Source organism: Periophthalmus magnuspinnatus, chromosome 17 (assembly GCF_009829125.3).
Source record: "Periophthalmus magnuspinnatus isolate fPerMag1 chromosome 17, fPerMag1.2.pri, whole genome shotgun sequence".
NCBI classification, from domain to species: Eukaryota; Metazoa; Chordata; class Actinopteri; order Gobiiformes; family Gobiidae; genus Periophthalmus; species Periophthalmus magnuspinnatus.
The window spans coordinates 25,430,630-25,569,136 of record NC_047142.1 but is presented as its reverse complement, the minus strand read 5'-3'; the positions used below and the strand labels follow the sequence as shown (position 1 = coordinate 25,569,136).

The 138,507-nt window shown below is 40.1% G+C and overlaps 17 protein-coding genes across 20 annotated transcripts; 7 read left to right on the top strand and 10 right to left on the bottom strand.

Annotated features, from left to right (window-relative positions):
- The first annotated feature begins 30,488 nt into the window (after window positions 1-30,488).
- On the top strand, window positions 30,489-33,037 carry LOC117384806 (neuromedin-U receptor 1-like). The gene is made up of 3 exons (XM_033981957.1): window positions 30,489-31,167; window positions 31,644-31,871; window positions 32,724-33,037. Exons 1-3 carry the CDS (start codon window positions 30,489-30,491, stop codon window positions 33,035-33,037), a joined length of 1,221 nt encoding a protein of 406 aa, XP_033837848.1.
- Window positions 33,038-35,256: 2,219 nt separating this feature from the next.
- cpdp (CPD photolyase) lies at window positions 35,257-40,239 on the bottom strand. Its single transcript, XM_033982309.2, has 10 exons — window positions 40,094-40,239; window positions 39,660-39,997; window positions 39,439-39,587; window positions 38,983-39,165; window positions 38,756-38,914; window positions 38,296-38,494; window positions 37,276-37,419; window positions 36,607-36,728; window positions 36,143-36,302; window positions 35,257-36,059 (listed from the first exon to the last, which is right to left on the bottom strand). The coding sequence occupies exons 1-10, from the start codon at window positions 40,114-40,116 to the stop codon at window positions 35,911-35,913; spliced, it is 1,626 nt and encodes a 541-aa protein (XP_033838200.2). The 5' UTR covers window positions 40,117-40,239; the 3' UTR covers window positions 35,257-35,910.
- Window positions 40,240-40,244: 5 nt separating this feature from the next.
- LOC117385064 (UAP56-interacting factor-like) lies at window positions 40,245-43,414 on the top strand. Of its 2 annotated transcripts, none has more exons than XM_033982311.2 (9): window positions 40,245-40,460; window positions 40,620-40,760; window positions 40,850-41,040; window positions 41,393-41,541; window positions 42,109-42,178; window positions 42,308-42,354; window positions 42,493-42,564; window positions 42,649-42,775; window positions 42,855-43,414. In XM_033982311.2, the coding sequence occupies exons 1-9, from the start codon at window positions 40,436-40,438 to the stop codon at window positions 42,954-42,956; spliced, it is 924 nt and encodes a 307-aa protein (XP_033838202.1). In that variant the 5' UTR covers window positions 40,245-40,435; the 3' UTR covers window positions 42,957-43,414. The 2 variants fall into 2 exon arrangements, with proteins under 2 accessions (XP_033838202.1, XP_033838203.1); XM_033982312.2 differs by having other exon boundaries at window positions 40,311-40,460; window positions 42,858-43,374.
- On the bottom strand, window positions 43,317-61,601 carry LOC117385060 (TSC22 domain family protein 2-like). Of its 2 annotated transcripts, XM_055228457.1 has the most exons (4): window positions 59,369-61,553; window positions 50,220-50,294; window positions 45,715-45,766; window positions 43,317-45,510 (listed from the first exon to the last, which is right to left on the bottom strand). In XM_055228457.1, the coding sequence occupies exons 1-4, from the start codon at window positions 60,898-60,900 to the stop codon at window positions 45,244-45,246; spliced, it is 1,926 nt and encodes a 641-aa protein (XP_055084432.1). In that variant the 5' UTR covers window positions 60,901-61,553; the 3' UTR covers window positions 43,317-45,243. The 2 variants fall into 2 exon arrangements, with proteins under 2 accessions (XP_055084432.1, XP_033838199.1); XM_033982308.2 differs by lacking the exon at window positions 50,220-50,294 and having other exon boundaries at window positions 59,369-61,601.
- Window positions 61,602-63,074: 1,473 nt separating this feature from the next.
- LOC117385065 (profilin-2-like) lies at window positions 63,075-65,872 on the top strand. The gene is made up of 3 exons (XM_033982313.2): window positions 63,075-63,440; window positions 63,978-64,170; window positions 64,355-65,872. Exons 1-3 carry the CDS (start codon window positions 63,312-63,314, stop codon window positions 64,450-64,452), a joined length of 420 nt encoding a protein of 139 aa, XP_033838204.1. The 5' UTR covers window positions 63,075-63,311; the 3' UTR covers window positions 64,453-65,872.
- Window positions 65,873-66,153: 281 nt separating this feature from the next.
- Window positions 66,154-69,812, top strand: LOC129457005 (bromodomain-containing protein 4-like). Its single transcript, XM_055228456.1, has 7 exons — window positions 66,154-66,486; window positions 66,549-66,725; window positions 66,797-66,915; window positions 66,994-67,168; window positions 67,233-67,348; window positions 67,425-69,440; window positions 69,516-69,812. Exons 1-6 carry the CDS (start codon window positions 66,252-66,254, stop codon window positions 69,396-69,398), a joined length of 2,796 nt encoding a protein of 931 aa, XP_055084431.1. The 5' UTR covers window positions 66,154-66,251; the 3' UTR covers window positions 69,399-69,440; window positions 69,516-69,812.
- A 41-nt stretch (window positions 69,813-69,853) lies between these two features.
- ahsg2 (alpha-2-HS-glycoprotein 2) lies at window positions 69,854-71,718 on the bottom strand. The gene is made up of 7 exons (XM_033982310.2): window positions 71,454-71,718; window positions 71,267-71,377; window positions 71,097-71,178; window positions 70,861-71,015; window positions 70,692-70,787; window positions 70,546-70,617; window positions 69,854-70,465 (listed from the first exon to the last, which is right to left on the bottom strand). Exons 1-7 carry the CDS (start codon window positions 71,649-71,651, stop codon window positions 70,049-70,051), a joined length of 1,131 nt encoding a protein of 376 aa, XP_033838201.1. The 5' UTR covers window positions 71,652-71,718; the 3' UTR covers window positions 69,854-70,048.
- Window positions 71,719-73,532: 1,814 nt separating this feature from the next.
- Window positions 73,533-76,861, top strand: LOC117385383 (sentrin-specific protease 5-like). The gene is made up of 10 exons (XM_033982680.2): window positions 73,533-73,642; window positions 73,774-74,471; window positions 74,576-74,684; window positions 74,768-74,912; window positions 74,988-75,035; window positions 75,341-75,418; window positions 75,492-75,629; window positions 75,697-75,780; window positions 75,872-75,922; window positions 75,999-76,861. Exons 2-10 carry the CDS (start codon window positions 73,904-73,906, stop codon window positions 76,113-76,115), a joined length of 1,338 nt encoding a protein of 445 aa, XP_033838571.2. The 5' UTR covers window positions 73,533-73,642; window positions 73,774-73,903; the 3' UTR covers window positions 76,116-76,861.
- LOC117384805 (protein crumbs homolog 1-like) lies at window positions 76,656-81,021 on the bottom strand. Its single transcript, XM_055228385.1, has 8 exons — window positions 80,939-81,021; window positions 79,864-80,811; window positions 78,635-79,185; window positions 78,388-78,553; window positions 77,380-78,286; window positions 77,268-77,309; window positions 77,075-77,197; window positions 76,656-76,953 (listed from the first exon to the last, which is right to left on the bottom strand). Exons 1-8 carry the CDS (start codon window positions 80,985-80,987, stop codon window positions 76,704-76,706), a joined length of 3,036 nt encoding a protein of 1,011 aa, XP_055084360.1. The 5' UTR covers window positions 80,988-81,021; the 3' UTR covers window positions 76,656-76,703.
- Window positions 81,022-81,980: 959 nt separating this feature from the next.
- zbtb41 (zinc finger and BTB domain containing 41) lies at window positions 81,981-89,308 on the top strand. Its single transcript, XM_033982892.2, has 11 exons — window positions 81,981-82,139; window positions 83,391-84,453; window positions 85,061-85,268; window positions 85,555-85,618; window positions 85,927-86,074; window positions 86,147-86,276; window positions 86,567-86,662; window positions 87,007-87,113; window positions 87,182-87,287; window positions 87,607-87,695; window positions 88,384-89,308. Exons 2-11 carry the CDS (start codon window positions 83,421-83,423, stop codon window positions 88,938-88,940), a joined length of 2,538 nt encoding a protein of 845 aa, XP_033838783.1. The 5' UTR covers window positions 81,981-82,139; window positions 83,391-83,420; the 3' UTR covers window positions 88,941-89,308.
- On the bottom strand, window positions 89,217-92,127 carry LOC129457000 (complement factor H-related protein 4-like). Its single transcript, XM_055228386.1, has 10 exons — window positions 91,842-92,127; window positions 91,412-91,600; window positions 90,795-90,968; window positions 90,543-90,728; window positions 90,420-90,464; window positions 90,232-90,285; window positions 89,993-90,154; window positions 89,768-89,923; window positions 89,629-89,654; window positions 89,217-89,487 (listed from the first exon to the last, which is right to left on the bottom strand). Exons 1-10 carry the CDS (start codon window positions 92,080-92,082, stop codon window positions 89,458-89,460), a joined length of 1,263 nt encoding a protein of 420 aa, XP_055084361.1. The 5' UTR covers window positions 92,083-92,127; the 3' UTR covers window positions 89,217-89,457.
- Window positions 92,128-94,926: 2,799 nt separating this feature from the next.
- Window positions 94,927-104,998, bottom strand: cdc73 (cell division cycle 73, Paf1/RNA polymerase II complex component, homolog (S. cerevisiae)). The gene is made up of 17 exons (XM_033983185.2): window positions 104,837-104,998; window positions 104,304-104,409; window positions 104,155-104,224; window positions 103,946-104,008; window positions 103,705-103,757; window positions 103,485-103,573; window positions 103,195-103,408; window positions 102,327-102,425; window positions 102,166-102,244; window positions 102,033-102,097; window positions 97,929-97,986; window positions 96,553-96,588; window positions 96,381-96,468; window positions 96,145-96,306; window positions 95,870-95,970; window positions 95,622-95,763; window positions 94,927-95,514 (listed from the first exon to the last, which is right to left on the bottom strand). Exons 1-17 carry the CDS (start codon window positions 104,965-104,967, stop codon window positions 95,478-95,480), a joined length of 1,593 nt encoding a protein of 530 aa, XP_033839076.1. The 5' UTR covers window positions 104,968-104,998; the 3' UTR covers window positions 94,927-95,477.
- LOC117385842 (beta-1,3-galactosyltransferase 2) lies at window positions 99,260-101,492 on the top strand. The gene is made up of 2 exons (XM_033983186.2): window positions 99,260-99,842; window positions 100,182-101,492. The coding sequence occupies exon 2, from the start codon at window positions 100,230-100,232 to the stop codon at window positions 101,490-101,492; it is 1,263 nt and encodes a 420-aa protein (XP_033839077.1). The 5' UTR covers window positions 99,260-99,842; window positions 100,182-100,229.
- A 1,545-nt stretch (window positions 104,999-106,543) lies between the features above and the next one.
- Window positions 106,544-113,268, bottom strand: ro60 (Ro60, Y RNA binding protein). The gene is made up of 9 exons (XM_033983184.2): window positions 113,195-113,268; window positions 111,616-112,173; window positions 111,285-111,505; window positions 110,913-111,059; window positions 108,138-108,275; window positions 107,935-108,051; window positions 107,666-107,782; window positions 107,442-107,588; window positions 106,544-107,206 (listed from the first exon to the last, which is right to left on the bottom strand). The coding sequence occupies exons 2-9, from the start codon at window positions 112,157-112,159 to the stop codon at window positions 107,054-107,056; spliced, it is 1,584 nt and encodes a 527-aa protein (XP_033839075.1). The 5' UTR covers window positions 112,160-112,173; window positions 113,195-113,268; the 3' UTR covers window positions 106,544-107,053.
- Window positions 113,269-114,279: 1,011 nt separating this feature from the next.
- Window positions 114,280-116,312, bottom strand: LOC117385844 (regulator of G-protein signaling 13-like). The gene is made up of 4 exons (XM_033983189.2): window positions 116,217-116,312; window positions 115,013-115,074; window positions 114,768-114,934; window positions 114,280-114,677 (listed from the first exon to the last, which is right to left on the bottom strand). Exons 1-4 carry the CDS (start codon window positions 116,282-116,284, stop codon window positions 114,510-114,512), a joined length of 465 nt encoding a protein of 154 aa, XP_033839080.1. The 5' UTR covers window positions 116,285-116,312; the 3' UTR covers window positions 114,280-114,509.
- A 1,488-nt stretch (window positions 116,313-117,800) lies between these two features.
- Window positions 117,801-119,051, bottom strand: rgs1 (regulator of G protein signaling 1). Of its 2 annotated transcripts, none has more exons than XM_033983190.2 (4): window positions 118,834-119,051; window positions 118,598-118,682; window positions 118,354-118,520; window positions 117,801-118,285 (listed from the first exon to the last, which is right to left on the bottom strand). In XM_033983190.2, exons 1-4 carry the CDS (start codon window positions 118,858-118,860, stop codon window positions 118,109-118,111), a joined length of 456 nt encoding a protein of 151 aa, XP_033839081.1. In that variant the 5' UTR covers window positions 118,861-119,051; the 3' UTR covers window positions 117,801-118,108. The 2 variants fall into 2 exon arrangements, with proteins under 2 accessions (XP_033839081.1, XP_033839082.1); XM_033983191.2 differs by having other exon boundaries at window positions 118,598-118,677; window positions 118,911-119,042.
- Window positions 119,052-121,386: 2,335 nt separating this feature from the next.
- rgs18 (regulator of G protein signaling 18) lies at window positions 121,387-125,094 on the bottom strand. The gene is made up of 5 exons (XM_033983188.2): window positions 124,873-125,094; window positions 124,442-124,546; window positions 124,200-124,261; window positions 123,478-123,644; window positions 121,387-122,943 (listed from the first exon to the last, which is right to left on the bottom strand). The coding sequence occupies exons 1-5, from the start codon at window positions 124,992-124,994 to the stop codon at window positions 122,689-122,691; spliced, it is 711 nt and encodes a 236-aa protein (XP_033839079.2). The 5' UTR covers window positions 124,995-125,094; the 3' UTR covers window positions 121,387-122,688.
- Between the last annotated feature and the right edge of the window lie 13,413 nt (window positions 125,095-138,507).

Sequence of the window (138,507 nt, the reverse complement as noted above, 5' to 3'; positions counted from 1 at the left end):
AAAGTAAAATCTGTAGGAAAACCACAGCGAAGGAGAGCTCCACACTCATGGATGCGCAGGCTGCAGAGTTAATTCCAAACCAGGACTAAACCAAGTCTACATCCTGGAACGAAACAGGGCTCAAACCAGAACCGGTTTGGACACATCCTAAACGTTCCCACACTTTCACTCTTTGTGCAGACGGGATGGTCCTCTGCTGCAGACTACAGAGGAGGAATGAGCTACTTTTATTTTCTTAATCAGTGATACACATAAGATTCGTCAAATTAAAAAAGCCTGTTCGCTAACGTGGTCTGCAGCTATTCTGACAGCATAGACACTTTGTTGTGATGCTGTTAAGAGAGCTCCCATTGGACTCCTGGGAGCTGATGTATGTGATCTATGACTCTAGGGCTGTGTCTCAATTCGCCAAATGCACCGTTCGAAGGTACCATTCGAAGTACTCCCCTAAGTACCGATCGAAGTACCCGGTCGAAAATGTGTACTCCTCACTGTAGCCGCCATCTTGTCGAAATGGGACATGCCTACACCACGGACCATACTTCCATCGGTGTCTTTGCGCGTACGTTACGTGCATTACATACGTTTTTTTTTTTTATTATTATTTCGTCGCAGCTGTTTATTTCTGTTTAGATTGAATATCAATAGGCAAATATAACATTCGAGGTGAGTTTTTCTCAATTGTAGCTACTTCATAACTTCAACAAAATATACCTTGTGAAAACGTAATAACAGAGACAGAGGTAACAATGTCATTTTTACATTCATAGTCTATAAACCAGATAGTCTATAAACACTGCTTAGTTGTACATAAAGTGGGATATTGTAGTTTATGATTCGGTATTTGGGAAGGTTCAATTTGATCTGTGGCTAAACCACTTTAATACCAGTAGCGGGCGCTGTTTACCTTCTATGCCGTGCCAGTTTATTTCATTTTATTTTTGTAAGGTATTTTCTAGCAGTACAGCACTACATCAAACTTAGTAAATCAAGCTTGATTTACTAATGTGAAGGTAAATGACACATGCCACCAGGGGGCGCACACCTATGGAATGCACCTGAACTCATGAAGATGTTGTGCAGACCTCCCACCCACACACACACACCCACACACCCAAACAAACACACACACACACAGGGGGGGACTATGGAAACTATGGAATTACTATTAACTAGTCACCTGGCAAATCCACACTAAATACCTTTGTATTTTTAAACAGGATATCGGTCTCTACCTGGCACCACTCCCTTGTTATGTCTCGAGCCAAACAGTAGGCTACTGTGCAATCAGATTTGTTTATTTTAGTGATGCTTGAAACAAAGTTGCTCATTGGTCACCTATCAATTTGAACACAAGGAAAATTCTCTCACCTCAAAATGTAGTGTGTTGCTCATTGAAACCCACCGAGACACAGGCAGAAACATGCAAACTCCACACATAAAAGCTCTATGTGCAGTGTACACAAATGCTACAATAGTGACCTCTTAATCATGAAAACCAGGTACTGGAAGTTAATGTATTATTAGTTTGTAACTGTTATATATATTTCACAAGAACTATTCCACTGAACAAAGTGCATTGAACACAAAGGACAAAAACACTCAATTGGCATTTGACAAGAATCACAAAAACAACATGTATGCTTTAAGAATATTATATTATTTGAAAGATTTGAAAGGGGGGTGGGGGGGGGTGGGGGGGTGTCATGTTTTAGTTGATGGGGGAAACCGGAGTACCCGGAGGAAACCCATCCAGACACGGGGAGAAACATGACAAACTCCACACAGGCCTTCCTGTGAGGCATGAGAGTTGCCACCGTGCTGCCCAAACACAAAAACACAAAAACAGAGAAGAGGGGTTGGTCTGGTCTGCTCCAGGAGGAGCCCTCGTCACCACCAGCTCTGTGGGAACAAACACACGACACAAGAAGAGGGGGAGCAGAAAACAAAATATCTTATACCTAACATTTTATTTATATGTTTTTTGTTTGATTGCTTCACACTAAAACACAAGAACTAAACACACACTATTTACATGCTATTTACAACATAAATCACAGAATGATCAGTAATACACACAACACTATACTTAATTTAACATCAGGCATATTTTTGCAGATTTCTTAATTTTTTTTTTTTTTTTTTTTTTTTTTTTTGTTTCACACGGAACACAAGAATCACACTATTTACAACAAAACACTTATGTATATTATGATACAGTGTCATAGTTAGTCAGTCATATGTCATAGTTAGTTGGCATCCGTGGAGTCAGAAATGACAGAAAACGGGACATGGATGATCTGAGGGCCCCTGCAGTAGCAGCCGCAAGCGTAGCAAAGGGAGCAAGGAGAGCCTTAGCAGGAGGAGCAGAGAGGGCCTTAGCAGGAGGAGCAACGCGGGGTTTAGCATAAGGAACAGGGCGGGCCTCACAAAGACGAATACGGAGGGGCTTAGAGGGAGGAGCAGGGAGGGGAATGGAGGGGGCAGCAGGGAAGGGCATGGCAGGGGCAATGGGGGTGGGCATGGCGGGAGCGGACGGGGTGGGCATGGCGGGAGCAGCGGGGAGGGGCGTGGCACAATGAGCAGAGAGGACCATATCACGATGAGCAGAGAGGACCTTAGCACAATGAGCAGAGAAGATCTTAGCATGATGAGCAAGGAGGACCTTAGCAGGAAGAGCAACGGGGGCCTTAGCAAGACGAATACGGAGCAGCTTAGCAAGATGAGCAGGGGGGGGCATCGCAGAAGGAGCAGGGTGGCTCTTAGCATGTGGAGCAACGCGGGCCTCAGCAAGACGTATACGGCGCAGCTTAGCACGAGTAGAGAGGCGCATAGCACGAGCAGCACGGAGGGGCGTAGCCGTAGCGGTGGGAAGGGGCATGGCGGGGGCAGCAGAGGTGGGCATGGCGGGAGCGGCGGGGAGGAGCATAGCAGGACTAACAGGGAAGACCTCAGGAGGGGGAGCAACACGGGGTTTAGCAACATGAATACGGATCACCTGAGCAGCAGGGAGGGGCATAGCACAATGAGCAGAGAGGACCATATCACGATGAGCAGAGAGGACCTTAGCACGATGAGCAGGGAGGACCTTAGCAGGAGGAGCAACGGGGGCCTTAGCAAGACGAATACGGAGCAGCTTAGCAAGATGAGCAGGGAGGGGCATCGCAAAAGGAGCAGGGTGGATCTTAGCATGTGGAGCAACGCGGGCCTCAGCAAGACGTATACGGCGCAGCTTAGCACGAGTAGAGAGGCGCATAGCACGAGCAGCACGGAGGGGCGTAGCCGTAGCGGTGGGAAGGGGCATGGCGGGGGCAGCAGAGGTGGGCATGGCGGGGGTAGCGGGCAGGGTCATAGCGGAAGTGGCGGGTAGGGGCATAGCGAGGGTAGCAAGGAGGGACACGGCGGGGGTAGGCAAGGCGGAGGCGTGTGTGTGTATTTGTGTAAATGTGTATGTCTGTATGTGCAAGAGTGTGTGAGGACTTAGCTCCTGATGTGAGGACGTGTGCAGGAGGTCTGGACGTCCGGAGCAGAGCTGGGCTTTGTCTCACACAGATCTGTGGAGAGAAACATTTGTGTCAGACACTGATGCTACAAACATACAAGAATACAGCAAACCCAACAGAAGGAACCAAAATGACAAAACTGTAGAGACCAAAACGCTTCTCATGTTCGTTTCTAAAATTTCAGTTTATGCCAAAAGCTGAACGCACATGGCAAAACAGCAATTGTTGAGCTCTTTGCATACATGTTAAATTAGAAGATACTGTTTTGTTATGTTTTAATAAACCCAAATGCATGTGAATGTTTTGAAATAATACATTGGTAGTTGGCTTAACCCAGTTATTCTGGCCTCTCAGTGTCTAACATGTCTGCAGTACTAGATCAACAGTGATTTTGATCAACAGTATTTTGATTATTTATCTAACTCTAATGTATTACCCTGAACTAATATAGTGAATTTGTCATGTTTTAGGTCAACTATATTTGCAGAGTGAAGACATGTTACAGTGCTTTTATGCACAGGGGTACCCAGTACCTGCAAAGAAACTGCATTCAGCGCATCCTCACAGCGCTCGCGAGCGGAGCACTGGTTTTGTCACAGGTGCACAATACTGACCTTTGAAGTGAGTAGGTCAAAGTTCACCTTAACTTATCTAAACTTCACGTATAATGAACATATGTTTAAGATATTGTCATTTTTAAATCTATATAAACGCAAGGGTGATTAAAAAAATAGCAACAGAATAAAATAAAATTTTAGATGCAGCTCATTAGTGAGTTGTGCTATTTTTAGAACCGGTCTGTGGGCGACTCATGTGGGGCTTGGGGGCGACATGGCGCCCGCGGGCACAGTGTTGGGGACCCCTGCTCTAAAGTGTCCTGTACAACACTGTATTCTCAGCTGCTGAAAGGCAACAATGCAAAAAGCAGTAGGTGAAAACATATAGTCTTCTGGTAGTCTAAGGTTAAATCCAGAAGGTTAATAGTTTTGTTTTGTTTGTTTTTTTAAAAGATAAAATATTGAATAATGCATAAAAAGTGGTATTTTCAAATGACAGACCACAAAAATAGCACAACGAAATCATATCTTAAAGAGTACTGCAAGAAACACAAATGTTCAAATAATGTAGTACTGTCAACAAAAGCTTGTAATCTTACTCACAGTGAGAAGATAAAGTAGCCAAAACTTTCACTCAAGTAAGAGTACTGTTACTTCAATAATAGGTAAAGTAAAAGTAAAAGTATGCTACTAGAAAAGCACTGTGAAATAACTACCCCGAACGTGAATGTGGAAAGTCACAAACCTCACGTTTTTTTCTCCCAGAAGTCTTGTAGTCTAGAAGTCTAGGTGAAAATGTTCAGAAGTGTAGGTGAAAATGTTCAGAAGTGTAGGTGAAAATGTTCAAAAGTTATCTCTCTTTCCGAAGAAAATGTCGAAAAAAGTTCGTAAAAACAGTTTTCTGGTCGCAGCCGGTTTGCAATGTTTGCATAGATACGAGAGTGTTAGAAACGCGTGCTTGGCAACAACAACACGCATGTGCGCACTGACGTCAGCACGCGCGCATCTTTGCGTCATCTATAACAGCCTGTAAAATATGATCTAGCGATTTAGCGGTTTTTGTTTTTTTTAACCAAACTAAGATTTCATTTAGTTATCACAGGATTACTGTCACTACTAACTGCTTCTAGTCCACTTTCATCTAGACTACTGCTCTTTGCTCCAGTAGGCCCAAGTGAAAGTGGCGCAGATACATGCCCTAGAATGGAATAAATATAATAAGGATAATAAATAAACATAAATCAGGAATAATAGTACCATAGAGTGAATGATAAGAGGATTAGAGCTGTGACCACTGTTCCCTCTAAACTGCGCGCGTGCGCAATGGCGCACTGCTGACACGGTCTCCTCGCACAGAAAATCTGTGCTGCGCACAAACAAATCGAACCGGAATTGAAAATAAAATAAACACACAACGATTCATTCTGCGCTATTTTTAAATGTGATTCAGTGAGTGTGACCGGGGACGAGCTGCTCCAGCCAATTATGTGATTCACATACGTATTTGCGCAGCTTATCCACGTCATTGACAGGCTCCTCATGTCCCGCTACCAGAGTTTTAGCCGATGTGGAGTGAAGACTCGCTAATGATGCTAATGATGCTAAGTGTTTATCCCCTTAACGTTCCGACGGCCCGCCCTCGGGCGCACTGTTACGCACTGTTTTGCAGCAGTTTTGCGTTTTAAATATGACGAAACGGACAAAACAAAAGAAGTACGCGACCGAGGACACTGTGGATGTTTGTACAAGTTAAACTAGAGGCATCTCGGACCCGGAGCGGTTCGTGGAACCGAGTGAAGATCTCATGGTGGACTCAGGAGCAGAGGACCTTATGTGCTGATGGACTGGATGCTGTTCCTGATCGGTAAGTGTGGTTTATTCTGCTATTGACTTAATTGTGGGTCAAATATATCACGCGTAATCATTAGCACACATTTTGAAGTGTGTGTGTGTTTGTTCACTGTTTGCAGTGTGTGGTTTGTAAATATATATTTATTTTGACCCATACCACTCGTTTTGACTATATTTTATATCCAAATATACAAATACACATTTTATATTGTGTTTTGATATGTTATGTAAATGTACAGTAATAGAGCAGCTGTGCAGATACAGATTCCCCTCAGTGTGTGTTGGTCATTGATACTGTCACTAGTTTATGAGTTGTAAAAATCAAATGATCGTGTCATATACTGAAAAAGAGTTACCGGACTGTCCCCCAGACACAGTAGGACAATCTCACTCAGTGCACAGCAAAAGCTTCACACAATGGCTTATACTCATAAAACAAGTCAGAGCTTTATAATAAAAATGTTAAGTGTGTTTTCAACATTGGAGTTTACAGTTGTCTTGGTTTGGTTGGGAGCTCATGTTTTGCTATAGTTAAAATGAAATATTTATACTTCCAATAGCATTAACATACTACACATATTGTCGACATAAACTTTTCGTCACTTGTAGATTTACTCACAGTGGGAAGAGTAACCAACACTTTTACTCAAGTAAGAGTACTGTTACTTCAATAAAAAATATGACTCAAAAAGGTTACTCAAGTCAATGTAAATGAGTTCTGCCTATATCTGCAAATTAGGGACGAGCAGAACTGTATCAAACATTTAGATACGTTTTCAATTAATTTTTAGTTTTGTTTTATTGCTTTTTTAAACTGTAAATGCTGTGCCCTGTGTAACTGTATCTTGTCTTCATTTGGCAGGCCTTTGTCTCCCTCTCTCTGCTGTTCTGGGTACTGCAGTGCGCGTCTCAACTGTTCACAATCAAGAACAAAATGGCCTGAAGAAACGCCTCAGTTCACCATCTCGAAAATCCACCCACAAAACTTGATAAATCTAGACTGAATGTACACATAAAGAAGCTTAAATCAAAAGTGCTATTTTATTATCCTTATGCATTTGTATGACAGACTTTGACTTCTGTGCTGCTATGGTGCTAAAGATTTTAAACTCTCAAATGCATTTTAAATATTTTATTCCTGAATGTCTTTTTTCATCTCTGATTTAGCTGTAATTATTTTCAAAGCACAATCTAACGACCGTGTAATGTATTGATGCTCAAGCTTCTTTTCTATAGACACACGTCACTTTAATGCCTTATCGCTTTAGTTCACGACTCCCATGTATACCTCTAAGCAGATTACGTCAAAGTATTTCACTACCTGCCTGTAATGCTGAACCAAACTATTTTCCACTATGCAATAAATATAACATAAAAATAACACTAGAACTTATACGTTGTCTTGGTTTGAATTTTATAGTGTTGTATATTAGCAGTGACATTCGATTCAGTAATGGTTAGTAACATAGTAATAGTGATTTGAGACCATTGTGAATGTAACATACTTAGATATGATTTATTTATTTGATTGAAGGAAGAATATGACATTTTTTTGTTTTCAAATATCAAAACAAGATAAACATGATATATAAGATATAGTTTTTACTGATAACAATTATAATGCTGATTTATACTTACCAGAAACATATGTGATAGCTACGTTCTGTTATAATTTGATGTTTAGGTTCTCAAGACGATTATTCAATCAGAAAGGAGAATGAGCCTCACAAGAGTCTCTCCTTTGGGTTGCCAGTTTCAATGCTGAAATCCAGTTGGTCCAGTGACTGAATTCTGGAGGTTCTGAGTTTTGCATATACTGAGAATGAGAAACAGTTGTATGTGTCTCTCTCTGCAGGTTAAGACTCTGGACACACAGGTTCAGTTGTGATTGTAGTACTTAAACCAGCAAGAGTTCAGGCTAAATACCCTAACCTTTAATTCAATCCAGTGTATTTTTGTAAACTGTCCCAGAGCATCCCCAGTCCTCAGAACCTCCCCCTCAGCAAGAAAACAAAAAAAGTGTGAAAAAGTAAAATCTGTAGGAAAACCACAGCGAAGGAGAGCTCCACACTCATGGATGCGCAGGCTGCAGAGTTAATTCCAAACCAGGACTAAACCAAGTCTACATCCTGGAACGAAACAGGGCTCAAACCAGAACCGGTTTGGACACATCCTAAACGTTCCCACACTTTCACTCTTTGTGCAGACGGGATGGTCCTCTGCTGCAGACTACAGAGGAGGAATGAGCTACTTTTATTTTCTTAATCAGTGATACACATAAGATTCGTCAAATTAAAAAAGCCTGTTCGCTAACGTGGTCTGCAGCTATTCTGACAGCATAGACACTTTGTTGTGATGCTGTTAAGAGAGCTCCCATTGGACTCCTGGGAGCTGATGTATGTGATCTATGACTCTAGGGCTGTGTCTCAATTCGCCAAATGCACCGTTCGAAGGTACCATTCGAAGTACTCCCCTAAGTACCGATCGAAGTACCCGGTCGAAAATGTGTACTCCTCACTGTAGCCGCCATCTTGTCGAAATGGGACATGCCTACACCACGGACCATACTTCCATCGGTGTCTTTGCGCGTACGTTACGTGCATTACATACGTTTTTTTTTTTTTATTATTATTTCGTCGCAGCTGTTTATTTCTGTTTAGATTGAATATCAATAGGCAAATATAACATTCGAGGTGAGTTTTTCTCAATTGTAGCTACTTCATAACTTCAACAAAATATACCTTGTGAAAACGTAATAACAGAGACAGAGGTAACAATGTCATTTTTACATTCATAGTCTATAAACCAGATAGTCTATAAACACTGCTTAGTTGTACATAAAGTGGGATATTGTAGTTTATGATTCGGTATTTGGGAAGGTTCAATTTGATCTGTGGCTAAACCACTTTAATACCAGTAGCGGGCGCTGTTTACCTTCTATGCCGTGCCAGTTTATTTCATTTTATTTTTGTAAGGTATTTTCTAGCAGTACAGCACTACATCAAACTTAGTAAATCAAGCTTGATTTACTAATGTGAAGGTAAATGACACATGCCACCAGGGGGCGCACACCTATGGAATGCACCTGAACTCATGAAGATGTTGTGCAGACCTCCCACCCACACACACACACCCACACACCCAAACAAACACACACACACACACAGGGGGGGACTATGGAAACTATGGAATTACTATTAACTAGTCACCTGGCAAATCCACACTAAATACCTTTGTATTTTTAAACAGGATATCGGTCTCTACCTGGCACCACTCCCTTGTTATGTCTCGAGCCAAACAGTAGGCTACTGTGCAATCAGATTTGTTTATTTTAGTGATGCTTGAAACAAAGTTGCTCATTGGTCACCTATCAATTTGAACACAAGGAAAATTCTCTCACCTCAAAATGTAGTGTGTTGCTCATTGAAACCCACCGAGACACAGGCAGAAACATGCAAACTCCACACATAAAAGCTCTATGTGCAGTGTACACAAATGCTACAATAGTGACCTCTTAATCATGAAAACCAGGTACTGGAAGTTAATGTATTATTAGTTTGTAACTGTTATATATATTTCACAAGAACTATTCCACTGAACAAAGTGCATTGAACACAAAGGACAAAAACACTCAATTGGCATTTGACAAGAATCACAAAAACAACATGTATGCTTTAAGAATATTATATTATTTGAAAGATTTGAAAGGGGGGTGGGGGGGGTGGGGGGGTGTCATGTTTTAGTTGATGGGGGAAACCGGAGTACCCGGAGGAAACCCATCCAGACACGGGGAGAAACATGACAAACTCCACACAGGCCTTCCTGTGAGGCATGAGAGTTGCCACCGTGCTGCCCAAACACAAAAACACAAAAACAGAGAAGAGGGGTTGGTCTGGTCTGCTCCAGGAGGAGCCCTCGTCACCACCAGCTCTGTGGGAACAAACACACGACACAAGAAGAGGGGGAGCAGAAAACAAAATATCTTATACCTAACATTTTATTTATATGTTTTTTGTTTGATTGCTTCACACTAAAACACAAGAACTAAACACACACTATTTACATGCTATTTACAACATAAATCACAGAATGATCAGTAATACACACAACACTATACTTAATTTAACATCAGGCATATTTTTGCAGATTTCTTAATTTTTTTTTTTTTTTTGTTTTTTGTTTTTTTGTTTCACACGGAACACAAGAATCACACTATTTACAACAAAACACTTATGTATATTATGATACAGTGTCATAGTTAGTCAGTCATATGTCATAGTTAGTTGGCATCCGTGGAGTCAGAAATGACAGAAAACGGGACATGGATGATCTGAGGGCCCCTGCAGTAGCAGCCGCAAGCGTAGCAAAGGGAGCAAGGAGAGCCTTAGCAGGAGGAGCAGAGAGGGCCTTAGCAGGAGGAGCAACGCGGGGTTTAGCATAAGGAACAGGGCGGGCCTCACAAAGACGAATACGGAGGGGCTTAGAGGGAGGAGCAGGGAGGGGAATGGAGGGGGCAGCAGGGAAGGGCATGGCAGGGGCAATGGGGGTGGGCATGGCGGGAGCGGACGGGGTGGGCATGGCGGGAGCAGCGGGGAGGGGCGTGGCACAATGAGCAGAGAGGACCATATCACGATGAGCAGAGAGGACCTTAGCACAATGAGCAGAGAAGATCTTAGCATGATGAGCAAGGAGGACCTTAGCAGGAAGAGCAACGGGGGCCTTAGCAAGACGAATACGGAGCAGCTTAGCAAGATGAGCAGGGGGGGGCATCGCAGAAGGAGCAGGGTGGCTCTTAGCATGTGGAGCAACGCGGGCCTCAGCAAGACGTATACGGCGCAGCTTAGCACGAGTAGAGAGGCGCATAGCACGAGCAGCACGGAGGGGCGTAGCCGTAGCGGTGGGAAGGGGCATGGCGGGGGCAGCAGAGGTGGGCATGGCGGGAGCGGCGGGGAGGAGCATAGCAGGACTAACAGGGAAGACCTCAGGAGGGGGAGCAACACGGGGTTTAGCAACATGAATACGGATCACCTGAGCAGCAGGGAGGGGCATAGCACAATGAGCAGAGAGGACCATATCACGATGAGCAGAGAGGACCTTAGCACGATGAGCAGGGAGGACCTTAGCAGGAGGAGCAACGGGGGCCTTAGCAAGACGAATACGGAGCAGCTTAGCAAGATGAGCAGGGAGGGGCATCGCAAAAGGAGCAGGGTGGATCTTAGCATGTGGAGCAACGCGGGCCTCAGCAAGACGTATACGGCGCAGCTTAGCACGAGTAGAGAGGCGCATAGCACGAGCAGCACGGAGGGGCGTAGCCGTAGCGGTGGGAAGGGGCATGGCGGGGGCAGCAGAGGTGGGCATGGCGGGGGTAGCGGGCAGGGTCATAGCGGAAGTGGCGGGTAGGGGCATAGCGAGGGTAGCAAGGAGGGACACGGCGGGGGTAGGCAAGGCGGAGGCGTGTGTGTGTATTTGTGTAAATGTGTATGTCTGTATGTGCAAGAGTGTGTGAGGACTTAGCTCCTGATGTGAGGACGTGTGCAGGAGGTCTGGACGTCCGGAGCAGAGCTGGGCTTTGTCTCACACAGATCTGTGGAGAGAAACATTTGTGTCAGACACTGATGCTACAAACATACAAGAATACAGCAAACCCAACAGAAGGAACCAAAATGACAAAACTGTAGAGACCAAAACGCTTCTCATGTTCGTTTCTAAAATTTCAGTTTATGCCAAAAGCTGAACGCACATGGCAAAACAGCAATTGTTGAGCTCTTTGCATACATGTTAAATTAGAAGATACTGTTTTGTTATGTTTTAATAAACCCAAATGCATGTGAATGTTTTGAAATAATACATTGGTAGTTGGCTTAACCCAGTTATTCTGGCCTCTCAGTGTCTAACATGTCTGCAGTACTAGATCAACAGTGATTTTGATCAACAGTATTTTGATTATTTATCTAACTCTAATGTATTACCCTGAACTAATATAGTGAATTTGTCATGTTTTAGGTCAACTATATTTGCAGAGTGAAGACATGTTACAGTGCTTTTATGCACAGGGGTACCCAGTACCTGCAAAGAAACTGCATTCAGCGCATCCTCACAGCGCTCGCGAGCGGAGCACTGGTTTTGTCACAGGTGCACAATACTGACCTTTGAAGTGAGTAGGTCAAAGTTCACCTTAACTTATCTAAACTTCACGTATAATGAACATATGTTTAAGATATTGTCATTTTTAAATCTATATAAACGCAAGGGTGATTAAAAAAATAGCAACAGAATAAAATAAAATTTTAGATGCAGCTCATTAGTGAGTTGTGCTATTTTTAGAACCGGTCTGTGGGCGACTCATGTGGGGCTTGGGGGCGACATGGCGCCCGCGGGCACAGTGTTGGGGACCCCTGCTCTAAAGTGTCCTGTACAACACTGTATTCTCAGCTGCTGAAAGGCAACAATGCAAAAAGCAGTAGGTGAAAACATATAGTCTTCTGGTAGTCTAAGGTTAAATCCAGAAGGTTAATAGTTTTGTTTTGTTTGTTTTTTTAAAAGATAAAATATTGAATAATGCATAAAAAGTGGTATTTTCAAATGACAGACCACAAAAATAGCACAACGAAATCATATCTTAAAGAGTACTGCAAGAAACACAAATGTTCAAATAATGTAGTACTGTCAACAAAAGCTTGTAATCTTACTCACAGTGAGAAGATAAAGTAGCCAAAACTTTCACTCAAGTAAGAGTACTGTTACTTCAATAATAGGTAAAGTAAAAGTAAAAGTATGCTACTAGAAAAGCACTGTGAAATAACTACCCCGAACGTGAATGTGGAAAGTCACAAACCTCACGTTTTTTTCTCCCAGAAGTCTTGTAGTCTAGAAGTCTAGGTGAAAATGTTCAGAAGTGTAGGTGAAAATGTTCAGAAGTGTAGGTGAAAATGTTCAAAAGTTATCTCTCTTTCCGAAGAAAATGTCGAAAAAAGTTCGTAAAAACAGTTTTCTGGTCGCAGCCGGTTTGCAATGTTTGCATAGATACGAGAGTGTTAGAAACGCGTGCTTGGCAACAACAACACGCATGTGCGCACTGACGTCAGCACGCGCGCATCTTTGCGTCATCTATAACAGCCTGTAAAATTTGATCTAGCGATTTAGCGGTTTTTTTTTTTTTTTAACCAAACTAAGATTTCATTTAGTTATCACAGGATTACTGTCACTACTAACTGCTTCTAGTCCACTTTCATCTAGACTACTGCTCTTTGCTCCAGTAGGCCCAAGTGAAAGTGGCGCAGATACATGCCCTAGAATGGAATAAATATAATAAGGATAATAAATAAACATAAATCAGGAATAATAGTACCATAGAGTGAATGATAAGAGGATTAGAGCTGTGACCACTGTTCCCTCTAAACTGCGCGCGTGCGCAATGGCGCACTGCTGACACGGTCTCCTCGCACAGAAAATCTGTGCTGCGCACAAACAAATCGAACCGGAATTGAAAATAAAATAAACACACAACGATTCATTCTGCGCTATTTTTAAATGTGATTCAGTGAGTGTGACCGGGGACGAGCTGCTCCAGCCAATTATGTGATTCACATACGTATTTGCGCAGCTTATCCACGTCATTGACAGGCTCCTCATGTCCCGCTACCAGAGTTTTAGCCGATGTGGAGTGAAGACTCGCTAATGATGCTAATGATGCTAAGTGTTTATCCCCTTAAGACCAGGTCAAATATTTCCTCAGAACTAGTTAATTCCTGGTTTGGTTCTGTTTTGATCCATTTAGTCCTGGTTTTAACCTAATCTTGAACTACAGAGGTGGAAACAGTATTTGTACTCTAGTAAAAGGGCCTGGTGTGGGCCTCTTTTAAACATGGTTGATTTTGGGTGATACAAGGTTAAGTATTTGCATTGAAATAGTTTAGTCCTACTTTAGATCTGTTTGGATCTATGTTGTCCTGGTCCAATGGTTTAATCCTAACCCACACTATTGAGGAAGTAGAACATTTGAAACAGTCACACCCAGTTAAAACTTATGTGGTCATGTGTCCAGCAGAGGGAGACACAGACCCATCAGACCTCTGGGTGCAGTACATAGACACATTTCACAGTAACTCCACATCTGGAGAACAGAGCTTCTAAACAGGACACATCTCTGTATGTTCTGTTCAAATGGACTCTTCTTCTGATTCCAGCTCCTACAACATGGAGCCACCTGGACCTGGCCCCGGGTCTAAACCCAGACCTAAACCTGCTTCCAGCTCTGTGTCTCTGAATAGTGACCGCTCCAAAGACCTTGTTCCAAACTTCAGCGACGCTCCCCCTAAAGAGCAGAGGTAAGACTGTAGCTGGGCTGCCCCAGTAGGAAAAACATGGACCAACATGAAATCAGCCTAATTTTGATTTACACAATTCATCCAAATGTAACATCTATTGTAGGATTTGCAGTTTATACATCCTACTCCTGCCACTGGGCACCTTTACTCAGGGGGGATAGATTACTGCGAAACAATGACAGCAAAAGAGTATCAGCCAGATCCTGGATCAACAGGAAGGTACAGAGGCTGCTTCAGTAGGTGCTATTAAAGGTGTGATTCATTGACTGAAGGTGTACGCTTTGGTCAAGGACAGAGAGATGCTTCTTGCTGTGTGCACATGTAACCCGTGTCAAATAATGTCCCACTTCCGGTGAGGAGTTGGTTGTGGCGGGACAATTTCCTTTATTAGCGGTGACGTCAGACGCCAAGATCTGTCTCATGCTGCTCCTGCTGTGGCTGATTGTGGCTGATTCTGGCTGTTTCTGGCTGTTTCTCTTGGCAATTTCATGGAAGAAAATACATAAAACTACATTTGGACTCGACAGATACTTACCGCTATCACTATCCGCTCAACGGTAAGCAATTTAATTGATGTTCTACAAAGTTATGCATGTTTTGCGGAGCTGCGGATCTCCCTTTTAACACGCGTCGGGAGTAACGCTAACAGTAGCATTTAGAATAATGCGGTCAGCGCGACCAAGAACGGTCTTTTTGGTTTAATTTTTACTTTATTCACATCTTTGCGTAAGCCGAACCTTTTGCCATGAAGGCTAGTGTTAATTTATTACTTTATTTTGATTGAATTTGATCCGGTTCGCTGCTTTTGGTTACTTTTTGAAATCTGAGTTGATATAGCAATGATGTTTTGAATAGGGCATTCTTTTGTGATGCGCAGCATTAGAAGCTCCATGTTTTTTTTTTAATGAATTAGGCTAAGATGCCATGACATTTGATTTATTGATGAAATTTAAAAGTGCACTTTGCTTGATTTGACCTGACTTGACTTGACCTGACTTTACTTGATCTGACTTGACCTGACTTTACTTGATCTGACTTGACCTGACTTTACTTGATTTGACTTTAGCTGACTTTACTTTACTTTGCTTTAGAATCAAAGCTAGTTATTGGAATTATTTAATTGTTATTGATAAATCTATTTCTATGTAACGAAGAATTATTTGGTATATATATACTGCATGTATGGCATGTATTTATTTGTTGTTTATTTATTGAAGTTATAGTAATGATGACTGACTTTGAGCTAATTTATTTTTAATTGTATGCTAATTTTATTTTTGGTTTACTGACCCTGTTTTAGGTCAGGTTTTTTTCCCCTGCACTGAATCCCATGACAACCTCACAATAACCTGGATGGCGAGCTACCCTTTTCCTTCATAGACTGGTAGGAACAAACGAACCTTCTCATTTTCCTGCTTTCTTGGATTATAACAAGTTTTGGATCATAAAGACATTACACACTGAACACAACCTTTGGAACAAATACTCGAACCTGGAACTGGAACGGGACATTTTTTTTTTTGGGTTCTGTTGCATTACATTTTGTTTTTTTTGTTTTTGTATTAATCACATATAAAGTAATTTCATATTTATAATTCATTGTATATGTAATATTGTATATTATTATTGCATACCTGCCTAAATAACTAATATTGAACTTAATATATATTTTTTGACTAAGATTCCGTGTTGATGTATTTATTCACACACACTGGCTCCCTACCGTACCTGCATCTGGTCACATTGCAGTCAGGTCCTAATTAGCCCCTAGTTGCGTTACAAGTGGCGAGCTAGCCAGGAGCCTTTGTGTGTGAATATTAATTTTGGTTTTGGGGGAAAAAAAAAAAAAGTAAACTATGGATTTCATTTTGCAATCAGGTGTTAATATATCACAGTGCGTGATGATTTCTGGTGTAACTAATTCTAGTTCTGACAATGAAATACTGGATTGCTTGCGCAAGTACGGGGCGCTTAACCGCGTGTTGCCTATTAGTGAACCGAGCAGTAGTTTACATAAAAACCTGATCGTTGAGTTTAATGAATCGGCCGCTTTTATTGGTCTAAAGCCGCTTTTACCATATAAATACACGTCTACGCTTACTAACCGTGAGTACTGCGTCACTTCGCTTGCGGACGAGCTTTCAGCCACAGCAGGAGACAGTAGCGTCACCCCTGACTACCTGCAGGGACTTAAACAAATGGCCGACCAGAGTGGTACACGTTTTGAAGATATGCTCAGAACTGTGATGAAACAAATCAGCCAACATTTGAGCACAAGTAGAGCAAATGAGAATGAAAATGATGAATATAATAATGATGACGATGATGACGATGATGAAGGTGAGGAGCCCACAGTGGACATGACCAATACACAACCAGTGTCCGGATCGCACGTACCACTGTCCACACCTCAAGCCTCTCAGCCTGCCCCTAGCCAGTTCACTGCTGACCAGCAGGGGCCACAATCAAGACAGAGCCAACAACAAAGACCAAGTGATGCTGGATCAAGGCCAAGAGTTTCACTCTCTAATGAAGAACTAAACCCACTAGGAATACAGAAAGTTGTTGTCGAGCATGTGGTACGCAACACAGAACTAACTGCTCCAACTTCGGTAAGACTCCGCTCATTTTCTGGACGAGTTCCCAAGCCAAACAATGAAGCGGACTTTGAATCATGGCGTTCACAAATTGAGTTACTGCTTGCTGATCCCAGTTTATCGCTACTGCATGTGACCAGACGCATCATAGAGAGCCTGCTGTCGCCTGCTGCTGACCTGGTCAGAGGTTTGGGCCCAGAAACACCACCCACTGTCTTGCTACGCATATTGGATTCAGCATTTGACACTGTACAGGACGGAGAGGAGTTGTTTGCCCAGTACCTGAACATTCTGCAGAACCCAGGGGAGCAGCCATCATCTTATCTTCAGCGGCTGCAGCTAACGCTCAACACTGTTGTCAAAAGGGGAGGAATACAGGCTGTCGACATGGAGAAACATCTCATTAAGCAATTTGTGCGTGGATGCTGGGACAACACTGTAATAACAAAGCTGCGACTGGAGCAGAAGAAAGATGATCCACCTTCATTCTCAGATCTCCTGCTATCATTACGAACAGAAGAAGACAGACAACAAGCCAAAGAATCATTAATGAAAAAACACATTGGGTTCAGTTCTTCAAAGCAGAAAGCCAACATCCAGTCCCAGAGCACCTGTTCCTGTGGCCACTCCTCAACATCTAAGGAGGAACTCAAAGAACTGAAAAACCAAATGCAAGAACTTCAACGCCAAATGTCTGCTCTTCTGTCCAAGACAAATCCAGCCGAGCCCAAACCAGCTTCACGCCAGTCCAACCAGCCTCAGTCCACTATCAAACCCAAACCATGGTATTGTTTTAAGTGTGGTGAAGATGGGCACATTTCCTCTTCCTGCACCAACACAGCCAATCCTCGTCTGGTAGAGCAAAAGAAAAAGCAGTTGCGGCAAAAGCAGCAAACCTGGACAAATAAGAACCTTCAGTTAAACTAGAAGCAGCTTCTGTGAAGGGACACTCAGAAGCTGCCATCACCAACAGTCCCAAGAACCAGCCATACAGTATACGCGCACTGCCAAGAGGTCTTGTGGGAATGAAGAGCACTGGTCAAGTCCAAATCAGAGACGATCATTACAACTGTCTCCTTGATACTGGTTCCCAAGTCACCACAATTCCACATTCCTTCTACAACATTTATTTGTCAGACCACGAGATCAAGCCATTGGATGACCTACTGGAAATAGAAGGAGCAAATGGAGAGTCTGTACCATACCTGGGGTACATTGAAATAAACATGACTTTCCCACCTGAGTTCCTCGGCACAAACATCAACATTGACACTCTGGCTCTTGTTGTCCCTGATGTAAAGCAGTCGCAACCACTGATCCTCATTGGCACCAATACTCTTGACGTCGCCTACACCAAGCATTTACAAACTGAACAGTCCTTCCAGCCTGCTGTCCCTGGTTACCAAGCCGTTCTAAAGATCCTGCAGTTTCGGTACAGTCAGAGCTTGGATGAACAGTACGCCACAGCTACCCTGCATTTTAACCAGTCACACACCATCTGTGCTGGCCAAACTACTGTCCTCGAGGGATTACTGGCCACACGGTTACTGCAAGGCGAAAGGGCAGTACTGATTGAACACCCCGCGTCATGCTCTCTGCCTGGTGGACTCATTGTGAAGTCTTGCATTGCTGACCTGCCCCGGCGACGGCCATGTCATCTGCCAGTTATAGTCAGCAATGAGTCTGATCATGCAATTACCATCCCAGCAAAAGCAGTCATTGCAGAAATAAGCGCCTTCCGGACTATCTACTCCAAAGAGCAAAGCATTACACACCAAGTCCAGTCTGCAGAGCCGTCAGCCCCACTACAATATGATTTTGGAGACTCACCACTCCCTCCGCAGTGGAAAGACCGCATTATCCAGCAGCTGAATGACATTCCTGAGGTCTTCGCCAAGCATGACCTGGATTTTGGTCAGACAGATAAAGTGAAACACCAGATTAAACTTTCTGATCCAAGCCCATTCAAACAGAGGCCAAGACCAATACACCCTCAGGATGTTGACGCTGTGAGGAAGCACCTGCAGGAGCTGTTGGAGTCGGGAGTTATCCGGGAGTCTGATTCGCCGTTTGCTTCTCCAATTGTGGTGGTCCGCAAGAAGAATGGCTGTGTGCGCCTGTGCATTGATTACCGTAAACTCAATTTGCAGACGATTAAAGACGCTTATGCCCTCCCGAAGCTAGAAGACACGTTCTCTGCATTATCCGGATCCAAATGGTTTTCTGTGCTCGATTTTGAAGTCTGGCTACTACCAGATCGAAATGGAGGAGTCTGACAAAGCTAAAACTGCTTTTGTGTGCCCATTGGGATTCTATGAATTCAACAGGATGCCACAGGGAGTGACTAATGCTCCAAGTACCTTTCAACGGTTAATGGAGAAATGTATGGGAGAGCTCAATCTAAAAGAGGTCCTTGTTTTTATCGACGATATCATTGTCTTTGCACCAACTCTTGAGGAGCATGAAGAGCGACTGATGAAAGTCCTGAGAAGACTGAAAGAGTTCAGATTGAAACTGTCTGTTGAAAAATGTGTGTTCTTCCAAACCTCCGTCAAGTACCTTGGCCACGTCGTTTCTCAGCACGGTGTTGAAACGGACCCAGATAAAATCAAGACCCTTACCACATGGCCAGTCCCAACAAACTTGAAAGAGCTGCGATCCTTCCTTGGTTTCGCTGGGTACTATCGCCGATTCGTCCAAGGGTACTCTGCCATCACCAAACCACTTCACGAACTCACTGCTGGTTACCCTCCGTCTCAGAGAAAGCTGAAGTCCAAAGTAAAACAAGAATGCTACCTGAATCCTAAAGAGCCATTCGGAGGACGCTGGTCAGCTGAGTGTCAAAAAGCCTTTGAAGCTGTCATAGACAAACTTACCACTGCTCCTGTTCTCGCATTTGCTGATCCTCAGAAGCCTTACACTCTCCACACCGATGCAAGTTCTACAGGCCTTGGCGCTGTGCTCTACCAAGAACAAGATGGGCAGAACAGAGTTGTGGCTTACGCCAGCAGAGGCCTTTCCAAGAGCGAAGCAAAGTATCCAGCTCATAAACTCGAGTTCCTTGCATTGAAATGGGCAGTTTCAGAAAAGTTCAATGACTATCTCTATGGCGCTCAATTCACCGTTGTCACAGACAGCAACCCTCTAACTTACCTGCTGACATCAGCCAAGCTCGACGCCACCAGCTACAGATGGCTGTCCGCTCTGTCCACCTTCAATTTCAAACTCATTTACAGAGCAGGCAAGCAGAATGCTGATGCTGACGGGCTGTCACGCCGTCCGCATGGTGACCTGTCTGATGACCCACTATCCCGTAAAGAAAGAGAGCGAGTATTGAAATTTGCCCAGCAACATTTACAAGATCTAGAATATGCCTCAATTGACCAACACACTATCAGAGCAATATCTGATCGTCATTTGATCTACGGACCAGAAGCTGCTGACCTGAACCGTGCTCTCATCTTGTCCTTGTCTATCCAAGCCGACAGTGTCCCTGACAGTTTTGTAAATGACACACAGTTCGCTTCGCCTGTTCTTCCTCGACTCTCAGCTGCTGACATTGCCACCAAGCAGCGAGCCGACCCCACCATCCAGCATGTTATTGCACAGCTCGAGCGTGGAGAGTCGCCCCCACCACTGCTGAGAGAACAGCTGCCCGACCTGCCTGTTACTGAGAGAAGTAAAAAAACTGGAGCTCCATAACAACCTTCTCATCAGGAAGAGACAGGTGGGAAGTGAGCACACCTTCCAACTTGTGTTGCCGGAAGAATATTGAGCTGATGTGTTGCACCAACTTCACAACCAGATGGGCCACATGGGTATCGAGAGGACTCTGGACCTGGTCCGATCCCGTTTTTACTGGCCGAGGATGTCTGTTGATGTGGTCAACAAAATCAGGACCTGTGGCAGATGTGTGAGACGGAAGTCCTTACCTGAACATGCGGCACCTCTTGTCAACATCCAGACCTCGGGTCCCCTGGAGTTGGTCTGCATGGATTTCTTGTCTGTTGAGTCTTGTGGTAGAATCAAAGATATCCTTGTCATGACTGACCATTTCACGAAATATGCTGTACCTCTTGCAATTGCATTCTGTGTAATTTTAGTAATCATTGCCAAACTCAGTCATAGAGTTAGTTACACATATTCCAACCAAAAAGTGCAGGGTTGCAGGTTATCTGGGGTGCATATTAGTTGAGCTCCAAACAATGACCCTGAATATGAGGCAACATACAGCAAAATCCCCAATTAAGACTTATTGGGATTTTGAGTTTTAACACAGACAGTTTTTCTCCAGTAGATTTTATTTTTACAGAATTATTCACGGGAGGCGTTTATTGATGATTTGCCACATTCGGCAATTTTCCCACCATTCTTCTCCTCCATTATTCATCCTCCTCTACTTTTTAATCTCCTGCGAGCTGACTCAGAACTCCGCTCCCATTTGCGGACTGCTCCTCTCTTATATGCTCATGTCTGTAGCATTGATTAAATGGACTCCAGTGGGCCCAGGGATTACACCGCCATAGCCTATTCGCAATGGCATCCCTACACTGTTTTCCATTACTGACTGTAGTATTGGAATTTAGATAAACTGGGCAACTTGGGTAGGTGGATTTTTTTCTCTGATTGTTCTTTCAGTTCACTTGGGGTCTATTTGCTGCAATTTTCACAATTACTGGCATTGGTGTATTTGCTAATTTTCTACCTTCAGCTCTAGGCTTGACTCTCTCGCCAACTGGACTCCCACAGGAGGCTAGAGCAGAGGAGGGAATCGCAGAGGCAGAAAATGAATATATTGTTTCTCATCAGTAGAGAGGGAGAGCGGGGACAAGATCAGACAGGACTGAGACAAATGAGATAAGAGACATCCGGAGTGGCCTTTCCAACGCTGCGGCTGTTCTCTCATAAACATGTGGTTTTTAATATGAGCTCAGCACGGCTTATTAATGAAGGCCTGACCCTCTCACTGCAGCACACAGACTGAGCCACTGTGAGATACTGAGAAATGAGATGTGCCTAACTTTACTCTGTAAAAGGATTCATTGAAATACAGTTAGAGATATTGTAGCAAAGATTATTACATAAAGTTTAGTTTGCACTATAATCAACAAATGCATTCACTCTAACTCACAAATTAGTGTTTTAATGACAATGTTATTATCAAGTAATATGCACAGTGAGCTGATAAAATAATAAATGAAAGTAGTAAGGTGGGCTATTAGTGAAGTAACTATGCCTCTATGCCTTCTTTGTCCTGGTGGTTATGCATACTAAGCTATTCAATCCTTCTTTTCCTTTACTAAAAACAGTCATTGCATTTTTTGATACTAGGTTAATTGTCAGTAACAGTTAACTTCTGGTTTTCACATGGTACATGTTTATTTTGGAGGGTGGCTGATATGGAGCATAGTTCCATATTTAGAATTCTGACCGGGAGTGTCACAGCTACCAAAGAGCCAGTCCGGAGCGAGGTTATTGAAAGTATCGCCCATTCCCAATCAAACCATGTGCTAACGCTAGTGGGAGCATTTTTGGGAAAAGAAGCCACCTGATTTGTTTGTTATTCATGTTCACATTGATGACCACAATAGTGAAAAAAAATGTTTGTATTAACATGATCCTGGTATTTTAAAGATAAAAATGACAAGCTTGACAGCAGCAATTACAGAAAGAGGAGCAACAATTTTTCAGTGCAAAGTGAATCGGAGCCAAAGTCGATGGAGCCAGAACCGATGGAGCCAGAACTGATGGAGCCAAGGCCCTCACTTCCTATTTGGAACAGGGTGGCTAGATAGTTAGCTTTGTCCATTTATATATATACAGTCTATGATAGCCTCTCATGAGGGGCAATATGGACTCTTGTGAATCAGCTATTCAAAAGCCATAAACAGAATCCCAGTGCCAATGCCCATCGTGTTCAGCAGAGATCCAATCACCCACATCGAATGGATGACGTCCTTTGTCTCTCTTATGGACTGCAATGGCATAGCTCCTGCTGATAAATCACTGGTCCTGCACATCACTAGTCCTGCACTGAAATGTCTATAGGGAATGTTTTATCGCAGTGATGAAGAGGCATACAACGATGCATGGAAAAAGCTTGACTAACGCTATGGTCAGAGACAGTGGCCTAAGGATGCAAAAGGCTTAAGAACTAACTCAATGTCACTAAGTTGGTCAATCATGTTGCACTTCCATAACTGTTCCTGTGTCAGTATCCTCTGTCCAGAGTCCATCTACAGAGCAGTTAGTGTATGCATTATTAGATAAACAAAGTGATAACACATTTGCAAGTTTAAAGATAAGCAACAAGACAAGTGCACTCCCATCCAGTAAAGATATATCTAACCACAATGCTGGGAGCTCCTTTGACAGTTAAGAGTCAAAGAGTATCTGAACTGTGTATGAGAGGTTATACTTCAACCATTCGCATTGACCTGCCGCCTTCTTGCATGAAAGACTACATTCCATTTAACTATGATAACATACCTACAAACAAAATGGCAAAACAATGGCTCCATCTAACAGAGATTATGAATAAGGTACCACCACTATTGAACTGTGATGCCAGACACTGGGTTCTAACTGGGTTTGACTGTTCCAGATCTTTAGTCCTAAAACAGGTTCTGCTTGGAAAAGACAATGATCTATTTGCAATCCAGACAGAACTCGGGTGGAGTTCTGTTGGCAGCTCCACGTCAGCCCTCAGTAAAACTGAAACTCTATGCCACAAAGTTACAGTGGGAGAACTTTCTCCTCTAATGCATATATATATATATATATATATATATATATATATATATATATATATATATATATATATATATATATATATATATATATATATATATATATATAATATATAAAATATTTTCATAAATGATTGACAGCCAACTGTAGGCTCTAGAGGCCCTTTTAATCATCTTTCACTCAGATAACTCCTGGTTACTCTTACAGATTTGAATGAACACAAAGATGACAGTGTTGGGTGTTGTTGATAAGTGTGAGAACCTGCACAAATGCATCTTATATATTTTTAAGTTGGCCAAAGCATCGCTTGTATCCTGTTGATGGCAAACAGAACATTGTTATTTTGAACACTGCGCAGTAGCACCAGCCCCTGAAGGCGTTTGCTCACTTGATCGGATTTGATTTTCCTTGACAAGTGTCCAGGCAAGAGTCCAGGGAAGAGTCCGGGTAAATGTCCAGGTAAATGTCCAGGTAAGAGTGCAGGTAAGAGTCCGGATAAGCAGTGCCTCCATGGCTGCTCTCCCGAGGCCCTGCTCTTCTCTCTCAGCCCGCGCAGTAATTGGTGTCTGACAGTTTTGCTTCTCACACTTCTCATTTGGACTAGTAGAACCTGTCTCACTGTGGAGCGCTGTCCTGTCTTGTTCTTTTGGCGGTCGTCCACATTTCAACCTGCCACGGATCACCGGAGTCACGGCGGGAGTACCCTCTGCAGCCGGGGCAAACATGACCAGGCAAAGGCGCTTTATTTTGGGATATCCCAACAACATAGTGTGTCCAGACTTAACAATTTTGACTTCCTTAGTCGCTCAGTTTAATGTAGACTATTTTATAATTATTTGTCATGTGATTTTATTAGTTCTTTTTAACGATACAGTGGCTTAACATCTCTTTTATACTTGTTCCATCTGTGTGGTCAGATCAGGACCAGGCCAGTACCATTACACCCGCAGCTGGGCACTTGTCGATGTCTTTAAACTTTTTAAATTATAGGGTTGCTTCTCTGCATATTAAAAACACCAAATTTAAAGCAGGGCTTGGCATTGGGATATTTACAGAGAAAAAACAGCCACTGTTGCCCTTGATTGATTATAAATCTTTATTCAAAATGTGATGACATTCTAATTTGACTATTTAGGGCATATTTCTGTTTACTTGGTTAATTTGATTTGACATTTTGCAGTAAGGTAGTTGTGTTCATGCTATGGCCTATTCACTAAAGGAGCACGAGTGCCTTCTAGTGGCAGCATTAAAAAGTGCAAAACCATCAGGTCCTTCATGCTGCTCATAAAACAAGGCCCTTTTAATGCAATGATTCAGACCTGTCTCTAGGTTCATCTAAGCAGCAAAGCCATGACAGAGGAAAGTTAAATTACATCACACGTTTTCTAACTCCAGAAACGTTTCGCTGCACTTATAAATATCTATGGTAGAAAACATTATTTGTCATTACAATATTCATCAATGCAGTCATCAGCAAAATACAGAAAATAAATAAAGTAGGCCTACTATGAAATAGGCTAAATCAAATCCCACAAAGCTGTGCACACTGGCCTTCACACTAACTGTCCTGAACATGTGAAATCATATCAGGGCTGCCAGAAGGTGCAGTTTGTATAAAAATCAACACACCCATAAACTGCGTAAAGCCAAAACATAGTCATAAGAGTTTGCAGATGTAATTTAGACTTTTCTTTTGAGGAATTTGATTTAGCTTATAGCCTACTTGTAATCATGTATTTTTTGTTATTTACAATTCATTCTATTTTTATTTTTACTTACATTTGTCATGAACGACTTCAGTGCTGTCGTCGTTTTGAGTACAGCACAGTGGTTTACATGAGCAGTAGATGTGTTGCTGAAGTCCACTATTCTCAGTGTAATGGAGTCTGATGGACACCCCTCACGGTCATGCAGTGCACAGACACTTATGTCTGAGTGTCCTGAGAGTGCCTATATTGCACCTACAAAAAATTGTCATTGAATTTTCCATGAATTTATAGCAATCGATCAGACTGGATCAAACTCTGCTAAATTTGGTAGACTGTATTGTGTATATTTTTTTCGTAAGTTTTTAGTAGTTTAGTAAGTAATATAGTAGACCTTGCCTTGCCAAATTCATTTTAAAAGCTGTCTGGCAACAACTGCTATTGATTGGATGTGAGGATAACCTGACAAATGAAGCTGTTTTAATCTCATTGTAAGGGAATATAATACTGCAGTTTTAAATGTACCAGGCTTTTGCCATCATGTAGCACTGATTAAAAGCTGTGATTGACAAGGTTCTCCCCCGTGCAGAGAAGAAGGGGATTGTGGGAGATCATTCTGCTTGTCTGAACTGAGCACGTGCAAGAAGGACTAAACCTGTATGTTTGCCCTCTGACAGAAGCAGTGCCCATGATTTATTGGTTTCAGATTTCTGGAGTCCTGACGACAAATGCAGTGCGTACACTGTTTTCTATTAGTGTGATGTATTAAAGATGCTGCTCTTTGTCAGACACCTGCAGCATGTACACAACATATGGCCTATGTATGTGCAGTGTTATTTATGAGGCATGGCCCTGCATGTGTGCTGCATGTTATCACTAGGCAATACTACACACAGTCTGTGTCTAATTTTAAATGTGTTGGAATATTGTATGTAAGGACAATAAATTACATAAGCTTTTCTTCAGAGATAGCCACAAATGACATCCACTCCTCTGTTCTTTTAGTATTGATTTGCTATAATTTTCACACAAGATGATCTATTTAAAAAGAAAAAAAATAAATAAAGAGAGGGCAGGATGTTTTTCATGGCCGTTTTCACGTCATCAAACTGAACATTTTATCCAGATTTTGAAAAGTTTAAGGTGCTGTATGGCACATTTACAAGAGACTGATATGAGCCTGAATAGTCATGTTGGGTCAGTGTATTGCAGGAGGACCACAGTTTTACAGCTGCCACAGTATAGACAAACTCTATACTGTGTATTATATTACTTTGAGTTACAAAGTACTTGTACTGTCGCAGCAGCAAAACTGTTCACTTTCCTCAGTCTCTCCACCTCCATCACCAGCAGTGACCTGGCCAGCAAGGAGATTTTCTTCTGTAAGAATTTCAATCTCCCAATATCACAACAAAGACGTCCCATAACTGCCCAGGTCTTAGCACCACAGTTTATCTATTCAGCACTAATCACTTCACTCATTTGGTATAACCCACTTTGACCTTCCTGGAACACGCCTCCTGTCACCTGTAGAGGGATGTCAAAACATTTTACATGAAATAAAAATAATGAACCAACTCTTAATGAGAGTGTTTGAGATTCTGTTACATCTTGAACAATGCCTTTCTTTTACCAACTGTCACCATGGTAAACCAAAGTCACTTTGCCACTGTAAGATGGCCTGCAAAATCCTTTTTTTTAAAATAATCCTCACGCTGACATTTGGATTTGGTAATAAAAGCTTAATAACCGTTCATTTTTGGTGAAAAAACACAATGACTATGGAAAATGCATCTCCATAAATGTACTGAATGCAAATGATAAAATAGTGGAAAACTTTCATTCTGTAGCTGTGAATGGGTGAAGACTGTTTGAAGTGTGTGGTGTGTGTCGTGTCTTCTTTGGTGCAGTGTCAGTGATGGGCAGAGACTCGAGGGATACAGCTGTGGTCTCAGACTGGAACAGTTCACAACTTTAACACAGGCATCACTGAGGAGATCTGGGGCCAAACCTTTGCTCCCATGACCTCGTGAGGAACTAACTGCTTGAGTTGTCCTAGCTGCTGTTTGCTGGTAGTTACACATTTCACAAACCTTTATGGGCTTTGTGTGCCACTAGTCCATGCCATTATCACCAATAACATCAGTCTGATGAGACATCTTAAAGAGAGCGAACGGTTTGTATCTTCCAAACTGCAGATATCAGACTGGTTTTAGATGAGGTCAGCCTCTGCTATTTTTAGAGCTGCAACTAATGATTATTTTAGTATAATCAGTGATTCTTTTTACAGTTAGTCAACCTGTCAAATGATTACTCCTGTTGTAATTTAGAACGTTTTAAATACAAACTAGATATGCTGAATGGGGAAACCGTAGAGGATGTTTACAGTGTTTTACACATCTCAAAATATATTTTGTTCGTTTGCTATCTTGATTTCATAACAGAGGTGTGTGGATAATAAATCCTTTATTCCAATCTAGGATCTATGATCACTGATGTAGATAATATTTATCAATAATTACATGAATCAATTTGTCCTGATTAATCTGACGTTATAGCAGCTCTGCTCGTGTGTAAGAGGATGCAGGAGAGCACCTGCTGTAACATAATCACCGCTCTACACACTAATGCCTGTAATTAACCCTGATTTGTACACCGTCAGCATTTACTAAATATACTGTCTTCACAGACTCTTTTATGTCTTATACATTGAAGTTATTGTCTAATCACTGATTTGCAGTGTGCTACAGCTGGGAACTGACATCTTAGAGTTCAAAGTAATAGACCAACAGGTACCACAAAAATGTTTTTGTTTTTTTTAATGTGGCAATTAGGAGCATAACATATGATTTGTCGCAGCCCCATAGCTAAACTTTGTGCTGTGCAGGTGAAGCAAACACAGTTTCAGTTCAGAATCTTGACAGAAATGAAAATAAAAAGCTTTTTTTGTTTTATTATGTGTGTCTCCCAGGGCCAATATCTGTAAGGTAAAGTAATTTGAACTTCCCTCGTGCCTGTGTCAGGTGTAATCGAACAGTATCGATGAGCTTCAAGTGCACACAAAACAAGTGAGAGAGAGAGAGGGGTAGTTAGAAAGAGAAAATGAAGAGGGAGATAGAGGGAAGAGTGGGATAAGAGAGAAAGAAGAAAGAGAAGAAGAGGAGGGGGGAGATGGAAGAAAGAAAAGAGAGGGAAGAGATAGAGCCAGAGAACGGAGAAGAGGGGGAAATGGAAGAGAGATGGAAAAAAGAGAGGGAGAGACAGGGAAGAGGGAGAGTGAGAGAAGCTAGAGAGAAGAGGGGGAGATAGAAGAGAGAGGGAGGACTGAGAGGGAAGGAGAGCAAGAGAAGAGAGAGAAAAGAAGGGGGAGATGGAAGAGAGAGGGAAGAGTGAGAGAGAAAAGAGAGGGAAGAGGGAGAGTGAGAGAACAAAGAAGAGGGAGAGAGGGAAGAGGAAAAGGGAAGGCAAGAGATGAGGGGGGAGATAGAAGACAGAGGGAAGAGGGAGAGACAGGGAAGAGGGAGAGTGAGAGAAGATAGAGAGAAGAGGGAGTGATGACAGAGAGAAGAGGGAGGAGGGGGAGATAAAAGAGAGCGGGAGGACTGAGAGGGAAAAGAAGTAAGAGGGAAGGAGAGCAAGAGAAGAGAGAGAGAGAAGAGGGAAAAGATAGAAGAGAACGGGAGGAGGAAGAGCAAGAGAAGGGAGAGAGAAGAGAAGGAAGATGGAATAGAGAGGGGAGAGGAAGAGCAAGAGAAGCGAGAGAGAAGAGGGGGAGATGGAAGAGAGAGGGAAAAGCAAGAGAGAAGAGAGGGAAGGGAAGAGGGAGAGCAAGAGAAGATAGAGAGAAGAGGGAGGAGATGGAAGCGCAAGAGAGGAGAGAGAAGAGGGGGGATTGGAAGAGCAAAAGAGAAGAGAGGAAGAGAAAGTGAAGAGAGGGGAGATAGAAGAGTGAGAGAGAAGAGAGGAAGAGAGCATGAAGAAAGGGGAGATGGAAGAGTGAGAGAGAATAGGGAGAGATAGAAGAGAGAGGGAAAAGAGAGAAGAAAAGATAGAGAGAAAAATGGCGGAAAGAGAAAGAAGGGGGAGGTAGAAGAGAGAGGGAAGAGGGAAAGAGAAAGTAAAGAGGGGGATAGAGACAAAAAGAGAGTGAGCGAGAAGAGAGGAAGGGAGAGAGAGAAAGAGAGAGGAGGGGTTAATACTGAGCGCACATAGTTATAGGTTGAAGCAAACACCAAACCAGAGCGACGTCTCATATGCTCCATATTGAATCTCAGAGGACACAGCCACACAGGACTGGACGTAAGTCTTCTGGAAATTACTAATCAACACATTTAAGTATACGTTAAATGACTTTTTCAATTTTATTTATGTTCTATATCATTGAAGTGTAACATGGGGCGAAAGGTAGATTTCAGTGTAATATTTGATTACATTTGTATTTCATAATAATGGTTAATTCAATACTGATAACATACTGACTTTGCAGCTATATTGACTGCATTACATATGAACAGGAACATAGTTGGAAGACTCCAGTTGTGTTTGAGTGAAGGTGAACTACTAAATGAATGTAATGCTGTAGATTTGTGCATTTGAAGTTGTATGTGTTGCTACCAGGTAAAGGCTGTATGCTGCTGCTAGGTAACTGCGATAAACATGTAGACTATGAGTTTTCAAACCTTTCAGACCAGGGCACCCAAAATCATCATGCAACCAACTTGAGACTCCCTCTGCAAAATGAAGTTGATGATGTAATAATTTCAAGTGACCTGTTGAATCAGGTTCATTTGATTTGTTTTGCTGTTTGATCTGATGTTGTCAATTCAGAAATTACTTACTTGCGACCTCCAATTAGGGAACCATTGTAGACCAACCTTATTAGGACAAGGACAAGTGTGTATGTCTGCAATGCACATCTGATATGTAAACAACTAAACGATCATTTTAGATTCACCATTGAAAAATGACTAAAATAAATGTTCATTTATTTAAAGTTAAAGTCTTGAGCAAGTCTGATCCCTTGACTCCACACAAAGGCCTATACAGGACACCACATTATTATAATCAGATACAAAATATAACATTACTACAGTAGCAGCTTGGAGGATTCATTTGAGGGAGTGGAAAAGATGATGGATGACTTTCTGACACGTGTAAACCAAACATAGACTATCTTTTTGCTTTTAGGTGTGACACAATGCTCACCCCAAACTGCTCCCTTGAGACTGTCTCCAGTGTTGGGTCCAACATGTCCATTGGGTGCCCTCACTCCTCTCTGCTCTGTGGGATAAACATGTCTCTTTTGGTTAATGTTAGCTCTGTGGATCTGGACGAGCTGTGTTTGAGCGAGGACGAGTACCTAGCACTTCACCTGGGACCTCTCCGATCACCCATCTTTGCTCCGGTCTGCGTCACCTACCTGAGCATTTTCCTCGTGGGGGTCTTGGGTAACTCTTTGACTTGTGCTGTAATTTTGCGTTACAAAGCCATGCAGACACCCACAAACTTGTACCTGTTAAGCCTGGCCCTATCAGACTTACTCGTACTCCTCCTGGGTATGCCTCTGGAGTTGTGGGACATGTGGCGGAGCTATCCATTCCCATTAGGAGAGGGCGGTTGTTACTTCAAGACCTTTCTATTTGAGACAGTTTGCTTTGCATCTGTGCTTAACGTCACCGCCTTAAGTGTGGAGAGGTACATAGCGGTGGTGCATCCTTTAAAAGTGAAGAGCCTCTCCACCCGCGCCCATGTCAAGAGGGTGATTGTGATGCTTTGGGTGATGGCGATGATCTGCGCCGTGCCCAACACAAGTCTACACGGGATCCTCCTTCTACCCCCCAAGTTTGGACGGCCCTTCCCACGCTCAGCTATGTGCTGTGAGTCAATGCTTACTTTTATTATTTCATGTCTCTTTATTTCAGTGTCTTGCCCAATGACACCACGATAGGGCAGCGAATCGTATCAGTAAAAGCATGTTGTTTGAGACTTTCATTATTTTTGTTTAAATGGCAATGATTCAAAATCTGTACTGTTTATGCTCAGGAAATTTATATTGAAGACCTTTTTTTTTTTTTAAGATAAACTGAATCAAAAATGGTCATCAATCAGTTTTAGGAAAAAGACAGATAGATAGAATGGATGGTTAGAGACTAGACCAATAACTATCTGGTAATCCATGGGTTTCAGAGTGATGAAAATAAGCATTGTTGCCATGGAAATCAAGAATACAAAACAAACAGGAAGCTTAAAATGAAACCAAGAGACATCCACTTTAGAGCACCTGTGATATTATAACACCACATCTAATCCCTGGACCTGTTTTCCTCTTTTTTAATGTGTTTGTCTTTATCAGACCTTGTGAAGCCCACCTGGATGTACAAATTGACCATCCTCATCTCGTCTCTGGCCTTCTTCGTGCTCCCAGTGCTGGTCATGGGAGCGCTGTACTTCCTTATTGGCCTCACACTGTACAGGGAGAGGGGCATGAAAGCCCTCTCAGCCATGTTTGGAGTGGACAGTGTGTCAGAGGATCACATGCAGAGGCTGAGCAGACGCAACCTGCAAGTGACAAAAATGCTCTGTAAGAACCGCCTTTGTTTCTATGGAGACATTTCTCTTTTAATAAATGACCTTTATTATGTCATTTGTTTAGTATTTAAAGTTCTATTTTTATTTTTGTATGAGTCACTGTATTCTGATGATGTTGAAGTCATAGATGGAGCTGTTTTATAAGTAGATGGTTGGATAGGTTTTAAAATAACTCGTACGTGCTCTCAACTGAAAAAGCCACATACCAGGTGAATTCCGACTCAAACTTTTGGAACATAGATAAAATATTATCTATATAATCAACATAAAACTTGACCAGTTCAAATTTGATATTACTGCTCCTGACTGGGTGCCCCAGTGGCATTGAAGGAATTTCCAGGGACAATAATTCATTGGATGTATATAGTAGTTTTCAAAACCTGGTGGTAGTAACTTACTGTTGTAGCCACAGCTGCCCTGAGGTAGACTGATGGAAATGAGGCCAATCTGTGCCACTGGCCCTTCCGACCACAACCAATCACTCACTCACACCACATTCACACGAGGCAATGTGGGTGAAGTGTCTTGCAGATTGACACAGCAACCATTTTCCACTAGAGCCACTGCTGTCCTGTTACTGCATAACCTGTTATTCCCAGCAGTCTCCCACCCAAGTAGCAACCAGGCTCAACCTTCCTTACCTTTTGAGAGTGGTATGGTGGTACTGTTTTGGTCACTGTATTGTTAAAATTGTAAGATAGGATCAATGCCTTACCAGAGGTCTTTCTTCACTGAGTGCTTCTTTTCATAATCATCGATATTATTAAACTATTAATCTTACACCTTGTTGACGCTCTACAATATTTAGCATTGGCCCAGTGCTCTGACCTGTCTCCCCCTGCAGGTGTCCTCGTGGTGGTTTTCAGTCTGTGCTGGGCCCCCTTTCACGTGGACCGCCTCATGTGGAGCTTCCTCGACACCTCGTCCCAACTGCAGCTTATGATATTTGAACCAGTGCACATAGTCTCGGGCGTCTTCTTCTACCTGAGCTCTGCAGTCAACCCCGTCCTCTATAGCCTCATGTCCACGCGCTTCAGGGAGATGTTTAGTCACCTGACCTGTCCACACTACAACTGGCTCAACCACTCCAGCCTGCGCCTCACCCAGCGCAGCACACTCAGCCATAAGGCACCCAGCAACACCAAGGAACTGTCATAGTGGATGTAAACACAGAAACATATTTAAATATGAAGGTGACACTGACTTAATTGACTTAATTAATAAACAGTAAACCATAAGACTGTGAAAAATGTATTTGTAAGTCAATAAAATATGAACTAAAAGATCCTCAGCAGGAGTATGTTTAAACCTCCATCCCCATGTGCTGCCAGTGAGCTAATTGTAAGTGTTTGGCACATTTTTGATTTGATAAAAGAACCACAACATGTTTCCATCTTGATTAATACATTGTGATTCAGCCCTTTGCTGATTCTGCTAATTTCCCTTGTATGAAGGGTCAGTGAAGTGCATCATTAGCCTTAATTTCATCATGCACACACAGTTATAGCTCATGCAGTAGTTTCATTGGTGGAAAGGCAGCTGCTTGTGTTAAATTTCGGTCATGTATGACATATATGCTACCCATTCTGTAAACATGCACAGTATTCTAGGAAATGTGTTCCTTTGCAGTTGTTGTTGGTGTTAGCATACACATTGTATTGTTTTAGGTGGTATTGTAATTTAAATAGGCTATTTGTGTCAATGTAAACCTCTCAAGATGTTAACATTTAGTCTGTTGAAGCTATGGAGTGAATTTTGTTTACACATTGTATTAGCGAGAAAATGTTTGTTTTTTCATTAGTAAATCTTAGTGTCAGTCTTTTGAAGTGTAACATATTTTTCCAACTGTGTTTTGTAAAATAAAGATCAGGGATATGGGCCCTTCAAACGTGTTTCATTTTGCATGAACATTTGGATGTTAAGACCTTTTATTACCATGGAAACATAACTCACCATACCACTAGACAACAGCTAGCCTATAAATACAGAAATAATATTTATTTGTTAATCAACAAACTCAAGTAGTTTACACCATCTCTATTTCGACATACTATTCAGAAAAATGAAAAAAATAAAATAAAAAATACCACCCAATTATTATTCTGGGTGCCCAGGTTTGTTGAGAGTTGTTGCAACCAGCATGACTCAGTAACATTGTGCCCTTGAGCAAGACACTGTCTATTGCCATGTTTTTGTCAACAGCTGCAATAGTGCCTTGGACTGTGAAAAGTGAATAAATAATACAAAGGGTGTTTGAAAGAACTTCATATCACATCCTTCTTGAATCTAAATGATTTTTGATAGACGCTGGTTTCAAGCAAGTCTCTGAATTTGCCCTCTTTGATCTTGTCAGCTCTGGGGGAGATAAGGGTGAATCATTACAACCCCTAACACTACAAACAGTATGCTATACCCTTCTCATAAGTCCAAATAAGACCTGTGCAGCAAAGTCAAGAGGCAAACCACCTCTTCACCAGCCACATCACAGCAGAAGCAATCACTGCAGAAGAACTCACTGTTAACAGGGCCCATATGACCGCTACAGTTTACAAGAGCTCAACACTAGAATCTCTAATGCATTTATCATCTCAATGTGTGTCAGAACATTACTGTGTACCACAAGGTAAAAAAGGAGCAGCCTAGCTGCCTAGCTGTTGTTAAAATAAAAGTGTTTCTCTATAGCACTGTATAGTTCCAGTATTGTTATATTATGCCTTGTGTGTCCATTATCTATTGCCAAATCTCAACAATCATGTGCACAAAACCCTCATAATAACAAATCTAAATAATGTGTCATAAAATAATCAAAAAACACACCTTACATGCTCCATTTTAGGTGGATGAATTCAATATGACAGAAAGACAGCAGTATACTAAGCTCAAAGTCAAAGTTGAATCTAACTGAATGAGTGTGTGTTGCCTGATATATTACATAGCGTTTAGACCAAGGACTAATGTAATGCAATAATAAAAATCTGCATCAGTCTATTCTTTAACATGGGTTGATAAGGACACTTAACAGTTGTTTTGCCTTAATACGGCTTTTATGTTTTACCTGAAGATCACTTGCTGTGTCCTCATTGTAACTATGCCACTACATTAACTGTACAATCATAAGTAAACCCAAAGAGACAAAAACTCTAAAAAAGAAGTTTAATCTCAGGGCACAAAAGACATTAATAAAAAAGTATATGGACATGCTCTGGTGGTATACTTGCAAACAAATGTGGATTCTAATTATTCTATTAACAAGATTAATTCACAAGTGTGTCAAGGGGTTCATGTGCCCTCATCAAAACTGCCAGGAACATTTGTGTAACAGTGTGAAGTGTACTTTTGTGCTGAGGGTGCACTTAATTAAGATGTACATCAGTGGCTTTTTGCATTTTTTGCTTTGGTCCTTAATTAAGACACATCATGCCACGTTACAAAAGCAAGTACAGTATGTAGTCCCTGAGACAGTCCCTGTGTTTAGATGAAAAAAAGGAAATAAAAACAGAAGCAAAAACATTTTAAAGAAAAACTAAACAAGGCATAAAACTATTTTTGTAAACAATAGTCAAACCATAGTCAGTTACTGCATGCAAATGCTACAGTGCACAGCTGATGTTTTTAACAGTAGAGCTGCATAAGCACAAATGCATTGCTATCAACAAATGCAGTCACAATTAGTCTACACTTTCCTAAATGAAAAGTGGTTGAGGCAAGATTTATCCTTGGCTGTAGCCCTGGTTTTAGTCGCACGTGAGTCACAAGACTACAATCTCACTCGTGTAACTACGTTCTCCTAGTATGATTTCAAAGAGCCTTGGCATGTTTTGAAAATATTTTTGCAGAGTTTGTTTACAGTACAATTTCAAGACCACTGGGTGAGTATATTCCTTAATAAAACCATAAAAACAAGGCAATGTAAAAAGTAATGTAACAAATCCTTTGAACACAGCAAGCAACATCACACAATAAAAGAGAACATGCCCAGAGCAGTGTGGAGAGAGGCCAAAATGCACTTCTTCAGTGAAATCCCTTCATACTTATAGGTCTTTAGGGCAGTACTTTTTCTCAAAACGGGCCACGTCAAACTTCCGCTGGCAACCTTTGTAGTTCATGTAACGAATCTTCCCAAAAATAGGTCTCTCAGCCCAGCCCTGGTCATGAATGCCACAAATAGACCACATACAACCTGCAGCAGTGGGACAATGTAGTTAGACATCACAAAATCTTCACAATAAGTCGTATTAAACATTGTTTTTTTTATGTTCTTACCAACAAACCCGTTAGGGTCTTGGCCATCTAGAGAATAGCGGTCGTTCAGGTACAGGGCGATAGAGAGTGCCTCCCCTGGTGAACTCGTCCATTCCAAGATCTTTTTGGCCCAATACATGCGCAAGAAGCCATGCATCTTTCCCTCAGAGACCATTTGGAACTAGAGTGACACAAGACAAAAGTGAGTAGTGATTACATGGTATTTTATCATTAAGTCCACCAAGAAGTCATCACATTATTTCTTCATTATAGGTCTAGAAAATCTTGAAAAAAGTGTAAATATAGAAACTGATTTGCTTTTACATTGTCATTATGTTCATTTGTAGCACAACAAGAGTTTAACACGAGTAACATAGTATTTTATTTATCTCTAATTATGTAAATAAAAATAATAATTAAAAAACGTGATAGAGATAAGTTTATTACTTGCTAATAACTGTATTTAAATAAGTTACTATAGAGACCTGAGCTCCGTTCCAAAGTTTGTCATGTGTTTTGGCCTTCTCCAGCTGATCCCTTGTGTACACGTATGGTCGCTTGTCTTTGGCGTGATCTTTAAGTGTCTTCTGAGCCCACTCATATGCCCCTGAATACCACAGGTGAAAACAAACAGCTTTAGGTTAATTAATAAAAGCCCTCAAAAAGACATAGGCCTATTTGGTTTACGGTCGAGTATGTTTTTTTCACTGAGCCACAAAACACTGAACAGATTCAAAGGGCACTATGTAACTTTTCTGGTCTGCCAACTACTTTTCTCCACAGAGATGTTATTGCTTTACCTACGATGTTCCACTGTATGGCACTACACATATTCATCTTTCAAATTACAAAAACAAAACAACAAAACATGCAAGGGAGTTCACCTGTTCACAGATCTGACCTGTAAGTCACCTTCATGGATATTGATGATTATTGACATACTGTGAAACATTCCAGGCAAAGCAAATACATCAACTTAGAGACAAGCAGGTGACAGACCTTCCACCATAAAAGTTACATAGTGCACCTTTAAAATGTGAAAGAATGCACTATTTAGAGGTTTAAAGTAATAATCCCTATAATTTAATAATAACTGACAGGCGTTCTGCCAATGTGCTGAAAACGTTTAGTTTCAGGAGATATTTTTTACTCACCCTCAACACTGTCATACTTCTTGTTGTAGTAGCAGAAGTTGTCCGTGAGCTCTCTGCGGACCACCAGCTCCTCAATGAACGGAGCAGCCGACTCCCCACCTTTCTTCTTGACTTGCAGTGCCACACGCTGTGCAGAAATTTGACCTAAAATATGGACAGTGGTTATAATGGAAGAATGTCAGAAGATTAGAAAATTTATACAAAGTAGTAAACTGAGTTTTATGGGTAATTTCAGAAACTACTTCTATGTTTTTCATAATTACAGAGTTGTTATCTGCACAGTCATCCTTCCTGTAGCTGTCATATACTAAAAAGTAAATACAGTCTTGTTTTTGAATGTATGAACTTTATCGTAAATATATAAGTATTACTTATTGAATAACATATTTTTATATACACTGCCTTGGCAAAAAAAAAGTCACCACCAAAAAAAAAGGTCACACACTAATATTTCGTTGTTCCACCTTTAGCTTTGATTGCAGCACACATTCGCTGCGGCATTGTTTCAATAAACTTCTGCAATGTCACAAGTGTCCAGTGTTGAATTAATTTTTTCACCAAGATGATGATGGTAGAGTCATGACCAAGATGATGGATGTAGAGTCTGACTGCTGTGCAAAGCTTTCTCCAGCACATTCAAAAGATTCTCAATGGGGTTAAGGTCTGGACTTTGTGGTGGACAATCCATGTGTGAAAATGATGTCTCATGCTCCTGAACCACTCTTTCACAATTTGAGCCCGATGAATCCTGGTATTGTCATCTTGGAATATGCCCGTGCCTTCAGGGAAGAAAAAACCCATTGATGGAATAACCTGGTCATTCAGTATATTCAGGTGTCAGCTGACCTCATTCTTTGAGCACAGACTGTTGCTGAACCTAGACCTGACCAACTGGAGGAGGCTTGCACCTCTTTGCTTAGTTAAATCTAGGTGGCGACTTGTTTTTTGGCCAGGCAGTGTACTTTGCATAAATTTTATGATTTTTGATAGAATTAAACATTTGGGAGTAGGGCCACTGACCGAACCGTATCCAGGGAGAGAGCTGGCTCAGCGCAGCTGCGTTGGGGTCATTGCGCTGGGCTGCGAACAGTTTGAGACGAACATCAATGAAGGACTCCAGCATGGCCATCCCTGCCTTCATACCAGGTTTAGCCCACTCCGTCTCTCCCACCGTCTTGTCCACTTGCAGAGACTCCAGCTCTTTGACCCAGTCCACCTGCTGTGAGGACAGAGACAAGGACTTAGATGAGGACAAACTTCAATTTCTGGACAAAATTGAGCAAAGCCACTAGAATATTCATGACAGAAGCTGCAAATATAAACTGCACTAAAAAGTCTAAACCTTGAGACAGTGTGGACTGTGAACATTATTTATTTAAAACCCCCTCAAAACTCTAACTAAACTCTAAAGACTGTAGAGTAGACTTTACTGAAGGACTCTGATAATGACTTAATTTCATTCATCGCCTTTTGCACTTACTTTGGCTGTTCTGGTCGCTGTGTGGGGATGTTTCTCGACTAAAGGAAATTCTGTGAGGAATTCTGACAAAACCTTGTTAATCTTTCCTCTAATGGTTCGAGCAGCATACTCCAACTTTGGGGATGCCTCCCAACATGGCACTATGTTATGCGCGTCAACCTACAACACACAAGTCTCTTAATGGTCTGAAAATGTTATCAAATTTTGATTAGTGATTGTATCTTTACCTGTATAAAAGGAATGTCTTTTGGGAGCTTCTTTTTGACATCTTCCAGCCACTGCAGAGGTTCACGGAGAGGGGAGAAGTCTGTCACCACAACTCCCAGACTGCGATCGGACACAAAACCAGGCAGGACGTCTCCAGGTGGACCATGTAGGAGGTGGAACTCAACACCTAAAGTTTTAAGCTCCTAGAGAAAAAAACAACTCAGAGTTACTGAATGAGCAAAGAAAAGGATGAAAACAGTGTCCACGTGTAACACAAAGTTTAATAAGGAAGCATATAACGCTGTAATAAAGCATTTAAATGTGTTATTAGGAATAGTATGAAATAATTGTATCCTGCCAGGAAATGAACACAAGTTAATTTCCTGGCATGTCAAACGTTTTGTTATAGGTAGGCCTGAGATGAGTAGGACGGGTCTATAAGAACACTATAACAGTTTTATTAGGCCCTTTCCTACCTGTGAAACCTCCTCGAGGCCTTTTAACAAGAAGCTGAAATGCCTGTAAGTGGAAAGTTTGGATTTAGGCACCACCAGGCAGAAACAGACGTGCAGAGGGAGCGCTTCCTTCAGAGCCAGCCGCTGTGCGTGGATCAGAGCCCAGTTATCTGAAGAGGACACAAATGCAGTAGATATTACTCAGTATGTGGGGTAATGAATGTAGAGCCCCAACAGCTTACCTTGGATCCTCTGGTCTCTGTTCATCCAGTACAGAACGCCCTCTGCGCCTTGTTTTAGTTTTTGGGTATCGGTGAGAAATCGGAGGCGTTTTTTGTTGAATTTCATTTCCTTCTTCGCGGCCCTCTGCTGCAGCACTTGCTCCTGTAGCCAGCCGTCTGCTTTTTTCTCGAAGGTCAAGTTAGGTTTCTTGCTGGGCTTCTCGGCGCCAGCATCAGTGGTAGCCTTGCGCTTTTGCGACATGATAGGTTTGCAACGAAGTGAATGAAACAGGTGGAAATGTGTATTCAGAGGACGACGAGAACACTTCAAAGGTCCTTTGGGTGCCGTCACACAAAACCTGTAATGTAGAAGCAAGACGTTAAACGCTGAAACGTGAAGGCAGCTAATAAATAAACAAAGTTATTTCCAGCGTAGCAATTATTTCAATACTCACGTGCTCACGAAGGTATAAAGCATGCACAGACTGGATTCTGACACGTATCCAAGTGGTCTTCTCTTATTCAACCAGTTACATGAGCATTTCTTTACGAGTTTTGTAACCACCGTGTTTTTACCCAAGTGGACTTCACTTCCCAGAATGCAATGTAGTAAACTTGGCGCATGCGTAGAAATATACGTAAGGGGGAGGGGCGCGCACGGCTCAAAACGAGACGACGACCAGCAGCAGCAGGCTGCCTTGTCAGTCAGCAGACTTATTTTATTTGACACGTTTTGGTGAGAGGCCAGGACGAGTTTAAGTGGCATCTACACCGGGCACACCAAGAAAGCAGCAGTTATGGACAAGGTTGACATGTCATTAGGTAAGGACTCTTGAATCTAACGGTAACTTAATGTATTGATGTTAGCTCATCGTAGCTAACTAGTTGCTAGAACTACAGAGAGGTTGATTTACAAGTAGCTTTCTAGATCCGATATACACCAGAACTTAAATTATTTGCTTGTTATTTTGTGTCCAACAGATGATATTATTCGTCTCAACAAAAAAGAGCAGAAATTGAACAAGAAACAAGGGACCGTGAATCGCAGACCAGTCAAGAAGAAAGGCCGTTTAATGCAAGGGAAAGGTGTCAAGCCCAGATCTGCTCCCACCACTCAGAGGGGTAACAACAATAAACTCATCAAAAACATGCAGACTTGATTTACTGGGTTTATTCGTAAACTCATATATTGAACTTCATTTTCTGATCAGGAGTTGGTTTGTCTCAAAGAGGGGGGCCTAAACTCAACAGAAAGGTGCCTAACCTCCCAGCGCGGAGACGGGGACAGGCCCCGGGGGTCGTTACTGGGTTGGCATCCCGCAGGACCGGGGCGCTGCTTAAACGATTGGGGACGATCAACAGAACAGCAGCAGGATCTCAGGGGAAACGAGGTTTCTTAACGGTAAGTGAAATAAGTGAACCTGTTTGAGTTGCCTGTGTTGAATGCATTAAGATCCGAAGTTCACAGCATTTAAGCGTTTGATTAATGGAAATGCATGGACCCAGCTGTTTAATGAAGATGGCAAAGGGTTAGATTGGGGTTTGACACATTTGCAAGATGTGAAGGTGACCAATTTTGCAGCTGTTGAAAGGTATCAACTGTGGTGAGCTGTTGTCAGCAGTAGAAAATAAAGCGTTACATCCACACAGTTGTTTTTCAGCATATATTCGGTCATGAAGATGGTCAGAATCATACCTGTTTTAGATCAGATTGCTTTTTACTCATGAGATCCTGTTTCTTCCTCTGTTTTTAGAGGGCAAAAACAAGGCCTTTTATTCAAAACACTGTCAGTACAAACCAGTACAGGAAACCAGAGGGGCAGCGGAAGACCTACAGACAGCCAGAACCACAAAGGAGTCCGAATCCTTCTACAGTGAAAAGGCCTTTCCAGCTTAGACGGAGGTGCGCACTTTCCAATGTCATAAATAAACAATTGGTAACATTTTTTTTATTTTTCACGAGAAGTTTAGTTTTATAGTTCTGAATTCATCTTCCAGAGCTGTCTCTGTTGTACGGTTTATTCCATCAACGTTATTTAATAACGTTGAATGGATTGCGCTATATATATATATATATATATATATATATATATATATATATATATATATATATATATATATATATATATATATATATATTAGCGCAATCCAATCAAAGTAGTAGTTGGAGCAATAATCAAATGACAAAGGATACATTTATTTAAACATTTTGATTTAACAAACCTGGATTGTTAAATAAAATAGGCTTTGGCTTAATCTCGCTTTGAGTGCAACACAACGCCCAAAGGTGGGCTTTGCTCACTCTGCAGAAAACTAATGTGTTCTTTGATTGAGGCCCAAAAACTGATCAATGCTTTTCTTTATTAAACCAAAATTAGTAGGTTTGTTTCAGGTTAATCTGCTCTTCAGGTCTCTTTAAAAGACTAGGTCTTGTTTTTACCCTCTATTGACTCCATATTTTCCCATTTAGACCTTTGCCTTCGCTCCAGACTCAAAGGGATGCACGCCAAGCCACATTTCTGTTCCGCAGAGGACTTAAGGTACACACAGAAGCACTACATCTTTTGGTACCATGTACTTAAAGCCTGCTATCCCATGACCTCCCTTCTTTCAGTGTAATTCATCTGAAGACTAGATCACTGAGGATTATGTGTTGTCTTTTTCTACAGATTCAAGCTCAAGTCCAAAAACCAAATCCTCCAGTCAGGAGTCGACAGTGAGTAATTGTTCACCTTTAAATCACTCTTCGTGATTTTTAGATAATATTTCATGGATTGGTGTCACTAGTAAGTAAAAGTAAAAAAAAAAAAATCTATACATTATACGTAAATAATTTCTGATTTATGTCCACAAGGTGGCGTACATCTACCAATAATGGAATTCTGACAGTATCCATCGACAATCCATCTGCCAGAACTCAACCAGAGTAAGCTTTTTTAATTACAATGTTTATGAGAATCATCAATATTAAATATGAAAAATTATATGAAGCAAAGTTGTCAATCTACAGGCCTCCCACAGCCTACACACTGCATCCTCCCGCTGTAAGAACTGCCCCAGTCAAGCTTGAGACAGTGGAAAAAAAGATCCCCAAAGGAGTGGCCCTGCAGTTTGATATCAACAGTGTTGCAAAGCCAGTAAGGGAATGCTCATTTTTGTAACACACAAATTTAAATGGGCTTTTTTAAATTGCTTTTATGCTGTGCTTTTTTCCAGCAGACGTCCATGACTTTAAATGAGCGTTTCCGGATCCTTAAGGACCAGCGCACGGCTAAAGCACAGCACGCTAAAGGCAATCGCTTTGTGACTGTAGGCTGACAGACGATTTGAGCCAAAGCCTTTCTCCGTACTGACACTCGGTGACCCAGCCTCCAGTGGACTCTTCAAACAGCACAGAGTGACTCATGGACTTTAAGGAGTGATCGGAGTCTTGGACAGTGCAATTGTCCGTGTTGTGCTCACCTTTTTGTCTTGTGGATGTTGAGTTACTAAGGGATCCTCCCAACACTAAAGACACTGTTACTGGCTTTTTGTGGGTCCTATTTTTATGGAAATTGCAAATTGTTTTATACATTTCACCAAGGAACTAAAAAATGTATACAGTTTTTCTATTTCCAGTTTCACTGGATCAGTAGCTACAGAAGTAGAATTCAACAAGGGCACAAGAAGTCCAGCAGATTTGGAATCTGAATATTGCTTTTATTTTAAATACATTAAAATTTGCAATGTAACAAAACTATTGGCATATGAAATTCAAACACCTTTGAATGAACGAACATGGCTCACTTCATTTTCTGTGACTAGTGTCAGTAACACTAGGTTATTTTTTTCTCTTGCCAACGCTGCAGCTTTCCCCGTTACACTGTTCACAGACTATCTTACAATAAGAGTGCTGAGTAAAAATGAGGTAAGAAAGTGGTTGAAAATTACAGATCATGCAGAACATGCCAAACAGCAACAAAATATTTTGTGGAGGAGAAAGTAACAAAATGTGTGCATTTTAAAATTAATCAATTTACACAGCTTTGCATCTTTGGTTACAAAGTAGGTTGAATGATTTCACAGCTTTTCCCCCTGGCCCCCTTCAGGAAAAACATCGAAATAATACAAAAAATAATACTAAAAGAGAAATCAGATTTGACATCTTAGGTATTTATCCCAGGTTTAGGCCCTGTTTACACGGCAACTCTGGTCAGGAAATCTTAACATTCGCCCTGATTTTTTTTCTGCTTTTAGACCTATCAGCGGCGAAGAGACACTATTGTGGGTTTTTAAAAAAACTGCAGTGCACGTTTTTATCCAGCAAACGGCGCTGTGCTCAGTACTGACACACTGCGCTGTACCGCAGAGAAACTTTTGCTTCCTGATTACAATTTAGGGGTTACTTTTAGATCTTGTGCTTCTCTGGGGCTTTTCTGGCCACCCTAAAGTGAAAGTAAGTAATTGTATATTTCACCGCTTTCTTGAGTAAAATTAAATGTGAGACCTAAAAGTGTTGTATTTTACGATCGCTGGTCGTCTGCGTGCTGTGAACAGCCAATCACTGCACAGATTGAGGCTGCGCCGCCCTCCCTCCTTCAGAAAACCGGTCTGTCCAGTAATTACGGTCTCCCGTACTAAATTAAGCAACTTTTCCAGGTTTTTCAAAATCAGCGTGGATTCAATGAACGCATGTGTTTGTGTCCTATAAAAGAGGCCAATACGGTATAAAACATTGCGGATTTGTGAATTGTTGCCGTGTAAACATCCCCATAATGCCAGTAGGCAAGAATCACTCAAGGTTTGTAATACTTATTACATTCATAAATCTGGACTCAACTTTTGAATTGGGAATTGCAGCATAAATTTGAGTAGTGTTTATCCATTTGTCAGGATTTATGTTTGCCTTTAAGAATTGCCCCAGGGATGTAAAAAAAAAAAAAAAAAAAACACTGTAAAAGAGAGAGACTCAGTTTAACAGGTTTGAAGAAATTGTTCATTTATGGAAATAGCAGCCCTGTAATAAATAAAACACTTAACAGTAGAACTCAAAGACTGATGCAAAGGTTGGACTTGATGTAAAAGTAACGGCAGCGGTATCTCTCATTCTCTCCCACTTTAACATGAAACAGCAAGGCTAAAATACCCCTTAACCCAGTCAGATTATTTCATTAAAAAAATAACGCTCTCTTTTGACAATCACACTATTTGTCCCTTAGGGGAGGTAAAGCGCACCTTTTCACGCTCTGAAGCAGGTGTCAGGTCAGGGATGCCTTGTTCACTTCAAGGCATATCATTGCAAGCTTGGACCCAGCAGTTAGTCAATGTGAACACGTACTGTCGCCAACTCTAACAAACCAAGACCACCCTGATTATCACCTCTATAAACTTTGTCTCAATGATTGCATTAACACTGGAAAGGCCCACAGTACAGATGCACAGACATTCAACACCAATTCACAGTCGCTGTCGCCAACTCGGCCTGGCACGCACACACACACAAATGTACACTGTACTCTGGTCAAGCTGGTGGCTAAGAAGACAAAGTTTTCTCTTCTTTGAATTTTCACATACACTAACTGTAATAGGTTGTCAGGAAACGCTGCTTGTAGTTTTCAATTGCGCTTCAAGCTGAGGTGACATTGGGTTGCAGTTGTTGGCTGGGGTCAAGCGGAGTCTGGAGAGGGGGGTTGGGAGCAAGGAGCGCAGGCTGAGGAGGCGTGGAGCTGGTCTGTGCAGACAGTTGTGACAGCTGCTCAGTGTTGGCCAAGGACTTCAACACTGCGTTCTCCCGCTCTAGAACAGAGTTCCTCTCAAACAGCTCCTTGATCTGTTCCTTTAAGACCTCCACCTCTTCACGCACTGCATACATCAGATGGCTTTTCACTAGGTCCTGCAACAGGCAAGAGCACGATATGAGCCAATGGGCACCAAGTAATTTGTTACAATGACATCAAGAGCTAAAGGCTAGAATATAGAATGCACTTATAGATTTCTGTTGGCACATATTTGCACAAGTCAGAAGAGCAGTGACGTCTCTAGTTTTAAATAATTCATGTATGTTCATGTGAAAACAATTGACAGGTCTTGTACTCACCATTGCCTGTTCAATTTTATTGTCAATGGCAACAACATTGGTTCCCGAGGCACTGTAAAAGGAAAGAAGAGTTTGACGTCAGATTAGTGTATTGATAAAATCTTTGTTAACTTTCGTTAAGTAGTAATTAAAAGTGGATGCATCACAAGAGCATTTGAACTGCACACCTTCGGTGCTTCACCAAATGGACAGTACATAGGAGAATCTAGGACAGACCATAAACAGTAAAATGGCCTGTCATCAATATGGCGGCACAGTCAGTGTGGAGTCCAATTTAGGTTAAATGATCACACAGAAGTACAAAGACATGAGTACCACACAATGTACAGCATGATCGTAGAGGTGAATATGTACTATGAAATAGAAAATACCTTCATGTTAATAGAACAACTGCAATATTTAGGCTCCTACAAATTCAATGGTAATATTACTAGTAATATTAACTTGATTTTCTCATTTACTAAATAAACTAACAGCCCCAACAACGCCGAGCAGACAATAATAATAATAACACATTTTACACAAATCTTTTGCACAAACGAACGTGCGAGAAACCTGAGAACAAGTATCATTTCCAATGTAAAGCCGACAGTGGTCAGTAATCCAGTCTGCATGAGCGGCAGAGAGTGGCAGGTGAGTAGCAGGCGAGAGTTACCGGCGGTGTGGCTGTGGCCACAGTCGTGGTGAGCGCCGCGTGAACAGCGGCCCATAGCTCTGCTGCTGCTGCGAATGCTCGGCGCAGCATAGCGGTCTGAAGGAGAACGTGCACGGCATAATGTGGGCGCTGACCTGCACCAAAACTGCAGCTCCACTACAACCGGCAAAAAGAGGCCAGGGCAGCTACAGTGACTTTACTTTTAGAAAAATGAAACATGAACCCGCGACAGCAGCCCACAGCTAAGAGGAGGCCACACCTCTCAAATACCACAGGCATAATACTGGAGAGTACTGCAGTTGTTTTAAAATCCAGCAACAGACCATTACACAAGTTTGGACCACTGACCCACTCAAATTTACTAAAAAATGCCTTTCAAAAGTCAGATTTAAGTCAATGAGAGGTAGAATTCAGCATCAGAATAACTTCTCCAACTTTTTACTGCAAAACAATGTGATAGAACAGCTTGACAGCAGTAAGAGTGGAGAGCCTAGTGTTACTCCAGGTAATAGTCATGATTAGTTAGAGGAGAGTAATATGTTAATAATTATACGGACAAGCACAAATTATATTTAAATAAGAGACCAGTAAGATGGTAGGTCACCTGATTGCTCATAACATTTCAGTTTTGCTCCAGGACAGTCACACAAGGTGTCACAAGTTATCACTTCACATGCAGGGTCCAGTTAAGGTAAACTAGTCTCATAGACCCATTTAAATTCTTGCTGGTGGTGGGCCAATGCCAAGAAACTTTACAAATTTGAGGAGAGGAGGCCACAAGGAAAGATAATTGAGACATGACAATAGTGATGTTATGGGGCAAAGGATGATGGGAAGGCCTCACCTGCCTGAACACTGATGCCACCATGTGGTGAGTTATGACCTAAATGAAAAGACTGGCCCTGAGGACAAGATGTTCTGTTCCTTCTAACCATCTTACAGGTCCTTTAGGCCAGCGGAAGCACTCAGCAGATTGTTATCAGAGGAATGTTCCCCATACCTCTGCTGTCAGTCAGCTCCCCCTTTGATGTGACAGAAACATTTGCTCTGACAACATGAACATGCTGCAAAGATGGCACAATGAACGAGGCTGTGTGTGTTTATAAGACACATCGGCTGTCACTCAAACACACCCACAACACAGCACAAATCAGCAGCAAGAACGTACGATTTAGAAATAGTTGGTCCATCCAGTCCGGCCCCTCACACGCACTTACACAACACCATTTATTAGATGAAAAAAACAAACTCTGCTTCACCCTGCACCGAGTGTGTGTTTAATTTAGACAGGCGGTGCAGACAGGCCCTCCTATAGCTTCCCTCCACAAGAGATTTCAATAGGCAAGTGCCAAGAGGAGGTGCTCCATGTAAAGCACAGACTCTTTGGACTTGAAGGCTACACCCTTACTGCTTTACCGTGGAATTCAGACATGAAGAAAGGCCAAGACATCAACACTATTTCACTCTCCCATAGTTACACCACTGTATTTCATACACATCTGGTAACCATTTAGCCATGACTTGATACTAACCAGCTATAAACATGGTTGGCAGTAAAGTATTGTGGTACCAATTTGCCACAAAGTCTTAACCAAAAAAAAAAAGTAAAATTATAAAGATTTCAGCGGTTTCCAAAATCTCCCACTGAAAGAATCATTACATTTCATTATGAATGAACATATAGCTTGGAGAAAATTACATTCAGTGAACAAAACTAGTTTTGAATTTGTAATATCTTTTAAAATTTAAATAACACTCAAACCTTTTGCAGGTGAAATCTATATGCATTTATCAAAACAGGCACTTCCCAAAATGAAGGCATGCTTCCCTGGTCTACAAAAGGATTGTGCTCATAAATGCTGATGCTACCATGTCAGCAGTGGCATGCTACTTAACTCCAGATTCTCCCAGCCCTAGCATATGGCTGCAACAGAGTGGGACCTCATAAAAGTACACTTGACAATCTGTAGGTCACAAAGACCTATGTTTAAGGGTCACATAGAGAGTGGACTTACTCAACAGAGAGCTCATAGAATGTGTGGACAGATACAAGATGTATACCGGCTAACTGGACCAAAGCGCATTGTGTTTTAATATTATTGTTGGTGTAATATTAGCAAATGCATAGCTTAAAATGTGTCACAAGTCACATTTTCCTTCGTATTATAATAATTTGTGTTGTGTATTTACATGGTTTATCGATACACAATCACACTGTATGCTAAGGTAAAAATGGTATTCTGGTCTGCCTGCATACAGATTTGTTAAAAGACATTATTATAGATTTTTTTATATAAAACACAGTATCATGTTAAGTTAATTAGTTAATTAGATCATCACATTTGACATAATTTTCCCCTAGTACCACCCTAGTGGGAGGCAGTAGAGACTGCACTGTCCCGGCCTCTTTAAAGCTAAGCCACTATAGCTTATGTTAAAGCCACAAACTTGTTTGGGATCTCTACTCAAAACAAAAGTGTGCTCAGGGCTTGGTAAATGTGGCTGCACTGTTTTGCTAGTGTCACTAAGCAAACAGTATGTAACTACTGGTATCACTGGGGTCAGGCTGCTGAGGCTGCAGGGCCAGGCTGGTCGCATCCACTGATTATGAAACATTCGCCATAAAGTTCAGCATAAGCATTAGTGCTGCCAACATTTATTAGCCTCAGATAGCCTGCAAAGAAATGCTAATAAAAAGCCCATTAGAGGCAGCAAAGTTTACACTCCAGCAGCTGGTGGAAATGGATTAAAATTGGCAGAATAATTTCTCTGGAAAAGCAAATGAGATGGTGCCTTCAGCTGTTGGTTTACAAAATAATTCTGAGGGCCTTTAGTGATGCAGTGAAATAAAGGCAAGTCTATGTAATTGACTTAAAGACGTGTTAAAGCATGTTGAGAAGGCGAGGCCTGCTCATGAGCCCTGGGACAACAGGTGCACAGAGAAACCAAGTCGCGTGGAACGACTGACTTAGAGGAGAAAATCCAACTTGAACCACGCTCTCCTCAAAATCACAGTGTAGTATGAACACACCAAATTTATATTCACAAATATTCAAGTCAGGGCAAAAAAATCTAATGTTGCGTTATAATTTATATGACGGTAGTAGTAACTGTTTATTTTACCAAACAGCTTGAGACAATATATTCAGAGCCAAAAACAAAACCAAATGCCAACTTCCTGCACTGCACTGATGGTGTGCAAAGGCTGGGGTTGGCGACATGTCAGACGTATACTTCACTCAAGCACTTACATTTCCTGTCACTTCAGTATAAGTTTGTCAGCTTCCCTTTTCACTTTGGTCAGTCACAAAATTATTCAGCAGGTGAGGCCCTTCTTATCAGTTAAAACAGCACAACACAGAACTCAAGCAAGACCACTTGGGTGCACATGCTCACACCTTATCTTTTATGATGCATTCACTGGACATAAAAAACCGTAATGCACAGATTCAGATGGCTACAATGTGTTGTTACAACCAGTATGATCTGACAAAAAACTCAAGGGTTTTTTTTATTTCTTCCTTTCCCCTCTGTCAAAGCCACTATTAGGCTTTGAATCCACTTCCTGGTTAAGCTGTAATCTGCCTTCAAGTTACAAAGGAAGTTTTTGTTTGTACATTTCACCCTTCGCACTTTGGATTAATGCCTTAGTAACTGTTTAGTTTTTTTGACCGATAGACTCTTGTGATGCTTTCCTGATTTGCAACGATGTTGTTGCTCCATGTATAATGTTTCTTGACTCACAAACGTAACCCATGCATGTGGACAAAGCAAAGTCTGTAGGCGCACATGGCACACAAATGCAACACTCTTGCAGACCAGCAGCGGCCAAACCAGGACAGTACTGTACCTATCACTGAGGGCCTTTGAATCTCTTAATCTGCTGCCAGACTGGAAGGCCTGGTAGAAAGCCTTGGAGGGGTTCCTGTGTCAACCGTATTCAGGGAGAGAGAGAAAAACAGAAACAGAGCAAATGAAAACAATGAGAACATGTTGTGACACAGTGGCATGTAATTCCTAGAAGAAGTGTGTCCCAATGTAGTTTATGAGCAGCCCCCTATAGAGTCTTTAGGAGGTCTACGCAGAGCAAATTAACCAGGCAAGTATAAGGGGAAGAAACACAGAGAGGGAAGTGAGAGAGAAAGCGAGAGTGAAGCGAGAGGGAGAAGCAAGGGAGAGAGAGGGATAGAGTGAGAGAAAAAAGTAACAGAGAGAGAGAGAGCAAATAGGAATGAAGATTGCTTCATAGAGAGCACACACCTCCCTCAGGCATATTCATAAACAACCTGTCGATTGCTCACTATCAACTTGAAAGAAAGTAAACTGGCTCATCTGCCATGTCTGAAATTGGTTTACATTTGCTCAGGATGGCATTAAATGTATCACTACAAACCATTTGAGAGTAGTTCAATGATTGTTCTTCTTAAAACACAAATAGACTACAAAGGAACAGTGTGTGCTGTGACATGGGATGTATGTCGGGAAGGGGAAAGGAAATCCCCGCTCTGACCCTTAGCACACTAGCGCAGGCTCGTGCACACAACACACACACACATCTGATGAAGCCTCCCTGCTGCTATCTCACATACACACTTTACACACTACGTATATGTGCTCATAGTGACAGGGGAGCAGCCAACTCACACAAAACAGCACAGGGGAAGGAGGAGTTGATATGGAGCATGTGTGTGAATATTATAGAGCAGCCAAAGCCATTTTCCTAGAAATCTCTGGCACAAACCCACTGTCTCTCGTTACCTCATGACTGAACCCTCTTACGGACCCCCTCCTCTACCATTGCTTCACTTCACTCTGCAGGCAAAGAAAACACATCCAAGCACACGCCTCCACAGTTATACTTAAGGGGCAAAACAGTTTCCATTGGTTGATATCATGGAGGTCAGACAACCTGGAGTCCAGCAAGTGTGCAAGGGAGAAGAAGAAGAGTTCCTGTTTTCATGTTGAAATCGCTTGGCTCTCAATGCCCGTCTTTGTAAAACTTAAATATAACATGTCAATATCCTTTTCTGAAAGAGCCTCTTTGTGCAGCACCATCTGCCCTATAAACCCTAGTGAGTGCAGCCACAAATACAGATGACGAGGTTGTGCTACAAGATACCTTCTCACAACAAGATTGCAGAAATTTCTGTGAAGTTTCTGAAAAGCCAAAATCTAGTTCCAAAAGACACTCAAAGTCCGGGACATTCTCAGACTATGCTACACGTTGAGGCCTAAGCAGATTGGGCGATTGTAGGCCGACTAAAATAACCTTTTCGTGCATTCTTGTGGGCTGATGTCACACTGGGGCCCGAGCATGACGCATGGCTTTTCCTTGAGTGTGTGTTCTACAGAGCAGCCGCCACAGTGAAGGCCCTCTTCTCCACCGCTAATAACCCTGCCCAGTCATTTAGCATGTGAATGACCAGCAGAAGTCTAAGGTTACCAACTCAGGGGGAAGGAAGGAGGAGAAGTATGAAAGATTATGTGACTACTGGCAACATGTGGTATACACTAGTTCTGCAAATATGTCATAAGTTAAAAACAAGAAAACACAAGATCTAAAAGAATCCCACAAGACACAACATTTAGTCAAAAAGAACAATTTTGACAGAATTTCTGATGAATAAAAGCATAATTTAATTGCTTATAAAGATTATTTTTTATGTTTTTTGGACTCCTCTGCAAACATTAAGTACCTTACAGGCTGGAATACCAAACTGAACACAAGATGGTCTTTGAAAAAGATGTAGAGGCATAGGTTCTGGTCCCATCAGCACCATACAGTTGGTACAGGCCAGTTCAACAGTCCTAAGGCCCAGGGGGATGTAGAGGGGCCTATGCAGCTTTGGAGAAACCACTGAAAGGCCAAGTGTTAACTTAAGGCTCTCAGCCCCATCCATCCAGCTGCCACGCTGCAGAAGTAGGTCAGAACTATTTAGATTTCACCAGTCCTGTGGGAGTTTCATTCAGCAGGTCTTGGGTTGTAGATTAACAAGATTGATTGTAAAACGCAGCAGAACTGGTGCCACTGTTCATTACAAGATGAAGGCTGCTCATGACTAAGCTGAAGCCGGTGATCACTTTCTACAACAGAACTACATGGGACTTTGCTATTGGACATTATTATATTACATCCCATCTAGTTTTTAGTGGGAATTATATATAATGTACTATACTATAGTATAGTCTCTGGATTACATGGCATCCCCAATGCTTCAGACATTCGTCCCACAAAATTACAGTCTTGACTAAACTCTGATTGACACACATTGTTAAGGAGAATCCTCTCATGTCACATGATTGAGACCATAGGCAAAGAACAACAGAAATGTAGACTTAGTGTTACTGAGCCACACTTGACAAAAACAAGATAGCAGCGTATTCCCAGCTGGGCTTATCTGCAGCACAGTACAGTACATCCCAGTCAAATGCTCAGCTCCAACAGACCACGGCACAACAGTGACTGAGGACTTGCTTGTGTCCATTAAAACAATGAGGAGAGGAGGACCTGAGGAGGAGGTGATGACACAGTGATGACACTACAGGTACTCAATCATGTTCAACTCAAACCTGACCCCAGATAGTGATGAAAAGTAAAATAAATAAATAAATAAATGACTGGACAATATTAAACATGGAAGACAGGGAAGCACCAGTTTAAATTTATTAGCTTAAGCAGCACATGAAAACAACTTAATAATTGGAGGACAAACATGATAGGCATAGAAATGCATCTTGTTACTGTAGAAAAATTATTTTCATTTACGGATATTAAGTACAACTTATTACTTATTCCAATTTCAAAACTCCTGTATCATTATGAAATGATAGGGCTGTTCGAATATGAAAATGATTGAAGTCATGATAACTTGCACAGAGAGATGGGTGGTGCATCACTAGTGATGGGACTTTTGGCTCTTTGAAGTGAATGGATCCAAAACATTCTGAAGTCAAAGAACCATTCAAAAGACTGGCTCTTTTTGTATTTATTTATGACAGAAGCCAACGTGAGAACTTCGTTTATTTACAAACTATTCACAAAGAGAAATGGCTCAGAGTAATATTTATTTAAACTGGTTTAAACTGAGAGTAGGAGTGTGTTCAAATGAAATTATGCGTAATCTAAATAAAACATTGCATTATAATAATAATTTTAAAAGCCAACTGTTATTAAAATGACAAATATGTTTTTTGTGCACAAAGTTCCCACTCGTGTCTCCTGCTCTGCTTGTGGGCTGATTCTTGTGTTAGTTCAGCATTAATCGGTCAAAAAATGCATACAAATTTGAAATGAAAAAGATTTGGTTCCTTTACAAATGGAGATCTGGTTCCAACTGTTCACATTAAGTAACTATTCGAAAGAGCTAAATCGTTCACTTCATATTAGGCGTGATGATTATTGATGTGACGTTTGTGAACACACTAACATATTAAGCACAAAATGGACCTCTATGAAAGTATTCTACTAGTAGAAAGCTCCAACCGCCCTTTTTCACTCATGGAAACGTGTGTCTGTGCATGTGTGTGGAACACAATTCAGTGCTATTGTAAATAACAGTTTTGTTTTTTCAATTGTGTATGTTTAAATGTTTTATGTGTAATAACAGCAATTAATTGCACAGCCTTCAAAACTATTTCGTACAGCACTGCTCAGAAAAAAATAAATAACACTGTTGCTTAAATTACTATTTGGCCAGGGTTATGAAAGTTGCTGAGACCCTCAAATATAGGAAACAAAGCACCTTTGAGGTCCTCTGGATATGTGCCTAACTACTAAGTGCCACTGGACGAATCAGAGGAGAAGAGGTTTGACTAGCCACGGCTGAATAAAGGACAACAAAAGTCAAAAGGTCAAAGGGAGTCAGTCTGCTCAAAGAATTGTGCAAACATACACAGCTTACATTTTGTGCTTTGAGTTTCCTGAGCAGAGGCCCCTACCCCCAACGAGGATAATTGTACACACACTTTCTGGGCGCCATCCCTTCAAAGGACACGCCCCCTTCCTTGCTGTGCTTCAAGGTGGCACCAACTTCAGACCTGGACTCTACATTTTCCAAGCTAACATTTATGTTCGAGCAATAAATAATGCAACTATTTCAACTAAACAACAACAGGATATTCATGCAAATCCAATCAAAATGCAGAACCTCTATGAGTAATTAAAGCACTATGACAATATTATTTAAAGCTTTAGTTATCAAGGGCAGCTAGGAACCACTGGAGAGAGAAAAATGATATTGTAAAGATGAGGGCCACATCTCCAGGCTGCAGTCTATGGTATCACAATTGCAGTCCTGTAATTACTTTCAGAGGAACGCTGGGGACGAGAGTGTGGGCAAACACAAGGGACCACCCACTCCACCCCCAAGGTTTAGATTTAAAACAAATGCAATGGAGGTACTAAGGCTGGGTATTGCCAAGTACCTCATACAACACAAGGTCTATCATATGATACGACGTGATGAAAATGATCATAGACATAGCGAGGCGAGGGCTCACTCTGCCACCGAGATTCCAAACACTGCAGATATCAGTCGCAGCTTGTATTTTTGATCATAAGTTTAACCGTTGTACCCATCTGACCTACGACTAGGGTTGCAATGATAAATCCTAAAAAATCATCATAGCTGTATTTTGACAATTGTAGTAGTTATCTGAACAAAATTGTGCAGAGGATATCCGGCTTAAGATGTATTCAAGTGCTAGAATGTAAGCTATACTATGAAAACCAAATTTATTATTATACAGTGATGTGCCGTCCAGACATTTCAGCAGAAAATGTAAAACTTGTGATTTTATTACATCAATTAAATCAGTATTTTGTATTTTTTTAAATCTAAAATTTCATTTTAGATCTAAAATTTCAAAAATCTCAAACATAACATAAATATGAGTATCCTATCAGGCTTGGGTGTTATTTTGGGGGTTACACATTCAGAAATGCCCTCTTTCCTTAGGACTTCTGTCTGCAAGCTGCTGGCCATTAAACGATAAAATTAACCAATCAGAAAATCGACGGCAAAGAGACAAAGAGGAATAGTTTATGTTTGTTACTCAAGTTAGTTGTAATGAAACATTTAGAAGAGCATCTAAAACAACTAGGCTACAAACAAAATATTTACTGCGACTTGGACCTCATAGAGCAAAGAATTGACAAACTGTTGGATTCATGGATTAATACTTTTAGGGTTGGAGTACACATCGAATGGCGAAATATAGCCAACATATGTCAAAGTACTTGTCTATTAAAGACAGCAGAGGTGAGATGCTTGTGTTATCATATGGTCTATGTGAGGGGTGTCCAAACTTTTTGCAATGAGGGCCAGATTTGGTGAGGTGAAAAGGGGCAGAGGCCGAACATTCACCCTGATCTTTCTTTGAACCATTAATATTAAATGCACATGAACTATTTAATTTTTTTTTTTTTTTACTTTTTATTGCAACTGGCTTTCACCTTTCAAAAACAAAATTAATTATACACAGATTATAAATATGAAAAAATGAACATTTAATCTGTGGTTTTGATTATCACAATAAAATTAATTCACTGAGATTTTCAAATTTTTTCACCAAACAAACTGAGACTGGACTGAAACTGAGATCTGGACTGTAATAAATAGGCCTGGTCTGGCTCAAAGACGGTGGTTTGGATGCGCAAAACGTCACACAGGTGAGTCAGTCTTGTCCTCGTACGGTTCTTGTTAAAGTTCATAACCGAGAACCAAACAAACTCAGTATTTTCTTAGCAAATGTTCGAATTTCTTTAAACCTGTCTTTATCCAATTGCCGTTAGAAGTCAGCAAGAGCGCAACCTCGGAGCATGGCCCGGATCTGCTGCCATCCTTGGTGAAATATAATATTGCTTGTAAATGTGTATTTTATGTTGGTCAACAGTGCAACGGGCCACACATAATTATTTTTTATTCCAGAGGCTGCGGGCCAGTGGAAATTTGTACATGGGCCGCAATTGGCCCCCGGGCTGAACTTTGGGTATGCCTGGTCTATGTGTAGCAATTTGGATTATACCTCAATGAGAAAACAAATACTTTTAGTGTCACAGTTGTGATTCAGTAGATATGTTGTGAGCCTTTAGAGCAGTTAAACTGCACATGTCCCTGTGTACATGTAAATGCTGAGTTCGTATAAGCTGTGGATGAATAATATTGACCAACAGTTTGATGCGTTCCTTTAGTTAGTCACATGCACCAAAAAAAAATGCACTTTATGTTCATGCCTCTTCAATAAACGGACGATAAATGCACCATTAATGTTTATTTTTTGTGAAAATGGGGTTGGTCATTGTTTTTTCACTGAATCATATCTGATCGATTTTTAAATATATTGTATCATATCGGGATGCGTATCGTAGCCTATGTATCAAGGTATGTATCATATCAGTAACTTCTTAATGATACCCAGCCCTACTCGTGCGGTCTTATTAATCAGCTAATGCATTATGATGGGTATGCATCAGCAGATGTGTTCTACATGCATTAAACCAGGTTGGCTAAGCCTGACTCCTCCAGTGCATCTCCGCAGGTGAGAGCATGGGCTGAGAGGCTGTATATGGAAACTGCCTTAAACAGAGAATTATTTTATCACTATATGGCCATTTCACATAAACAGCATATTGTCACAGGGATGTCATTATGATCCAATCATCATATTCATATCACCCAGCCCTAACGTTTTTTAAAGAATGCTCAAATGTGTTTTTGTTTTATTTGTATATTTTGCAACCCGACTATGTAAACATTTAAGTAAAGTTAAGTCGAACAGTTTTGGCAGGTGTAAGTGAAGGCTGTTTATGCAACATCTAGAAATATGCCTAGCAGCAACTAATCAGGTACAAAGACAGGGGTGGCTGCATTATACATATCTCAGATGCCTGCTGTACGGAGGCTGAACAGGTTATACAGTTAGAGATCTCTAGCTGCACAAACTCAAGCTGCTGTCATTCAGCACATCTACTGTACTCTCACAACTGTTTTGCCTCATTTGTCAGCCCATTGGTTGATGAGGTACAAAGATGTGGCAGCCACACTGATGCTATGAAAACACTTCAATCCACAAAGTAAAGAGCACAAGCAACCACTGTTACCAGTTAGCTTGAGGTGATTTACAGTCCCATTATATGATACATGTCCATGGAGATAATAAATAAGGTAGAGTAGATGTGCCAGAGGCTAAAGTCAGAAAACAGGTTTGAGAGCTGAGACGTCCTTCTGACAGGTCTCTTATCTGTCCCACAGGGGCACGTTAGAAAGGCTACTGCTGTATGTTTGATAGGGAGTCCTTACTATCGTAACAGAGACTCCCCCACCCTAACTTATCAGTCTCAGAGCAGAGAATCAGCTAATGTTAATGTCAGCTAATGGATAACATCAATCAAAACAAAAATTATATTGTTTTGTTTGTGACACTATATTGGCATGTATCACACATCAGAGTTTGAGCTCAAACAAAATGCCTCATTTAAAAAACAACAACATAGAAATATCCTTTGATAAAGTACAGTACAACCCGTAGTTTTATACTGCAGTGATATTAACATTTACTTAATGTGCTTTTGTAAGTGTGCTATAAAAAATGTAACAAAGTACATAAATGAAAAAAGTCGATATGCAATATGCTGTGTTGGGACATTTCCACACATATCAAGAGAATAATGCTAAGAGATTTCAAGCCCTGTATTATTTCCGTTTAGCTCTGCCTCCTTCTCAAAGTGAAACTGAACTCAGGGTTAAGAATGAATGCACATGCTCTGGAAAGGAAATAAACTACATGACACAGAAATGTATCGACATTTCCTCTTTTGCACTAACCAGCTAGTAAAGAGCTTTCCCTTACATGCCAAAAGATAATAATCCCCTGCGGTCAAAAACCTCAAGTTTTAAGGCAAAAACGTGACCAGTCCAAACATGAAAAAAAATTAGTTGAAAATCAAAACAAATTGATGCAAAGCTAACCTCCAATAATAAAAACGTAATCAATATTTTGTGCTTATAAAACATGAAAAAGCCAAGTTTCAAAGTCTTTAAAGGTGAACTTAAACACAGGCTTTAGATTTGAAGACAAGGCCATTGCTGTCCATGAGGTGTACAGCAACCGAGGAAGTTTAACACATGGAATCGCAGTATGACAGGCCATGTGAGGCTAACAAGTTTGTGCCTGTACAAAAGGAGCACAGAGCCTGCCCCCACTCAAATAACAACTAGTGAACTATTGTAAACTTTCCACAGGAGAGGTATTAAAGTGTTTTAAAGCAATAGGACAGGATTTTAGTGGCGATGTAAAATGATTACTGTCACACAAGTCAATGGGGATCAGCGGCCAATATTTACACACAACAAGAAAATTCACAAACGTTGTTAAATGTGTTTACTATTCCAAGTTAATATTTTGAAATATTGTAGTTGACCAATACACAGGGTGTCTCTTTACAATTAAAAAAATATATTACAAAGGCAACTGATAAGATATCTAAATCAGACTTGTTCTATTGTACTCGGTGGTTTCCAAAGTTTTTACCTCATTTAATACACCTCTACCAATAGTTTCAAGAGCACATCAAGATGGTACTCGATTTCTTTCCATGTTCGCTGTTGCATAGCGTCATCAAATGTTGCAATCAAATCTGTTAGTTTTTGCTTTAGTTCACTAATGTCCAGTATCTTTGTTAAATACATGATATTTTTAACATAGCCCCATAGAAAGAAATCCAGAGGTGTGAACGGGTAGTCACAGAATTGGTCCATCCCTTCCAATCCAACGATCTGGAAATGTTTGCGGAACTCACGAACACGCAGACCCCAAAACTTTTATAACCACCGAGTACAGCAGAACACATCTAATTAATATACCTTTATCTTTGTAATAACATTTTAAAAATGTTAAGATGTAAATGTAAAGACTTTATGGACACCCTGTACATGTGTTGCTTTTGTTTGTATTTAAACTATGAAAGATAGTTTGTGGGTGTGCCAGGTGTAGCATTACCTGTCCTCATCCCCATCCACAGGTATGTGGATCCCAAACAGGCTGTTGACAGTGGGTGTGGAGAGTTGTAGGGCGTCAGTCATAAGAGGCTTCACTGTCTCCTTCCCAGGCACATGAGGCCCCTCAGATTTTCTTCCGCTCATAACCTCCACTTGTCCCAGGCCAGCAGCTGGGATCCCCTGTACCACTGCAGTCTTAAACGGAGCGGGGGGCAACACAGAGCTGGTCACATTTGGCATGGCTGCACTGGAGGCACTCGGCACAGCAGTGGGCATGGTGCTGGGCACACTGGAGCTCACTGCATTGGCAGGCACATTCTGTATGCTGGATGGTGATGCACCATGCAGTGGAGGCTGGCCCGCTGCAATGTACTGAGTCTGTAAAGTAGACCCACTAACCAATAACGAACCAGGAACATTTCCCACTGACTGTGCAAGAAGTGGTCCTGTAGGTAGAGGACCCCCAACATCCCCAATCTGACTGGGCACAGAAACTCCAGCAGTGGCTCCAGTCATCACTGAGGAAGCCCCTTGTCCAGCAGAAAGGACACCCTGGCCTGGGGGCTGATAGTACTCTGACTGGCTCTGTCCCAGAGCTGCAGGCTGACCTGTCAGGAGGTGGCCCATAGGAAGCTGCTGCTGTGCAGGGTAAGAAGGGGGCATGACAGGTGACTTGTGTAAGTGAACACTGGTCTGAGGCAGCCCGTTCTGTCCCACAGGGAGCACAGCCTGAGGTGCAGGGAGGCCTCCGGTGCTGGTCTGCAGTGGCTGAACACCAGTTGGTTTGCTGTTGGAGAAGGCACTCTGTGTGCCACTAAGGCTCTGCTGACGGACGCTGAAGCCTGTGTGCTGGACTGATTGTGTGGGTAATGTCTCCACAGATATGATACGGGCTGAAGACACCGTTGTGTCTGCTGCTGAGCCAACTGTATGTCCCAGTCCACTGTCTCGCTCTCCAGTGGAGTCCAGTGTGGTACTGGCATGTCGTATGCTATCTCCAGACTTTCCCACTGAGCCCTCAGGCTCTTTGTCATAAAACTCTGTGCAAGTCCACCTGCCTCTTCGAAACGGTTCCCCAGTACCATGGTCAAGTTTTATGACTCTGAAGCGTGATGTGCAGCTCACCGTGGAGCCCGAGGCAGCAGGAGCCGGGCTGGACACGGTTTGTGATGTGTTCAGAGACACCAAGCCCGCCTGTTGCTGAGAGGCAATGGGTGGCCCAGCTGAAAGCCCTGCCTGCTGCTGGCCACTTTGATTGGACACTTTGTTTGACAGCTGACTCGCTTGAGGTATGTGTGCTAGTGCCTCTACCTCCACATTATTTTGGGGTTCTTCAGATGGACTTCTATCACTGGCGGGCTCATACTCCGCTCGTGACATGTCGTAGATTTCTGAAGACACGTCCTCAGTTCTCGACTCGTCCGGATCGTCCAGGCTCTCTGTGTCGTCTGCGGCTCCTATGGCCGCCACCTGGGCCTGGGTGACACTCGTGATCTGAAAACAGCTCTTTTTCTTGGCCGGCATTTTCGACATACTGGCGGTCTGTTTCCAAGTCTCGTATGGCTATATTTATCCTCCGTCAAACGAGACGAGCTGTGTTGCAGCTTCGCAGAAGGTTAATTCATACTGAACAGCACATTGAACAAAATACTTTACCAGCTAACTAAAGTCCAGCTGAATCTGCGCCATCCCTTTACCCGTCGCTCTTCTGCGGCGTTTTACAGGATCATAACCGGGAGTCTACACCAGCAATGCGGCTTTGATCACTATTAACAGCAGCGCACGAGGATTAATCCAAAACTCTGGGTCAGTCCGGATCGGTCTCAGGTCCCGGTTGTGCAGTTGTCAAAGGCCCCAGCCAGAGGAGCTACTTCAGGCTGAGGAGGGCCCACAGCCCTCCACTTAGTGGGTTAACGCTAGCAATGAAGCCAACTGGCTGCTGCACACTCCCCCTACGTCGGTACAAGTATACGGGACATCTTCATAAAAGCAGTTTTCGGCACCAGCTCACGTTACCAGCTTCAGTTCACCTGGCAGTGACACTAAATACCTATCTCCGTGTAGTTTTGAGAGAGACCGCAGTTAAATTCGTTGCGTTTTTTAACTATCGACAATATAAACAGCACCAGCCGTTACCTCCCTCAGTCCCTCCTGACAAGATGGCTATGTTGTGTGCGCCGCGCTGCATCGTGGGTAGGAAGAGTGCGCACGGAGAGTTGCGCAAACACGTTTGTGAATGCCTCTGGATGAATTCACGGAACACCTGAAAAACTGAAAAATTATAAAGTCACGGTTAAGCCAAAAGGAACCAAACAGAACAGAAGAGAAGAAAAGCAGAAAAAATTAAAATGCGCACAAAAAACGTGAATTACAAAACAAATACGCTTAAAAGCATAATAATAGTAATAGTAATAATAATAATAATAATAATAATAATAATAATAATAATAATAATAATAATAATAATAATAATAATAATAATAATAAGCAATATAAGTGTCTAAACAAGACAATTATTATTATTATTTTCTCTTTGTAATACAATATAGTATGTGCATTTGTTGTAGAGCCAACTTGATTTAGTATTTCTTAGGACAGAAGCCATAGACCGACGGGGAAAATGCAACAATGGGGAATATGACTATGAGTGTATGGAATTGGAATTGTTCTTTTTCTTTTAGGACTGATTCCTGTGTTGGAGTAAAATGACATTTGTGTATAACAAACCCATGGAGAACATCGCCCCTAGTGGTACTAGAGTGTACCATCTACCGAGTGTATCAAAAGTACTGTTCCTCTATATTCACCAATTTAAACAAGATGCAACTTTACAGAATACTTAATTTAGACACACACGCGCGCATATCTAAAATAAAAAGGCCCATTGCAGACATAATAAAATGTTCGAGTTGTAAACAGTGGCAACTGGTTAATTGGTATGGTAGCCAAATATGTAATATGAGGGGTTTTTTTGTTTTTGTTTAAAGAAATACATCCATTGTGTGTGTGACCGACCGGCAGCATGCCTGCACACTGCTCCTGTACTTGCTCTATTCCAGCACACTGCTCTTCTACTTGCCCCATTCCCGTAGTACTTGCCCCATTCCCGCAGTACTTGCTCCATTCCCGCAGTACTTGCCCCATTCCCGCACACTGCTCTTGTACTTGCCTCAATCCCGTAGTACTTGCCCCATTCCCGCACACTGCTCTTGTACTTGCCTCAATCCCGCAGTACTTGCCCCATTCCCGCAGTACTTGGCCCATTCTCGCACACTGCTCTTGTACTTGCCTCAATCCCGCAGTACTTGCCCCATTCCCGCACATTGCTCTTGTACCTGCCCCATTCCCGCACACTGCTCTTGTACTTGCCTCAATCCCGCACACTGCTCTTGTACTTGCCCCATTCCCGCACACTGCTCTTGTACTTGCCTCAATCCCGCAGTACTTTCCCCATTCCCGCACACTGCTCTTGTACTTGCCTCAATCCCGCAGTACTTGCCCCATTCCCGCACACTGCTCTTGTACTTGCCCCATTCCCGCACACTGCTCTTGTACTTGCCTCAATCCCGCAGTACTTGCCCCATTCCCGCACACTGCTCTTGTACTTGCCCCATTCCCGCACACTGCTCTTGTACTTGCCTCAATCCCGCAGTACTTGCCCCATTCCCGCACACCGCTCTTGTACTTGCCCCATTCCCGCAGTACTTGCTCTTGCGCTGCGCTGTCTGCATCTCTGTGTTGCGCGCCCAGCCTGTGCCCATTGTGCGGAGGGATCTCATACGGACTACACCCACAGCACTGCCGCTCTGCCGGGCTTCTTTTGCTCCACAGCATTGGCCAAATTGTGGCATAGACTAGAGACTAAAGGGGGTTTTGACTATTAGAAAGCCTTTTGTGTGGCCACTTATTCAGCGCTTTTAAAATATTAGTTAATTTTCTTCAGAATGTCTTGGCAAAGCTACGTGGATAATCTGATGGCCGATGGTTCCTGTCAGGATGGCGCCATTGTTGGATATACGGACGCCAAATATGTTTGGGCATCACATTCTGGTGGTACTTTCTGTAATATCACGGTAAGACATTTCAGTAAAGTGGGAGATGTGTAGGTTATGACAGAAGCCGCTGTCTTTATTGTCTGTGCACACGCGTGTCTGTTAGCATAAAGCTAGCTCATCCACAGTGGCCTATGAGAAAAACCAATGACGGGATTATCGTCTGACCGCGTGTGGATCCTGCATTTCTCTCACATTTTACCTTTCAAGTCATTTGACATTCTTTTGGAACGTTGGTGATAATTTGTCACCGATTTGCTATTTACATATTTCAAATGTGTGGTTTAATCAGGTCTGTCTAACCAAAACAAGGACCATGTTCCAAAAGCTAAAACCATTAGCTTGGACTTTTTTTTTTTTTTTTTATTGGTTTGCCTTTTTTGTTGTCGTGCATGAATAAGATTTCAGTTTAACAACTCCAAATTTGTCAAACTAAGTACAGACGCTTTATTTATTGCTAATTTAAACATGTTTTGGTGTAGTGAGCTATTGCAGCTGACTTACTTATTACTTATTAGTTTGTCTTTCATCTGATAGTATCATCTTTTTATGTTCCAGTCCCAAGAAATCGACTCTCTTATTAGCAAGGACAGGACCTCAATCTTCACACATGGACTGATCCTAGGCTCAAAGAAGTGTTCAGTTCTTCGAGACAACCTGCAGGATGATGGAGAATGGACAATGGACATCAGGACGAAAAGCCAAGGAGGAGAACCTACCTACAATATCTCTGTAGGAAAAGCAGGCAAAGGTAACTAATCAGCAATTTTAAGAATACCAGGATAGGCTTTATTTATATATATTTTTCATCAACTACAAATTTTAATTAATTGTTTGTCAAATTATAAGTGTTTAGTTAGACTTAATAAATCTTTTTTTTTTTTAAGATTTGACTTCTTTAAACTGTATTTTTTTTTCTATCCATTCCTTTTCAGTTTTGGTTCTTGTTATGGGAAAAGAAGGAGTCCATGGAGGCGGATTGAATAAGAAGGCCTTCTCGATGGCAAAATACTTGAGGGATTCAGGCTTTTAATGTTTTTCAAGTTGGCTTAGTTCAAATTGTGGGACACAAAGAAGAGAAAAGAAAGGTTGCTGTTAAGATTTCTCCTGCAAGCAGTCAAATGTCATGGAAACTTTTAATAGCTATGAGGAGTGGTAAGACTGTCATCTCTGGTCCCCCTTGGTTCTCTGAAAGGGGAAGACACTTACATTTTGTTAATTTCTCTTTTCCTCCTCCAGTATTGCTTTTTTTTTGTCATGGGAAAGGAGATGTCTGTTGTGGAAATAATCTGAACGCACACACCATGGCTGAGTACCTGAGGAAGTCTGGATATTAAACACCTTTCAATCAGCATAGAAACCGGCCTAATATTCCACACTGACTTTTATGTTGTGTTGTCCCAGTCAACTTTTTATATGAAGGACTTTATGTTATCGTCAACCTTTTTTTTTTTTGTCAGTCATACATTTCTTGTTTTTGGCACTTCCGTAATGGCATGTGGTCCATCAAACACTGTGTAACAAAAGTGAGAAACTGATTTGAATAAGCCTTGTATAATGTCACTCATGTGAGAGACATGTACCAATTGTACTTTAAATAGTTGAACAGGGATGCCAAATTTAGTTTTTTTTCCATTAGCATGGCATTAAAGTTGCATGTTCTCAGTTCTGAAATATTTTTTTAAGCTAGACATTTAGCCAAAACAAACATCTTGACAGCCATCACCCATATTCTAAATAACTGACCACTCCTCTTTGTGTGTACCATATTCCCCCCCAGAGTCCTACTCCATAACATCATATTACTGTTGTAAATGAATGTGCTCAAAGTTGATGTAGTGTTGGCCTTGTTTGACTGTTGTGTTGAGATCAGCATTACCAAGATTTCAAAGCCACAACCTGCAGCGCTGAAATGGACATTCCAGTATGAAATTTGGGACTGGTCCATTTGTTTTTGCATTTGTGTAAATCAGACCAAGTCACTTTTTTCTTCTTGAGGTGGTTACATAACTTTTAATCGCCTGTGTAGATTAACACTACTTGTACACACTAATTCTGAGTTTGGCTTCATATCATTGATCAGCTGTTCAGCATTGTTATCTGAAAATACTATTGATGCATTTTGATAGTAAAACTGGCTGTTTGCCTTTAACATCAAGGACTTCTTTGTGTTTTAGACATGAAAAATGTATTCACAAATTGTCATAGTATGGTGCTTAGAAGTATATTTAAAAAAAATTAAACGATGCTCTGTACACTAAACATACTGAAATGGTGTTGGTTGGAAGAAGAACATTAAAACATTGTCTTGTGCATTTCTTTTTAAGAGAAATTGTGTAACCGTGATAGTAGCTACTGTTGGCTTTTTACCTGTAGCCACATTAATAAGTGCGACAACAGTAATAAACTTTGTATAGAATGAAATGTAAAATAAATTAAAGAAGGCAACATTTTGTAATTTTCAGTTAAGCATTCTGGTTAATTAAATATGCAACTAACATTTGACATAATAATGAATAAATACATATTTCACACATACTCAATTACTATTTCTATCAGGCTAGTTGAAAAAACTACTACAGACAGTAATTTGTGCTGTTTTTTTTTTTTTACATTTTTAAGCATCACGCAAACACTTGACTCCATGCTGATTGGTTGTCCTACAGAAAGTGAAGGTTAGACTTCCTGTTCCTAATTGATTCATAAGCAGCACCTGCCACAGTTAGAGCTCTTTATGTCTGGCTTTCGATCAGACCATCCAGTTCCAGTGGTTCACTGCTAAGACATTTGTTTGCTATAGTTTATTTTTTGTTTTACTGTTTCATTGCACCAATGGCGTGTAGAAACAACAGGAATAGTGCAGTTGTATTCTCTTTAGGGCTCCTTTTATTATCTTCTCTTTGCCAATGTATAAATCATACAAAAAAGAAATTCCCAGAAAATAGTATATCACTCAGCGAAATACCTCACTGGCACCATGGGAAACTGTTAATTGGACTGAAAACTGAACAAGGTGGCAAATCTAAGGAAGCAGAAGACGCTGACTTGGATTATCAGTCAGACATGAGTAAGTGGAACAGTAATATGGATCGGCAATGTTTTCAAATGTAATTATAAACTTCTCATTAGCCTGGGAGGTTCCTGGGCGTCATGCAGTACAAGAACATGGCTTTCCAAGATACGACAACACTGCAGTGAAACGACTTCTGAAAATGCAGCCAACAGTGGACTGCTCCGGAAACTACATGAGGCTTAAAGTACAAGATGCTGATTCAAAACCAGGCGCTCTACTTTTTGTGGACAGAGGTGAGAAGCTGCTGTTGTTTGTGGTTGAGATAAAATAAGTATTAATTTTTAGATGAATTGCTTTTTTGCAGGTGATCTTTCACCCCTTTCTCTGTCCAAATTGCCTAAAAGCTGTGGTTCTAAAGTTAGCTCAACACGTCGAGATCTAGTTATGGTGGCCCCTTATGATGGTTGCTTTGTTATTGTTGAAGTAAGTAGTAGTCTTTGCGCATGCACTTGCTTTTCTAAATGTATGCCTTTTCTATGTTGATACTTGTTTTGGTTTTAGGAGTCCTGTTATGTACTTCCATTGCTCTGGTTTGGATTACCAGTGCAAATGTCTTGCCCTATGAGTCAGCCTTTGTCACCCTCATCATCTAACCCTCCTATGGTAACCTGCCACGCTGAGGGAATGGTAGTAAAAACTGATTGGACCTCTGGGCTTTCAGAAATAAAAGTGAACTGTAAGTGTTCCCATCAGCTAATCCTCTAAAGTCTTAAGTTGTGTTAATGTGCAGTCTTCCTCAGTAAATGGTAACTGGGAGCCACTGATGAAAGCCTCACCTAGATGTGGCCTTGGTGCAGTTGACCATCCAGAGGGCATTACCATCTCAATTTCCTATAAACCCTGCATGAAGAAAAAGGTACTTTTATTTTAGGAACTGTTCTGACTGAAATGCTGTAAATGGACAGTTATTTTTAATCCATTTTTATTTTTAGGATGGAATTTACAGTATGAGCTTTTTAAAGGACGATGAAGTCAAGGTCTTTTGCCCCTCACTGGCTTCAGCTGACCATCCTAAACTGATGCGACATGTTAGACTTGTTTCTAAACCTGCCCCCACTCAAAATGTGAAAACCACTCTCCAGGTCCCAGAATATCCTTTACCACCTCCCCCAAGCCTTACATGGAACCAGTTTTACCCTTATCATTTGTACATGCAACAACCACAAGCTGTTCAACCACCAGTACCCCAACCAACTGACGATAAGATGGTAGGACAACCATTTTATCCGGCATACCCAGTTCATCCTCAGCCTGAAAAGCAAAACCCAGGGAGTGTGCCCCCTGGCTTGGATGAAAATCTTGGACATTATTATTCCTTGTTCTATCCTAACATGCCCCCTCTACCAGAACATCCATCACAGCTTGATAACCACTCGCTGGATGTAACTCAACTTCAATATCAAGAGTGGGATTTGTCTGAGCCTCACCCAGCCCATCCATTTTATTATCCACAAGATCCGGTGAAACGCACAGCAACTCCTGAGCCTGCTGTACTACCAGAGCCAGAAGATCCTGTGCCACCTGTTTATCTGTACCCTTTTTACTATCCCACAGAGCAGCCACAAGCTACAGCTACTGCCAGTCCACCAGCAAACCTTCCACAACAGTATCAGCTATTTGGTCCATACTACTACCCCCTTCCCTCCCAGCACACACCTCACATAACCACTATCCCCACACCCTTACCCACACAAAACCCACAATACCCTCCCATCTCACATCCGGGTAAAGTTGTTATCTTCCCACAAAATGCCAAACCTGAAACCAGACTACCCCTAGACTGTCCCCAGTACTGCCAACTCGGACTTCCCTATTGCTGTCCACAAGTTGCGTTCCATCACCACATGTATCATTTTGTTCCACATGAGCAAAATGGAAATTACAATCCTCAGTTTCTCCCATCACCGGGGTTCCCAAAAGAGTTGAGACCCAACTTTGTCTACACCTCATCACAAGGCCCCCAGGAAGCACCTGTCCCCCCGCCAGCCTTCACTAATCCACTTGTATCACCTCAGTTGTATCCACTCAAAGGACTGTATGAAGGGCATGCATACAACCAACCACTAGAGGGCAATCCTTCTGCACATTCTGAAAACAAGCCCAGTGACCAAACCCATTCTCAACCTGCTTCTCATCACTTTGAGCCCAATGCTCATTTTCTCTATAGGGACCATGATACTCTCTGGAATCATCAAGATCATAATCCTGAGCCTCCAAATGGAGCTCCTTTGCATTACTCTGAATATTTTGACCCAGTGCAGAGAACAAACATGCATTTACCTTATAATATGCAGTCTTCACAGCAGTCCGATGGCCCAAATGTGAACCCACGACCTCTTTTGTCTAGGATTCGTCAGTATGTACATCAGCCAGTTAACAATGCTGATGGAAATGGGCCAGAAAGTTTGGTTTTCCGTAGTCAGCAGGATCCTCAGTTGGTTCCTTATCACACGCTTCAAGAACAGGACAACTTTTCTAAAAAACGACCTACTGAAGCCCTGCGAAGAACGACCAAACGTGAGGGGACTGAGAGTTTTGTCTCTGAACCAAAGGGCTACGTGCTCCTTCAACAGGGTCCACCAGGCAGGGAGAGTGGCAGCACTGTCCAGCCCTCACCATACAACCCTGTGGTTTTGGGCCAAAATCTTAAAAATAATTTCCCAAATAGATTCCTAAACCTCAAAGAGGAATCTGAAGGCTTGAAAGTAGAGAATGAAAATTCTGGTAATGCTGTTTCAACTCTGGGAGACATGTCTGGATCTTTGCCACAGACTACTTCTGCTGGTCATAATTCAGCACCTACTGTCAGAGTGAAGCCTACCATTAAGTCTGTCAGATTTCCTCAGAGGCTTTTCTCACCTTTTGGTTACAGGCATAGAACTTCACAACATAATGTTCCCCAATAGTCCTTTTTTTTATCACACTTGAAGGATTACAACAAAAAACATGTATGTAACATCCCTTCTTAATGTTGGTAATTTAATTTTAGCTCTAGTACATGACTAACATTATTTGTCTTTCAGGAACGAAGCTGCCTGTGACAAGGTGAAGTCTGTACGATAGTTAATGTGTATATTAAAAGATTACCTAAAACTAATGTTTTGTGTCTATACTTGGTTATATTAAAACTTTGTTAAAAGTTAAGATTGAGATTGTTGGTTGGCATTGTAAGCATAAGGTATAATTGCTGTTTTAAAGGGCATGTTGATGTGACCAGTTTATCAGTCAGTGAGTTCATTAAAGTCATTGACTACATTGTTTACCAATGTCAAACAGTGGTGTTTTGCAATTGCCTTCATGGATGATTAATAAATGTGAGGATTGGGCTTGTAAAAACTAAAGAATAGAAGGAAAAGTCTTTACTGCGTCCATATATTTAATGACCATAAATACACGTACTTCAAAACAATGGAGTAGATCCAAACCTCCTGGGTAAACCTTTTGGATTTGAACTGAACACACAATGGTTTACAATGGTCTAATGCACAGGTGACAAATGCATTGTAAGGTGTTCTTGCTTTAAAGGCATTGTTGGTTTCTATTTTCTAACCCTAAATCAGTCAAAGAATCTAATCCGTCCTGGACAGACTGGCACAAGAGGTACTGGGGCAGCCTGAGCAGCAGGGGTGTCAGCAATAACTGCAGCCACATCCCTCTTGAACAGTATATGGCGATCCATACTGCTTGATGAATCGGAGGCTGAGTCTGCGGCAGGAGCAGGGTCTGCAGCAGGAGTAGGGTCTGCGACAGGGTCAGCCTGACTGGGGTCTGCGGCTGGAACAAGATCAGCTGTGACTATGGCGGGGGCTACAGGTACCACCTCAACTGACTCTGTTGACTCAGTTGACAGGAGGATCAGATGAGAGCTTTTAGCCATCAGTTTGTGGTGTCGCAGACCATGCACTGGTGAAAGGTTGCCTGAGTGCACATGCACTGCTGGAGGTACAGGTGCAGGGCTTTTGCTGTCAATGATCTGAAAAAGCAGCAAACCAAGGAATGTTCTGTGTAGCAGTATATGGATACAACTGGATATTTGATTTCAGTATAATTTACCAAGCTGGGGAACATCTTGCAGTCTACTGTGTGCTGAGAGTTCAATCCTCTGGCAGTACATATGCCACGGGTCTACAAAGAGATGGATGGTATTATGTTCAGTCATTGTGTTTATTGTTCCATATATTTGTGTTTGTAGTTCTTACGGCCATGGTATCGTTAAGGGGCTCACACACATCTCCAGTACAGTTGGCCTCCACCACAACATATTCGGCTATATAAATTGGCCTACCAGACACAACCTGTAACAATGCTTTATTTGAGGTATCCCCCTGAAAGTGTCAATACAGTTTGATGTGTTTTTGAATTGCTGACCTGTGATGACATCCTTCCAACCTCCAGAAGGGAGAAAGTGTCAGTCTTTGTCAGGTTGTTAAATGTATCCAAAGAGGCCTGAACAAAGTTCAGGGCATCGGTGTCATTTAGGGAGAGAAGGGTAGGACAACCCAGACAAATATCTTCTTTTGACTCTGATAAAAAAAAAAAAATATATATATATATACATTTAGATTAATTGGCATATAGTATAAAGTATAAAGAATATAGTTCACCTTCTGTTTTACACTTAAATGATATAACGGTCAAAGCTCCACTGATGTTTTTTAAGATCACATCACAGTCTCCCTCCACAGCCTGAATACCAAAAAATAAATAAATAAATAAATAAATAATAATCTAATCTCCCAAGTCTACTTCACTGTAAATAAAACACATTTCTCACAGTCAGTTCTTTGGGCCGAACGGTGCAGTTTGTGATGGGTGTGGGGTCCAACACATGACAGACTGTCTCCAGGAGGTCAATCTCCACAGCATAGATACTGTCTCCATTTGGCTATATAAAGACAAAACACACTTAATGCAGCTGACAGCATGCTATAAAACTACTATAACTATGAATACTGTAGTACCTTGGTAATGATCTTGATGTCTTCAATCCTGTTAAGCTCGTACCTGTAGCCATGACTATGCAGAGAATTTAGGTGGTCCCTGGCTGCCACCGCAACCTCTTCTGCCTCTGGAGAGTCACATTCTGGACGTAGCACGTTGATCTGGGCCCATGTCCCTATCAGTAGTCCCAAAGCCACTACAAACCTTAAGCACTGCATTGTTTTTGGGAGAGTGAAGCTCTCACTGGTGTAATAAGCAGAATGTTAGACACAGAAGTGAGGCTCACACTGTCTGTGGGTTATATATGGGCAACTTTGAACACGAGGCAACAGCCAAGGTAAACATTTTGAACAGGCTCCTGACTGCTGCGTCACTTTGAGGTCATACAACCAAATGTGTAATAAAACACTTATATTTACTAAATGCTGATTGTATTTACAATGTAGAGAGTGTGTATGTTACATACAAATAATACAGTAATTTAACGAAATATCGCCTCAAAATACTGAATAAAATGAGATTCTCTCAAAAAGGTTAATTCGGTGGGGTCACAGAGTGAATGATCAGCTACTGTTTCAATGAGTCCTCAATGAAAGTTCAGTCAGGAGGATGTTTGTTTGTAATATTTGCTCAGTCTTGGCAGATGCTGCAGGTTCACAACATGTCATTTAAGGCCAAGTTACAAAGGCTGTGTGGGTAGTCTGTACTACTTTTTACTTTTATTTGAGGTATCAGTTCTTCCTACTCCTCTACATTTTATTAAAGGGCTGAAAAGTAATCTACTGTTTGTCATGAGTTTTTAGCACTTTCATTGGGCCATTGAGTCTTGAGTTGAAGTCCAGACTTCGAGCAAAGGGAGCTGCCTATAGGCCTAAATATGGAAGCCCGTTTCCGCCATGAAAAAAAAAATAAAAGCCCCACAGAAAGTCGAAATTACGAGTTTAAAACTCGTAATTATGAGTTTAAAACTCGTAATTATGAGTTTAAAACTCGTAATTATGAGTTTAAAACTCGTAATTATGAGTTTAAAACTCGTAATTACGAGTTTAAAACTCGTAATTTCGACTTTTAAAACTACTAATTATGAGTTTAAAACTCGTAATTAGGACTTTTAAAAGTATGAATTATGAGTTTATAACTCGTAATTTTGGGAATGTAACATTTACAAAAAGTGAACCTCATCAATTTTGATTAAATGAATTTGGTATTTTAATAATTTCCTCAATAAACCAGCGGGGTTGTGACCAGCTGGCACTCTGCTCAGACCAGGAAAACGAGCGCTCACAGACACAGAGCACAGCTCATGAGTGGTCAGAACAGCACTCAGGGCCCACTGATTTGTTCAAGACGCCAGAAACTTTACTGGAGCTTAATTTATTCATTTTTTAAAAGTATGTAGGTGATAAACATAACAGTCCTCCTCCTGTCTCCTCTGCTCTGTACACTCAGTTGCAGTGTGCTACAAGCTCAATTAAGACTTTAAAAGTTCTAATTACGAGTTTTAAACTCATAATTAGTAGTTTTAAAACTCATAATTACGAGTTTTAAACTCATAATTAGTAGTTTTAAAAGTCGAAATTACGAGTTTTAAACTCGTAATTATGAGTTTTAAACTCATAATTACGAGTTTTAAACTCATAATTACGAGTTTTAAACTCATAATTACGAGTTTTAAACTCATAATTACGAGTTTAAAACTCGTAATTTCGACTTTCTGTGGGGCTTTTATTTTTTTTTTTCATGGCGGAAACGGGCTTCCATACCTAAACGTATGATCAGGAAAAAAAAAAAAAAAGAAAAGAAATGGATTCCGCTGACCAAAAATTATCACTTTTACTTTATTACTCTAAAGTAGCGTACTTTAATAAATGGTTACTTTATAAACTTTGACTTATGTTATACTTGTAAGCCTACCTTTACTTGAGTTTTATTTATTTTGCTCCTCTCGAATCTTTACTTTTGCAATAGATCTATTAAAAATATGTCATTTAAGTTACAAAATGTAATACTTTTATCACCAAAGTGTCTTTTTGTCTTCAAAAGCCCTAAAAAATTGAATAAAAGCATCTTGATAGGTCACGTGCACATGTGACGTAATCAATATGCGACATGAAAGCTGTATTGACATGTTTTGTTGCCATGTGTGGCTCTCATGGGGGGTTTTACTTGAATGCAGAAAGTGTCATGCAGACGCTAAAAGTGCCGTCCGGTGAGTTGAGAGTTTGTCTGCTAGTAGTTAGTGTTACCAGTCAGATAATCAGCAATCTTCTTATCGAAAAAGTACGATTAAAGGAAATTATCCAGCAAAGAAATCCTAACTATGATTTATGGTTCTTTCAGATCACAGCAATACATCAAACCATCTTGACGCAAAATAAATGTCAAAGTTTGGAAAGTGAAGAAGCAAGAAACTACAATGTGTGCTTTACAGAACTAAATAAGCACTGTCCTGGGGCATAACGAAGTCAAAATGGTTTGGTCAAGGCAGCATTTCAAGAAAAAGAGTTTTCACAGCAGAAAGAAGACTCCCACATCTTCCAGAAATCGTGCCACTTTACAGTTCTGGTTGTGGAGAAAACGCAACGAAGCTTGCATTTTGCGAAGATCCAGAAGCCACCGACGGTTGCTGAAGAACATCCGGGGCTCACGTCAACGGGTCCCCTTCAAAACAAAAAGAGGGATAAGGATAACGAAACCAGTACCATCATCAGATGTCGCAATTTTTGAGGCCTCTTCTCAGACCTCTACTGTTATGAGCAATGGAACTGCTGAAAAGAAAGTAGAAATTTGCAAGGTCAATAGTAGCTGTTTAAATCATAGTGATGCTCACTGGGTGTCATCAGGTGCAGACGTTTCTGGTACCTCAAATGACTTTAAAAAAGATTTGTCAGAATGTTCCCGCATTGTTCCTGGTGAATGTTTGCACACAGTAGAGCTCAAGCTGAACTCAGACGTTGAAGTGGTTCTGGCCGAAGAAAACAAAGACGTGTCTATGAACACTGGAAGTCCACATACACTTATTTCAAAGAATATTCGAAGTAACTTTCATCTCTGTCTTCTATGAGTTATTTTGGTTTGGTTTTTACATATTTATGATTGCCTTAAGTTAACCTATTTAAGCTTTGTTCTTTGTTTTGTCTAGAATTTCTTAATGACTTTCATAAAAAATATGGAAGTTTTATTCCCTTACAAAAGAGTGAGTTATTAAAACACCTAAAAAAAGATAAATCTGACAGAGACTTCAAGGACTAGTAAGGATAAATGCTTACTGAAATGTGTTTTATTCTGACTTACCCCTTTGGACATATCTCTAATGTATACTTTACTTTTACAGCGAAATAATGGTTTTGGAGACAACCATAGAAGAAATGGCAAAAATGGCAAATATAGTCCCATATTTTGAAGTGAAATACAAGAAGCACATACTAACTTTGGATGACTTATTAACACTGGCCAGTGCAAATTGGCTTAATGATCAGGTTTGGATAAAAAACTGACACAAAACCATCTATTATGCAAACATTTGGGATATAATATCAATAATTTTGTTACAGGTGATTAACATGTATGGGGAACTCATAATGGACTGGGCACACTCTGAGGTAAGTGAGGTTTCATCAATATGTCAATACAGCTTAACCCTGTACAAATTAACATATCATACCAGACCATACTGTGCAGTGCACTGCGTGGATAATCCTTCCTTTTTCTTTTCTTTACAGAATAACTTATTATAAAAAGATATGCATTAAATAAGGTGTTAGAGATAAAATAGACTGACACTAACTATACTAGTAGCACTAAACCCTATAAGAGTGAATTGTAAATTGTTTTATCATTTTATATGTGTTATCATTTACTTATTATTAACCTATTTACTCAATGTGTTTATTTTTGTCTACACTAGGTCCATTTTCTTAACAGCTTTTTCCACAGACAACTCTTAACTAAGGGATATGAAGGAGTCAAGAGGTGGACAAAGCAGGTGGGTCTTATGTCTTTGTAATGTAACCATCTGATTACTGATATCATTTATATGTTTTACTTCTTTCTATAAGGTGGATTTGTTTTCAAAACGTTTGCTTCTGGTGCCTGTACACCTCGAGGTTCATTGGTGTCTAGTGACCGCAGACTTTGTCAAGAAGAAAGTCTGCCTGTATGACTCGCAAGGAATTGGTCTCCAGGAAATAGCAAGGGTAAAAGCAAAAACAACCTAATATTACATACCAAACATTACAAACTAAAGTGATACCATTTCAACAGCCCATTCTGAAATATGTGTTAAAAGAAGCAAAAGAGAAGAAACAAAAAGCATTTGAAGAAGGCTGGACAGTGTCATTGGCTGAGGTGGGCATTTCTGTCTGGTTTTGAAATGAGCTGACCAAAAATTTTCTTTGTATTAACATGGTATTTTGGCTCCATCTACTGTTCATGTTAGGAAATTCCACAACAAACTACTGAGAATGACTGTGGTGTGTTCGTGTTAGAGGTTGGTTGTCAACTCATGCTGTTGAAGTCACTTATTTCTTTGTCCATTGTTGGTAATGAATGCTATTATTTCTCAGTATTCTAGGTGTCTTACACTGTCTGCACCCCTACAGTTTTCCCAAGGAGATATACCAAAGATACGAAAGCGAATCTACAAAGAGCTCTGTGAGTGTAAGCTGCATGTCAAGTCTTAAGAGTTGTTCAAATGCTCATCCAAACCTTTGTGTGAAGAAGTGGCACAAAGTGTATATTGCAGCTAATTGATACAGATGTTTTGTTATTTGTTGTAATCATGAACAACACTGTTCTTTTGAAGGTAACTTTCATCACATTATAGCTTTGTGGTTGTATGTGTGATGAATAGATTCTCTGTATATGCATATTTTATATGGATTTATTAGGATTTGATGTCCAGGTCAGGTTTGATTTAGTCTATTTGATGATTAATAAATTGTTCTGAGTTGAAAAACACAATAGTTTGCAAATGATGTCCACACATTTTAGTATAATAGAATGATATTTTATATTTGCATAAATTGTAGGATCTGTATGCACAGCAAACAAAATATTCCATTTAAATGTGTGCATGCAGCTATTAATCTCTAGATGTTCCACATCAAATATGGAGCTGAAGGCACGTGTGAACTATTGTGAACTGTTCCTATGGAAACTGCAACTAAGAAACACTTAGAGGATTTTATTGTATCTCATTCTAAGTCTTATGGTTTCATAAAAATGTGTATTCGCTTAACAATTGCATTTATCAGGTAAGTGACTAATATCTAGTTGAATTGGAAATCCCACTCCACCTCTGGGCCATCATCAAGGCGCATTACGAGGTAGGACAGAAGCTGGAATAAGTTTTGCCACAGTCCCAGGAACACATACAGGTAGAAGTCACTGATGTCAATTTGGCAGTAGATCCCAGAGTGGTTCACATCACACACGCACTCAAAACTGTTGATGTAGTTAGCACAGAAGCCTCCGTGCATGCATGGCTCAGAGGCGCATTCATCCACATCCTTCTCACACCTAAAGAAAAATGGCAATAAAAAAATGCAGAAAGTTTTTTTTTTTTCCATTTGTATCATACACCCCAACTCTTTAGAACAATATACTATAGATTGAAGCCAAAAGCATACTACTGTCTTACCACTGTCCAGTAAAACCAGGCAAACAGAGACATGTATTGTCTTCTTTGGAGCAGTTTCCTCCATGGAAGCAACTGTAGTTCCAGCGTGAGCCAATGCAAGCAGACACAGGGAGCTGAGGAAGTCTAGGAACATAAAGTATTTTTTAAAAACATGCCTAGGTAGTATAGAATAGTACACTATAAAAAGTCTTACGGTTTTGTCTCAATGTACCATGGGATTTCTGGAAGCTTCTCACTGTCAAAGAAACAATTTAATATAAAAAAAACAGCAATAAAATCATCTCCTTGAATAAATGAAAACATACTCGCAGTATTGTCCTGTCAGGTTTTGAGGGCAGAGACATGCATATCTCTGTAAGCCCTTCAGACAAGTGGCACCATTACTGCAGTTGTTGTTTTCACAGGTGTTGACTTCCAGCTCGCACTGGCCTCCCCTGTATCCTGGTTCACAGTCACACTTGTACTCTCCTGCCAGGCTGGTGCAGTTTCCAAACAGACAGGGGTTGGACAGGCACCTGTCTGTAGGCTCCTGACACTGGAGCCCTGTCCACTCAGATGAACAAGTGCAATGGTGCAGGTCAAAGACATCTTCACAAACACCACTGTTTTGACAAGGGCTGGGCTCACAAACCCTTGCTCCCCAGCAGCCATATTGTAAAGTAACTCTGTCACTGTCTACTCTAATAAACTGCTCTGGCTGTGGCCTAGGGATGTTGAGTTCAGTGCCCATGTGGAAAGGGAGGAAAAGCCCCCCAATTTCCACTGGTCCCAAACACCCAGACATGCTAATGCCAGCAGCATTCATGCCACCAAGGAAAATGTCTGCATCTTTGAGAAAATCCAATGCATTTGGAGGTATTCTGAACTTTTCTATTGGCATTTTATTTCCATCTAGAGCCAGGACCCACAGAGGACTCTGGAGTATGACTGTCTCCATCTTTAGCTCCACAGTGTGCCACAGGCCGTCACTAACTGGACCAATGCTGTGCACTAAACTAACGTTTTGGTCAACTCCAACCAGCAGCACTGTCATCTGGGAATCTAATAATGACACAGTGAAAGTATGTGAGCCCATTTGTGTGTACAGTAATGTGGCAACAGACTGCCTTGTTCGGAAACGTATCGAGACATTGTTCAGGATGCGCTTGATATTGCTGTTGCCTCTGTAATGCAGAGGGCTGCTTCCAGTTCGAATTGTGATATTGGATAAACCTGCAAAAAAAAAAAAAAAAAAATTATAATAATAGAACAGCTACTTTCTATGGGTAAAAACATGTATCCGAACTTTAACCCTGTTTTAATCTGACACTCACAGTCAAAGCCCTGAGAGTGTGATAGGCAAATGGTTGAGCTGGGACAAGGGGACATTTCACACCATTTCACCTCTTCACAGCGACGACCTGCTGTGTTTGGGGGACAATTGCACAGGAAATCGTCCCACATGGAGTAGCACACCCCACTATTAAAACAGGGATTGACCTGTGAAAATCACAGGATCACAACAACCACACCAGCAATACTGTATGCATTAAATTGAGATATATATTGCAAGTCACTCACAGCACATGCGTTGTCACTGCTGCATCCTTGTTGCACATTGTTGTGCTGCTGCAAATTGTATGACTCCACCTGAGTGGCTATTGGATAGAATTGCAGTCGTTTGCTGTTAACTCTCAGGTCTTGAACGCAGCCTTTAAAGTAGCCACCAAAGGAAGCACTCGCCCTTGGGTCTGTGAGACCCCCAACATAAACAATATCTCCCTCACTGGCCTGAATGTGTCTGATGGCTGTAGAGCCTTGATTGTGAGCTGACTGAAACAAACTGGCTGTTGTTCTTTCCAGTTTTATTGTCAGTAAATGGAAGTGTCCATCACTGATGACACTCTGGCCCTCAAGGCTCTCATAGTTGTTGATTTGGACATGAACTCTGCCACCGTCCAGCCACATGCGAAAGTACTGGCTCGTACTGTTGGCCAGGATGAGGAGCAGGCCACTGGTCTGTCTGGTACGGACAAACATGGATACAGTCAAAGTGTCTCCTAGGTCATCTTCCAATAAAAAAACACCATAACTTGGTTGCTCTTTGTTTCCAAACCTTGCTGTAATATACTCTGTAATGGAAGAAAAGTAAAGACAATTAGATTCTACATGAACTCTAAAATGTAACTTAAGGAATAGGCCTAATACAATTTCTATTACTTCCCATAGCTGTTATTATAATTTCCATAAGTCTTCAGTGATTCTTATAAACTATGTCGAGAAGTGCTTAAACAGTCATCTTTGTCATATGGCGCAGTTTTAAAGCTGTCATTTGTCCGGGCAGACCAGGTCAGCTAAGGTTTAGCCAGGTGTGGCTAAATACTTTGGAGAAGCACGAGTCTTTCTGTGCTATTTTAGAGGAGTAAGCTCATTTGCAGTCCAACTGGCAACATCTTATATTGGTTCCTAGACTGAAGAGATTAAGTCTAATACAGCCTCTCTTTCATTAGTTCTATATTTGAGGCCCTGTGATAAATCTTGACTAATGTAACATGGTCTACATGGGTGCATGTAGGTGCAGACTTATCAACATTATTAGACAAACAAACAAACAAGAAGAAATCAAAATGAATCTAAACCTTCAGGCAGAAAAAAAATTACATTTATTGTAATAATGAACTGCGTCCAGTTACTTTTGTTAAGAGGTAACGAGTTGTAGCTTCCCTGAAGGGTTTTATGTATATAAAATCCTAAATCCTAATTGTGCACTGCAAATCTTAAAATATTTTGGGACATAACTACTGCATTACCTTGCTCACAGTTGGTGCCTTCATAAGGCCTTTGACATTCACAGATATAGCTCCTCCACCCCTGGCTCTTACAGCGGCCTCGGTTTTGACACGGGCTCTCAACACACTTGTCTTTGTTGCTGCAACCTAGAGTAACATTTGTCTGAAAACTATTAGTTCCTGAAGTGGGGACCAGCAGCCTTGAGTTCAAAAACACATCCCTGAAGCATCCCAAAAAAGCTACAGGGAGCTCTGATTCACTATTTGATCCCCAAATGTCACGAACTGCTCCAATAGTGAGGCTACAGAGAAGAGGTTGTAGTTGTGTGGAAGCAGAGGTGTGTTCTAGCACCACAAGCTCAGGATGAGTTTCTCTAGAGCAGTTGGACCCAGAGCAGACCAGCTGCATCAGGCTTAATAAAGTGTCCAGCGATGCCTCTACTGTGTGCCAAGTATTGTCGGATAAATAATTAGGAAGCCTCTGAACTAAAGTGTTGGATCCGCCATATGTCCAACTTTTAAGACAAAGATGTCCATCCAGAAGTTCAATGCTGAGAAGTAAATCATCCACTCTGCATTGCAGCAGGGTCCCCACCTCTCTATCTGTTTTAAAGCTAAAGGTTATGTTGACAGGAGCTTGTACGTCAGGAGCCACTATTGAAATATGTCCCTGTGATTCAAAAGAGAACACAGTTTGTATTTGGCACATTGGGCCTGTGAAGCCGGCAAGACAAAAGCATGAGAAAGTGTGTTCCCCATCAATAAGCTGAGGTGAACATATTCCACCATTCTCACACTGGTTATCATCACAGCCTGAAAGTGCAATTGTGCAGTCCTCTCCTCCATAAAGGCGTCCATTTTGGCTCTGCTGGGAGCAAAGACACCGAAAACCTCCTTTGTGATTTTCACAAGTCCCTCCATTATGGCACGGTTGGTGTTCACAACCAGTACTCTTTTCTGAGAAAGTGCCTGAAAAAAGAAAGCAGTTTGCTTATAATTTGCTTTGCTTTATAATTTACTGTATAATTATGATTATTGGTAAGTTGTAGAGTACAAGAAGACAGACAAACTATAATGTATTTTAAAAAGAACTTACCTGTGCAAAAAAACAATAAAGTCCAAAAGTGTACTCCTAGCCACTGCATTTTCTCAACATTTTTCAGAAAACTACATATTAATTTTAACTATGACACTGGCCATCTTTAGCCTTCTTCCCTTGCATGCAAGTGGACAATGAAACGTGCTCACAGAGTGCTGTGAGCCAGATAGAGGATTAAGCTAATGCACTTACAGTGTCTTACACTTCACATGTGCTGCAGGAAGGGTTCAGGGTTCAGCTCATTTAATTTATTTTGAAAATATCTAATGAACTAAATTGTAAGGACTGAACGACTTGACTTAACCTGACCACTTAATGAAAGGCCCAACCAGTTCTAAATAAATGAATAATAGAAAAGGTTTAGTAGCCTATTTATCAGGGGGAATATGGCCAAGGCAGCATGAATTACACTAATATAGGCCAAATAAGTATGCTAAGATATATCTGATGAATTTAACAATGGCCGATTAAGGTATTCTAAACAAACATCAGCCTACTTTTCAATTCAGTGTAGGCCCATGTGATTTCAGATTGTAGTGTAGTGATAATCCCAGATGGGGTCAGAAGGATTTTGCAGTTGATTTTACAGTTGTATTTTCATAAGAAATATTCAAAAAGTAAATTCACAAATGTTTAACCTGAATATTAGTGTCTAGACCCAAGACCTCACTCTATTGCGAAAGAAAACTGCATTTTAACATTAATTTTAGCTGTGCCCCATCTGTATCTGTAGACGGGGCTCTATGGCCCTCTACGGGACGTAGTGAGGGAACGCTGAACTTTTCCGAGCGACTGCAATACTTTTGTACGCCGCTGTACGAAATCAATGTTGTTATGACTTCACAGGGGTTTAGCGTTAACTACAATACCCATAATGCAGTTGTCCTACTTTCAAGCATCTATTTTTAAGCCTTCAAATTGTGATATACCACGGCTAACCATGGTATTAATGTAAAGAAGAGAAACAAATACAAAACAAGCTGCTAAAAAGTGATTGATTTTCTAGAGATTAAACAGCGCAAAAAACAAAGCGGCCAATGAGCGGGCAGCTTGTTGGCACGTGACATGTTTGGTGTGAACAGGGTGAGGCGTTGGGGCGCTGTAATTTTACAAAAATGTCTTTCCTCATCTTATTCTGCATAGTACCTGCATGGGCTGAAGGGTGCCGTGTTTCCATGTTTTGGCCATAAAGTTGAAGGTAGGAAATATGTTAGTCTTTTGTATTAGATTAGTTTTTGTGGCACCGTCGTGTCGTGTGTCAACACTCTCCCAGACTGGGCCCGTCCAGTGTGATGCAGCACGGCGGTGTTGTAGGGGTCCTTGAGGGCGATAGGGATCTTTACAAACGACGCAGGTTTTTGAGAGACCACGCTGCGTTTTTAGAAACTATAATCGTCTGCAAATGTTTAGCTATACGCCTCGCTTGTCTGTTCATCAAGACATTACATTATTTCTTATTGTTAGAATATTTCTAAATATGTGCATCTTCAATTAACGTTGTTAACTTTTTACCTGTCAAAAACATGAACTAAGGCAGGCATGCCTCAGACCATTTTTTTGGCCATCATCATTCACGTGAATTGGCCCATATTACCTGAAACAGTACTTTTTACTGTATATTGCTGAAAATCTACTTTAAAATGCCTATATCAAGTATGTAATGTCTCCCACTGAGGATGTAAGCATGAATAAAGGTCTAGTGGTTCAGTCTAACTTGTAATAATAACGCAGATTTGAAGTATTCACTGTATTGGTGACCAGTCTATGGCCCTCAATTGACCCTCAGCTTTGCCTGCGTTTTTATATGTGGCCCTTAACACTGCCTTATATCTATCTGAAGGGAGGAGCTAACTACACTGAAACTGGAAATGGCTATTGTCTCCAGTTTCAGCCTCAACGACACTATTCAACCTTTAATGGCCCTCTTATTGTTCTCTTTTGTTTCTTTCTGTTTGCTTTGGGTCTGAGGATGGAATCATATGTCTGTGAGGGATTATGTCTCAGGCCCCCATTCAAATAAATATAAGGCAGTGTCCACCAGCAATCTGATCAGAACTGAAGAATCGGTTTGGATGAACACTCCTGCAACGATTGGTCCAGTTGACAGATTTAAACTTCGTCTTTTGCCACTGATCGTGCTGGCACTATTTTCCCTTTAGTTGTTTTTTTTTTTTTTTTCATTCTTTTCCCTTTTGATTTCTGCCCTTTCCAAGTATTTATTACTTTATGAATTATTTTCTGTAATAAACTAGTCATTGTGTTTCTGACTTGACAACTGAAATGGGCATCCGAAGTTTAACTCCAAGTTCCAACCTCCGAAGGCGACTGTAATGCAGTTTAAAATCCACCCAAATAATCAGAGGAAATAAATAACCCAAAGTTAATGCTTGCTTTATCCTAACAAATATGTGAAAATAACAGCTTTGAACATTAATTATGACTATTACAGGTGTAGTTGTGTCTGTTTGGACATTGTAAAATGAAGAAACGAACCAGCTCGCTACGCCCAAGCAGTAGCAATGAAGAGGCCAGAAGTGGAACTGTTATGATCTCTACCCAATCTTTCAACTCAGAAGAAATCCCCAATGCCGCTAATGCACTTATCAGATGCATCACTATGTCCCAGCACAGTCACAACCTCCTCAAGTTCCTGAATGAAGACCGGGGACGGCAGAGATTTTGTGACGTTTCTGTGTCTGTGGGTGGCAAGATCTACTGTGCTCATAAGGCAGTTTTGGCCCATGGAAGCAGCTACTTCCATGCAGAGTTTTCCAAAAATCCACAAGCCACACATGTAACCCTGGACCATGTAGAAGAACCCGTTTTTCAACATTTACTTGAATTTTTATACACTTCAGAATGCATTATAACAGAAACAGACATACCAACTTTAATCGCAGCAGCCCGTTTTTTGGACATGATGGACATCCTAAAACTGCTTTCTGAAGATGCTCAGTCAAAATCTAATAATGCTCCAGCTGAATTGACCAGTGGTGATTTGTCAGCAGATCCCAAATACATTGAAGATGCATGCAATAGTGAGTCCCCAAGTTCTGAAGGCTTATTGGACAGTAAGACGGTGATTCAAGTCATACCTGAGAATCACAACCCTGCACCAATACGAAGATCATCGCACAGAAAAAGTGCATTGAAGTATAAGACGGATAATGAAAGTGAAAGCATAGTCAATAAAAGGACAAAAGTACTTAAAAAATCAGTGGTGGAAGAAGGGAAAGAAGCAAACTTTGATGCTGAGATTGTGGCCAATAACCCTCACATTCAAGATGAGAATGAGGATGTAGAGCAAGATGATGATGCTGCTGAACTGGATGCAGGTCAATTAAAAACACAAAGTAGACACAATTCTGAAAAAACAAATGCTGTTAATATGAAGGCAAAATCCCGAAGCACGATTCAGGAATATCCCGAAGGACTGGCTCCAGTTATTATTCAGACCGCCAGCAAGAAGACACTCAAGTGTCCGAAGTGTGACAAAGTCTTTGACCGAGCAGGTACAATTTTTATTTTGTGTCAGTATTCATTTAACTTTAATCTTTGCAACAGAATATCTTTATTACATACAGATAAGAAGTTAGATGTAATATGTACAGTGGTGGCCAACTAAAAAGACAACTTACTTTTTCTGATTTACTTAATGTCAAACAGTAGGGAGGGAAAGGCAACAACATGTTTAAGGATCACTTGGTAAGAATCAGTGTGATACTCTGTGACATCAATAGTCACAATAAATACTACAACATCAACTTATCGTTCAATACATGATGGATGGAACAGTTATTTTTCCTTGCACTAGTGGGAAACTTTTTGTTTTTCTGCACTAAGATTTAATAAATAACTTAACTATAACTCATTAATGTTGTTCATTAACAATAATGTACATACAGAATAGTTTTTTGAAGGTGAAATCCTGCTTTTAGGTTATTGTGTCTGTGGCGTAATGGCCTTCAATATTACTATTTATTGTATATATTTTCTTCCGCAATATATTGTACTTAGCACAAAATGTGCTATTGAGACAAGCCTAGACATCAAAGTATATAAGGTTTTTGTAATGTTATGCAATCTATATAAAATAGCTTGTGTTTTGTGTTTTTTAAGCTAAGTATGAGAGCCACACACGGGTGCACACGGGAGAGAAGCCATTCCAGTGTGAGATCTGCCAGCAGTGCTACTCCACCAAGTCCAACCTGACAGTCCACAAGAAAAAACATCACAATGACAGCATTTGCTCAAAGAAGGAGCACCAGTGTCCTGTGTGTAACAAGCTCCATGCCAGCAAAAAGACTCTGGCAAAACACATCCGGAGGTAACAACAGAAACTATACACAATATACACAAATCAGGCATAATATTATTGCTGCCTGCCTTATAAATGTAGTTCTACACACAACCGCTCATCTCAGCATAGTTCTCATCCACCATCACTATGTGTCCAAACCACTGGAGGTGCTGCTGAGTCATTTGTTACGGCCTCATACAGTAATACTCCCACTAGCATCTGTTATTTACCAACCATGTCAGTAGTTGTCGTGTTATGTCTGGATTACTGAAGTTTATCTCTTTTTAAAGCCAATGTGTATTTTTTTATTTAGGTTTCATCCTGACCATATCCAAGAGAACAAGAAAAGGAAGAGGAGTGAAGGCTGGAAGTGTGCTGTAAGAACAGATGTGAAGGGAACACAATTTAATTAAACAATGTGTACGCAAGGGCTGTGCAACACATTTCTATTTTGATAACAACTCCAATCAATCGCAAAAACTGAAAAAACATCTACAGCATTTTGTTTTAAATCATAAAAATTACATTTATAAACGATCGTAAGCTAATTCTACATGCTCACAGTACATACATAATTGCTTTTGATAATCATAATTTGGCTTTGGGGTTTTTTTTTTTTACACTATCGAGTAACCCTTGTGTGGGCACTAGTGAGGTCTTAAAATGTTCATAAATGCCTCCACAGATTTGTCAGAAGACGTTCACGCGCAGGCCGCATCTTCAGGAACACATGATTTTACACTCCCAAGAGCTGCCTTTCAAATGTACCTTCTGTGACCAATACTTCAAGTCAAGATTTGCCCGACTCAAGCACCAAGAAAAATCACATTTAGGTAAACAAAGCATTATCAAGTCGCTGTAACTTGTCCAGTGCTTTTTGTTAAAGTATGTTTTGTTGTTCTCAGGTCCTTTCCCCTGTGAAATCTGCGGACGACAATTCAACGACTCGGGCAACAAAAGGAGGCACATAGAGTGTACACATGGTGGCAAAAGGAAGTGGACCTGCTTTGTCTGTGGAAAGTCCGTTAGGGAGCGGTATGTCTCTGCACTGGCCAATGTGCAATAATTTCTTCTGTTTGTATACTCCTGAAAGGAATACTAAAACGTTTTATGTAAAAAGATATATATAATGATAAAACAGAATGGGGATCATTGTGTATTATTTGCAATTATTGGAGTCAAGCACAATACAGTGATAGTGTTGTGTAAGATTCACATATTTGAATGAAGTTATCACTTTTCTGATTCGTTAGAAAAATTCCAAAATTGTTTCCCATGATGTTTGCTGAATTCGGTTCTCAATATTATTTTGCTGTTTTTGACAGAACGACTTTAAGAGAGCACATGCGGATCCACAGCGGGGAGAAGCCTCACCTCTGCAGTGTGTGTGGACAAAGTTTCCGTCATGGGAGTTCCTACAGGTGAGTCCCAGAAGGTATTTTTTCATTAGACATGGAGGTGAAGGCAAAAGGTTGGGTTCAAATGAAAGCACAATATTCTTACAAGCTAACTATTAAAACTGAGGTGGAGAATAGAATACATGTACAATTGTGTGTCAAAATGTAGATGTTGTGGGAAATATATCTGTACGTATCTACAGTTCTGTCCAAAACAGGCAAAAGATGACCATGATGACTTAAAAAGCATTACTTCAATGTTTTAAGTGTTGGCATGTACAGGTGCAATTGTTGTCAGTTAACCGAAAGGTTCCAACACGCCATCTGAAATTATGACGTTAATTTTGGTGAAATGCTTGCTTGTTTAGGCTTCACCTGCGAGTTCACCATAACGACAAACGATACGAGTGTATTCAGTGTGGGAAAACATTCATCCGCCATGACCATCTGAGCAAACATCAGAAAATACACTCGGGTATGGCACTGCTGACCATCACCTAACAATGTTTTTGATGATTTCTAACAAACTTTGACTTTCTCCAGGTGAGAAAGCACATCAATGTGAAGAGTGTGGAAAGTGCTTCAGGCGACATGATCATTTGACAGTCCATTATAAAACTGTTCACCTGGGACAGAAAGTTTGGCAGAAGTATGTGCTGATATTTACTTTGTTTTTGTCTAACTAATTTGAAGATGGTAGCAGCTGAGTAGTACATAATTATATGTGTATGTGGAATCCTGCTATTTAACCTCTGAAGCATGCTCTCCATTTGTGGTTGTGATAGAAATGAACATAACTTATCCACTCATACATAATACTTCAGCTCAGAACATTATTTTTTGCTTGTGATACTGGACATTAGATTCTTATACTGCATAATCAAAACATAACACATATGTCACTATTACTGTTACAGATGGACTAAAATTTTGACATTATGACCGGTTTGCTTTTGGGGGTGATGTAGGTATAAAACAGCCGTGCATCAATGTGAAGTTTGCAAGAAGGAATTCAAAGGAAGGTCCAGCTTAGAAAGCCATTTCAGAACACATTCAGGTATGCATTTCTTCTTTTTTTTCATACCCTTAACTTCTTTTTGTCTTTTCCGATCATTGTCTTGAGCCCTTGGCTTTTTCATATTAGTGGCCAAGCTCTTCCATAAAGTTTATTACTTACATTTGAAAAATGTAAGTATCTATATGTAAATACAAAACAGGTAGTAAATTGCCTGGCTAGCCAGAACACCTTTCTCATGGTGTCATACCCTCTGGTATTGCTTCTTAAAGATTTGTTTCCTTTTGTAATCACCATGTGGGGTTTAAAGAGACAGCTTAGCTACTGTCTGAAATTCTTGATCGTTTACAGTTTTACTTGTACTTTCTACTTTCAAATAGATTTTTTTACTTCTTTCCCCATGGTACTGAAAAAATAAATAAACTAAAACAGGTGTAACACACACACGTTTGATTTGTTTACTCTGAGAGACCTTGAAATAACATTAAAAATAAGCAGTACCAGATTGAATTCATCAATTTGGAATACAATGAGATGCTTAGATAGGTAATGATTCAATGCAATTTGTCTTGTAATAATTTTGATTAGGAAATAACAATTATAGTATTCCTACACATATTTTTTTTATTGAGTCTACTCTGAAGTATTGTGACTTCTCATAAACTGGAAAACAAGTCCAAACACCAGACAGGGCCTCTGTTTTTTTGTAACTGCATTATGTATGTCAAAGGGGAGAAACCTCACAAATGCCCCGAGTGCCACCAGTCGTTTAGGATAAAGAAGACACTGACGAAGCACATGGTCATCCACTCAGAAGAACGTCCCTATAACTGCCCTCACTGCAGTGCCGCTTTCAAACGGAAAGACAAACTCAAATACCACGTCGACCACGTCCATAACACTCGCTACACTGTGCAGCCTGTGGGGAACCTCAGCCAAGACAAACTGGACCCTGCTTCCTATGTCGAAACCACAAAAGCCTTTAATGAAGCCAAATCCAGCATCCACAGCAGCCCATCTCCTGCCAGCCCCCGTGTGCCTGCCACTTTAAGGGCTGTCTCAATGGCAGACACAGGGCAAGCTTCAGGACAACAACCAAACTACCCATCCACAACAGACCTCGCCTTCTTAGAAAAGTACACTCTGAACCCTCAGCCTGCTAACGTGCTCCACCCTGTGAGACCTGATCAGATGTTAGACCCCCGGGAACAGTCCTACCTGGGCACACTGCTCGGGCTGGACTCTGCCACCTCTGTGCAGAGTGTCGCCAATTCAAAAGAAAACTGACTTGTTATAAATACATTTTCTATGTTATTATTTTATTTATTTATTAATCTCTGTTTATTATACATAACATCATGACCACCTGCCTAAATATGAGGCCACATGTGTAAGGACCATAGTTCTTATGTAACTCTTCCCTGGGTTATCTGAGTCTATATAGCAACCAGTGCAAACTCACTTTTAAGTGCTCAAATCTAATATCAGTTTGTTTATGTATAATTCGAATGAACTCAATCTGTGTAGAGTCACTAATAGTGTAACACAGTATAATGAACGTCATTCAAGAGAAACAATTATGTTTTATTCTGTACATCACATAATGGACTGTGAATGGACGCACTTGTTACGTAATAAAGTACTAAACTACTAAATTATGTTTCCCCAACTTTTTTCTGTAGTTACAAATAAATGTTAGTGATGGAAAATCACTTGACAGCAATCAAGATGTTATCGTTGTATACGTCTTCAACTGGGATGTGCAGTTTTCCGTCAGTGAGCACCAGTTTTTTTCCACAGGTCACTACTGTATTGGACTATAATCACACATGTTCTAGAAACAAAACACATTTCATAATCAATGCTTGTGTTGAAAAATATACGAATGTGCTGAGAAGGAACTTTATACTTAAAAAAAATTGACTACATGAACATCAGAAAAAGGCATGCTCTAAGTATTCATATGGTCACCTACCATGGAATGTGTTAAACCCAAACAACCTGGAAGAAAAAGATTTCTTTACAGTGACTCATTGAGACACATTAAGCTGAGGTGTAATGTGTTATAAAAAACTGATAACATATTTAAAGGATCAGCTCCACAGTCTACTTACAGTCAGACAAATGCAGTTGGTTCTCAAGGCATTTGGCATATGCATTGCGAAATATACCAGGACAATGCAATTTCATTTTGGTTCCACTTTTAATATAAACATTGCCCATGTTGGTCAGATGCTCATGTTTAGAAGTGTCCAGCTTACAGTAGTCAACTACATACACATTACATTATAGGTTAAAGTAAATGCTTCTGTGTTTAATCACTTGTAAATGCTGTATACCTTCACACGTGGGTGGTTGGGTCCACTGGCCATTGAAACATCTCACTATGCTGTTTCCTTTGAGTTTGAACCATTGATCACATTGATATGACACAAACATCTGACCTTCATCAATAGTCAAAGATCCAAAGTTTATTTGGGGAATATGGCCACATCTGTTGACTGGACAAGACATGACAAGGTGTTGACTCAAAATAGACTTAGAGGTGAAAGGAGCTGTGTAAGTGCAGGTTAAATACTTCTAGTGAATAGTTGCAGATGAATGTCCTTAGACCCAGAGGGGATTGGAGCAGCTGAAGACATACAAATACTTTATTATTTCATTATATGTACAGAAATAAGTATGGTGAACGTACTAGTAAGGACACGGCAGTCATTTTATAAACCTTAAGAGCAAGATGTCACAGAAGAATTACATTTCCCTCACCTTTACCTCCAGACTCCGTCCTGTCCTGGTGTGTCTGTTTTTCCCCTGCAGGGCCACATTTTCTTATGCAGTTATATGACATTATTATTATATCTGTGATGTGTTTGTGTACTGTTGACTTACTGCATGAAGGACGTGGATACCACTGGCCATGGCTGCACACAGAATTATTTGTATCCATGTGCAGTTCAAATCCAGTCTGACATTTGTAGAACACTTCTGTCTCCACGGGAAAAATATCACTGTATTCCTTGTTAATTATGACAGAGTTTGGGATTCGTGGAGGTGGCCCACACGAAGTGTCTTGCTCTGCAAAAGCACACATAGTCGATTATAGTTTGTCTTGATTTAGTATGTGCCACTGCTGTCACTCACTGTCACAGACTGGTAACTTCTTCCATTGTCCGTTTTCACACTGGGCTACAGCATGGCTTTTCTTGTCCGCATATCCAGGCTTACATTTTATTCTCAGTGTAGTGTTGTTTAGGTACACTGTGGCTTTTTCATAGATGCCATTGTCAATCTTTGGATCAAAGCAGGCCGTATTCTCTGAAGAAGAGCGGAGTGTCACTTTTTTGTAGTTGTACATGTAAGCAATAGTCTTTTGAGATTCACATATTGTTTTAGATTTCAAGTACAGCCTTTATGGCCTGTCGCTCAGTTATTACTCTGTAGGAAAGACTTGGAAAGACCTGACTTAACTAACTTTATCCCTGGACTAGAATTTCTTCAAACTTGTTTTTACAAAATGTTGCTACTTAGTAATTTATGTATAAAAGTGCAGTCGCTAGTTTTCAGCTTTTGAAGAGGGATTTGAGATCTCTTGTCCATGTTGGTACAACATAATATGACCATCCAGTACAACAATTAGCAACATGGTACTGCAGTAGCAATTGAACCACTTCATTAAATCATATGTATCTGCTGATCTATGGCATTGCACGAACTGCCTTTATTTCTAAAGTTAACCTATACACAAGTGTTGTACCTACCAATACACCCTGGTTTTGAAGACCATTGTCCATTTTGACAGGTGAGTGTTCCCCACCAGCTGCCTTCCACTGGCATAAAGCCCTCATCACAGGCATAGTACAGCTGTGTGTCCTTGTACAGTGAGTTTTGATCAGAGACAAAGTAACCATTCAGGATGTTCAGAGGGGGGCAGCCTCGAATATTGGTAACTACAACATAGCACAGAGTTTTAGTTTAGTCGACAAAGAATATGGTTCACAATCAGGATTTATTAGTGTGTGTCTATGTCATAATTAATTTGTTAATAGACAGGAGCCATATTGACCTACAAAGCCTTCAGAATGGTGAAAAATTACAACTGTTGTCATAGCAGTTAATGTTTTAAAACAGAATACATAGGCCTAGATACTGATTTATTTTGCATCATTCTTAAATGAAATAAAGGCTTACCATTCACAGCTGCAAAGAGACACTGAACCACAGCCCATAAAGCAAGACATCTTATGTCCATTTTGTCCTGAAGCCAGTAACAACAAAAGTATACTGTTGAAGTTGTTCTAGCTTCAGCATTGTTAATGATTACCAAGAGCTTTTGGTCAAAAAGCAGACTTTGTGTGCGATTGTGGCAGGCCTTACAAAAAGTCCACATTTCAAAATGACTTCCCGGACTGTTTTGTTTACAATTGAGCATTTCGTAATAATAATACAAATCAAAATGTTGGTGGTTAAGTTAATAGCAATAAAAATAAGGCTCAAATACATTTGGAGGATCTCTTATATTGTTGGATTTCAGGTGACATAACATTCTATATTCCAATAGTATTTAATACCATGGGGCGAATTAAATCCAGTCACAAACAGAAATGATCAGGTTCAACATCTGTATTAAACACTATTGGTCTGTACAATGTGATGTCAGCTGAAACAACTGGATCAGTTGGTCACATAGAGTATTGTTTTACAAAATAACTGTCTTATCATAAACTCTGCAAACTAGATCTTTATTTGCCTGCAATTTCCATGGCTGAAACTTACATTTACATCAATGTGGTATTTTTGTTACAATTTGTAGACCTAAATTTTGACTAAATAAAAAAAATGCAGAAGACACATGTGTGCATATCTCTCTCTCTCTCTCTCTCTCTCTCTCTCTCTCTCTCTCTCTCTCTCTCTCTCTCTCTCTCTCTCTCTCTCTCTCTCTCTCTCTCTCTCTCTCTCTCTCTCTCTCTCTCTCTCTCTCTCTCTCTCTCTCTCTCTCTCTCTCTCTCTCTCTCTCTCCTCTCTCTCTCTCTCTCTCTCTCTCTCTCTCTCTCTCTCTCTCTCTCTCTCTCTCTCTCTCTCTCTCTCTCTCTCTCTCTCTCTCTCTCTCTCTCTCTCTCTCTCTCTCTCTCTCTCTCTCTCTCTCTCTCTCCTCTCTCTCTCTCTCTCTCTCTCTCTCTCTCTCTCTCTCTCTCTCTCTCTCTATATATATATATATATATATATATATATATATATATATATATATATATATATATATATATATATATATATATATCTATATATATATATATATATATATATATATATATATATATATATATATATATATATATATATATATATATATATATATATATATATATATATATATATATATATATATATATATATATATATATATATATATATATATATATATATATATATATATATATATATATATATATATATATGTGTGTGTTCTGATTCAGCACTATGCCTGCCAGCTGCACCACCCCTGAGGTGAGCGCGTGTTTGCTGAGCTGCGCCGGAAGTACTGTGTACTGAGGGGCAGAGAAGCAGTTAAGAAACACCAACATACCTGTGTGAACTGCAGAAAGTGGAGAGGAACACCTCAAGTGCCCAAAATAGCTGACCAACCTCCGACCAGTTTTTTATTCTACAGGTGTCGACTGTTTTGGACCCATGCTTGTTCAAGTGGACCATCCTTTACAAGTGCCTCACTACAGGAGTCATCCGCCTGGACCTCCCAACATGGATACAGACTCATGTCTGATGTCACTCAGACACTTTATCGCTCGCAGAGGGAAACCATACGAGCTCCTCTCAGACCAGGGCATCATTTTCAAAGAGGGAAGCAGGGAGCTACGTGAAGCCTTCCTCGCCCTGGAACCTGCTTTAAAAGAAAAACTAGCAGCACAACAGATCCGCTTCCAGTTTAATCCCCCCAGCGCTCCACACTTTGGTGGTTCATGGGAGCGAGAGGTGAGATCCGTGAAGGACGCTCTCCGCACCACTTCAGGAGATCGGACAGGACCGGATGAGGTGCTGAAGACAGTCCTCATTGAGGCAGGGGGGGATTCTTAACTCTCGGCCCCTGGGCTACGTGTCCTCTGACCTCTCTGACGCCGGTCCAGTCACACCTAACTGCCTGCTGATGGGACGGCCGGACTCATCCCTTCCTCAGGTGGTCTATCCTGAATCAGAGCTGCTGAGCCATAATAGGTGGCGCCATTCACAAGTTTTAGCGCATCACTTCTGGAAGCACTTCATTCAACACTTCCTGCCTTCCTACAAAAGCGGCAGAAGTGGCAGACAGAGAAAGAGGACATTACTGTGGGCACAGTTTTGCTCATTGTGGACCAGCAGGCAGGTGGGAACACTGTTCAAGTAAAGGACCGGACCTACACTCGCCCTGTTGTTCTCATCTCAGCTTTTCACCTCTAGGGTTAAGAACTGGCTGAAAATGAGTCAAAACTGTACCCACTTGTAAATAGGTAGTATGACAGTTGGTGAGTGAGAGAACGTGTGAGTGTTGAATGTATATTTGGGCACTGATGTAACTATTTTAAGGGGCAGGTGTTTTAATATACTTTGCATATTGGTGAATTGTGGAAAAGCCCAACCAGGGACGGGAGTTGAGAATTAGCTCTTGCTATAAACTCTATATGCATCACATCAGCTGCAATGTTCATGTTGTAACTATGTCAGATTGCATTGTCCCTGTCAAATAAATATATAAATAAATAAATAAAATTTACCCCAGGACAGTACAGACACCTAATAGTCAAATTTACACAGCAAATTTCGGTGCGGTTGTATAAAAGACTATCCATAGAGCCCATTTAGTTCTGTTATATTGCTGATTTAGTTCAGTTGTTGTTCCTTATTCCTTGTTATCCCTTGTTGCACCAGTAGAGGGGGCGCGACACCAATGCGCCACGGACACTGATTATTTTACATCATACGTTACGTTCATCGGCTCTGTCTCGTACCGACTTAATGTCTGAATTATTAGTGTGCGCCCCTTACATATAACCATACACACCAAGTAAGGACATAAAAGGAACGTTCTACCCATACCTGCCTGTGGACTCCCTCATTCTTCAGTCTCACCTGAACACATTTCGTTGCTGTCCTGACCCGACACCCTGCAGTGATAGCAACCCCGCATTCAAGCTATTGCATATTACAGTGCACAATGTCCAGTCGTGTGTGTGTCTGTCTGTCGTCTACCAGAGGCCTGGGAGCTTGAAGGTTGACATAGTATACAAAGATTTGCTTTGATGGGTACTGGATATTTTATTTGGTCAAAAACAATTATTTGAGGCTTTGTCAATTGTTATGAAATGGCTTTAAGTGGTACTTTGCACCATTTCACTACTAGCACAACATCAACAAGGAATATCAGCAAACATGACCATAGTTTGAAGTTAAAACTGAACTATAACAGCTTTTATTACTCAGAATCAGAGCCCCTTTCTAAAAAATAAACTTATACGAGGAGGTCAAAGCCTAAAGAGCTTCGGCTGGTTTTAGTATGTACAATCTGACCATTAACCCAAACTGAAAGAATAATAAAACCCTGTTGTTTCTCACACAGTTCACACTTTGTCTTTTTTGTCAAGATGTCTAATCTAGGTGCAAACTTTAACATGTATTATATAAAACATTTTGGTATTTTAATTACATGGACATCATATAAAACAAAATTTTAAATCTTGCACAGCGCGTTTAAAGTGTGAGACTGGTGGTTACTGTGGCTCGTTCAACAGGATCATGTTGGAAGAAAAGTCTGTCAGTAGGGCTGCTGCCAACCTGGGCTCAGAACCTGAGATGGGATTTGTGTTTGACCATGTATCTGCAATAAACAAAGACATTGTGAATTATTCCTGGTAATATAATCCCTCAGCCATTCAGTAGTGCTCCATAGTAAAAATGTTTTAAAGCTCCAGGTGACAACAGTACCTGTCCAGGGTTTCCCAGAAGCGCAGAAAGACTGGCCGGTCCAGATGGCGCCGATGGCGGCTCAGCTCCAGCACAGTCACATCCCATTTCTGCACATTTGGGTCTGTTTTGGCCTCATCGTATTTTAAATGAAAAGCTCGGACTGAAGAACACAAAGAATCATTATTTATCTTCTAAGCTCACTGCATTTTACTGATGTCATTTATGGAGGGCCTAACGGTCAAGGGTCTGAATGATCTGTTACATACTTTTGGCAAAAATGTCAACAGGGGATCCATCCGGCAGCAGCCAGGGCCAGCCCTTGAACTGCCAGGCAGGACCCTGTACAAATACAGCCACAACTCTATCCCTGTGAAAAGACACAAGATTACAGCACTAAATTTCAAACATTAACATCAATGCTATAAGAGTTTGCAAACATGTCAGAAGGACCTCATACAACGCCTAGAGAAACCTGACAACCATAGACTTAACTGATCCAACTAAAAACACTGTTCGGATCATAACAGGTTGTATTACACACCAATCCTGTGGGGCAAGTTTAAGGGGCTGATCGATGACTCTGTACGGGACAGTGACACTAAGGGTGGTGCCCCCCGGCTGGATCTGGTCTTTGCGTCTCTGAAGCAGCACCTCATTGTCTCGGGGGATGCCTTGCTTCTTCTTTTCATCTGATGTCATAAACCTGTGACATTAATTGCAGCTTTTGTTAATTAAATTCAATTTAAATGCATGCGTGTAATAAACATGCAAACTCACTTGAGATCCTGGAGAAGATCTTTAGCATTAAGCATAGTAATGAGAGAAGTGGTAGCAGCAGGGATAATGATGATAGGTGTCCGGGAGCCTAACAATTGTACAGAACAGAATATTTTACATGTAAGGCAAATGACTGCAAATCATTACAACTACCGGTAATAAAGGCCTTTACCCTTTTTCTGGTTGGGGGGTGGTCGGGCTTGTGACACTGTAAAGTAAAAATATAAATATATAAAATACAACTAGCACATTCATCAAGGGGTTTATTGTAATAAAATTATTCTGGTAAATTAAAGAAACACAGCAAGGATAATTACAGAAGAAACAGTATAACTTAAACGAAAAAAAAAAAATCCCTTTTTCATTCTCACCAAGTTGCCCATGGTTTGCAGCATATGAGGCATCTCACTTTTGATTTTAACAAGAACTTTTTCAACATGCCCGTTTGTGAGCAACAGCTGTCTCTGCTTAGGCCAAGTTTTAAAAATTGACCGGTAAGATCACTACACAATAATGCAAATCAAATGAATCGGAATATGTGCCTGACTTAGCACTGCTAGCCAATAAAAAAGCTACGAAAACATAACAGGCTGTAGTCTATGCTATGTGAAAGTCATGTTTGTGCGCCAAGTCCCCATCTCATATAAAATACTGAACATCGTGGTCACAGCTGATGAGCGCAATGAGGGAGTCCCAGCTGCGCAGCTGACTGGTGTGTGAAGCCAAAGACGCATACATATGCCTTAAACACTTAAGCCCCTCGATACATTTGGTTAGCCCAAATCAGGACAGAACACCGCGAGGAGGGCAAAGTGAACTAGACCTTTATATCAAATAAATGAAAGCCAATAAATTAGGATGCTTTTTTTTTTTTTTTTTTTTTAAATAAAGGCAATAAAAGTAAAACAGTGCTTATGACAAAAAATAAATGCATCCTATATTTTTGTGAGCCATTTTTATAAAAAGATTATTACTGTTTACTTATGTTCCAAACGCAATACCAATAGTGAAGATACTAGCCTATAAACAGTAAAATTTAATTTTCAAAAATTTGTATGTTTTGTCAAAATATATATATATATCTGGAGGAGGGCCTCCTCCTGCTCGTTTCCATGGAAATATTGTTCCTTTGGTTATAATCTTCCACAGTATGGTATAAAACAACTCAAAACTGTTTCCATAGAGAATGTTTTGAAATATAAACTTTCCATGGAATCATGCAGGCGACGTGTCATCACCAAAGTTTCATACTGTACCTTTAATGTGTAAGGGTAAATTTATTAATCAGTTATTGGTGCAACAAAATTCATATGCATTTTTACCTTTCAATGACAAATTATTCAGCTTTCCTACAGTGTGATTGTGTCACATGCAATTTGTTACTGTCTGTTCATAATTGTTTATGCATTAAAAAAAATTGTTACAAAGCTATAATGTTATGTAGAATATGCACACTACACCTTTTTCTGCACCTTAAAATCAAATTTTGAATTTGCCATTTTCAAGACAGTAACAAAAAGTTCTCATGTTTGTGAACTGATAGCCAACCTGGGCGAGGGACAGGCTGCAGTGCTGGGGTTTGGGCTTTCCGCGCAGATGCTCCTTCCTGATTAAAAAGAAGAAAAAAAAAAGATTTTTTTGTTGTTGTTCAAAGAGGAAAATGGGGTTATATAGTAGCAGTGGAGGCTAACGAGGAAGCTGTAGAGAGTTTGCCTGTATGTAAGAGGCAACCCATGTCACACCTGCTTAGGTCTGTCGCAATAACTACTATATAAACTTATTCAGTATATGAAAGCTGGAACAATATTTTTTAGGTCAATATTTATTGTGTGCACATTTCATTTTGGTCATTTTTGGGCTATACAACAAGATTTATGCCAAAAAACGTTGAATAATTAACTTCTGACTCATTATAGATACAAAGAATTTCATTCTGCTGTTTATTGCAGCTCTTTTTTTTTTTTTTACAATATTGTACATTTAGAACTGTTTTTGTGGATTAAATCTATTCTTGGATTTTTGTGTCAGTGGCATAAATTACTTTGAATGCTATCACTTATTCATCAGTATATCGCAAAATCAAAATTTGTTATCCTGACCGGCCTACAGCTGCCAAACATTATAGATATATTGTGTGTGGGTATCTCAGAATCAGTGCTCCCACGTCAAGTAATACTGATCAACAATTTCACTATTGTAAAACGATTTCTGTGAAACTGTCCAATAACTAAACATTGACAAACAGCAAGAGGGCCCAGAGACCTGAGGGCAGACAATCAGCACTACTGCAGCCGCATTGTCAATGACATCTTATCTGCAGCACAGCAGCACAGCCAGCTGTGCTGCCCTGAGAAAACAAAAAAAGACACACCCTAACAGTCAATGGATATGTTAATGAAAATGAATTACTTTGATTCTGACAAACAGATATAATTTCTATTCTGATGTTGAAAGCAGCCAAAATATCTATATTTGTTTTTAAATGTATTTTTAATCATTTTACATTGTTTCAATTTGTATTGTTTACATATGTATGTACGGCGACCTTGAGAGCCTTTAAAGGCGCCTAACAAATAAAATGTATTATTATTATTAAAATGTACTAGAACACCACAATATTAAACAAGTCTATAGGGTTGTTTCCCTCGTCTGGGTGGATGCACATGCATATATTCAAGCGCTTCTACCGCCAACAGGTTACAGGCACTAATAAATTAGAGCACCGATGTAGCAGACAGATAAATGGACCTTCTTTATAATCAACATAAATAATCAGGCCTTAAGTGGGTAATCTGAGAATGTGGCAACACCTTTCCTATTTCAGCAGCACAGCAGATTGAGATAAGCTTGAATGCTTTTGATGGAGAGAGTGGGAGTGAATACAAATGGGTCAGCTCGAAGCCCCCCTTTCCCTGCTGCTGTTGCGCGGCAGAGGCAGCATGACGTGGTAACGGGGAGTGCGCACTGCCACAAAGCCCTAAGCCACATCGTCTCTCCTCCCCCCACTCACACCCGCTCATCGGGACGCAGTGAAGAAGCAGCAGAATACAAGACTGAAAAGGGACACGGCAATGGAACAAAAATAATGGATGGGAGAAATGAGACATCGGAAAAAGAGGAACACAGGCATTAGAAAGCAGGACACGTACAAGCCAGGATCGTCAAGATTGAAGGGTATGGCTCTGAGACTAACTTCAAGACAAACCTCTATTTTTCCTTTAGTCAGATGTAGCAACAAAGCAGTTAGCATACATCCTTGAACGCATCGCAGCCTGCTCAACATGCAAATACAGCTCCGCAGTTTCATTCATGGGTTACATCGCAGTTGGTTTCCTGTCAAAGTATCTGTCAATCCGTCATCTGTTTAACAGGAAATGGAACTAGGAGACAACAGCTTCAAGTGACATCGATCAATGAAAAAGCAACATGTGCAAAGCTTGTTCCAACACAAGAACAAATCAGGTGGGTTTGAGGCAAGTATCGCTGGTAACAGCAGTAGAACGGACTGTGTGCCCCAGTCTGTTGCTGTGATCTAGACAGTGGGTCATTTTCAGTGACACAGCTCAAAAGCAGCTTCACGTCAGAGCTTCAGATGCCTGACAAACCGCTCTTTGTGTTGATGGGGTCCTTCAAGAGGGTAGAGTGTAACTCAGTAAATAAGTGAAAGAACACACTGCTCTGGGGAAGCAGGCACGGCAACCGCTACAGCAGATATTGCATATGACATTTTCAACTGCTTTGTTTTGACTACATCTAGAATGAAATGCAGGAGATAATATTCTTTTCTTTTTATATTTTCAGGAACCATCAGGAACCCCCCTGTGGTTTGCCCTGCAGCACAATGACTGAATGAATAGTTCTGTTGAAGTCATGCAGTGGAGACGACGACACTGCTGCACACATGCGGCTAAACTTCTTTATCTTCTGTCCTTCTTGGGATTACTGATCTTTCTAGTCCACCAGGTGTGGCTCCCACAGCTCATAGGTTTGCCATGGTGGAGGGGACATCCTGTGGTCTTTGGAGGAGAGAAGCTTGAGTCAACCAAAGTCAAATCAAATGTGAGCTCCAAACGTAGCACGTGGCACTTTGTTATTCTCCCGCGGCCAACCTTTAATGTGGACACCAACTCCTCACATGAGAAGATAGGCCTTTCCTCTCTTCAGGAGCAGTCTGCTCTGGACTCTCTGACAGCCAACGGCACCCAAACTGAGCCGCAAGAATTCATGTTAGATGGGCCTTTTGATTACATCATAAATGAGCAAAATAAGTGCTCAGACGGGACACTTGCACCGTTTCTGGTATTGCTGATAGCTACCGAGGCTCGCCAGGTAGAGGCAAGAAATGCTATTCGACAGACATGGGGAAATGAGAGTGTTGCTCCAGCTTTAGGCTTCATACGCTTGTTTTTGTTGGGAAAAAATGAAGGTGAGCTGGGGTTTGTACAGCAGAAAATGCTGGAATCGGAGAGTCGAAGGCATCAAGATATTATTCAACAAAACTTTCTCGACTCATATAAAAATTTGACTGTCAAAACAATGATGGGAATAAACTGGGTAGCAAAATACTGTCCACATGCTGCATATGTGATGAAAACAGACAGCGACATGTTTGTCAACACAGAATATCTCATACAGAAATTACTTAGACCAGACCTGGCACAAAAAAAAAATTACTTTACAGGCAATAACATGAGAGGCTTTGCACCAAATCGAAATAAAAACAGTAAGTGGTATATGTCTCCAGAATCCTACCCAGGCAACAAATACCCCACATTCTGTTCAGGAACAGGCTATGTCTTCTCTGGAGACTTGGCAAAGAAGATCTACAGAGTATCCCTGAACATCCGTTATCTACATCTGGAAGATGTGTATGTAGGAATCTGCCTGGCTCAGCTTGGCATTGAACCCACACCTCCTCCCAATGAATTCTTATTCAACCACTGGAGAGTTTCTTACTCAAGCTGCAAGTACAGCCACCTGATAACCTCACATGGGTTTCATCCAAATGAGCTACTGAAATACTGGCACCACCTGCAAAGCAACAAACACAACGCTTGCATCAATGCTCTGAAGGAAAGGATGAGTCGGACACACTCCAAAAGAGTGCACTGAGAAACTGAACTTGATATGAAGCAGCAATATGTTAATGAAATTTTATACAACTGCTTAGTTGAAATCATTTGGAGTTTTAATATGCATCCAAAACTGAACTAAAATGGGAGAATGAAATAGTATGTCCAATAAAATTCTAATGAAATAAAAATAAAATACCAACTTAAGATTACTGTCACCATTAGCAAAAAACTAAAAAATACAAATCGATATTAAAGCTAGTATCAAAACTACTTACTCATTTGAACAGTAGTGATGCTGGGAAAAAAAAAAAACCCTACATAAAGGCCCATTTGCATCTTCACTGAATAGTTTGAGAGAGGTCTTGATCTATTAATAGAACTAGTTCAAGGCCACATGATGAGTATAAAGAAACTATTACATTGTGTTTATATTTAGAATTACATTCTATGGTATAAAAAGTTTCTTACCGTTATGGTATTAAATATCTGTACAGTTATTCTTAGTTTTGAAATAAAGAGTCAGTATTGTGACAATTGTGCTAATGTGGGGGGGGAAAAAAAAAAAGTTCAGACTTACCGTCACCGACTTCAGGGTCATGCCGTGGTAAGTACCCATGGTATCAATTTTAAAACCCTCAGTTTCTAAACAAATTTAAGAAAGCACCGAGTAAGAAAACCTGTTAAGAGTATTTTTCAAATGTTGACCTCACCTTCTTTTCCTTTGAAGCGCTCCTGGTCATATCTGTTGTAGGCCGCTGGGACTGGCTGTTTATTTCTAATAGAAGAGTCCTGAAATTGAAATTATTTTATACAAATTAATGGTAATAATATTAGTATATTAGTTTTTTTTTTTTTTTTAAAGAGTTCTCACCACTTGAGGGGCGTTTGGTGCAGGTCTCTGTTCTGGAGCACGACCTTCTTCCCTGGCTTTAACTGACTGAAGGATGGCAAAGATGTTCTTGGAGAAATTCTGAGGTTTAACAAACAAGTGTTACTTAAGTCATTTTTAAATTTCATACTGTACTTTTGATAAACAGGTGACTGTGGTTATGATAAGTGGTGGTCAAAAGGGGCTGACGATGTAGATTGGCAACCTTGCTTCCATCAGTCCAACCCTTGGGCCGCTGTGGTCACAGAAAATAGCATACTACCAGGTGTGGAGTGAACAAATAATGAAACTTATTCTTTCTCCTTTTAACAAAAATATGTAAAGCTTAAACATTGATCTGTCTTCAGCAGAAAGTCATACCAGAACCACACAGATTCATTTTTCTGCTGCCATCTGGTGGCTAAACTAGCACTTACACTGAAATAGGGCTTTGCAATTAAACTTTGTTCATCCACAAGGGAAATTATTTGGACACTATAGCTCACACATCACACTACATTACATTCACTACAATATAATAATGAATTCATAATTAATAGAAATAAAATAAAAGTGTGACAAAATGTGAATTAATTGGTTAATCTTACGCAAACTCTGAAGTGCACTCCTTGTGCATGGGTGTCTGTGCTTGAAAATGTTGTAGCAGGTTGGAGCTACTTGTAGATCCGTGCTAGTTACACCATCCATTTATTTAATCTTTGTTCTCTTAATTTTAAATGTGCTGATGCACCATGCTTTCAAAATAAATAATAGTTTTTAATAATCAAGATCTCTATTATGATATTTTTCCATAATCAAGCAGCCCTGCACTGCATTATTCAAGCATTATTACAAATTAAAGTGCACAAACCTTGCCAGTGCTCTGTAGAATGGTTGTCCTGGTCCTCCAGACCCGCTCTCTGCTCACTATATCTCTGGTAACATCCACTTCTGCATCTACAAAGCTTCTCTGCTTCAGGGTAATGTCATCATCCAGATCAGTTTTGATGGTGGACCGCTTCTTCGCCATGATCTTGGCCTTGATAGCTGCAATTTTCTCCACAGACATGGCTTCAGACAATGATCTGGAAAACATTACTGATTAACTTAGATTCTACTTCATACCGTATGTTTATATGGATAAGTAAGCAGTATTCATACCTGATCTGGTCTGTCTGTACAATGCCTTCCTTATGCCCCTCAAGACGAGCCGCCAAGCGCTCTTTGTCCAGACGCACTCGCTCTTCATCCTCAGAACATACAAAATGTGCAAAGAAATTATTAGTCCTGATTTCAAAACTTAAAGCGACACTAATAATCAATCCTAAAATGTACCAAAAGGTTGGCCATATTACAACAATTATTTATGTCTAGACTTTACCTCAATTCTAGGTTTTTTTGTTTCAGAAGATACTTCATCTGCTGCTCTTTTTACTGTAAAAAGAAAATGCCCAAACTGTAGTTTTTATCATTATGTTTGTGATAAGGTAAAGTTACCACTGTATAAAAGACATTTCCATCAGGGGATATTTAGAGCACCATTACTAGCCACAAACATACTATATTATCAACTGCTCAAAAAAAATAATGATAAAAAAAAAAAAACTAAACAAACAACTTACCTTGTGTTGGCCTTTGCAAACCAATTTCTATGGGTGCACTTCTGTCAATACTCGTTGATGTAGCTGGAAAAAAATCACAGGTGCTTTGCATGTATGTTAAGAGGACATGGATTAATCAAAATGCTGAGCATCTGCAACATTATTCTACAGTCAATAATAACAAATACTTGCTGGCATTGTATAAAGCCTTTCAAGAATAAACAACTTACAGCTCTCGCCATTGAGATAGGACAGTAAGCCCTTTCTATCAGGTCGTCTAACAACAGGAATATTCTCAGTCTACAAAAGATCATGATTATTGTTATGGTTTAGGCTTAGAAACACAGTTATCCGTTCAGTGACAGTAACAATGACTTACCGCAGCTCTCCGCACATAGGACGGATGAGGAAGATGCACATTGTTGAGTAAGAATAAGATTGAGTCCAAAGTATAATATTCTTTTGGTTGTCCCTCTTTGCCGGTTCTGGAAAGTAGAACATAAAGCTATGTAAAAAAAAAAAGTGCAACTGAATTTCATTAAACAACACAACTACCCTATAACAAAGACAACTAGGGATTAACATCTAAAAAGCCACTTAAAGCCCGCGCGCTGAAAATGATAAACTTTATTTGTAGATTCCACTGCAGCCTTAAATGCTGTTATTTTAATCTGATATGACAGTGATTGTTAATCAACATGCACCATGGATTGCATTAAGTGCCAGCCCGATAATATATAATGTCAAACAAAAATTCTATCAAATATACAACAACTGTGAACTTGGCAGTTTAACTGCGCAGAGTTGTTTGGCTTGAACACAACGCAGTCGTTCTTCCAGTGCAGCTTGTAGGCTAACGAGTAACTGGCAAGGCCAACCAAATACCTTCATATTTGAAAAAAAACGACTCACCCCCAGATTATGTAGTTAGTCTTAACATTTTTCGGCCACGAAAATTCTCCAAATATAACTTCATCTCCTTTGGCGACGATCTCCTTTTTCTGGATGTTATACTGACGGAGAACGCTCAGCACGTCCGCCATCTTCACTTGTCTTGTGGTGTGTTTGTGAGGACCCCAGGACTGACCTGCGATGTGCCTGCGCGTATTTCAACAAGACCCCTGAAGACTGTGGTTTACAGACCGATGGACTGAAACTGACCGAGTACGAATCACGGTCAACGATTTGAGTGAGCACTGAAGCCTACACCTGCACTTAATAATCATATTCTGCCACTTTTATGCAATAAGACGTAGGCTAAAACCATTCATTATTAAACCGAAAAATAAGTCACGGTGTTTGTCAATAGGCCAATCTGGAAATAAACAACAAAAATGCTTTCCCAAACGTTCTTCTTTCAGATTTAATACGGGACGTTGCTCGAGTGTTATGTTATTGCCATTAGCTTCCAAACGGTTACATTTAAGAAAACAGTAAGGCTGGACATTAATGAGAAAAGTAATGGCTTTATTAAGTTAATGACAATGCTCACTTTGCTTATATAAGTATTTCTCAAACTGTTTTATGCACACTCTGGGTTCTCTGACATTTTACACTTCACTTTAATTACTTCAATTTCATGTAGTCTATACTTTGGTAATACATTAAATATTGACATTTTGATCAAGTTCTGGTGTTACTTGATGTAAAAAGTTTGAGAACTAGAGTTGTTACAGTTACAGTTGTTTTGTGATTTTTGTTTTGTTTTTTGTTTTACAATCAATGCATAGTAAATGACAAAGCACACACGCCACAATGTAGGCTATAAGATAACAAAACTATGTTGAGAAAAGAAAAATAAAATCTTGCAGGCAAGTTCAGGATAAAAACATTTTTTTTTATGTATAGGGGATAGACCAGAGGTGAGCAAACTTTTTTACACATGGGCCATATATATATATATATATATATATATATATATATATATATATATATATATATATATATATATATATATACACACACACACACACACATTACATTAGAGATTTGGCCTGTAACATGTAGCAAAGCATGAATATCCAAGGCTCATTGTACAAATTGTTTTCCAAATGCATTAATTAAATAATTAATTTATTACATTTCAGTTATATAAAATGGCAGAAAAACTCCCATTCAGTTTTATCAAGTGCCAAAATATCAACAACTTGTTGAAAAGGTAAATTGAACAAGGTTTACCCTTAGCTATTTTAATATAATTTGGTCACGTTCAGAGGCCGGATTACTAAGCCTAAAGGGCCGTGTGTGGCCCCTGGGCCGTAGTTTGCCCACATCTGGGATAGACTGTATATAAGCAACAACAAAGTACTCTAGTGAAGACATTAGGGCAGTGGTATTGGTATTTCCACAAATGCAGTTGCTCAAAAAGCAGTGCACCATTAATAACAGAGAAAGACAGAAAACCATTACATTTTAAAAATCATGACACTGACATTTGCCCTGTTGAACTATGATATCTATAGAAGCTGATTTAGATTAGTTTTGATGCTGTAATTCTATTCATTTGAACAACACTGTACATTTAGTATATCGTAGCCTACATTTGTGACCAGTTCTGTTTGATCTAATAAACCATGTATCAACTGTGATATTTGTACAAAAAATACAGAAAAAAAAACTATAAGGTTATTATAGTGCCACTCAGTCACCACTACAAAGAATTTAGCCAGAAATTGACCGAGCCAATGATGTTGTCAAGGTTGGCATTAAGAACACAAAGACCTATACACAGTAAAAAATAAAATAAACAACACTATTTGTACTTGTTTGTATGATTCATTTTGGGGAACCTATAAATGCCAATTAAGGAGCAGTAGAAGAGATTTAGTGTTTAACTATTCTACTAAAGTATCAATACCTAGAGTTTGGACTTGATCAAGAGTATTGACACATTCATATCTTTTCGCACATTCCAAGCTGACCCTCTTGATGGAGTTTGAGAACATATTTTCCTGAAAAAAACACTGAAACTACATTTCAGTAGTGGTCCAGCCCGCTGGAAACCCCTAGTTATTAATGAAATATTATTGATTAAATGAGTAAATACAGCCTACTGAGTTACGCACACATCTGAAAAGGGCCTTTTTAGTCCAGTTTTTTTCTCCTAACGATCACATGCCCAGTATTATGCTAAATCAAACCCTGGGCCATGTTCCGAATTAGCATTATTGCACCAAGGTCAAATCCGCAGATGCTAAGGACACCACGGTCAGGCGTATCCGTAACAGCATGTCCGATAGATGTTAGCCCACACATCACAAACTTGGAGAAGGTCCCCATTTTCTATTTTCAGGAACAAGAAAAGGAAGTTAATGTTTTGGTTTTCAAAGTTGTCTGGATTTCAAATCTAGTAATGATATGCTAAATTGTAGAAATTATTCTGTACAACTAAATGTTACAGTGAAAGAAATATGCCGAAAAAGTAGTTACACAGTAGATCATTGTTACACAGCATAGCCCTGGGCTAAGACAAGAACTAGACTCATTTACAGACACAAGAGAATGGGAAATAACATACTTGTCTGTGCTTCGTTAGAGCTTCCACTGGACTAGCCCTAAAAGCCCAAATTGGGTTGTTGGTCAATATAATAAAAACATCAACAGCTTTTTTGTTTTCTGTGGCCCAGGCCATTGGAAGGGTACAGTCTGTACTCTCACTGGGGGTCTGAAACATTAGAATTTTATAAGTTAGACTCAAGTATTTCATGCATTTATAATTTGATACATAAACTGATGTTTTACCTTCACCAACTCAGCTGTTACTTGCTCTAGTGTCATGCCTGCTGCCACAGAGCATGGTATCAGGGATCCACCAGAATAGGCCAGAACTTGTGTGTTTGCCTCTGTTGAAGCAAAAACCTTGAAAAAGAAAATGTACATTTAAAAAAAAAAAGTAAAATATGCAAACATTAATGTTAATTGAAAACAGAAGTGAAACTCTGACTTGAAAAGTAAAAAAAAAAAAGAAAGAAATTACAAATGCGCTTGGCATAACAAAAAAAAGTTTGTACCATGGTAATTGCAGCTGCAGCTACAGCAGTGCTCACTGAAGTCCCTGGGACAATACTGCTCAGTGATGTGCTAATGTCCACTGCTATCACAAAGTTCTTCTCCAAAGGTTCCAAATACTGAAAATAATAACACAGTTTGCACACCTTTGTTACAATTAAAATGCCAATTCTCCATGTACAATTGTATAATCAAAAGCATGTACCGTAAAACTTTTATAAAATGCAGAGTCCATGGCATGGATAATGTTGCTGTCCGCTTCCCATTTTGTTTTACCTTGGTAGCCTTGTCCTTTTTTATAGTTTTCTAAAGCCACAAGGATACTGAAAGGATGGATTCGGGCCTGTTGGGAAAAAAACAAAAAAAATAAAATAAAATAAACAACTAATCACTAATTACACTGTTATTACTAAACATGCATTTCCATCAGGTTTACATTACAGCCCAATGACTTTTTGGACAATCACAATTTTTGTATATAAAGACACTACCTTTTTTTCCCTCACTGTCTGACAAAATTATTTCTATTCGCTAATCTGTTCAAACAATTATGTGCAAGTATAAAAGCCATGGGAATGTCCAGCCACCGTAACGCTCAGGAAGGAGACGGGTCCTGTGTCCCAGAGGTGAACGTGCTTTAATGTGCATATCAACCCAAGAACAAAAGCAGTACTGTACCAACATGGGCTGAAAAGCCAGGCAGAAGTCATTACTCCAAAAGAAACATAAAAAGTCAGGTAACAGTTTGCAAATGCACACAGAGACAAAGACCATAATTTTTGAGGAAATGTCCCGTGGTCTGACAAATCTAAAATTGAACTGTTTGGCCATAATGAGCATAATGTTTGAAGGAAAAAGCTTGCAAGCCTAAGAATACAGGGGTGGCAGCACCAAGTTGAGGGACTGGTGCACTTCCCAAAATAGATGGCATCATGAGGAGAGAACATTATGTGGAAATATTGAAATAGCATCAGCCAAAAAGTTAAAGCTTGGGCACAAATGAGTCTTTGAAATGGACAATAACAACTGCCAAACTGGTTACAAAGTGCGAATAATAAAGTAAGGATAATAAAGTCAATGGAGTGGCCATCACAAAGCACTGATCTCAATCCTACTGAAAATGTATGGGCAAACCTAAACAAATCCTGCTAACTATTGTGAGAAGCTCATGGAAGGCTAACCAACGCATTTGACCCAAGTCATATACTGAGACTGCTCTTATCAAGGTGACAAAGACATCCGCCTGAACACTGATGCAGGCAAAGTCTCAGTCTTGATCCTGTTAGATCTGAGTGCTGCCTTTGACACTGTGGATCATGGGATCCTCTTACAGAGACAGAAGGACTGGGTGGGCATCTCTGGTACGGCACTAAACTGGTTCAAGTCCTATTTAGAAAACAGGGAGTACTTTGTTGAAATTGGAAAATGTGTCTCAGATAAAATGTCCCTGAGCTGTGGGGTGACCCAGGGGTCAATCCTGGGACCCCTGCTGGTCAATCTCTATATACTGCCGTTAGGCCAGTCAATATGCAGCAATAATATGTCCTACCACAACTATGCAGATGACACTCAGATCTATGTCTCACTGGCAGCAGGTGAATATGGACCAGTGGATTCACTCTGCCACTGCATCCAACAGATCAGTGTGTGGATGCAAAACAACTTTCTCCAGCTAAACTCTGACAAGACCGAAATCATAGTCTTTGGCCCACAGAAACATAGAGAAGGTGTCAGCAGTCGACTCCAGTCTCTCTCTAAAACCTTCAAATCAGACTAGAAATCTAGGGGTAATAATGGGCTCAGACAGCCACATCAAATCAATAACATCTGCAGCTTTTTACCATCTAAAAACTGTGCAAAAATCAAAGGTATACTGACAAAGCCAGACTTAGAGAGACTTATCCATGCATTTGTCTCCAGTAGGTTAGACTACTGTAGTGGCCTGCTCACTGGCCTCTCTAAACGAGCCTTAACACAGCTGCAGTATATCCAGAACGCTGTTACTCAGGTCCTGACTAGAACCAGGATGTACGAGCATATAAGTCCTGTGCTCAGGTCTCTGCACTGGCTCCTGTGGCTCAAAGAATAGACTTTAATGCAGCTCTGTTCGTGTATAAGTCTCTCCATGGCCTAGGTCCAAAGTATATCTCTGAAATGTTAGTGCCATATGAACCGTCTCGCTCTCGTAGGACTTTAGGGACCAGCCTCCTGCTGGTGCCCAGAGTCAGGACTAAACATGGGGAATCAGCATTTCAGTTATATGCAGCTAAAACCTGGAAGAGTCTTCCTGAAGATGTGAGACAGGCCTCTACTCTGACAATGTTTAAATCCAGGCTCAAAGCAGTTCTGTTTAGCTGTGCATGACTTTTTAATCTGCAGTCTTCTGCTTTAATGGTAATTTTATGATGATTATTTGTAATTATTTATGTTTTGATTTGTCTGATTTCAATGTCTGTCTTATTCTGTAAAGCACTTTGAATTACCTTGTGTACGAATTGTGCTATACAAATAAACCTGCCTTGCCTTTAAAGGCAATGGTAACAAATACTAATGAAATGTATATAAACTTCTGACTTTGAAAAAAGTAATGATTCAGGCATTTAGCAAATATAAATAATTTTGGCAATCCTAACTGATCTAAAACAGGAAAAATTCTGTCTGATTTCATGTAAGACAGAGAGAAAAATATACTGTATGTACATAGTGTATGTAAACTTCTGTTTTTAACTGTTATATATATATATATATATATATATACACACATACACACACACACACACACACACACCCACACACCCACACACCCCCCCCCACACACACACACACACACCCACACACCCACACTTTTTCTATTCTATGTATAGAATATTTTCATACTTGTATAGTATAATAAGTGAATAGTGGAGCACAACTACCATTGTGTATTTAATAAATGCAGTTATAAAAAATAAAAACATAAACATGACAGAACAGGCCTTACTTTTTTAAGGACTGCGTCACTCTGGATACGGTCACACACAGCCTGTGTGTCAGAGCTTCCTGGCTCAAGAATTCTTTTTGCAGTCATTTTTCCTAAACGTTTCATTAATGATTGAAGAGGCATCTCCTTCAACAAAGCTTTCCATACCTGTGACCAAAGGAGAAAATAAAACCTACTGTACATTAGATATAAATATACAATTTAATGGAATGGTTTTTAATATATAATAAATACATCTATACCAACACTTGTCTGTCTGTGCAAATATTAAAATTCCTTTCCAGTTTTCACAATCCTACCATCAAATTGTATCATTAGCACCAACTGTAAGGAATGCACAAACCAAACATACTGCTAGGTTATTACACTTACATGTTTGGACTTTAAATGGTGTGTCAGCAGCTGTTCCCGCTCTAGTGCATGCTCCTCTATCATAGTGATGACCTCTGTCTCGTCACTGCTGTGCTTGACTTTCTCCACAACTTCCAGATAGGAAAAGACTTTCAGAACCTCCTCAGGGTTCTCCTTGTCAGCATATTCAGCTTTAACTTCTTTCCACCCTTTCATTATATATTTGCAAACCAAAGCAACACCTGAAAACATGTCACAAGAAAAGGTTACATGAAAAGCAAAAAGCAGCAAAAGGGTTTGCCTGTTATGCTCTGTTAATTAGAAATATTTATGGAATAAGATGGACACTCACCTTCATTTGCTGGTTTGGTGTGGGACAGCTTCAAGAGATCCTGATGAGACCAGCCATTTTGTTGTTTACATCTTGCAACAGACGCTGCCAGATTCATAGGATTTTGTCCATTATACCAGTTAGAAACTGCTTTTCTTAGGGCACGCCCCCAAAGACCACTTTTTGTGTCCTTAAGTTCCTTCTTATATTGTATGAAAGCAAACAAACACACAGGATCCTGGCAAACTTCCTTTAAAGCTTTGAATGCAGCCTGTCTTGTTTTTACATCCGAGTGTTGCGAGCACACTGCCAGTGCAAAAAGGCAAGGACCCATAGAGACCACTCTCCCCTCCTGACAGTAGTTCGTGATGACCTCCAGTACTTCAGCCTCTCTGCCATCCTCCAGCAGAGCCAGCAGAGCCCCCGCACTTTCCCTGCTCACCTGCACCTCCTCTCTGGCCGTGTAAATGTCCCCCTCTGATCCATAACACAGAAACCGGCAGAGTCGGGCCTTGTCATCCACCTCCCATGGGTGGGCCTTCGCATTGTGGTTGGTCTTCTCCATTGCAAATATAACACCTGACACATTGATTAGTTACATTACAGTCACAAATTAATGCACAGTGTGTAATATGTAATGTAATGTGTATATAATCATAATGATTGACTCAAAAGCACAAATCAAAGAAATATTTTTGTGGCACATGTGCATAGAGACTACTGGCATTGCCCACTTGTTTCTTTCTTGTAATTTGCTATTTGCTGATCTATGTTATAATCATCAAAATGTGTGCAGAGTTGTGTTAAGTTTTTTTTTTTTCCACAGATGTTTAACACACAAACCCTACATATTTAGACTGTGTTCTCCTGTCGATCAGAAAACACTCTGTTCCACCGTGTGATGTCATGTGTTGGTACAGGAAGTACTCTACTGTGTTTTTAAACTCCATACACTTTCACTAGAATCACACGGATAACTTCAGGCCTGGAAAAGTCCATCTCTATGGAACAAAAGGTAAAAAGGTAGCTTCAGGAGGAATAGAGCATTTTGAGCTTTGGAGATGTAGATTAATAATAAAAAAAATACTCAAACATTTGAATGAAACCAAACAAATCCGACTATGTTTTGATAAGGATAAATGATAACATAAATTTTGTGTAATAATGCACCTTTAAGACTAAGTGTGTTGAGCCATTAGTAATCACTTGAGGCTAGCTTTGCCACTACAATGACAGAAATAGTTGAGCGGATTAGAGGCATTGATGATGCACATGCCACAAACTCATCTCAGCTCCAGTGAAGTGAGCGCTTTGCAGTGATTTCCCCCATGGCCACACCACGGATCAGAGGAGTGCTAGCTTGACTGACTTTGCTGCCAACTGGTAGGCTATAATCTAGTATATCTGGTAGTTTTATATTCTCTTACACTCAAGAATAATGATCACAAATATGTTTTCTCAATGCAATGCTTATGTGATTTGTTTGCATACTTAAATAAATCTAAATTACACTAAAGTACCAATTTACACGTAACGAACACAATCGACGGCGGGTTGTTTTTTAAAAGACTAACGCGTTAAAAGAACAACAATAACGTACCTAAAATACCATCGGAGAAAACAATGAAGTTAGGTGAAGAAGGCCTCCTCCCGGACGATGGTCACTGGTCAGCAGAGAGGCGCAGTGCATTTTGGGATACAGAGCTGACACGGTGCACTACTCTTGTCCTCCGCTAGATGTCAGTATTTAACAAGGCGTTAGGCACTGATCAAAGTATATAAAATAATCCAAAGGAGATAACTCACTTTCCTTTGCTAGTTAGTGAATTACAATAAAATTAATTGCATTCATAGATTATATACACCCTCCAAAAGTCACAAAAATACAATACACCCTTAATTTCCCCAAGTACTGACTTCTTGATAAAAAGTTATGTCTTGCTGTATAGACCAAAGTGAATGCATATCACACTGTGGACTATAGACTGATGCAGCCTAGGAGAGAGAATGAAAGGAAACACAAACGGCTTCATTTAGAGTTACCACATTTGTCTGTGTAAATAAGGCATAGGTGAATTAATGAATGAAAGTTTTAAAAATTGTGCAAGCAATGTTTGGTCCTCTCCGATTGGGTAAAAGAGTGTAACCTGAAGAATAAATTAAACTGTAGTCAAAGTGCAAAGACTCTGATGGACCTTCTTCATTCTGTTACCAGTCTGTAGGGCTCAGTATTTATCAGTATTTGGTTCTATTACTTCTATGGTCTCTATGCTCAGAGAAACGTTATCAGTGTTTGAATGTGTATGCTGCTAAAGCACAAGTGATTCACAAGTCATGACAAAATAACATCACCACTAACCAAGTTGATTATTGAACAATGAAAAATACACTGCTTGAAAAATACCGCTCTGTACATGTTCACAAGCTGACAACCTGCTTGTTCTTTACTGCAATTTGAACAAAGTAACAGTTGCCTTAAAAAGAAAGCTGTGCAATCAATCCCTTTGCAAAACTGAATTTACCCTTTGGATGTTTATAATTAAAATGTCATATAATCAAGGGTAAACTAGCACCTGAGGGTATCAAATCATCACTCTCTAGAATCCGAAAACCACAAATAAAACATTCACCATATTCTTAACGTTCTAATATTTTCATTTCGATCCTATAACTGTCTAATGCATTTAGCTCAGCAATAGCACAACAAAATCATGCTCACATTTCCTCTGTAAACAAATACCTACTTAATCACAATATGAAAATGCAAATATTGTGCAAATATTGCCTCACATATTGGTCACATCTCCAAGTCAGTTTAGATATTTACACATATGACTTTTTGCCTAAAAAGTTCCATAGATTTTCCCTTTGTGCAGTATTTTACATTATAGACTCTTATTTCACTTCACTGACAGTTAAGCAGGGTCAAAGAGAGCTCTGTAAAGGCTTGATCTCAGGAAGCGTGGGTATGAGTCCTTTTCCATTAAACCAAATACTATTTTCTGCGCTTCATCAAAACAGGTGGCTATAGGCTCTGCAATATTTTGGTGTATTATCTCCCGTGTTTTCTGGTCAATGTTGATCTATAGAGAAAATGAAGCAGAAACAACAACATATAAAAAATGAATACACACTTAGACTGGTTCTTGGGTATGTATTAGTGATATTAGGACCTCTTTTGGAGCTTCAACTTGAATGTAGCGCTTGAAGATCCGTCTTGCTCGGGATGACATCCTGTACGATGATTTGATCTTTTTGTAGTCTTCACACACCAACCAGAACTCAATGTTTTCGTCGCTGTACTCAGACTTTAGGAAGGCCTGGAAGATTTTCAGCCCATCTAGGTAACAGAAAGTGCTGGTTTAGGCATAAATCATTTGAATGTGTTGCACAATCACTTTGTATAAGATTAACTTACATTTGGATGCTAGAAGTTTTTCTAGTGAATGTGACCACTGGGACAGCTCCTCAGAACAAAGCCTGGAACAAGTTTAATAAAGCTTTCATTAGTTTCTTTCCAAACTTAACAAGATGGCAAAGCAATTTGTAGAGCACATTAGAAAGGTGTAGACTTTGTAATAACAGCCCTACACCTTAATTGACCTTAATATGTAATATGACTTTATTCATAATGAACTCATAGTTTATTAAGAATGATCACTTAACTGCTCAATGAAAGGGCTAGGATTAGTTAGGGTATTCATTAAGTAGTTACTATGTCTGAATCATTCTTAACTAAGTAGTTGTTCTTTCTGAATGAAGTCTTTGTTCATACTTTATTAAGGCTGTTTATTAAGTGGCTTTTACTTTGTGTACAAACTATGCTCAGTAACACTTTGTAATAGCTACAAAGTTAAATCTATCAACTGGACAAAAAAAGTTGTAGGAGTAAAGACGTTTTGCTGCTTGTTCAAGCTGCTTCTTCAGTTTTGGTCAGATTGCAGCTGGACAGTGCCTTATATCTGTCTCAAGGGAGGAGCTACGTACACTGAAACTGTAAACAGCTATTGTTTACAGTTTCAGCCGTAATGGTCTTCATTCAACCTTTAATGGCCCTACTGGCTCACTCTATTATTCTCTTTGATTCCTTTGTTTGCTTTGGGTCTGATGGTGGAATTATAAATTGGGGACAGGTGACGTCTCAGGCCCCCATTCCTGTTCATGGAAGGATTGCCTTACCTAGCAAAAATAGGTTCTTTAACTCCCCTCTCAAACCATTTCTTTTCTCTGGATAAAATCTGTACCTCACTATCTTCAAAGGAGTGGTCAGTGTCTTTGAGATGGAGATGGAGATGTACAGCAGACTGGCGTCCAGAGGAGCTCTTGCGTCGGTGTTGGTACATTCTCATATTGAGTGGCTGTTTACTATGTATATTACTATGTACACTAAGTAATTCAAAGAGGTTGACAGAAAATGACTGGTGCATTAAAGGCATATTTAAAATAGCAATGATAAATTACATGCTAGAAAATAAAAATTCAAATTATACTACAATGGAAAGAGAAGAGTGCAGACAAAATGGATTCAAAGTCAGAACTCAGAGTACAAGTCTGTCTCAAAACATCAGGAAGCAAATAAAGTCACGTAAGCTGCCCCTGATAATTTGTACAAAAATGATTACCTGTCTTTCTTCATCTTTCTGTCAAAAATCTGTGCCTCCCAAACAGGACGGATACTGGAGCTGGACATGGCTTCAGTGGTGTGCCCAGCACCAAACGTCTATCTGTGCAAGTGCCAACGCAACTTATATATGCAGAAACTGAAATGAAGTCGGTATGCGGTGTCATGGTATCATTTTAAGCTAACCACAGAAAAAGAGGAAGTTGTGCTGACGTATGCGCCGTGTGCATTTGTTTAGATGTCAAAATGCAAATAGGTCAGTGGAGTTTTTGCTTTAAGTCAATGTTAAATATTTCTAATTTTGTATTTAACAGTGAAATTCATAAGTTAAGCTTTCTTAAACAGTTTAGGAAACAACTGCTCTAGACAGCCCTAGACAGAGTAGACTAGCAGCAAGACATTTTCTGGTTTAGGAAATTACTACAAAGTTTCTACTTGATTCTTTATTTTAAGTAGCAAGTAAGTATTTTCAACCAAAAGTAACATGAGAACATCAAAGCTACCAGATTTCCACTACATTATGTTTTTGTGTGTTTCTTCTCTTCCACAACAGAAAACATCATTGATCTGAGAAACGATCACATATTATAATCGTCTGTAAACAGGGGTCACTTGCGTTCAATAGCATCAATAACTTCCATTCATAAACTCTGGGGCACTGTAGCTGTTTGAACCACACAAAGGTGAATTTAACGTGCCGTCAGTCACCAGAGGAAGCTGTGGTGGAGTAGTTTGTACTTGCAATAACCAATCAAACACAAACAGTCCTGTACAGTCAGCAGCAGTCGCATGCACACTATGTAAAAGGAAGTAAGGGCTATTTTATTACTTTGAATTTCATTTGAATAAAACATTATGCTCTATGTGAGTCTTTGCTCTCATCCAGATTTGAATACAGTGAAACTGCTGGAAGATGAAAATACCATCTGGACACCCTTTTCTGGGAATAAACTGTAGGCCTATATAATAAGACATATGTAGTTGCTATATACTTTTTAAACTCAGTTTGAAAAATGATGCTTGAGAAAATAAAAACAATGGTTCCTTGTTGGGCTTTTAGTCTGTTGCAGTTGCAGAGTTCCCACTTTAATGCCTTTCTGTACTGTAAAAAGGAGATACAATCACATCCGAACCTGGGTTGCCAGTGCCCTAACCCGTTTATATACAACACATGCCAGTATTTCATTGTTCCTCTCAGTTTCAATGCTGAAATCATTGAAACTAGCAACCCAAAAGAGGTTGCTGCTGTCTGATTGGATAGGATTGGGATAGTCCAAATTATAATATTTAACCAAGGTGGGTCTTGTGTCCAATGTTTTTGTAAATCAACATTGCAAGCAGTAAAAACAATATTTGATTTGAACATATTTACCACATATCTGGGAATGCAGGTAGGTCATGTTTATGAAATTTCAACAACAGATTCTACAAACCCCTCTATAACTATTCCAGACAATGTTTGACTGGCGAATGACCTCTGCTGCCATTCATTTGCATGACATTCAAAAAGAACCACACCCATTGAGTTACTTTGACAATAATGACAACATGACGCATGCTTAATAATACACTCATTTATTTAATAATTTGTAAAATATTCATTTTTCAGAGATATAGTAGAACTTATAATTATAGTCTTCAATCCAAGGTGTAGATAATACTTTACAAATAGAAAAGATATTTTATAGGGGGCATAATTATACAGTACAACATACAAATTACATTGAAGTGTTTGAGGTGTCTGTCTACTGAGTTACACTACATCGAGTTGTATGGCATAAACCTGTTATCCACACTAAAATGAAAGGGTGCTACAGCAGAATAGGCGAAGACAGAAGTACAACAAAACATCGTGCTGACTGTTAGTATTTAGCCGGGTCTCGTTTGAAACAGTCACCTGGATTCATTTCTCCTCAGCAATCCCTGATAGATGTCAGATTTGAGGAAACGTGGGTAGCAATCCCGGGCCATCAGACTGTACACCAGTTTTTGAGCTGTGTCAAATGAATTCAAGGTGGGCTGTGAGATGGTTTTGCCTATGCTTTCCCTGGTGCCCCAATCTATGTTGATCTGAAATGAGAACAATCATGATTAATTTGACTGAAAGATTAAAAATATATATTACGTAGTTATCTTACCTGTCGGGGCGCTTCTGTCTGCACAAACTCTGAGTAAATCCGGTTGGCTGAGGATATCATTTCTGGTGTTGATTTAATTTTTTTGTAATCCTCACATGCGAGCCAAAACAGTATATTCTCCTCACTGTACTCCGACTTCAGAAACTGTTGGAAAGCTATCTGTCCAGCTATGAAGCAAACGCAATCATCTTGAAAAGTAATGTTTGTAATATTTAGTTTGTATTCTGGTGTGCTTATTTCTTACCTTTACAGCCCAAAACCTTGTCAACTGACTCACTCCAACTCTCAACATCTTCCAGTGGATCCTTGGGAAAGCAACACAATCTGCCCTTGAAAAGACCAGTAGTATCACTAGCTCAGTTCCTCAACATAACAAGACCACAAGAAAAAACTACACCAAGCCAATCACACTATGGTTTTAATAGTCTATTTGAGTACTTTTCGCCCATTTACTGATACGATAGTGCAATGTTAACTTACAGTGAACTCCTTTGAGAAATTCCACATGGCTGCTCAAAATGGTAAAGGGCCCAATAATCAAAGATGTAGAAACTCACTTTATCGCCATGTTCGCGTTCCTCTATGAAGAGAGAAGGACTGTAAGATCCCGCCAGTCTGAAGATGGAGTTGTGATTGTTTGGAAATGAGTCGGAGTCAAGTGACAGGACAAATCTTAATCAGCCCCTCCAGCCCTCCCCAACATTGATGGAATATATGGAAATCTTTATGCAAAGGCCTGCAGGGCATCCTCCCAACCCTGACACACCCAAAAAGGTAAGCGTGCAGTGATTTGAGCTGACCTCACCTGATATACAGAGGTCTAACTTTGTTTAGTTTATATACTAATACCCCAGCTTCTTTGGGCCTATAGCGGGCCGCATCCTGCCCAATGGCCCATTACAGAACAACACTACACAGACAGTCACTCTCCTATTTAGTCACTAGGTTCATTTTCACATTCACTGAGCATCCTCTGCTTACAGCAAGAAGTTCCAGAGTTTGATTCCCTGGTCAGATGTGGCTTTAAGAGTTTGCATGTTTAACCATGTCTGGATGGGTTTCCTCTGGTTTCCACCATCAACCCAAAATGAATGTAACCTTTGAGCTAGGTACAACCAAAACAACGCGTCACAATGCTGAATCAAGGTCTGAAGTTTGGTCCCCAAGCATTGCCCCCTCTGCTCACAACTGGTTAAAGCGCTCGATGGATGGGTCAAATGCAAAGAACACACAGGGGCAATATACAATGGTCCCATGGTTTAAGAGTGCACACAAGAGTGTTAAGAGTGCATACTTCACAGTTACTATCGCTAGTACAGATGCCTCTCTTTTTGAGCCTGTCTATATATTTAATGGTAAATCTTTTCTAGGTAAAGTGCATCAACATTACATAGATCAGAAGAACGATTGATGTTGAGTTGTTGCACAAGACCAATCCTTCTTCAATACAGTAATATGCAAACTCCACACCAAGTGTCTTTGATCAGTTTAGGACTTGAACTCAGGACCTTGTTGCTTAACCTCTGCACCACGATGATGTTTTTTTTAAATTAACAACAAGTTTTGTTGTTGTTCTGTTCCTGGGGTTAGGATAAGCTATTAGTATAAAAGAGAAATGTATCATGAGTTTTACATGAAGCAAAACATCTCAAAGTATCCACCACAGCCAGTGAACTGATTGTGCTAGTGCCAGTTCTAGATTAGCTAAATAAAGGTTAGGTTCAATATTTGGCGAAAAGCATATGCCCAATGTGAACTGTAGAGGAGGTAAATTATTTGATGTAAGTTTGTTACAAATTGCTTCACAAAATAGCAAAGGTTCTCCACAGAGGAGTAGATAAGTCTTCTTGTCTCTTCTCCAGAACACTTCCACATTCCAGATTAGTCAGAATGCACTGACAATTATACAACAATTTCAATGAAAACAAGACACATTTAATAAATGACTTAAATAGTATTTGGATAAAGACTTTATTTAGTGCATGTGTTTCATGCACATGCATTCACAAGGTTTAAAAATCAACAAGGATAGTCTCCAGAAAAGTTCAAAGCACAACTCTATTCTTTTGATTCATAACATCCTTTATAGATGAGATATTCAGCTCTTGATACATCGGCAGACGTAGATTTGAGGGTTTGGTGGGTAGAACTTTCTGACACTATCAGAGTGTGTAAAGTGACTTCTCACAGACTTCTCATCGTTATGGATGAGGCTTAAAGTCCTGTTTTTACTGCATTCATGTTCCAGAGCAGCCAATGTAAATGATGACAGGTGATGGAAAACACCCAGGCTTGCCCTTTTGCATGCACAGACACACCACACTCAACTATTTGTTTTTCCAAGGAGGCACTGCAGGCCAAGACGCACTCTGGCAGCATCCATCATCTGTCTGTGTGTATTAAATATGTTTGATTCTCTGCTTAGAGAGTAATTACAAAAAGAGTTCATTTAAAACGTGGGAAAGCATTTGTATTGTGTCTTACTTAGCACTTTCTCAAACAATTTCTTGGACATTGTGCTGTCCAGCTGAAGTTCTTTCATTAAACACCGGATGGTGCCATTGTTCCCTACCCTCTATATAAACAGTGGCGCCTTACTATGGAGAAGATACAGTGCACATCCAGACTCAAATCAAAGAGCTTTTACTTCAGGGGCCATTCTCTCACCAAAATCCTTCAAAGCTTTTCAAAGCTTTCGAAGCTTTGTGTGGGCAGCTTTCTTCATCTATAGTGGCCTACCTCATTTTACTGTATAGAACTTCAATCTTGTCAGTCCAATTTAAAAACATAACATCTGAATTCTAAAACAGCAACTCTGATTACAAAAAATATCATTGCATATTGTTGTTTAAAGTCATTATAGTCCCCCAAGCAATCTGTTTCCCTAATACCTTTGTTTCTACCCCCTGAGGTCATACAAAACACCTTAAACGTACAATTTAAGGTATTTAAATTCAAACATTTTCAGTCACTGTTGTTTGAAAGTTGAGGATATATATCTGTTCACAAAACATCACTGCTTTTGGATTGGGGCCTGGGGTCTTTATTGATTCATAAGCAAAGCGAACATTATGCAGGTGTTTTTGTGCAGAATGACTGTAATGTGGGCTTTAAGATAATATGCATATAGTGATAATGATCTCTGGTGAGGTAAACCAGATCCTACTGTATACATGCATTACAATACTTCTTCATTTGCATTATACAGAGGCAGAGCGTATGATGAGTAGATTTTCCTGCAGGGGAAATCTATACACTTTAATGAATAAGAGAAAAGGGGGTCTGCACCATGATTTCTTCTGGTATAATAATGACGGTCTGGTTTGTTACATTTAGTGTGAGTGATTCAGACTAATGAATGGCACTAAAGCTTCATTAGAATTAGTTTGAGCACAAAGCAGTTGTTATATGGTTTACACAGCACAATGTGATGTATGTGCATGTTACTACTACAGGGAATACTGTACACTTGAAATGCCACGTCATTGTTGTGGCTGAATGAAAAAAAATGCCCGAGTGTGATAACAGTTTATATGGTTCAGTTAAATTCAAAGCTAAGGGAAAGATACATAACATAATATAATTTAAATAATACAAAACAGCTAGGGTTTTTCATGAAAGAAACAAAGAGACAAACAGGACTGCAACAATAGAATAACCCAATCTGTTCATTTGATGGTCAATATATACACAGAGAGAGGTGAAGTGTGATTAAAAACAGAATAACCACACTTTTCATCTATGGAAAAAAAAAAAGTAAAACAATTCATAATGCATTTGATATTAATGGAGCACCATGTAACTTTTCGACTCAGGGTTTGCTACTTTCTAGGCAAAGCAATATAATCTCCAGGGAAAAAACAGGTAGAGGACAATCCATCAGAAAAGTTACATGGTATAATGACAATAAATGTTTCGAAGTGCACTAACACAACCCTTGATAAATGCGATATTGTGCAGTATTATGACCGAGCATGTGCTTTAGAATGTCTCCAATGCTTTCTCAAGAGCTTATGCCACTACTGCTTTATGCCACAGTTTGTTACTTTGTTTGATTTTCTAACTTTCTGTTGGTTAACTCAACAATAATAAGCCCTGCGAGGCGACTGCTGTTGTGGTTTTGCACTATACATAAAGCTGAAAGTTATGCCATGAACAGGAAGGTGTTAAATTAAAGCCCTGATGTTGAGGCATTTTGGTGACCCTTTGAATTCTGTGTCTACTGTGTCTTAGCTTTTCCAGAGTGTGGTTGTATTTTGGCACACTTCCTGGGTCATGTGTTAGTGAACAGTGAGATAATCCACTTAGAGCCTGCAGTTACAAACACTTGTGATTCTACCAGGCCGAGGGTCCAGACGTGGCCTCAGCTCTCTCATTGAACACACAAGACCGTGACCTCCGGCGGAACACTGGAGCCCCGGGGCCCTTCCTCCGAGTCAGATGCAGATAAAGGTCAGAGTGCAGGAATCTGGGGTACGAGTCCTTTTGCATCAGGCTGTACACTTTCTTCTGAGCAGCGTCGAAGCAGCTCTTTGTGGGCTCAGAGATGCTCTGCTCGATAGCCATTTTGGTGCTGTAGTCGATGTTTACCTGAAGGGGAATAGAAAACAAATTAGGAAATCAATAAGCCTCCAGCAACATAAAACATAATTGTGACAAAAGACAACAAACTTAAAATATATATTTAGAAGCAAAAACATCTTAACAAGACAAATGTCTGTCCAGTCCTCTTTCTTTGCTGGTTAAACTAATCTCACCACAACTAATAAATATAGCGTCAGAACAAATCTAGTGCTGTTGCTATCATACTCAAAGAAGTGGGTAGTATTTCAAAGATAGCTGAAAAGATAAACAATGAAGCAGCAATCAGATTCAGAAATGCCTAAACTGATTTTTATGTTTCATGAAAAGACACAAATGGGATTAACAATGCATCTTTGTTGAGTTTGTCATGACACAGTTCAGTAATATTTATTTGTCATTTAGACTAAACCACAGATAAAGTCACATACACAGCCTACATACATGAAACTGAAACTGTGTTGCACAAATAGGAAAATGCCACGCCACATGAGATGTGCAAGTCAATTGTACACCTAAATATGAGAGTTCAATTCCCTTTACCTCTTTTGGAGCTTCTGACTCGATAAATACTGTGTAGATATATTTGGCTTTGGACAGCAGCTTTGTCTCTGAGTCAATGGTCTTGTAATCCTCACACGCCAACCAGAACTCCATGTTTTCCTCGCTGAACTCTGACCTGAGGAACTGAGAGAAGATTTCCACTCCATCTGGAGCAGAATGACAAGACAGGTTTTTAAAATGTGCACAGTGACATGGTAACAAGAATTTTTTTTTTTTTTTTCCTTTATACATTATACATAGAAGTAATCTTAGGCCAGAAGAGACATGCTTTAAGTGAAGTTTGTACTGGGTTTGTTTCTGTACTGGGTTTGTTTCTCCATGTTCCAGTTAGGGTCAACGTGAATCTGATTATTTATATCATTATTTAAAAATATTGGTACATAAATACACCATACTCGTCTAATCCTTTTTATAATTCTAGACTATTTTTATGTAATTATAGCACACTTTCCATTGCCCTGTTTTTTTCTTAAATGAGGACACTCCAAAGTCTTGCAGAGTAACTCTTAAGTGCAGCTCTCGGAGACTATGAGGAAGTCGCCTAGTTTCTCTTTTACTCACTCGGCAACAGCAAACACAAAAATGTGAAGTGAAACCCAGACAACTTTTAGCACAATTTATCTTATCTCTAAAGCAAATCATTCAGATGCGAAATGCACAGAAATGATCTCGACACAACCAATATACTGCGTTAATCTAACCTGAGTCCTTCATAACTTCTTCAAAGCAGTCACTCCATTTCAAAGCGGCTTCTGCTGAGATGCTGAAAAAAAGTCAGAGATAAGGTCAACTCCATTCTAAGCATGCAGTTATAATGTTTCGGCATTTACTTCAATATGAGATCCAGATCTCTATTTAAGTGTGAGCTGACTCATGGACTCAAGTACAGCAAGGTTAGATATGAATAAAAAACTAGACACTATACAAAATGAATGGATCTTACTTTCTGGATGGTGTATTGGTTTTCTTATGAGGACTGACATTCTCGTGAGAGCCGGACTTGGTGAGGAAAAGGCTGAGTCTGCTCTTTCGCTCCTTGTCTTTATGTCTGCAAGAAAAATGCATTGAGCGCTGTCTTCACCAAATGATACAAAAAATACACACATACACAGTTCTAATTAAATCTTTAAACACTATTGTCATATGCAATTCTTCAAACTATCAAGTATTTACACATTAGCATTAGTTGTAGTATATTTGAATAAGCTAGAATACAGCAGCACTTAGGTTCAAGCATTCTTTGAAACAGATCACAGATGTTTTGAGATGTTTTAACAATGGTAAAAACAGCAGTGTAAGTGTAAATGCAGTGTATGGGAAAAAAACAAAACAAAAAAACAACAAACTCTAAACAAAAAATACAATAATACTAACCTGCCACACTCTTCCTTCATTGTCACTGGCAGAAAGTCTTGTGGCCGAAGCGTTTTGAAATAGGCTTCCTCCTTCGGGGCCATGTAGTTGAATTGAGGAAATAGAAAAAGTAGTGTCTCCATGCTGATTTCAGTCTCTGGGTTGAATGACTCTCTATAGGCCACAAATAGGGCACTTTTTATAAACACAGCATGCGTCTGATTTCCTTTACCTTTACTTCCTGTATGTAACATGTGGGTTAGCACTCGCTTCAGTGACAGAAACCCCCTCACCACTGAATATCCGGTTAAAAAATGAAAATCTACTGTTTATTGTTTGGTTATGTTCAGGGTTAGAAACATAACGAGGTCAGCACTATCTTATATTGAGTCAATGACTATAACATCCGCACTAAAGATCTCATCTCATCATTATACAAACAGGGGAAAAAGGATGTGGCAAAGACAAAGTCGAAAGAGAAAATTTTAAAGATTGAAGATTTGTTTTAAAATACACCAGTTAATCTAAAAATCTATTTATTAAAGGACATGTATCACCAGGAGTTTTTCATCAAATTTCTCTTTGGTAATCTAAAAACACAGAAATAATCACATTTTATAATCTGGCCCTGATTGCTCATCTGATTTTTTCTTGCCATGTAAATGTACCCACAGTAGGGCTTACATAAAACAAATGAAAAACAAACTAGTCCACTTTTGCAGCCTCCGTGCGGCCAGGCTCTGCAGATTTCGAGGATGAAAAAGTAATGAATAATAAAAGTGTGTCCAGGCCCAGCTCGATCACAGCACCAGCACTTTAATGGACAAAGACAAACTCAGCACGACACCGATGGAGCCTGGGGGAATAAGGTCCCATAAGGAAACAAATGGAGACAAGTGAGGCCTCAGTGACTGACACTGAGGTCCAGGCCAGTTTCAGTGCAGCTTTGGGCAGCTTTATTTCAAATTTCATAAACATGCTAACAGAAGTATCTGTGTCCCCAGATACAAGGTTGACTTGTTCAGTTCACATATTGCTTTTACTGAATTGTATTGCTGATTTATTCTTAAAAACACATTATGGCTAAATCATGGCTAATACTTTCATTTGGTATTTTAGTTCTCATGCCAAATCAAGTCAAATATCTAATCAAAAAACAGAATGAGCCAGAACCAAGTTTAGCGCCCCACATGTATGACTTCTAATTACCTCTGTGCACAACGTTAGCTGGCTGGTCCCAATCAGAGGGACAGTCAGCTCGACTATTCCTGGTGTAATGTCATGTCTATGAGGTTTATGCAGAGTCGAGATAGAATCACTAAATCCTGACAGATCAGGCAGTGAATAGGGAGATGCAAGTGGATGTCACATGTTAAAAACTTTACACATGTGAGGAAAACTTCACCAGAACAGTCTTCTGTGTTTACAAAGGTACGTCTTTGTGTGTCAATGCCAATGCTAACTTCAATTAAAACAGTAAATGTAACATAACAACAAAACTAAATTTGTTGTAAGGACGACCCAATTATTTTTAGGTGTAGATTATTTCAGTCAATGACATTATTTTAATATTTATGAACGTCCGAAATGAACATTAACATCAGCTGCGACACATAAAGATGTGCCTTTGTAAATACAGAAGAGTCCTCCGGTGAAGTTACTCAGACATGAATGAATCAATAAAAAATACAACTTTGGGTTAGCTAATTTTTATTTTATTTATTTTATTTAACCTTTATTTAACCAGGAAAGTCCCATTGAGATTACTAATCTCTTTTTCAAGGGAGTCCCGGTCAAGACAGCAGGACAGTTACATTACACACACACATTTCAACACATCACAAAATAGATTCTTAAAAGCAATTACAAATCATAGACTTAATTTCCAAACCTTTCAACATAGATTTAAACTGAACTATTGAAGTCAGTTCTTGTAATTTCAAGACTTTTTGTAAATTATTCCATGTTGAAGGCGCGGAATATTCAAATGCCACTTTACCAGTCTCTGTGCGGACACTTGGGACAGAAAGAAGCTGCAGTTTTGTGATTGCAGAGCATAATGTCCATCTGTTTTATGTTGAATATACGTACATAGATATGGAGGGAGCAGACCCATAATCCCTTTGTAAATGAACATGTACCAGTGACTTGCGAGTGTCCAGTGCTGCCCGACCAACACGTGTGTACAGTTCACAGTGGTGTGTCCGCGGCTTACAGTTTGTGATAAATCGCAGAGAGGCATGATGGTAAACGGAGTCTGCTGATGAGGGAACACCTTTATAATATGATGAAAAGTGATGTTAAGTTTTTACATAGCCTGTCCCCTTTAATCCTACAGGGCTATCAAGACAAGTTGAAAAGTTATTGGTTTGTAGTGATAAAAGTAATGCTATAAGGCAGAGACCAGGCTACAATATCAATGTAAGAGTGCAGCTATAGCAATAGTGTAAAAGAAAATGTTATGAAGGATCATGTTTGGAAAAAGAATACATTTGTGGTGCATGGCTAACATTGACACACACAAAAAAATCTTAACACACAAATGCTGAACAACAGGTGCATAAAAAATTCAAAACTAATTGACTTTGTCCAAATGAAGGCCTATGCTGTGATCAGAGTTGCAGTCTAATGGCCCTTCAGGTAAACAGCAAAGTGCACAATCACTAAACCAAATGTAATAGCCGTCATTTAACTCGGCTGTATGTATTTGCTTTCTGTCAACACACCAAATGAGAGAAGCTGCTAAATCAATACTCTCCCACCGAGCCAGGACCACTACTGCCAGTATGCAAGCCACCATTAGCTGTTTTCATTAGATCAATTAAATATTATATTCCCCAATTACCACTTCAATTATCCCCTTCTTCAACTGTCCCCCTAACAAACAAAACTGTAAACTTTGGATCAAAAGCTGTTACAAATAGATAGTTGAAGATTTATGTGGAGGTGGGAGATGGGACAAAAATTGATAATATTGCTATAGTTGCTTTGGAGAAGTTGGAATAATTAAAATATAAACCTTAACTATAGTGTTAATAATTAAAACTTGTAAATATAACCATAACCAAAGCTGACAAAAAATAAATTGATCAGAAACTCCAAACAAGGGTATAAAAGTTATATCTCTGCACTTCTCTGGTTAATTTTAAAGACATGTTTTGTGCTAGACTTAAACCTCAACAAAGTCTGAATAAAGATAAGAAATAATTGAATTTTTTAATACATTTTTTTCGTATTATTTATTATGAAATTAAAAACTACACATATTCTTTTCAATCAATATCACTATGTACATGTACAGGCCACTACATGTTGCAAGTTGTATTTTCTAATGCAGAAAGACCTAATTTAGTCTGTTCTGAGCTTGCATTATCAATAGTGGCATCTGATGTAAAGAATCTTGCGTGGCCATAATAGGAAGTGGGCTACAATACTGCTGACCGTCTGCAGCCTGTAACTTCCTGTGACATTTAAATGCAACTTGAATAACTGTGCATAGAATAATGGCATTTGTTTAGGATAAATTACTACCAATCCTCCATTGTTGTATGAACCAAACCCTGATGCAAATAAAATAATAAAAATATGGGGAGAAATCTGGGTGCATTTTAAAACTCATTGTTCTGCTTCTCAGTGGGATTGCTTTAATCTTTAAATGGGACTTTCTTTTGGTGAAATAGAGATTTTAGAAAGAAGGAGGCTGGCCCTATGGAGACAAACAGATGGTTGATGCTGGTGTGTCAAACCAGGACGTCCAACTTTTATTTATTTTTACATTTTTCCAGCATAAATATTTAATTATAATACATCAGAATGGAAAAGTAATATACTTGGATGATGTTTAATGTTGTGTAACTGAGCAGCAAAATAAAAAAAACAGCTAAAAGTCATTATGTTAATATGCCTTTTATAGCCGGAGCAGGGTTAGCTGGCCATTGGTGCTGCAGCCCAGAATAGCCTGTTGTAGTGTGTTGGTTTGTGCTGCAGGCATGTGCAGATGGTGTCTCGGTGTTAATGGTTAACACTCGAGTCCCTGAGTGAAAACACAACTTCATTGAAAATTGAAACCCAAGGTGAATTACAGTCTTTAATAATGTGCCTTTTCAAACACAAACTCGTCCTTGATCTCCCAGTTATATTGATGTGGCACAGCTGAATATTGAAATACTCTTTTTAATAGAAAGAATGTCTTAATAAATTTGTCTCAAAAGCTAAAAATAAGGTTCAAATAGGTCAGTGTGACAGAATGTGAGGAAAAGGACAGCACAAAGACAAAGGCAACTTGAGGTTACCAGAAATGATGTGCATTAAACTCTCTCTCTGAGCAGTGTGACCCCATCAGCACCGCATGACAGGCAAGTTGTCTTTCATGGACAAAAATAGCCAAATTATTTTGTGTGTAGTTTGCTTTTTCACACTGGCTTAGAGTTGCTGGATACATTAAAGTAGAAGTGGATAATACACACTAATCAGCCTCAAGGCAGCTGTGGCTACAGAGGTTAGCTTCAGAGTGAATAAGGATTCTACAGCAAATGTAATTTGCATTATTACTATAAACCAAGTCCATCTTGGGTTTCATAGTTTAAACAGAAAAAATAGAAATAATGTAAAACACAGTCTAGTTTCAAAAGAAACAGGCTGTGTTTACAGTAAATGTCTTGAGAAGTGCAAACTTATTCTCTCAGCCATCAGTGGCAGTCGTTCAGGCGTGGGATCTCCCTCAGTCTGCAGGTTTGACGAGAAGGTTTTGCGGTTACAGGAAACCGCCGTACTCTGATGTACCAGTGCGACAGAAGAGAGATGCCTGTGGACTGGTGAGATCACTTCCTGTTTCAGAGAGGCAGGTGTTCCCTGTTACAGTCACAGACATTCAAATGAATTCTGTTGAAACCTGAGCCGTCTGGCTCCATAGAAATCAAGTTGAGGTACAATTCCAAAACAATTGTGTATGTTGTCATCATTCAACACTGCCAAGAAAAGGAAAAATAATTTCAATTGTAAAATGATGTTTATGACCTTAACTAGCCAAGTTATTGTTCAAAGGGATCCTAACATGTAACAGTTAAAAACAGGACCTGTGTGGAATTGGTGAATTTGAGCATATCTCCATACCACTCTGCCACATAACATTTAAAACATATATTTGTACAGCCAATCAATTTTGTGCCAAAAGAAGATTGTTTTGGTTGCTGCGTGCTGCTTCTCTGTGCTGATTGAGTGATGTGCTGCTAAAGAGGCCAGGACAAACTTCTTTATCATAGACTTTCAGAGTCTCTGCAGTAATCAGGTCCACATGCCAATAGTGATGGATTTGAAGGCGCAGTGGGCAGTCTGGACAACGTGCACATACAAAGCAGAATACATGCCCCATTTTCAGTGATCAATAAGCTTTTAGCACTGAAAAGGGAGGGCACCTGTGGACCTTCGTCTGTATAATGGCATCAACGTTTTCAATTGATGTATGAGAAAATACACAGATTAGGTAACAGCCCTTCCTGTTGGATTTTGTGTTTTCTGTCTGCTCTTCAGCCTCCTATGTCATGTGGTCATTTCTCTGCTGTTATGGAAGTTTAAATACACAAATGCACTGAAATGCACTGCAGCTTATATAGTGTTCTTTGGGGGAGGCTGAGGCTTATGGTGTTATTTGAGTATGTACAAAAGCCTGTTATCAGCAGGACCAGGACCATCAGACATACAAGAGTGAATGTGTCAATGCTATACTTTTACTGTAAAACATTCCTGCTAATGTTTTATCTAAAATCATCTACTTATGTTGAAAACCAATGTTGTGAAGGCTGTTTTTTAATTTCACATCTGGTGAGTTGGTCAGAGCGGCTTCCAGAGAAACAAAAATGAGTACAAGGCTCAGTGTGATTAGATTGAACTTTTGGTGTGAAGAGCTTCTCTGCACAGTGCGGCTTTATTCTGTCTCATAGACTGTGTGTTTGTTCAGCCATGATTATTTTAATCACAGCCCGAGATAGACTTCATTATAATCTGATGTGCATTAATATCAGAGCATCATTTAATGATGTGTAGCCTGTTTCATGGCCAAATGTTAGATTTGTTGACAGGTTGTTTGTGCTTAAAAAACAAACCATAATTAGACCAAAATTAAGTTTAGTTTTTGGCTCAAAAAATAAAAGGCCTGCAGTCAACATTTTGATTACTCTAGCATATCTGACATCTCTTCCATGTCCTCTGTCATCTTCCTCCACCGCCACTCTGAACAGCTCTCATCACCACTGACGACATCTTTGTGTGTGAGGCCCTGCAGATTGATGAGCGGAACCAAAGCTGCTCTGCTTCAGGTCAGGGTGTTGGCTGAATACAGCCAGAGGAGTCTTAGTAGTCGTCTTCTGGATGTTTTTTTTTTTTTTTCAGCTATGGGTCCCTGTGTTTCTTGTAACAGTTTATCAACCCTGAGGTCCCTCTGGGGTCCCTCTGAAGTCCCTCTAGAGTCTCTCTGAGGTCTCTCGGAAATCCCTCGGATGTCCCTCTGGGGTCCCTCTGAGGACCCTTTGAGGTCCCTCTGGGGTCTAACAAAAGGGTTTAAAAATGTGAGTATGAACATGAAAGTTTGGCACTGTTCAGTATCTTTGTGATCAGACGTCACAAGAGCCTTTAATTAAAGCCTAAAAATGACATTATGTGTGTGATGCATTTGCTCCCCACAGTGTCAAAGGTCAGAGGTCATGTAGCTGATTCAGAATCACACTCAAGGACAAAGCCGAAGTTGTCGCCATTTTCGGACTTAGTCAGATTTAAAAGCTTTTACTGCCTAATTTAAAACACAAATGTTGTTGCCTGGGACACAGAGTACACACTTCTCAAACACCTTATGGAAATGTGAGTGTGTTCACTGGCGTATCTCCCTGAGTTTATATGGATTCTTATGGCTGCTTAAAAGAGCAAAGATTAAATGAAAACATATCACAGGAGTGAAAAACTGCAGATTTCTGCAGAATCAATGAGCAAAGCACTAAATTCTGTTGGTCTGTTAATTTGATTCAAAATGATGGGTGACCAATGAGGTCCCTCGTGTCACTGAAATAAACAAATCTGATCGCACGATCATGTTTGGGCCTCACTTCAGACGTGACAACATTCTACACTTGCCAGACAAAAGATGTTTCCTTTAGAAAATCAATTGATTTGTCACAAAATACAAAAAGATTCATGTCTCAAAGAAATATGACTTTTAGGGCAACTTTGGCGGACTTTGGTTATTTATCTATTTATTTTCAATCAGCCTTTATGACTGATCCAAATCTAGAGCCATGTGCGCTCGGTTCCAGTGCCAATACTTAACAGAGATTATTGTTAAAACCACAAATGATATTCATATCACTGCTTGCAGACATCAAATATGATTCTATATGCTTAAACAAAGACAGAAAACTTCTTAAACAAAATATCTAAATGTCAACTGTACAAACTGCAACAGTAAAGATGAATAAGTATTCAAGAGCACATCTGTGTACCCCAAATTTTGACACCTCTGGATTCACCTCAGCCAACTTCTCACCTCCGATTGTTCTCGCAAAAACTAATGAAAGTGAATACAGATCTGTTAAACACATTGCACCAATTATAAGTGTGTTATTAAACAGCTTTTATCTGAGAAATCTGTCTGTCTGGAAGAGCACAAAACAAGAGGAGGCTCCATTAATATGCCGTACAGATATGGCCATGCAATTTTCAGATGGAATCAGACTAACACATAGTTTTTCCTTTGTTGTTGTGCAGCTAAATGGGGATATGAAGAGTCTGTTATGTCCCACAGGAGGGATAGGACACACAAGCAAGGACAAGACTTTGGAATAATAATGTGATTACTCTCAACATTTCTAAAGAAGATTCTTGGGGTTTCACAGATTTCATTATCATTGTACTAATGATAAAAGTAAAAGTAATAATATTTGAACTGCCTCATTATATTTGTACATTATTGTCCCCTGTAGTGGAAATGGCCATTGTGTTTGGACCACCTCTGGTACCTCAGTTCTCCAGACCTTGAGCAGGATCTTGGTCAGGACATCTGGAGGATTGGCCCGCTGGACGTAACAGAATATGTCTCTCCACAATAGACTCACACAACGCAGGAATCAAACCTGTGACCTTACAGAGACGTGAGAGCCACTCAGCCACTACACCACCTTCTTAAACTTTTTATGAAAGTGGGTATAAAGACATTCGTTTAATTAAATATTTAGTTGAATTGGTCTTAAGTACCAACTCACCTGTCAAAATAAATTGCTCTTTTGTTGCCGTGTCAAAACCACCTACAGTTTTTTCAGTTCAAATTGGTCGTCTGAGTCTCATTAGCGTGTTTCTGATGAATACAAAGTGTGGGGCTGCGTGCTGGAGTTGACCTGTGGTAGTTTAGTTCTTCATTAGGATCATCAAAGCTTTATTTACTGCTATGGCCTGATTCTAGTATATGAGAAGAAAGCATTTTTTTATATTTAGAAAGATCAAACTAACTGTGTCCTGTTTACAGTGTAATTAAATCTGAAGGCAAAACCTAAACACAGCTTTCTTCAAATAGAAACACATTTAATGAGTATGCTGTGAGAGACCTAATGTATTAGGTATAATTAGCATTACAGTACGATGGAAACATGCACTAACCTTTGATTATAAACAGTGTCCGTGGTATGTTATTTTTGTGTCCTTGCAATCTGTCGCTACTGGCTCCATCTGATGGAAAATGGATAAAACAAACCATCTGGCTAAGTCTGGTGTCACAGAGTAACCTCAACAGATGAATAGAATTCTAAACAAGTCAACGTCTACACAGCATGCGCCGAGGAAACATTTATGTTTTGAGCTGTTTCTATACAATGATCATAACCGAGTTACAGGTGAATTGCTGACCTCAGAACAGAGCTAACAGAGATGTATAGAGCTGCAGCAATTACTCAGAAAAATCATGACTATTAATTGTATTCGTTATCTGGACAATATCTAAAATGTCATGAGACCTTACCTGACAGACACATACAAATATTCTCTCTCTAGAAGACTTCAATCAGGATGTTTCAAATATTTCTGGTTACAAACGCACAATAGAAATAATCCACAAATCCACAAAACAAAAACATAATCCCTGACTAGTCGACTACTAAAATAATTGTTATACTTACAGCCATGTTTTTGTTACAGACTTAATATTAAGACACAGAGACAAAAAAGAGCTATATCCCACAGTTTTACACATAACAATTGATTTGACTTTTTAATTTGATCACAATAACATTGCCTTTGAGAGGTAACTAAAGCTATGATCTTCTTTTGACAGTACACACTGTGATTGGTTGTCCTCATGGTAACATTGCCAACTACCGATGGTTTTAGTCTTCTTGCTAAAGCAGAACTAAGCAACATTTTACCTCATTAAATATCTTTGTAAGCCCCTGTCGTGGTTAAATATGTTTTTGTGGGGTGTTTGAAGCTTTTGTTGTCTCCCCCTGCTGTCTCTGTGCGGAAAACCACCCTTGCAAAACTAGTGACCTGAAGAGAATCCTCCTGCAAAACCCTGGCTTGTTTTTATATTTGGCAATGTTATATGTGTAATTATCCTGCCTTATTTCAATAAAAAATGACAAAGTAAAGCTCATAAAGGAGCTACAGAGGGAGCTTTATTGCTGACAGTGACCATATGTGTCTTATGCACCTTCTGGAAGTTACCGTGGGCACTGCCATCATCAGTCGGGTTCAGAGTACAACATCGTTTTTTTTAAAGCCGTGTTGGTGCACATGAAGACTGAACATTTTACACGCATTAACATATTTATATCACATTTTCGCGGTAAACTTTTCTCAAATTCTCCGTTTAAATGAACGGGATTAACCGGAAGTACCCAAACAAAGAGGCAAAAGTGGGCGAGGTGGAAGAAGGTCAATATACTCCTGTTTTGTCGCTGCTGTGTGGTCACTTTGTTGCCGGCTCTGTGGCTGACAACCATATCCCCTTTTTATGCTGAACAGGCGGCTGCGGTGGCTCAACACTTTTGCTTTGCACTTAGCCAGCATTTAATTATATTTTTAGTATGTGTGTGTAATTGTTTATTTTTGCACCATTTAGCGAGTAACAGAAGCTACTGTGAGTGTATTTTCCAGGTAAATTTCCTTGAGGTGTTATCCTATTTTGATCCATACCACTACTCTACTACTGTACTTATGTGTGCAATATCATTTTAAATTACAGTACTCTTACATCAGAACAGTTTTTGGCTACTCTACCCTCTGATTCAAAGCAGCACTTGTCTTTATCTTATGCAGACTATGTAGATCACTTGCCGTAAACCCTTGGCTTTCCATATCATCTCCCCCCCGGTGGAAGAGATGCTGTTTTGCCCTAATTAACCCACTTAGACGCTATCCTAGGTCAAGATTAAACGGTATCTCTCATTCAGTGCCAGGCGGGGCTCATTTGTCTTCAGGGCACGAGGCTGTCTATGTTTTAAGTCAAGGGTAAAGAGAGCAGCACTGGAAGGTATTAGGCCAAACAGGACAGGAGCGCACTGGACGAACGCGTATGAATTGATGGCTCTCACGTTCGCTTCCAGTTTCTTGGCCTTTGTTTCGTTGTCTCGGAATGAACGATGGTGTTGAGTGGCATTATGAATGACTTTCAATAAGAAAAATGCTATCTCAAACAACAGGAAATTAGATAGGTACAGCTTTCTTCTCCCATTTCTATGTGGTGTATTCAAGTGCCACCACTGGGGACCTGGGCTGCTAATATTCATGGGATTAACTCCGAGTGCGACAAAGGACACACTTGCTTTCCCACACTCCACGCGTAAGAACTAATTAACATAGACGAAAAACACTATTTTTCCAATTCAAAATCCAAAATGCATGTTATTCCGATGAAAAGACTCACAGAAAACCGCTCATCTTGAAAATGTCTTGTTGTGTCTTTTCCAATGATTTTTTTTCCCCTTCTTTTTTGGCAACGTGAATCAGTTAGTACTTGAAACTGCATCCCAGTCAAGCTCTCGGGTAATGAATAAGTCATTTAGGTGTTTGCAATCTCAAGCAGGATTAGATCAATTACAACAGATCTTCAAAACACGGTCGTATCAGTAAGTGACATGAGAAGAGAGGCCGATCAATAGTTTAGAGTAAAAATCTGCTCTTTGTTCCTTCTGACAGCCGAGAAACAAGAAGAAACAAACATGAGGTCATTAACGTTACCAAGGGTTTGTTAGAATAATTAGCTTTTCATATTAAAGGCGTGGGTAAACTGAGCCAGCTGCCATTTGACCATTGATTTGAACTAATTTAAGTGCTATTGCTTGTTTTTTTGTCAGTCTATAAGGAAAAGGGCTGTTAACAAAACGAGATTTGGATAACATACTAATTTCTATGGCACTTAAGTGGGATGAGAATAAATACAGCAACTTTCTCATCAACATTTCGAATATTTTTTGATACACAAAACTAAAATCATGGCTATGTGTAAATGGGACCAAAACACACAACCAAATTATTCACAGAAGTGGTAAGTTAAGATGCTTTGTGACTCAAGAGATCAGAGAAATGTGAAACTTCTGCCAGAGTATTTTTTAATAAAAGCTAAGATTTTACAAAACGCAAAGTTAAAAAAATACAAATAAAGCAGTATTCTTGTGAAGAGCTTAAAGTGATGTACAAAAGACACAAGGGAACAATAGAAAACTGTTCATAGTGTGTTCTGTTTGGACAAAGATTCACTCAACAATCAGGTTAATCATCAGTCATTTTCAGTTAGACTTAAATTTACAAAACTATGGCACTATTCTCATAATGTAGACACAGCACAGTGAAGTTTGCATAGATTCCACTAAAATGAACAGCTTCTCTGCCAGTTTACCTGTCATTTGGTGCAATGATATATTCAAAAGCAAAAACTATCTACAGAACAATGTTGTAAAACAGACCAGAGCAAAGCCTTAAGACGATTTACAAAAGAATTCAAGTACACAGTGTTTTTCTATTAGCAATAAAGTAAAGTACACTATACATGTTTCTCTTTCCTGCTCTTATTTGAAGATATGAAGGATGCGTCTAATTTCTATAAGTGAATCTATTTGTGGCTTTCAGTTTTCTGATTTGAGGACTTTTGACCTTTCAAAAGATTGCATATTTTGTTGTCTATTGCTATGGCAACAGTCCTAATTTTGTCATCACTTTACGCCATTATTAAACAGCTACTAAGAGTGTGAACATGACCTATTTAATCTGCTTGACCTAATGGTTCTCATAACAATTTTCTTACACAAGAGACAAATTGCTGTATTTTGTGTTGAGTTGAAAATAATTGTATTTATTTGGTTGGAGTCTCCAAGGACTGAATAAATCTGGAAATATAGTTAATTGCTATTTTTCTGATAAATTTGCAATGCCAATTAGAATAACATTTTTCAAAGTTCACGTGTTAAACATATCCAAGTGTTAACATTTGAGTGAAGATTGAAACATGCAGTGGTAATGCAAGAATCTCATTTCAAAATATGTTCGATCGTTGTGCAGGTTTTACAGGAGCGTACAGACATTTATTATATTATTTTGCTGTTTGCAAAGAAAAAGAAACATGTAGGTAAATAACTGCAGTCTTTACCATTTACTAATTGTGGTCATTCAAACCAGATCTTTATTTTGCTGCACCAAAACAATATACTTGTGTAGTTATATTTTCAGTCATCCTTAGTGTCTGATGCAGCAACGTCTGAAGCAACAACACAGCATTTCTGTCCAAATAATAACAACTTCTGTTTTTCCTTTTGTCTGTCAAAGAAGTTGGACTTTGGAGTTGGATCTTGTTGAAGAAAAAAAGTTTCTGTGTATGCTTAAGGCCAAATTGTTGTCATGGTGATCTCTGACGCAGGAGAATCTTTCCATCATTGAAATCTTTGAAAAGCTTTATGTTGGAACGTGGAGATATTGAAAATGACAATCGCCAAAAGGTGAGACAAGCAGCAAACATTTGGATGGAAAAAGGGCACGTAGTTTGTAGGTTTCAAACTTGTGCCTTTGACATCAAAAGTCATTGCTTGCCTGTCATTGCCAAAAATCTGTATGCTAGATTGTAGATTTCTTTCCTCGCCAGAAAACCTTTGAGCTATTTTAAACAAATCAAGTGATGCAAGTCTATTTTTCATATGCTAAAAGTGTTGCAGTAGTATACTCCTTCTGAAGTCGAGGCGGGGGACCTGGTCTCAGTTGACACGATTGTTTCAGCATCACAGGCTGAAGTAAATATTCACTGACCTGCATCACACTCCAGTCCTAAGCGCTGCATTTGCACATCTGTCGCTGCCTCCGTCATAACAAAGAGGCCAACCCCCAAACTGCTTCAAAGAAAAGCCATGTTAACGTTGGAGAAATAAGGGGATAAGCAGAGGAGCTGTTTGGGATTCAAGGGGCAGAGCGGAGGACGGTGCCAAGACAACAAACATGTCTGTGACTGACACTAGTCTACCCCAGCTGGGAATAACACTCAGCTTTATTCACTGTTAAATAAAGAACAGAGGTGAACTGCAAGAGCCTCATGTAAGTTTGTGTGGTCTTTAAACACAAACATATTTTCACAGTGCAAGGACGCTGTTAGGTTGCTTTAACTATAAGTATTTAAAGGATGTTCCACAGTTGGGCATTTTA

Excerpts from the sequence above, each read along its gene's own strand:
- LOC117384806 (XM_033981957.1), top strand. The coding sequence starts at position 30,489 with ATGCTCACCCCAAACTGCTCCCTTGAGACTGTCTCCAGTGTTGGGTCC. Across the intron at positions 31,168-31,643 it reads CCCACGCTCAGCTATGTGCT|ACCTTGTGAAGCCCACCTGG; the intron begins GTGAGTCAATGC and ends TGTCTTTATCAG. Across the intron at positions 31,872-32,723 it reads GCAAGTGACAAAAATGCTCT|GTGTCCTCGTGGTGGTTTTC; the intron begins GTAAGAACCGCC and ends CTCCCCCTGCAG.
- cpdp (XM_033982309.2), bottom strand. The coding sequence starts at position 40,116 with ATGCTTTATACCTTCGTGAGCAC. Across the intron at positions 39,588-39,659 it reads CAGAGACCAGAGGATCCAAG|ATAACTGGGCTCTGATCCAC; the intron begins GTAAGCTGTTGG and ends TGTCCTCTTCAG. Across the intron at positions 38,495-38,755 it reads CAGCGACCAGAACAGCCAAA|CAGGTGGACTGGGTCAAAGA; the intron begins GTAAGTGCAAAA and ends CTGTCCTCACAG.
- LOC117385064 (XM_033982311.2), top strand. The coding sequence starts at position 40,436 with ATGGACAAGGTTGACATGTCATTAG. Across the intron at positions 40,761-40,849 it reads TGCTCCCACCACTCAGAGGG|GAGTTGGTTTGTCTCAAAGA; the intron begins GTAACAACAATA and ends TTTTCTGATCAG. Across the intron at positions 42,355-42,492 it reads CCTCCAGTCAGGAGTCGACA|GTGGCGTACATCTACCAATA; the intron begins GTGAGTAATTGT and ends TATGTCCACAAG.
- LOC117385060 (XM_055228457.1), bottom strand. The coding sequence starts at position 60,900 with ATGTCGAAAATGCCGGCCAAGAAAAAGAGCTGTTTTCAGATCACGAGT. Across the intron at positions 50,295-59,368 it reads GTGGATGGGGATGAGGACAG|GAACCCCTCCAAGGCTTTCT; the intron begins GTAATGCTACAC and ends CGGTTGACACAG. Across the intron at positions 45,767-50,219 it reads TCAAAGGCCCTCAGTGATAG|TGCCTCGGGAACCAATGTTG; the intron begins GTACAGTACTGT and ends TTCCTTTTACAG.
- LOC117385065 (XM_033982313.2), top strand. The coding sequence starts at position 63,312 with ATGTCTTGGCAAAGCTACGTGGATAATCTGATGGCCGATGGTTCCTGT. Across the intron at positions 63,441-63,977 it reads GTACTTTCTGTAATATCACG|TCCCAAGAAATCGACTCTCT; the intron begins GTAAGACATTTC and ends TTTATGTTCCAG. Across the intron at positions 64,171-64,354 it reads TGTAGGAAAAGCAGGCAAAG|TTTTGGTTCTTGTTATGGGA; the intron begins GTAACTAATCAG and ends ATTCCTTTTCAG.
- LOC129457005 (XM_055228456.1), top strand. The coding sequence starts at position 66,252 with ATGGCGTGTAGAAACAACAGGAATAGTGCAGTTGTATTCTCTTTAGGG. Across the intron at positions 66,487-66,548 it reads GGATTATCAGTCAGACATGA|CCTGGGAGGTTCCTGGGCGT; the intron begins GTAAGTGGAACA and ends ACTTCTCATTAG. Across the intron at positions 66,916-66,993 it reads GTTGCTTTGTTATTGTTGAA|GAGTCCTGTTATGTACTTCC; the intron begins GTAAGTAGTAGT and ends TTTTGGTTTTAG.
- ahsg2 (XM_033982310.2), bottom strand. The coding sequence starts at position 71,651 with ATGCAGTGCTTAAGGTTTGTAGTGGCTTTGGGACTACTGATAGGGACA. Across the intron at positions 71,378-71,453 it reads ACATCAAGATCATTACCAAG|CCAAATGGAGACAGTATCTA; the intron begins GTACTACAGTAT and ends GTCTTTATATAG. Across the intron at positions 71,179-71,266 it reads TTCGGCCCAAAGAACTGACT|GCTGTGGAGGGAGACTGTGA; the intron begins GTGAGAAATGTG and ends TTTGGTATTCAG.
- LOC117385383 (XM_033982680.2), top strand. The coding sequence starts at position 73,904 with ATGGTTTGGTCAAGGCAGCATTTCAAGAAAAAGAGTTTTCACAGCAGA. Across the intron at positions 74,472-74,575 it reads TATTTCAAAGAATATTCGAA|AATTTCTTAATGACTTTCAT; the intron begins GTAACTTTCATC and ends TGTTTTGTCTAG. Across the intron at positions 74,913-74,987 it reads CAAATTGGCTTAATGATCAG|GTGATTAACATGTATGGGGA; the intron begins GTTTGGATAAAA and ends ATTTTGTTACAG.
- LOC117384805 (XM_055228385.1), bottom strand. The coding sequence starts at position 80,987 with ATGCAGTGGCTAGGAGTACACTTTTGGACTTTATTGTTTTTTTGCACA. Across the intron at positions 78,554-78,634 it reads GCAGTGACAACGCATGTGCT|GTCAATCCCTGTTTTAATAG; the intron begins GTGAGTGACTTG and ends TGATTTTCACAG. Across the intron at positions 77,198-77,267 it reads TGGTACATTGAGACAAAACC|ACTTCCTCAGCTCCCTGTGT; the intron begins GTAAGACTTTTT and ends TTATGTTCCTAG.
- zbtb41 (XM_033982892.2), top strand. The coding sequence starts at position 83,421 with ATGAAGAAACGAACCAGCTCGCTACGCCCAAGCAGTAGCAATGAAGAG. Across the intron at positions 85,269-85,554 it reads CTGGCAAAACACATCCGGAG|GTTTCATCCTGACCATATCC; the intron begins GTAACAACAGAA and ends TTTTTTATTTAG. Across the intron at positions 86,277-86,566 it reads GGAAAGTCCGTTAGGGAGCG|AACGACTTTAAGAGAGCACA; the intron begins GTATGTCTCTGC and ends TGTTTTTGACAG.
- LOC129457000 (XM_055228386.1), bottom strand. The coding sequence starts at position 92,082 with ATGCTCAATTGTAAACAAAACAGTCCGGGAAGTCATTTTGAAATGTGG. Across the intron at positions 90,729-90,794 it reads GAAGTTACCAGTCTGTGACA|AGCAAGACACTTCGTGTGGG; the intron begins GTGAGTGACAGC and ends GTGCTTTTGCAG. Across the intron at positions 90,465-90,542 it reads GTATCCACGTCCTTCATGCA|GGGAAAAACAGACACACCAG; the intron begins GTAAGTCAACAG and ends GTGGCCCTGCAG.
- LOC117385842 (XM_033983186.2), top strand. The coding sequence starts at position 100,230 with ATGAATAGTTCTGTTGAAGTCATGCAGTGGAGACGACGACACTGCTGC.
- cdc73 (XM_033983185.2), bottom strand. The coding sequence starts at position 104,967 with ATGGCGGACGTGCTGAGCGTTCTCCGTCAGTATAACATCCAGAAAAAG. Across the intron at positions 96,589-97,928 it reads GCAGCCTGTCCCTCGCCCAG|TGTCACAAGCCCGACCACCC; the intron begins GTTGGCTATCAG and ends TTTACTTTACAG. Across the intron at positions 95,971-96,144 it reads AAACTTGCCCCACAGGATTG|GGATAGAGTTGTGGCTGTAT; the intron begins GTGTGTAATACA and ends GTCTTTTCACAG.
- ro60 (XM_033983184.2), bottom strand. The coding sequence starts at position 112,159 with ATGGAGAAGACCAACCACAATGCGAAGGCCCACCCATGGGAGGTGGAT. Across the intron at positions 111,506-111,615 it reads CACCAAACCAGCAAATGAAG|GTGTTGCTTTGGTTTGCAAA; the intron begins GTGAGTGTCCAT and ends ACATGTTTTCAG. Across the intron at positions 108,276-110,912 it reads GTGACGCAGTCCTTAAAAAA|GCCCGAATCCATCCTTTCAG; the intron begins GTAAGGCCTGTT and ends TTTTCCCAACAG.
- LOC117385844 (XM_033983189.2), bottom strand. The coding sequence starts at position 116,284 with ATGTCCAGCTCCAGTATCCGTCCTGTTTGGGAGGCACAGATTTTTGAC. Across the intron at positions 115,075-116,216 it reads AGAAAGATGAAGAAAGACAG|GCTTTGTTCTGAGGAGCTGT; the intron begins GTAATCATTTTT and ends AACTTGTTCCAG. Across the intron at positions 114,935-115,012 it reads AAAACTTCTAGCATCCAAAT|ATGGGCTGAAAATCTTCCAG; the intron begins GTAAGTTAATCT and ends TCTGTTACCTAG.
- rgs1 (XM_033983190.2), bottom strand. The coding sequence starts at position 118,860 with ATGTGGAATTTCTCAAAGGAGTTCACT. Across the intron at positions 118,521-118,597 it reads CAAGGTTTTGGGCTGTAAAG|CTGGACAGATAGCTTTCCAA; the intron begins GTAAGAAATAAG and ends TTTGCTTCATAG. Across the intron at positions 118,286-118,353 it reads AGACAGAAGCGCCCCGACAG|ATCAACATAGATTGGGGCAC; the intron begins GTAAGATAACTA and ends TTCTCATTTCAG.
- rgs18 (XM_033983188.2), bottom strand. The coding sequence starts at position 124,994 with ATGGAGACACTACTTTTTCTATTTCCTCAATTCAACTACATGGCCCCG. Across the intron at positions 124,262-124,441 it reads ACCAATACACCATCCAGAAA|CATCTCAGCAGAAGCCGCTT; the intron begins GTAAGATCCATT and ends ACTTTTTTTCAG. Across the intron at positions 122,944-123,477 it reads AGTCAGAAGCTCCAAAAGAG|GTAAACATCGACTACAGCAC; the intron begins GTAAAGGGAATT and ends ATTCCCCTTCAG.